Source organism: Phodopus roborovskii, unplaced genomic scaffold, assembly GCF_943737965.1.
Source record: "Phodopus roborovskii unplaced genomic scaffold, PHOROB, whole genome shotgun sequence".
NCBI classification, from domain to species: domain Eukaryota; kingdom Metazoa; phylum Chordata; class Mammalia; order Rodentia; family Cricetidae; genus Phodopus; species Phodopus roborovskii.
In genome coordinates this window covers 19,801,265-19,945,443 of record NW_026126433.1, presented here as the reverse complement: position 1 = coordinate 19,945,443, position 144,179 = coordinate 19,801,265, and the positions used below count along the sequence as shown (strand labels likewise).

The 144,179-nt window shown below is 35.5% G+C and overlaps 1 protein-coding gene and 1 pseudogene across 1 annotated transcript; both read right to left on the bottom strand.

Annotated features, from left to right (window-relative positions):
• Positions 1-30,661: 30,661 nt before the first annotated feature.
• On the bottom strand, positions 30,662-90,729 carry LOC127223230 (G-rich sequence factor 1-like; annotated as a pseudogene).
• A 2,322-nt stretch (positions 90,730-93,051) lies between these two features.
• LOC127223228 (endogenous retrovirus group K member 7 Pro protein-like) lies at positions 93,052-93,808 on the bottom strand. Its single transcript, XM_051185724.1, is given in 2 exon segments — positions 93,052-93,282; positions 93,284-93,808. Coding segments are annotated over 2 exon segments (756 nt in total).
• Positions 93,809-144,179: the final 50,371 nt, after the last annotated feature.

Here is a 144,179-nt window from a genome sequence, read left to right as displayed (position 1 = left end):
GTTTGGTCAAGGCTGCTGCGGTGTTGGAGATTAGTATGGAGGTCTGGACTTGAAGGAACAAAAACAGGTTAAAAAAAAAAAAAGGGTAGTTAGCTTCCCTGATTTCCTGACAGGATTGAGCCATGGGTTGCCAGGGAGTCTCTGCTGGTGCTGGGGGCTGAAATACAGTTATCTTTTGAGAAAGTTTAATAGGGGAAACTCGTTGGCATCATTGCAGATGGGGACAGGGAAAGGGTTGTCAGGGCTACAGGAGGTGTTCTTTTGCACAGAAGAGGATGATATTTGATTTGGAGAAGCAGAATAGGTGAGGTTCTTCTATTAGCCTACTTGCTTCTGTTGCATATGTGGCTGATGTGCTTGCAGGAAGTGCCTGCTTGAATTGAGGGTTTAGATCAAGAAAATGTAAGAAAAAGGAGGTTAGGAGAAAAACATCAGTGCATTCTCCAGATATGAGGTGTCTATGTTGTCAGGCTACAAAGACAGAGACAGGAGATTTTGATTTTGAGAAGAAGAGGGAAAGGTGATGCCCCACAGTTCCCTGACTGGAGCATCTGTTTGTTTTCTAATCAGAGGCCCAGAGTGAGTGGATCAGGATGGGATGGGAAGTGGAGAGAAACTTGGATGAGTAGGGTAGGGGAAATCATAGTAGATATATTATGTGATTTTAAAATTTATTTTCAATAAAGTTAAAAAATGAATAGGTAGATTGTATTCCAAAATGTACTGGAAACTAGCAGAGACCATCAAATCTATTATGAAGACAAAACATAATTAGTTTATAAAACTGCATTCAATTTTTAAACTTCATTAAAAATGTGTGTGTGTGTGTTTGTGTGTGTTTGTGTGTGTGTGTGTGTGTGTGTGTGTGTGTGCGCGCGCGCGCGCGCGCGTGTGCGTGTGCGTGTGTAGCCCAGGCTGGCTTCCACCTCTTGATCCACCTGCCTTTGCTTCCTTCGGCAAATCCCACCGGCTTGTGAATCCAGATGAAGAGAGGGAAGACAAGACCAGGCAACAGAAACTCACAGAGACAGCTGACCTAACAAGGAGAAGCTAATGGGCACCCAAACTGATACCAGGGAAACCAACATTGGAGAAACTCAGACCACGTGAACATGGGTCTCAGTAAGAAGGCCTGGGCAGAGTAAGGGGCCTCTGACATTGGAACCAGGCAGTATCCCTGGTGAACAAAAAGACTTTGGGAGCACAATCCCCATGGAGGGATATTCCCTTAACATAGAGGCAGGAGGGAAGGCCTAGTCCCTTCAAAAGATTGACAGATTTTGTTGACCCCTCCTGGAAGGCACCACCCTCCCTGTGGCATGGGGAGAGGGTTGGATGGGAGGGTGGTCGGGACATGAGAGAGCAGGAGGGAAGGTGGGAGGGAAAGGGAACAGGGATCTATATGTTAAATAAGAAAATAAATAAAAATAAAAAAGAGAGAAATACTGTGAAATGAATACTTAAAAATAATAATAATTTAAAAAAGTAGCTTGTATGAAGTTAAGGCCTCCCAGGTAGAAAGATGAACCATTTTGGTTTTTGCCTGTTGCCATCAGATATCCTGTTTGTGCCTGGACAATGAGGGATAGCCATGTGATGTCAATGAATTAGAATATCTGAGTACTGGGAGGGTATATAAGATTCCTCCCATGGCTAAATAAGAGTCTGCTGTTTTTCATTTCATCTGACTTCAGGGGTCTGTGTCTTTCTCACCCAATCTCTCAAGGGAGCTGTTAGGACCCAGCAATCATAGATGACTTCAGAAAAAGAATTAAATGAAGAAACAGAAAATGTTTTATATGAAAATTTCTTTTAAAAAAAAACAAGAAATAGAGAGTATTTTTAAAAATTCATATTCGCACTTGTTCATCCAAAATATTATCCCGAAGTCCCAATGCTCCAGAGAATTTCCTTTATGTATTAGTCTAGCTTTATAGTGTTATTCCTTACACTTAAGTTTTAAAAAATCATTTTTAAAATTATTATTTAAATTAAAAACCATCTTATTTTATATACCAACCCCAGTTCCCTCTCCCTCCCATTGTGCCATTGTCCCCAAACAATCTCCCTTCCAACTCCTCCAACCCACTCCTCAGGGAGGGTGAGGCCTCCCATGGGGTATCATCAAAGTATGACACATTATTTGGGGAAGAACCTAGGCCCTCTCCCATATACCTAGGTTGAGCAAAGTATCTTTCCATAGGGAATGGGCTCCAAAAGCCCATTAGTGCACTAGGGAAAATTGATTACACCACCAGAGGTTCCATAGACTTCCCAGAATGCACCACCACCATTGACAACTATGTTCAAGGGGTCCAGGGGCCTGGTTTGGTCTTATTCTGGTTCCCCAGCTGTCAAACTGAGGTCCATGAGCTTGCACTTGTTTGCATTGGATGTTTCTATGGGTTTTCCCAGCATTGTCTTGACCCCTTTGCTCATCATTCTTCCCTTTCTACAACTGGATTCCAGGAGTTCAGCTCAGTGTTTAGCTTCTAGATGAAGGCTCTAGAATGGCATATAAGGTAGTCATCAATCTCATTATCAGGGAAAGGAATTTAAGGTAGCCCCTCCACTATTGCTTAGATTCTTAATTGGGGTCATCCTTGTGGATCCCAGGAAATTTCTCTAGTACCAGATTTCTTATCGAGCCCATAATGGCTTGATAACATATTAAGATATCTCTACAGTGAAGTTTTTGAGAGTGTAACGTCCAAGATAAAGACCCAATTTCTTACCATTTTCAATGAATAGTGATGAGTATAGCTATTCTCTAATCTTGCCAGTTGGCATGCTGATACTCACTTTTCCTAAGAACATTTGTTAAAGAAATTAAACTGCCCCCATTGAATATTCTTGGCATTTATGTCCAGTATTTATGACTGTTCACGTGTGAATTTAATTTTTGACCACTTTATTGGGTTCCATTGGTCTCTGGATCTAATTTTTTATGCTGATACCAGCATGTTTTGACTAACATATTTTTGTGTTATGATCTTAGAATAACTTAATTTTAAGGCAAAAAAAAATCTATGTATAAATTCCAACATTTTCATCATTGAGAATAGAACTGAATATTATATTTTAGCAATGTGTTTTCAACTGACATTCCAATGAAAATTAAGCTTGACATTCTCATGAAAGTTTGTATTTATGTAACATGAGTTATTTTAATTGCTTTATTAATACTCTTTTTTACAAAGAAAAAATTCTTTTGAATTTTCCTCTGGAATATCCCGTCTCATTGCTATTCTACCACCCTGTAAATCTTGTTCATCAAAACATTCTTATTACTGGTACAAATAGAAAAATCTTGAAGAATGTAAAATGCAGCAAATTGCATTTATAATACTACAGATAATTGTATGAGCAACATGCTTTCTTTGTTAATATGTACATAATAAAAGAAAAATTCAAAAATTAGCTGTGAATGCCATATAAAAGCTCTAAATGCTCACATGCAATTGTAATTTTTTTCTTAATATTCCCAATGATTTTCATGAGACATTGTGGCTTTACTAATAATCAAGAGTGAATATTTGGCTTCTTTTTTCTTTACTGGATATATGCTTACTGTAATGTTTTGTTTATCTCCATAAGATTTTATGATTAAATTAATTTTCTTTGATTACATATTTAGGTTTACCTCTGGAAATAATTGAAAATGCTGACATACTTTTATACTTTTGATGTGTGTGTGTATGTGTGTGTGTGTGTGTGTGCAATCAATTTTTAAGGACTTATGCTGTTTCACACCAACTTTCCAGATAAAGCAAACAGTTTCACTTTTCATTACAAGTGAAAGAGTTCTAAATCTTTGTGTTTTTTCACACACTAGTCAAAACGATATCAGTATTAAATTTTCATACACATATCTACTGATTTTATATGTGAACCTCTACATATCTATCCAAATGACATTAAACCAGTATGTCCATATGCTGACTTAACTCCATATCATTGCAAAGGTATTCAAAATAACAAGAAATGGAAACTCTCTGAATACCCACTAGAAGATTAATGGGTAAAGAAAATGAAGTGCATGTAAATACTGGAGTACTGTTCCACAAAAACAACAAAAGTAATATTGGGTTGAAATTTGTAGTAATCAGATGGATTGAAAGATCATTGACTTCAGGGAAACAAGTCAGACACAGACATAGACATAACACATGATAAAAAGAATATTTCTTCTAGAATCTGGCAGTATGAACATTACTGGTGAAGATATCATACACTGGTCACTAACATAAAGAAACCAAATTTTACGCACTGGGAAGCTTCAAAACAACTGGAAAGCTTTCATAGCAATGGGTGATATCCTAGCAGGTGGAGGAAAAAGTTCACCAGCTGTGAATGCTGCATGCTACCATAATGACTAGCCCAAATATATAACCTCATTGGTGCAATATATTAGTATGGGGGTTGTGAGTATAACCAATCACTTTCTGCACAGATCGAAGCTCAGCTTCTTGAAATAACACCTATTTCTGAAAACTGAAGGAAACCAAGAATATGTGACATACAAGTTATAAGGGAAAACCTAATGCTATTGTTCTGAAAATAAGCATTAAAATAATTCCTGAAGACTTTTTGCTGTATTTAAAGATCAGTGCACCCTATCAACCATTTTCTTATGGTACATAACAAGACAGAAATATTCAACTGGTGGATATTCAGAGACTAAGATACTGTAAAATGTTCAGCCTTAAATAAAAATTATTTAGCACTTCTTCCCAATAAAGACTTAGAAAACCTGTGTCTTACTAATTAATTTAAAAAATACATCTTTTACACAGGGTAAGAGAAAATTCTAATTTATGAAGATCCATTTCTTTGAAGGAATGGTAAAATACACATGGGAAAATCCTTCATGTTTTGTTTTACAGACCTTGGCATTTATTGATAGTGATTTAGGGGTGGACACCACAATGATATTGGGTTTAGGACAAGGGCTTTTTAGACATTTTCAGACATAACTAAAAGTCTGCAAGCAATTAGTGAGCTATGTGACAGATGACTGGTACAAACTGAAGTTTGAATATGCACAAACAACTGTGCTAAAATGAACATGTGTTTTTGCATTAGTATTTAATTAATGTGTTGAAAATACATACAGAATATTGCTGTTGATTTAGAGGATGATTCTTGGAGGGGTTTTTAAGAATAACAGGAGGATTGTGAATGGGAGAATTATCATTGCAAATCTGCATTATCCTTTCTTAAAGTAAAAATCCTAAGTTCCCTTTCAAGTAGCCACATAGCCCTTGTACTTTTATCCTTTCCCTTTTATTTAACTAACTTTAGCTTCTTCAAGAAGTTTTCAGAATGATAGCTGTTTTCCTGCTGTTTAGAATTCTTATACAACGAGAATACAATTCACATGTGTACTAACCTGTCATATTTTTAATCTCACGAGTATGCAGAATTATTAGACGTCAGTTGAAAACAAAATACAATGGAAAGACAAAAGAATGGAGCCAATGTCAATCATGGTAGGCAAAGCAACCATCTACACATCACATACTGTTGTTATTTAGCTATTGTTATTTAGCATAGCAAGTGTTTCACTGTAAATGCTTACTATTTCTTAAAAATCCTGATATGTACATAAAATATAAACAAAATGCATTTTTAAACTTTTAGTGCTACAGAAAAATTTATGTGCACATGCCCAGAATGAGCTCTCCACTCAAATTCTGGAAACTGCAGAGCAACAACAAAAAAAGGGTAGAAACTTATTTCATTTGTATTGGTCATGCAATTTTTATTACCCTGTCATCATTCCTAAGATTTTCCAATGAAACCACTATTTCCACAGCAGTTCTTTTGCAGTCAATATTATAAACATTCTTGACATAATTTAAGTAAGAGGGTGTTTATGGCCTATGTGGGAATATGGTATCAGGCAACTGGGTGGGGAGGATTTTGGTATCCCCAGAGTCCATTGAACAATTCTCATCAGAAATTAAAGGATCTCTATGTTTAATTTCCCAGAGACTTCATAGTCTTGAAGCAAAGGCAACTTAATAATTATTGAGCAATGTAATGAAGCCATTATAGATACTCTGACCATCCAGTAATGCTGTTATGAGTTATTAATAGTTAACTTGAGAAAATCGGAATACCTTGGTAGATGGACATCTGAACATGACTAATGAGAAAATCTACCCAGTGTACATTGTAGCATTCAAAGAATGGGAGCCTGAACTTTATATATGAAGAAGGAAATATGATCAGTGGCATTTATTTATAGCCTGCTGCTTCCTGATTTTGAAAGTTATGTTATTTGCCACTTCAAGGTTATGCCACTTTGTCTTCCACATTTTGATCAACTGCAAAAATAAATCCTTCTTCGAGTTGTTTTTATGAAGGTATTGTGTCTTAGTAATGGTGAAGTTACAGAGAAAACAGAGTGACAAAAAATTCTGGCAATAAGAAAGATGTTTGTAGGTAGAATGAATAATATGTTCAGTGAAGAAATGGAATATAACAGTGATGTAAAAATGGAAATGTTATAATTATTGAAAACCAAAAAAAATATTTTTAAATTAGGAGTCATGTTTGAAACTGTAGAGTTGGAGCATATTATTCAAAAATCTAGATGTATTTTAAGGAATTAAAAAAGTATAGACCACAATAAAATAAGTACACAAGCAGACTTCTATTAGTACAAAGCTGATATTAAAATTCCTGTGGAAAACACATGCATCTACCAGAATATCTGCATAATTTATTAGTATATTTTGCTGTTATCAATGACATGGAATACATAGTTTTAAACTTCTTTGTAACTCTTGTAGGTATTTCCTACATTTATTTTTTGACTTCAAGATTCAGAGGAACATATACAATATTAATAGTCATATTAAAATTACTTGGTATTCCAAGTATCATGTACCCACCCTTAGCCTATTAACATTTTTTGTCACTAATAATCAATGGAGATTCTTGTTCAATATCAATGACTAGTAATATTCTGAGGCCTTATAGTTTGCATATATGCAACTTTATATAACAATAAATATCTGGATCAGCTAATTTCATTAATTTCATCTCATTAGGAAAAATGACAAGTGGAATAAAAAGATGACAAAAACAGACAGATTGACAGATGCACACAGACAAGAGAAAGAGAGATGGGAAAGAAAGAGAGAGAGAGAGAGGATATATTTCAGGAATGAACCAACTTCCTTATGCATCCTAACCACAGGGCATTAATTTCACCAAATTTGTACCCAGAGTTATGACTTACTGGTAATATCTAAAATGATTACTGCTGGTTATTAAATTCTGTTCCAACATGGGCGCATAAAAAGGAACTTAGAGCTGCTTTAGGACCTCATGTGTAATTGCTGACATTTGATCACTTAAAATCCAGTGGTGGCATTCCTTTAATCACATCATAGAGTGTCTCTTTGATAACTCCTCACACTCTTACATTTAGACTGTATTTTATCTTCTTTCAGATGTTTGAAGGTTAAAGTGAAATTTCACCAACAATAAGATCCACTCATCATTTACAAACCAAGAAAAACGTTAAATTTTTAAGAGGTTCACTCAGTGAAAGATGGATAATATGATTATTTCTTATCTACATCATTTTCTTTCTTGTTACTTATTGTTTAAGATTTTAGCACCACATTAAATAAAAGATTGAAGATAATGTTGACTGACACCTTTGTATTACTTATTTGCCATAAACAAAATAAGAAGCAGTGTGAGGGACTGGATAAGTGAGAGACATGCAGTGTGTTGCTTTAAGGTCCTCTGAAAATGTTTAATATTTCACTTCTCTCCCACTTTCTATGCAACTCTCACTGTACATATTTCCTACTCTGTTCATAAATACCTGATACAGTTTTATAAACCTAACCAAACAGACTTTATGAAATTATAACTTTGTATAATATATACTTACAATATAAGTAATGTAAAGTAGTAAAGTATTATAATAGTTTAGCGTTAATGTTATAATGGTAATTTCTTGCCATTAATTTAATCATTAAATATTCTATTAAGAGAAAGAGTAGACGAGGGATATGGAACAGTATTTTTACACAATCATATGTATTTCACTATACATAAAGTCTATAAGCAATAGATATTTTATGCTATACTTGTTTGTATTTTAACAGCAAAGCAAGCTGTGTTCAAAATACTATCAATTGTTTTCTATAGCACACCAGTTTCTAGGTTAGTTTCCTTCATTTATCACTTTTCATTTTAGGAACAGATAATAAGAGCTTAAAAGAGCCTGAATATATATTTTTCTTAAAAAAAAAATCAGTACTATATTTTAATAAGGAAAAACAAAACCCACTTTTATTCCTATGTGTGTATCCAAAGATATTCAAGATATTCCCTATCCTGGTGAGATATCCCAGTGGTCAAGTGAACAAACTGATTTTCCAGAGAACCTGGGTTCAATTTCCAGCACATACATGGCAGCTAACATCTGTCTGTAACTCTAAGATCTGACAATGTCACTCAGACATACCTACAGGCAAAATAACAATGTTCATAAAATAAAAATATGCAGAAATTATTTAATGATGTGGTTACTGGTGCCCATGTCAGAGGAGCAGCAAGTGGCAATTGAGAGATTGGCCCACCAAACTCTCAATTGTGAATCTCAGATAGTCAAGACCCAGGAGACTTTGGCCCTCTCCCCAGACTGTCGCTTCCTACTGCTGTGCCTTTACAGGATTGCTGCTGCCATTTTTCTGTGGTATTTGCCATGCTGTGAATGGTTCTGGGGAAATGCCCTTGGGCCATAATATAGTGTGATTCTCTCATGGAAATACCCCATTTATGGACATTTTACCTAACTATGGATTATTATGAGAATGTTTCCATCCTAAGCAACAATTTTATGCAATAATAGAGTTAGTTTAAATAGGATTATGATGAGTGAGGGTCTTTAATAAATATATTAAAGCATTTTAATAAGAGGTTATTTTAGTGGACAGTTAACGTTAATAAAGTTTGGGTAAAATGTTGATCCTGTCTCTGATAAGGTAGAGGGAGCAGAAGGTAAAAAGGAGAACAAGGAAACTCAAACAGATAGTATCTCTTGAGGAGCCATATACACTGTGGCTTAAATAATTAAAAAAAAAAAAACAAACAACAACTGAGTCCCAGAAACTGTTTTAGCTCAAGTCCTTCAAATGTTAATGCTGAGTGTTGTGTTAGTAGGTTTTAGTGTACACCATAGCTAAAAGAAAGCTCTAAACAATAACTTAAGTTTAGTTTAAAATGTTTTTGTTAATGGATTTTAATTTTTAAAACATATTGGAAAACAATTTAAATAGACTTATTGAAGTTAAGAAATAAGATCAATAACAGACAGCCTTGATATTGCTGACTGATGAACCTTTCTTACTAGGATGGGATGATGATTAATTCCTTGTCCCCATTTCTACCCTCAGCTTCCTGACATAAAAACTGTTAATAATTGAGTATTTACGCTGATGATTTAAATATAGTTGTCTGGCTCCTTTATACACATAATAGTTTAGATTTGTGATTTTTAAGATTATTTTATAAGATTACCTTTTGAGAAAAATAATAGAGTAATTGATCCTTTCATTGTAACTGCAAAATGCAGCCTGCCAAAATAAAAGAACTGAGAAATATATTTATCCAACTTACATACGGTTAAGTTATAATAAGTTGCTTGGCCATAAATGTAAGTGAGCTCTTAGGACAAGTTATTTTTCACTTGTAATACCATAAATGTTTAGTTATGAAAGTGATATGGAAAACATGCTGCAGAAACAATGTAGAAGGAAAGTCTACATCAAGAAGACATCAAGACAGAAGAAAAGGAAACATAAAAAATAGAAAGAGTGAAACAAACAACAGAATGAATTATATAATGAAAAACTAAGTTTGGCCCTCAGAAAAGTCCTCCTGTGTCTATTTGTCTCTATAGTAGTTTTTCTACTCTGCACCTTCTCTTAAGAACTGCTGAAGGCTTGCCTTTCATCAGCATCTTAGCTGAGATTCTCATATGTTGAAGGAGTGTGTGTGTGTGTGTGTGTGTGTGTGTGTGTGTGTGTGTGTGTGTGTATGTTTCCCTCTTTTTTGGCCTCAAAAGTTAAGCTTATCACTCCTTCCTGCCAAAAAGAATAAAGCTTTACTCTCTCAGATAGAAAAGTCAGTGGTCTACTGACTCCCTAAGCTCTCATTTAAACAATTGAGCTGCTGGAGGCTTGTTCTCATAAAAGCAATAGGGAGCTCCATAAAATAAAGTAAAATAAAAACAAAACAAAACAAAAAACAACAACAACAACAAAGAAAGAAAAAGAAAAACAGGCAGACAGGATATGAGACCAATGTGGTGTCAGTATCAATAAATTAGTAATAGACTTCCCATACCTATTTCTGGAGTAGTCAATCATATGCAATATGTTGTACATTTGTATGCTTATGACTTTTTAATTAGTATATAAGAACCTTAGGAGGATCATGATTTTATTATGTAGAAGTGATACCAAATATGAATTAATTGGAGGCTATAGGGAAATTTATTATTAATGGGACTCTGTGGCAATAACAAATCTAGGGAAATCAAAACAGAGATTACAGAATAAGAGATAAGAAAGATGGAAATGTTATTGTGATAATTGATAAACATATAAGAAAGACTGTGAATGATATATAGAATCTAATAACATATGTTTCTCTGGGTTAGGGACTTCAGTGTAAAATTTTCAAATATCCAGTAAAACATAATAGATGATAATGTTTCTCTTTCTTCCAAAATACTTATTCCATTTAACAAGGTTAAAATCAAAAATATATTGTGTTTTTTTTTTCAATTATCACATGCCAGAATTTGATGATCCATGGGAGATGGGGTAAGGAGAAAATGGTGTTAGTGATAGGATGGGAAGGAAAGAAAACTGGGTTTGGTATGTAAAATAAGATTATTTTAAAATTAATAGAGCATTAACATGAGATCTGAGTCAGATGAGAAACATAGTTCTACTTAGCTAGGAAAAGGATGGCAGTTGAAACAATACCAGAGCAAATAATATCATAATACCAATATTTATAATACAATGTCACTTACAAATAGACACTTGCGATATTCTACAGGTTTCCATGATGGTAAATAAAGGGTGTCTATAGATTTCCTTGAGCTGTGCAGTTAAGGCCTCTAAAATAAGGTCTGAGGAAACACACACTTGTGAGCTTTTCCAGGACACAGAGAATCACTGTGAGGATTGAGAGGAATTGAGTAAATTAAAAGAAAGTAGAAAAGGTGATGAAAGGAAACTTCAATCTCAAAATTGGTTGGTTAGAGAAAAACACATTTGAGATTTTCTTGGCTCAAACTTTGACAGTAATAAAGTTTCTCTGGAAATCTATTTATGATAGAGCTATATAATTCAGGAAATGAAATGAGGTCTTCTTTATTAGATTACTTCAAATTTTCCAATATCTATATAGTGTGATGTTATTGATGGTGGTTATAAAGTAGATATATTTCACCAATTAATTATATTTGGATCAATCTAATACTAAGTACACAATAGAGAACTATGTAAATATGCTGTTGGTTTCTTATAAAATAATAATACACAATTTAATATTTTAAGTATGTGGAAAATGTTGATGAATAGAAAACATATTACATCGATTCATTCTGTCTATTTACAAAAGAAACCTTAATATGTATCACTTTAATTATATTGGAATTTCATAGTAAATTTTTAGTGAAAATTAGTTCATTTCTCTTTAAATTAATAATGATTTAGAAATATGACCTTTAAAAAGTAGCATTATATATTATTTTACAAAATAGTATTAAACTATTTTGTTTATATAATATTTTTATATAACATTGTCTTATTTTTCAAGTCAACATATTAGTAAGATTAATATGTGATATTTGCTTTATGGTTGATGATAGATAAGTCCAGAGGAGCAGGTACTGTCAGGGACACTTGTATCCTCTTAGTGTCATAATGAGTACTGTGGAGAAGGCTCCAAGAAGAAATTCACACATGTCAGATAATAACATCACTTGCTGCCTATATAAACTCAAAAGTAATATACTTTCCTATATTTGTTTGGTCAATATCATCCATAAATCTTAGTAATTCATTTATTAATAATACAGAACTCTCACATAGGTATATTTTTAAATGTAATTCTTTATTTACCCTTTATTTACCATCATGGAAACCTGTAGAATATCGCAAGTGTCTATTTGTAAGTGACATTGTATTATAAATATTGGTATTATGATATTATTTGCTCTGGTATTGTTTCAACTGCCATCCTTTTCCTAGCTAAGTAGAACTATGTTTCTCATCTGACTCAGATCTCATGTTAATGCTCTATTAATTTTAAAATAATCTTATTTTACATACCAAACCCAGTTTTCTTTCTTTCCCATCCTATCACTAACACCATTTTCTCCTTACCCCATCTCCCATGGATCATCAAATTCTGGCATGTGATAATTGAAAAAAAATGTAATTTATTAGTAATTTATGTATGTTAAACATAGATTTTGTTGATAGATATTTCTGGTTTTATTTTTTTAACAGAAATCTCACAAAGCCATATTTTATATGAACATGACTCAACTATCAATTTGAACTAAAGGTTCATCTTAGAATTATAAAATATTGTTCTCACTATTGTGTTCTCTTCTTATTTTGAATATTATTTGATTACATGAATGTATATGAATCTCTTATGTTTGTGTGTGTGTGTTTGTGCATGAACAAATGTGTGTTCACAAACATCTAGCAGCCAGTGTTCAAAATTGAATATCTACTTTAATGGCACTCCAACTTATTTTTCTATTACAGAGTCTCCAATTATATTTTATTCATCTGGTTCTGTCAGCTCAATATTTTAAGTAATATGGGTTTGTGACATTTGAATACTAGGAACAATTCTATGAGTATTTCCAGTACGTATTTAACCATTAACATTTTCATATTAAATTCAAAATTACATCTATTTCAAAGAACCTATGGTATAAAGATCAATTGAGTGAATATTAAACTAAGAAATTATTTAGAAGTTAATTTATTTTGAAAAAAGTCTCTGAGAATTAAATATTAAAATACATAATATTCTAAATTACATATATTTAATATATAACATATATTGTTTTATCTTGCCAGAGTCTACAGTAATTTTTCTTATTTAATTCGTTTTTTAAAATTTCTATTTTAAGGCTATTTAATATTTAACTTTTCAACTGTTAAGTTAGTTTGCATAACAAATATATATATGTTTTATTGGAAATTTCAAGGGAAAGGCTATCTTTTTATTAGTATTAGTGCTAAAATATGTACTTTTTTATTTTCAATACTTCCAAATGCATTTTCCCCTTCGACCTCTCCCACTGCTCTTTACCTCAGATTCACTCTTTCTCATATTCTCTCAGAAAAGTGAAGGCCTCTCAGGGATATTCACCAATTTTGCATTAAAAGACAGAATAATTCCAGTCACAAACTTCATATCAAGGATAGACTAGGTAACAGAGTAGGAGGACGAGCATACCAGGAGCAGAAGAAAAAGTCTGAGACACTCCTATCTCTCACTTTTAGGAGTCCCACAAAAACACAAAGACAACAACCATTACACATATTCAGAGGACCTAGTTCAATGCAAACACAATGATTGTCTCATCAGTTAGTCCCTATGAAGCATAGTTATTTAAAGATAGTGGGCTGTTTTCTCCTCTCCATTTCCATGGGGGTCCCAGAGCTTCAAAGTGAGGAACCTGATGGAGATCTCTAATTTAGGCTCTCTTTCTTCCTACTAATTGGCTGTGAATCTCTGCATTTGCATCTATCAACTGCCAGTAGAAGCCTGTCCAATAATGATTGGGTTGGCACCAATGAATGTGTGTATAAGAATGTCATTAAAAAGTGTTTTATTGATTTTTTTTTCTATGACAGGTCTCCAGGCTATCCAGCCTCCAGTTACAGGTTATCCAGGCAGTGTCCTGCATTGGCTCCCTATAATGGTCAGAGCATCTAAATAGAACAGTCATTGGCTGGCCATGCCCATAGTTTCTATGCCTCCATTGCCCCAGCTAATCTTTCAGGCTGCATTGTTTTCCTGAGAAGGTTTTGTGGCTAGGTTGCTGTCTCGGTCCTTCCACTGAAAACCTTGCCTGTTTGCAGAGGAAGGTTATTTCAAGTTCTGAACCATCAATTACTAGCGGTCCTTTCTAGGGCCAACCTTATAGTATCATGAGAGATTCTTTTGCACTAGTTTTATACATTATCTGCCCCCACAGGTTCCTCTATTTCAAGTCATCACTTCCCATACATTCTCCCTCCATTGTTATCACAAAACCTAATTCCTCTTGCTCTCATCACCACCTGCCTCTACTCCTGTTCCAAATCTTCCTTTCCCAAAGAGATCCATGCATCTACCTTAGAATCACCCTTGTTAGTTAGCATTTTTGGGTCTGAGTAATGTAGAATGATTATGATTTACTCAACATTTAATAATCATTTATAAGTTAAATAAATGTATTTTATATTAAATATTCTAATCTTAGAAAACATCTTTTTTAGAGTAAGCACAAATCTCTCATTTTGATCATGAAATATTTTCCAGAAGTCTTCTAATTTGTAAAGTTATAAGCATTGAAATTCCACTAAAGAGATTCTTAATCATCACATAGATGTATGCCATATCTGGATCCCTTGACTAATATGTCATTGGATAATATTATTAAATCTCTCATAAAAAAAGTACATAACCTGTTGGCTATCTTTGTTAACTAACATATCAACTTGATACCATCGTTTAGACTGGTAATAATCTCTAGAATTAGTTAAAATATTTCAATCAAATTAAAAAGTCAAATGAAATATTGATTGAAACATACAAGAGGAATGACACTATAATAATTTCAACATTTACAAAAGCAAACTCATAACTTTATTTGCAGATCTGAATTTGAAATCGTAGGAAAAATGCACTTGGACAATAAAAATGCTTATACATATTAGAAGAGGGAAGACTTAGTCATACAAGATTCCTAAAACATGGGAAACAAAGAAAAAGTGAAAAGCATTCTTGCACAAAAACAAAGACAAAACCTAAGTCAAATCAAAACAAAACTTCTACACAGCAAAATAATGTAGATGTCAGAGGTAAGTGTGTGTGTGTGTGTGTGTGTGTGTGTGTGTGTGTGTAAACATGGGAATAGACCTCTATGGTGTGAATGAAGAAAGACAGCAGAAAACTGTGTGAGACTGACTTTGACTTTAATCTTACTGGAGATATTAGACATTCTCTATGACATTTACTAGTAATTTATAACAATCCAGCAAAACAGTGAGTTTCCAGCATTTACTTGGACTCTCTCCATATTGTCTCCTGTCTGCCAACTATTTCCTGTTAGGTGCACATAAGTATTTTGGATCTTTACATGGTTTTGTGATTCCAATATCAGATTGTAAGTTTTTCAAGGTAGGGGCAGTATTTACTGACACAATTAGCCTCTTCACATTTTTACTTCACAAATGCATACATTAATCATGCAGTATTGTGTAAGTTTATTTTAACTTTCTAATTCTTCCTTAAAACAACTAAATCATTTTAAGTTGGATATACTATTTAATAATGAACGCTGAAGTCCACATTTGTAAAAAAAAAAAAAAAAAAAAAAAAAAAAGAAAAGAAAAGAAAAAAAAAAGAAAGTGACATATATGATTAATAGGAGTAATATTAAACTAATGTCTTAATACAATCTAGACAGTATGCTAATGTCCTTACTTCATATGATACAACAAAAATGACCACAGTTAATAATCAGTGCTCAGAATCTTTTGTATTCCTTATATCAGTGATCCTCAACTTTCTTAATGCAATGACTATTTAAAACAGTCCCTAATATTTTTGTGACCCCCAACCATAAAACTACTTTTATTGCTACATCATAACTGTAATTTTACTAGTATTATGAAATAATATAAATATATGATATACAGTGGATATGATATGTGATCCCTATGAAAGGATCATTCAACCAAAAAAGCAGTCATGACCCATAGGTTCAGAATTGTTGCCCTACATAGAAGCAGAAAATAAAATAGAGGGTAGTTTTAAGAAAAATAAACATTTTTCCAGTGTAATTTCTTCACCCTTGCATTCCATTAAATTTGGATAAATGATGTTCTACAACATAGTTGCAAGTAATTTATTCTTTCTTTGAGAAATGTATAATAATCAAAATGTACAACGTATGAATAGTTTTGATACTAAGAAATATAAATGAATTACATTGCAAACATATCAATACAAACAAAATGGGCACATAAAAATGTAACCAGAAAAATAATGGCATTGAAAATGGAAAAGGGAACATGGGATATGAATTCCTGCTTCAGTTTTGTATTCTTCCCTCAAACTCTCAATTTAGTGTTAGTCTGCTGCAGTTCCAATATAGCTTTGTTTATTTCTATTAAACTTTAATTCTTTCTGTTCTATTTTTCATTTAGTCATATTAAGCATGCTATGGGTATCCAGATTTCACAGATCATCTTTCTTTAAAATAAGTCATAAACAATATTTGTCTGTGGTAACATTTGGGAGCTGTGCTTCAGGAACTGCTAACACTTTGCTTCTATGAAATCCATAGGTAGGTCTTTGCATATATCAGCATATTGTACTTTAATATTACATTTATTTTGTGAAGAAAGTATAATAGTAAATCTGGAGGAAAAACAACTATCTGTCCAGCATCAAATCTGTTATATGAGATAGTTTATAATAGAGAAGATGTTAGGATAATAATATATAGGAACTATATATTTTTATTCTTAGGAGACCAACAACCTGATATGCAAGTATTTTGAGGACATATTTCCTTTACATATCCAATCAATTCATTCAGAAAGTGAGTAAATAAAAAAACACACTCCAAGCATATTTCTCAATCTATCATTTTATTAGTGTCTACTTATTACACAGACTAGTAAATTTCACTGTGAGAATTTTGATGCACTTATTGAGTTACCACCATTATCTTCTCTTAAATTTTTAAATCACTGATTCATATTGATATGGTATATTTTATTTGGCGTATCTACACATGCCATGGCCAGTCTTGGCAGTATCCTATTCCCAGCATGGAGGGATACTGGTTCAAGAGGAAGAGAGTGAGGCAGGCCATGGTGGTGGCGAGAATATTGTAGCCTCACTGACTAGCAGCCAGAGTGCATCTTTATTTATATTGACATCACTGTGCATGGATAGATTCATGTTGTTCTAAAACAAAATTCATGTCATTTTTGTTTCTAGACATGTGTTTAATTTTTTTTCTCTTGCAAATAGGGGGTCATAATTTAGTCATAATTGATGAACTGTGACAGAACAGAGTTATCTTTTACAGCCATTTTCACTTGAGTTTAGTCATCAATGATAAACAGAGTTATTATTCATAACCTGTTTTACTCATCAGACCCATAACCAATTTTAAAAACCAGGAGGCATATGTCAGCCTGTTCTTTTGCTGGTAGCTCTTGTGGTTTCAAGGATGCTAGACAAAAGGAAACCTCCAAACCATTCCAGGCAGAACACCATATGTCAAGCAAGATATTAACTCTTAATAGAGTACCAAGAAAAATCCTCAGGGCAAAGCTGCTGCAGTTATTATTCAATTTCTTGAACAATTTGCAGTTTTACATTATACATACTTAAAAACTTATTTATATGTCTGTCTCTGACATTCTTTTGATACTTTGTCATAAGACACCCCAGTGGCTTTGAAACAGCTCACTTTTGTTTTGAGAAATGGAGGTCATGACACTTTCATCATTTGTCTACACCATTATTTGTCTATCAATATAAATCTCTTTGTAGGGCAGGTGTAACTCCAGATAATCTAATTTTCTAGTGGTATATGGCATGTAACGACCTGAGTGTGCAATAGGAAGGGGCTTGTAATCTGATATGTGGCCAAGTCTTTGACCCCACTAAATCTAGTTGACCTTTTTAAGTTTACTTTGTTTTGACCATCATGAACCTGAGTAAGTACAGGGTCAGATATTTTGAGAATATGTCATTGTTTCATGCAGAGATCCCTAGCTTCTTTATGTGTGTCACAACCTACAATGTGTAAGGAAGATCTTTAGGTAGATAGAATATCTCCCTAAAAGCAGGTCCTGAAATAATCTCAAGACTTTTATGGGGAAGTTTAGAAATAGTAGTACTTGGAGAAGGAAAAAATGATTCAAGAAAATTACACATAAATCCAACATCCCCAAACTGTACAATTATTAAAAGCTTCCCAAGCATGCAGCATGATGAAATCAAAATCTAAATGACATTGTAGCCATATTGAACCTTAGCTTTGCCAGATCTTTGTCAAGCAGCTGTGCTGGCTTTACGTCTATTGCCATTCCCATTACATATAACATGAATTTTTTCAGACCATATTACAAAAGAATACTGGACTTAATATTTATGTCGCTGATACGATATATAAGCTCTTGAGTTCAAAAATGGGTCTTGAAATAACATGACTCCAAGTAAACATTTCACTATGGCTTGGAAAACAGCACATTTAAATATATTCTCATATATTTAAAAGCCTATGGATAATAAGGTGCAATTAAAAAATAAAATTAAGGTAAGGAGCTCATGGTCTCCAGACGGATAGGTGAAGAACATGCATAAGAACAAACCAGGCTCCCTGAACGTGAGTTTCAGTTGGGAGTCTTGGACAGTGTATGGATCCAGGGTCAGTAAAATCAGTATTTAAGCCTAGTTTATAAACTGTTTTTTTTTGTTTGTTTGTTTTTGTTTTGTTTTGTTTTTGTTTTATTTATTTATTTATTTATTTATTTATTTATTTATTTATTTTTTGTAGCTCATTCCCTCTGGAGGGATACTCACTCAGCCTAGATACAGTGGAGAGGGTCTTGGAACTGACTCAAATGATGTGACAGAATTTGATTATCACCCATGGGAGGCCTCTCCATATCTGAGTAGTGGGTGGGGGTGGTATGAGGAGATTATGGGGTGAAGTGGAGGTTGGAAAGGAGAGGATTGGAATGTAAAATAAGATTGTTTATATTTTAAACAACAATTAATGAAAATAAAATTAATGGTCTTTCTCATGAGGTTATATTTTCTAGTTATGATGATTTTAATTTTTTTTGTTTTCTCTGTGTACTTCATTTTTTAAAATTATTTAAGATTTTCTGAAAGATGACTATGTTATCTATAAATAAAAATGATATTATATTTCCTTTTATATTTCATTTAACATTTTTCTCTTTATTTTGGTAGCCAGGCACATCCACATAAAACTTAAAATAATTTGGATAAGTTTAATGATGCAGCTATCCATTTGTAAGATAGCTTTTAAGTTTATAGGAATCAATATCATATGTTTCTTTAAAATACATTCAATGAACTCTAACTACCCAAAATTATCATAACAAAGTTCCCCAGTACTCTGAAAATTCTAACCTCACCCTCTTCTCACAGGGAATACATAGAAGTACAGCTCATTGATACTGTTCAGCCTATAGAAATAGTAATATCTTTAGAAAGACTCAAAGCCAAGTTTCACCTTAATGAGAATCACTCTCATCTAATTATAAATCCAGGACCTCGTAAGTAGAAGCATCCTAATTCAGACACCGTCTGAGCAGAGTGATTACTGTGGGTTCTTTGCTAATTACAGTTAAAACTACCACATCATCTATTCATCCCATTGCTAGACTTGTGCATACAGAAACCGAAAAAAAGAGTTTAAGTGTATCTGCAATTCTATTTTTATTATTGCACTATCTAATCTTCTATTTATTGAAGTAAAATTATTATTCATAAAAATAGATAAAGAAATCATATTGACTATTTCTCTTTCATCTATCTACAAAGTCCCTTTATCATTTATCTATATATATATCTATACATTTAGTCTGACTGTCTATTTACCTACCTATTCCTTACTACATATCATCTACAGGTCAATATTTTTCAGCTTTTAAAATTAGAGAAATCCTGATATTTAAGATAATGAAGTAAATTCAAGGTATTTTCTAAGCAAATTAATTCAACACTACATTGGTCAATATTGAAAGTGATAATTATATATAAATGTGAAAAATTACAAAGTTCTATAAATAGGGGTAAGGCTGTGGAGATCGAAAGAGTGACATATTTGGGCAGATGCTGGTTAAAGTGTATAATGTTTCAGAGATATAGGAGGAAAATTTTGAGGTCTATTTTGCAATAGAGTAAATATAGTTTACTAAAATGTCTTGTTTCTAAATAACATAATTCAAAATATTTCATCAGAAAAATTACAACTAAAGTAACAAATATACTAACAAACTTTGCTTACTTAATGACAATTTGCAAACTACTGAAAACAATAATTTATATCACCGAAACCATACAATTTTATCAATCAATTATAATAATGTAAACTTAATACCATAGTGAAAAATTCTTGTTCATGATCTTGGACTCTTAAGTAGATATTTTAAATACTGGTGGAAAATTCAGCTATGAATATTTATGTTTTATATTTATATGTATATATAAAAGTGTATATGTATATTCACCTGTATTTAGATGCAAACATTTTTCTTTGAAATCATTTTGCCTTTCAGGTATTTTTTTCTTATGAATAAAACAAATCAGAAAACCTTGCAATAGTTTGTCTCAAAGAAAACAAAATCCACAATTATAACCATGCTAATTGACTCAGAAAGCTTTAGGCAGATTGCTTCTTTTTTCTTGGTATGTAAGGTCTGTTATATAAGCTCACATCAGAATGTGAAAGCCTTAATTTGATTTCTGAATTAATTCTATTGGAAAGCATTTAGACCATGATCTTTTACTCCTAAAAAAGGCTAGCAGCAATTAAAATTCTACACTGAAAAAATTGAAGACCATAATGTCACTGTGGACAAGCGACATTATACCTTTGTCCTAAAAGATGTAGGTATTTTTGTTCCTTACTCTGAACTGTAAGTGATAGCTGTACTCCAATTACTGACAAGTAAGTGGATTCTGCTGTCTAATTGCATAACTTTGTGAAACTAGGCCACTAGTAATCCTTCAACTAAAAACGAAATAAGGAACTAATTTTTGAAGGGGAAAATAGTTCTTGATATTTTAGGAAAGAGGGAAGAATTTCAGAAAGAAAATGAAACTTCCAAATGGGTGGAGTGGCAGTTATAAGGGCAGCAAGGCTTGTATGATTCAGTTCCCTCACTGATATATAGTGTTAATGCAGATGGGGTGAGTAGCTATGTCATAGAGAATAAAATATATTCAACAAGCATGCAAGATTAGGATAGAACAAATCACTAGATACAAAGCAAGGCTCCTGATGAAACAGGACAAATCCCAAAGAGGGAACCAGTTCAGATGGTACAAAGTGGAAATATGGTTATAGATGAAGATAGCCATCTGAAAGAATTTTCAATATCTTCAGTGTACAGGGATAAACACTCATAGCATTGAGTTTAATAAAAACAATGTAGTTAATTTGACTTTGACAATACTCAGCCTCTTTAACCCCTCTTTAAATCTTTCTTCCCTTTTTCCTCCTCCCATTAATCTCTTCTATTTACTCCATTCACTTTGCATCTCTCAGTTTTCATATACATATATGCAGACAGTTTTCTGTGGTGATATTTTGTGTATAAACTAACAAATAAAGCTTGTCTGAAGAGCAGATAAAGCTAGTTACACTAGTAACCCATAGAGGCCAGGCAGTCATAGCACAAATTATTAATCTCAGCAGCCACACAAGTTAGCTGTAGAGGCCAGGCAGTGGTGACACATATTAATCCCATCACTTGTGAAACAGACAAATGGATCTCTATTAGTTCAAAGCCACCCTGGGTAACATGAGACTGAATATGTGTAAAAGAGATACAGAGCTCACAAAGAGGTGGTTCCCAACACTTGGAATCACATTTCTTTAATCTCAGCACTAGGGAGGTTGAGGCAGGAGTCATATGGGTAGGCAGAGAGAGGAATGGAAGGATGGAAGAGACAACAGAGAATTACAGTATGAGGATTCCTAGAGATGAATGCAGTCTAAACAGGCAGTCTGAGGATGTGGACTGAGAAGGCAGTCTGAAGACAGGATTATCCCTTTGGTCTCTAGTAGATAGCTGCATCGTTTCTCTGATCTTTCACCTTTATCCTCTGATTGATGACTCTGAGTTTTTATCTTAAAGAACAATTAGAAATCTTACTACAGTTTTCCATATCTGTAAAGATACCTAGGAGCCCCAGATGAGAGGCTTATATAACTCCAGCTTCTCATCCTAGTTTAGTAGTATTGTGTTTGAATTATCATTGTATTTACAATAGTTAAAAATTATTTATGAAAGATTTAGTAGCTTAAAATGAAATTATAAAATAAGTTTTTAGAGAAACTTTTAAATATGTAATATGATACATAATTACTTTTTTGTAAAATCACTGATTATATTTATATTAATTTCAGAAAACTTTAAAAATAATTATAAGTTGGCCAATAAATATATGAGTCTCCTATCTCTGTTTCCTTTTCTCTGACTGTCTCTTTCTTTCTCTCTCCTTCTCTCCCTCCTTCCCTCTCTCTCTCCCTCTCTCTCTCTCTCTCTCTCTCTCTGTCTCTCACCTTACTGAGAGATATTTTTTTACATTCTTATATATTACTAAATATTTTTGCCCATTCTTTTTATCTGTTTGATTGGGAATACATAAGTTCAACATCATTCCACTAGATTTTAAGTCAAATGTAAATTTCTGATCCTAAAGGATTATACAATTGTAGTGGGATATTCACTTCGTCTCCTTCTGTGTCACTGACCACACCCATTGCAGGGAGGATCCAGGGGCGGAAGTGACAGGTGGAAGGAGGTCTGAGGAAGAGCAGGGGAATGCTCTCTTGATGACAGGATGCAGAGAGGAGAGCATCCGGTGGAACTTGGTGTTCATCTATCTAGGTTGTAAGGTATTTCTCCCTGAATAAACATCTATTCGCCCTATTTGTTTATCCTGATCCTCATTTAACCACAATATACAATCTTGTTCCAATGCCTTGAAAAAATTTCTATAATATGTAAAAGGAGAAGGTAAGCTCTCATTATTTAGAAGTTGTCTGTTTTGATTTAATTAAGAATGATTCTAGTTATTGAATTTATTTTATATCAATATATCTATTAGTTGACAAGTGTGTATTGACAATACATTCTAATATAAAATATATTTTGACATGTTAAAAAGAGGAATGGATGATTGAACAGCAATAGTACGTTGAGTTCTGTCAAATTAGACTCATTGAATAATGCTGAAATATCATTTATGAGCAAATATTCTTATATATATATATATATATATATATATTAATAGGTATATTGACAGAAAATAGGGTAATCAGGTCTTCACATCATACACTTAAAAAATTCTTAAAATATTTTCTCAAATGCTTTGTTTTTTAGTATAATAGTATAAATTCTAAGACATTTTTAAGGATATATTAAGCATCATAATTTATCATAAATTTTCACATTTCATTATCATATTAACTCACCTCTCTCACCCTCCAAATCTTGGCAATACATAACTCTTCCAACTTTATTATCTGTCTCTCTCTGTATTTTTCTCTCTCATTCTTTCTCTTTCTCTCTCTCAAAACATCTCAAGACAAATTAGTTCTCTGTATATGTGCATTGATATGAGTGATCCTCTGTCGTGCGGGTAGCCTATCATATCCATTTCCTGAAATAAAAGTTACTTTCTCTCCTCTAACAACCAAATGCCAATATTTGCTCATGGGGCATTGGGAACACAGTTCCCTATATATGCTGGGCTTTTTAAAAACTGCCTTGGTTTTGTGCTGTCTCAATCAAGTAATCTTGGCTGCTGTGAAATCACACTTGCAACAGCCTTATCAATTCCCAGGAACAACATTTCATAACACTTCTCTCCACTCTTTGGCTCTTTTCTTCTATCTGCCATAATTTGCAGGATGTTCTCTTAGCTTATACTGATATCCCACCCTTGAATTATGGACACACAGACCATGTTCTCATCACAGTTCCTATTAACATGACTTTGAAAAGATCAAACACATAGATATAAAGTATATTTAACTTATTTAGATAAACCTGTCTGAATTTTCACATGAACTCCAAGGAAAAGATAAAATTAATCAACAAAATATAAACATATTCTTATTTTGAGATGTTTCCCAGAATAGATATATAAACAAGAAATACTAGAATTGTGTTCTCAAAAAAAAAATGAAAATAAGGAGATATTTTACAAGTAGAAGAACTGGTCTTAAATAAATATCCTTACTGCTCATAATGAGAAGAATACTGAAGGAATGAATAGCTGTACATATGTCTGTTTAGGCATATTATAAATATTATAGTCAGGATAGAAGAGTGATAAACTTGTGCTTAGGTGGTAAAACACCTTTTCAAATAAAATGATACTCAAATTATGAAACCACAGTGGAATGAAAGTTACAACAAATGGAAATTAAATTCAAAATATATAACATTATATTATGCATTTAAAATGTATACTTTAAAATTACATTTTATTTATGAGTTCTTGAAGAATTATGTGCAAGTATGTTATATATTATGACCCTCAACCTCTTGTATTTTCCAATATCTCCCACAATTTCCTTCCCATCTCACTGTCAAAAGCGTTTTCTTATTTTTTTTTATTTTACGTAAAGTTAATTTTATTAATGACTATTTTTTGAAGCCAGCCATTTTGACCAATATTTAAATAACAAGCTATTTAATATTAAAGCAGAAGGTACTGCCACAATGTGACAGAAATACAGCTCTATCCATAAACCCTTCACACAATTATATGTTAAATGCTAGTTTTATTTAAGCAAGGCACCCCTACTTGTTCGAAAACATGGGTGGCTACCCCACTGGAAAAGCAAATGAGGAGACTCAGGTTGGTTTTTTCCTATCTAGAGCTGGTTTCATTCAAGTGAAGCTATTAATGCCCTTACCAGTCTGGACTTTGATGTGTCACTTTATGATTTCAAACCTAACAGCCTTAAGATAACATTTGTCTTAAATGAGAGAGAGAAAGAGAGACTCTGAAGTTTTAAGTTAGCCTAGACTTCCCGTAACAACATAAGCACCCACGTTAAAAGCCTTTTAAGGTCAAGGTTTAGGGAGGCAAAGTGTTTGTTTCTAAAGACAAAACTGCAAAGTGACCACTTATGCTCAATAACCTGTGGTTTGTGGTTTTTTTGTTTTTGTTTTTTTTCTTTTTTTAAATTTCTAGCCCTAAGCAATTAAATACAGACAAAATTAAACATTTTTTGACCAAATCGGACTGGCTTATTAAAGTTCGGAAACCTTTCCTTGTTTTGGTGAGTGTTTGGCAAAAAATACACCTTATTTTATTCCATGAGAAGTTTTACATCAGAGCTCTCAATCATAGGCAGAAAAACAAGCAGAAATAAGGTTCTATAAAGAGCAGCATTGAATGGAACATCACTTACAACTATAATATATCCTTTATAACAGGAAACTAAGTTACATAAACCAGACTTTCTCAATCAGATTCAGGACTGTTTAAATGGAACTTTAAATTTGTAGCTTATTGCTGCTGCTCTGGTTGAGCACTGGGACAGAGGGTGGAGCCAACAGTCCACCCTACTTCAGAGACTTCTCTGAGCAACTCCAAACAAAGGAGACCTGACTATCCATGCCGGACCACCTGTAATTTCCACCAGCTAGGTCTCTGACCCCGCCTCCAGTCCTCTGGAGTCCTGGGCCCCTCCCAGAGATCCGCCTATCTCTGCAGGTCCACTCGGAGTTCCTGAGGGCTAGATCCTTGACCCCCAAATCCAGGCCCCTGCAAAAGAATGAGGTCTCAGCCGGAGAGCACCAGTTTCCACTGAGATCCCACCACCCTGCAAAACCTTCTCAAGTTCCAGCCCAGCCCTCATCCTCTTCCATCGGCTATTGGCCAGAGGTCCACTCGGAGTTCCTGCGGGCAAGATCCTTGACCCCCAAATCCAGGCCCCTGCCAAAGAATGAGGTCTCAGCAGGAGAGCACCACTTTCCAGTGAGATCCCACTACCCTGCAAAACCTTCTCAAGTTCCAGCTCAGCCCTCGTCCTCTTCTGCTGACTATTGGCCAGAGCTATTGGCCAGAGCTATTGGCCAGAGGACCACTGTGAGTACCTGCTGGCATCTTCTTCTGGATCCTCATCCTTGACCCCATCCCTGGATCCCTGTCTGCAGAGAAACCTCCAAGAGAGCTTGAACCACACAGAGCTACAGATATTGAATCTCAGATCCACATAAGCCCATCGGGGAAATACCATAGAGAGAGGGAAGAGACATCACCAACACCTACTGGAAGAAACTATGGGAAGAGTCAATACAAGAGAATACCTAACAACAGAAAGACAAACATGACACCACCAGAATCTAGGGAATCTACACCAACTAGAATGGAACACAACAACAAAGCAGAGGAAGCAGAAGGGTATGACTTAAAAATCACCATCATAAAAATGATAGAGGCCCTCAAAGAAGGTGTGAGAAAATCCCTTAAAGAAATGGAGGAAAAAACAAACAAAAAAAGTGGAAGAAATGAATAAATTCCTTAAGGAAAGTACAGAAAGCGAAAAAAAAAAAAAAAAAAAAAAAAACAAACAAACAATTAACCAGGTGAAGGAAACGGTTCAAGACTTGAAAACTGAAATTGAGAAAATAGAGGAAACACAAACGGAAGGAAGGCTGGAAATTGAAAAGCTGGGCAAAAAATCGGAAACCAAGGACACAAGCATAGCCAATAAAATTCAAGAGATGGAAGAGAGAATCTCAGGCGCAGAAGATAAACTAGAAGAAATAGATTCATCGACCAAAGAAAATCATAAATCCAACAAATCCTTAACACAAAACATCCATGAAATGTGGGACACCATGAAAAGGCCAAACCTAAGAATAATAGGCATAGACAAAGGTGAGGAAGCCCAGCTCAAAGGTGCTGAAAACATATTCAACAAAATCATCGAGGAAAACTTTCCAAATCTGAAGAAGGACATGCCCATGAAAGTACAAGAAGCATACCGAACCCCAAATAGGCTGGACCAAAGAAAAAAGACCACTCGACATATAATAATCAAAACACATAGCATACAGAATAAAGAAAGAATATTAAGAGCAGGGAAGGAAAAAGGACAGGTAACATATAAAGGCAGACCTATCAAAATTACACCTGACTTCTCCATGGAAACCCTTAAAGCCAGAAGGTCCTGGATAGATGTTCTAAAAGTATTAAGAGAACACGGATGCCAGCCTAGGCTACTATATCCAGCAAAACTCTCAATCAATATAGATGGAGAGAACAAGATATTTAATGACAAAACCAGATTTTCCCAATATGTATCTACAAATCCAGCCCTACAGAAAGTATTGGAAGGAAAACTCCAACCCAAGGAAGGTAACTATGCCCACAAAAATGTAGGCAACAGATAATCCAACTACTCCAGAAATCTAGGGTGAAACAGAACAAATCAGAAACTCAACAAAGAAACAAAAGAATTAACAGAAGTTATGTCTCAACTGGGGTTAACAGACATCTATAGAACATTCCATCCAAAGACAAAAGCATATACCTTCTTCTCTGCTCCACATGGTACCTTCTCTAAAATCGACCACATACTAGGAGACATGACAAACCTCAACAGATACAAGAGAATAGGAATAGTCCCCTGTATCTTATCAGACCACCATGCTTTAAAATTGGAATTCAACAACAACATAAATAGCAGAAAACCGGCAAACTCATGGAAACTGAACAATGTGCAATTGCACCACTCCTGGGTCAAAGAAGAAATAAAGAAAGAAATTAAAGACTTTCTAATATTTAACAGGAATGAGGATACAACATACCCGAACTTATGGGACACCTTGAAAGCAGTGCTACGAGGGAAGTTCATTGCACTAAGTGCCCATATGAAGAAAACAGAGGATAGTCACATAAAAGAATTAACAGTCCAACTGAAAACCTTAGAACAGAGAAGCGAATTCACCCCTCAGGAATAGACCACAGGAAATAATCAACTTGAGGTGTGAAATCAACAAAATAGAAACCAGGAAAACAATACAAAAAATCAATGCAACAAAGAGTTGGTTTTTTGAGAAAATCAACAAGATAGACAAACCTTTATCCAAATTAACGAAAAAGCAGAGACAGAACATGCAAATTAACAAAATCAGAAACGAAATGGGAACATAACAACAGACACAGAGGAAATCCAGACAATTTTCAGGTCATACTTTGAAAATCTTTATTTCACAAAAATTGAAAATTCAAAGGAAATGGACAAATTTCTGGATAACTATCACTTACCAAAATTAAATCAAGAACAGACAAACAACTTAAATAGACCTATAACCCGCAATGAAATAGAAGCAGTCATCAAAAGCCTTCCAACGAAAAAATGTCCAGGGCCACATGGATTCAGTGCAGAATGCTACCAGACATTCAAGGAAGAACTAATACCACTACTCCTCAAACTGTTCCACAAGATAGAAACAGAAAGTTTATTGCCAAACTCTTTTTTATGAGGCCACAATAACTTTGGTACCCAAACCTCACAAAGACACAACTAAGAATGAAAACTACAGACCAATATTCCTGATGAACATTGATGCAAAAATACTCAATAAAATACTGGCAAACCGAATTCAAGAATACATCAGGGAAATCATCCACCATGATCAAGTAGGCTTCATCCCGGGATTGCAGTGATGGTTTAACATACAAAAATCTATCAACGTGATCCACCATATAAACAAAATGAAAAAGAAAAACCATATGATTATCTCCCTAGATGCGGAAAAAGCCTTCGACAAAATTCAACACCCTTTCATGATAAAGGTATTAGAGAGGTCAGGGTTAACAGGAACATACCTAAACATAATAAGAGCAATATACAGCAAACCAACTGCCAACATCAAACTGAATGGAGAGAAACTTAAGCCAATTCCTCTAAAATCAGGAACAAGACAACGCTGTCCTCTCTCTCCATATCTCTTAAATATCGTACTAGAAGTTCTAGCTAATGCTATAAGACAACAAAAGCAGATGAAGGGCATCCAAATTGGAAAGGAAGAAGTCAAACTGTCTCTATTTGCAGATGATGTGATAGTTTACATAAGTGACCCAATAAACTCTACCAGGGAACTCCTACAGCTGATAAACATCTTCAGCAAACTAGCAGGATACAAGATAAACTCAAAAAAATCAGTAGCCCTATTTTTTTCAGACAACAAAGAGGCAGAGAAAGAAATCAGAGAAACATCACCCTTTACAATAGCCACAAGCAACATAAAGTATCTTGGTGTAACGCTTACCCAACAAGTAAAAGACTTATATAATAAGAACTTTGTGACTCTAAAGAAAGAAATTAAAGAAGATACCAGAAAATGGAAAGATCTCCCATGCTCTTGGTTAGGTAGGATAAACAGTAAAAATGGCAATCTTACCAAAAGCAATCTACAGATTCAATGCAATCCCCATTAAAATCCCACCACAATTCTTCACCGACCTTGAAAGGATAATACTCAACTTTATATGGAAAAACAAAAGACCCAGGATAGCCAAAACAACCCTATACAATAAAAGAACTTCAGGAGGCATCACCATTCCTGACTTTAAGCTCTACTACAGAGCTATAGTTCTGAAAACAGCCTGGTATTGGCATAAAAATAGACAGGTAGACCAATGGAATCGAATTGAAAATCCTGATATTAATCCATGCACCTATGAACACATGATTTTCGACAAAACAGCTAAAATTATACAATGGGGCAAAGACAGCATCTTCAACAAATGGGGCTGGCACAATTGGATAAGGGTATGTAGAAGACTGCAGATAGAACCATGTCTGTCACCATGCACAAAACTCAAGTCCAAATGGATCAAAGACCTCAACATCAATCCAGCCACATTGAACCTCTTAAAAGAGAAAGTAGGAGGTACCCTTGAACAAATTGGTATAGGAGACCACTTCTTGAACTTAACTCCAGGGGCACAGACACTGAAAGAAACAATTAATAAATGGGACCTCTTCAAACTTAGAAGCTTCTGTATGGCAAAGGACACAGTTGACAAGACCAAATGGAAGCCCACTGACTTGGAAATGATTTTCACTAATCCTATATCCAAAGTAAATGTACACTGAGATCCTTTTTTCTCCTATGATAATAGCAAGTAAAAAAGAAGACTAAAGAAGTATTTTAAAAGAACTGAATTAATTTATTGTTAAAAAAATGCTTTGACTCCAAAATTTAAGTTGAAGGACAAGTTACTGGGGAAAAGGATTTCTATTTTTATTTCCACAGAAAATGAAAAGATGTGGATTCCTTCCAGACTAATGAGGTTTGATCACACCAGACCGCCTGAAACAGAGTACAAGCTAATCCTACATTCAAAACAGCTGGACAAAACAGCCCTACAGACTACAGCCAGGATATCTGAATCTTCTTCAAATCTCCCCAAGACAGCGCCCCTTACCAGCAGGAAGTAGTTTGGAAAGAACTATGCCCAAATTCCCAAATATTGTGTGTAAATGTTTGTTTTCATTTAATTGGTCTTTGTTATATAAAATTAAATAAAAATTGTAAAAAAAAATTTTGTAGCTTATTTCATAATCCCAAACTGAATCTTTCTTGATCTAAACACTCTGCCATGAAACTATTGTTGGATGCCTAGATCCTTTCTCCAGCGGTTGCTGCCAGTCATCTGGATCTTTAGATCCCATGTTCAAGAGAGATGTGCAAATGAGGCGCTCCCTGCTTCACCCTTATCATCTGGGGGTCTGATGAAGTCTTATTTTCCTTTAGGACATGAATTTAGGAACAGCTTAATATACCTATGTTGAACATGGGACTGATCCTTGAGCATAGCTGCAATGGCGTCCTCATGGGTATCAAAGTGTACATCAGCTTCTCCGGAGGCCTTCCCACTAGAGCTTTACTCCATGGTGAGTCTCACAGGCTTCAACGGAGCAAAGAAATTTATAATGTCCTGGGCATTGGCTTGGAAAGGCAATCCTCTCATGTGGACAAAGTGGAGTGAAGGCGTAGATCCATAATCAATAGTCTCCGGGAGTTTTTATGACATCTCCTTAGGCAGTTCTATCTCTTTATCATTTTCAAAAGCTGTCATAGGCCGAATATCCTCATTTATTTCATGTTCCTCAAATACCACTTCTGGCACAGTTATATATTTAGCAGTAGGAGACGATACCATTTTCTTTGCCTTATGAGATCCAACATGTGTTCGAACTTCATTCCTTCTGCTTGGAAATATCTCTATGTATCTGTTATCAATTTCTTCCCTGTGCTTTAAAAGCGCTTGGTTGGCCATTTCTGGTTCTTCAAACTGTACATAGGCTTCCCCTGTTTTTCTTCTTCCTCTATAGTCCATCACAAAAGTAATGTCTACTATGTCCAGTCCTGCAAAGAAGTCAACAATATCTTTCTCGTTGCAGCTGTAAGAAAGTCCTCTCAAGCGGACCAAGCCGTCATTTACCACAGGTGAAGACTTGACATGCAGGCTCTTCATTAAGGCATCCACATCTTCATCGTTTATCTCATATAAGTCAACATAGCGCTGTCACATGTACATCCGGTGCTTTTCTAAGGCCTACTGCACATCCTGCTCCGACTCCATCTCAATTAAGGCATCACCCCTTGTAGTGAGGTAGTCCTTCTGTAGCACTGACCACGCCCATTGGGGGATGGAGCGATGGGCGGAGGTGACCTGAGGAAGGAGGTCGGAGGGGGCCAGGAAGGCGCTCTCTTTCTGGCGTGACTCGGACAGGAGAGGATCGGGTTGAATTTCCTGGTGTTCATCTGTCTAGGTTGTAAGTTATTTCTCCCTGATTAAACATCTATTCGGCCTATTTGTTTATCCTGATCCTTATTTACTGCAATAACCCCTTCGTTTCCCATCCCTATCTAAGAGGAAATGGATTCCATTCTCACTGTTGCGGATTCTGCAGTCTGAGAAAAAGTTAAGGACATCTTTCACAGTGCAGGACCAAGGTAGTCCCTGAGTTCGAATGAGATACACATCGTCCACCTCCTGTCCTAATTTGGATGGGCTCAACTTGTACTCAGGTAGGGGCAGGAGGTCTTCCAGGTAGGTGGTTTTGGACTCACTGCCCAACCGCCCAGACTCGGAGGGAACAAAACAAGGAGAAAAGCCGGGCCAGGAGAGCTTCCCTTGTCCCAGTGCCCAATAGAAGGACAGAGCGGGAGGGAGGCAGGGGTGCGGCACGTGCCCCGGATCCCCGGGCGCTCACGCGACGGTTTTCTTTATTTTTAAACACACTGTGTCCAATAAGAAATCATGCTTCAGAATGTGTGCTTACATTTTTGATACATTGGTATTGTATGTGCCATGTGATTATCAAAATTACTGACATGCTTCTTGTATTACAAAATAAAACATATGAGCTTACAGAAATCATATCCTCTAGAACAGCCCCATATTCATGGAACTCAGTATTTTATTAGATAACAGAAATAAATTAGAACTTGTCATTTTAGTAAACTTTATTAGAGTACTAGAAACCATAAGGGAATAATTTTTGTTTCCATAAATTTCAGTTTACATTTGTGATTTTTTTATAATCAACAATTTTAGGTTTACCATCTGTGTTTCCTGTGGAGAAGCACAATTTAAAAAGTATAGAAAATTTATCAAAACAACTAGCCAATATAGTTCATGTTTACACTCTAAAATTAATAAAATAATAGCAATAAAATTAGGTGCTCCACACCCACAGAAATTAAAAGATAATGCAAAATAAAATGTTACTCGAAAATATATCTAAATTTGAGCTAACACACTAATATACAAGTTAATTTGAAATTATAGTGGGCACATTCAAGTTTCCACATTGCTTCCTATCTAGTTTCTGAGTCTTTTAATGTTTTTCTTTCTTTCATTCTTTCTTTCTTTTGTTTTTGTTTTTGTTTTTTTTTGAATGTTTTATGGTGCATGTATGTGACAGCATATGTGTGTATGCCTAGAATTACCATTGATGTGTTGTGCCTTCTAGCTTGTGGGGCAAGGTTTCCCTTTTTTACTGCTGTGCTGCATAGTTCAGGCTTAAAAGACTTGTGATTCTCTTCCCTGAGGGCCTTTCTCCAAATAACTTGACAAATTTTGATGATCCTTCCTGGAAGGCCTTCCACTCCCTGTGGAGTGGATGGGGAGTGGGATGGGAAGGGGGTTGGGAGAAGGGAATGGGAGAATGGTAGGGAGAGGGAACTGGGATCAATATATAAAATAATAATGAAATTAATATAAATATTAATAATAATAAATGACTTGTGATTTTTCAAGGTTCTAGTTATTCTGCATTCTATCCCAAAATAGGAGTGCTCAAATTACAGCCTCCCCACCATCTTTTAAATGGTTCAGACCTCTGGTTGTCTGATGTTGGCAACAAGTATTTCTACCTGGTGAGCTGTATGCCTGGAATTAAGTATCTGTTTAATCTTGATTACCGATGTATACATGTATGATTGAAACATTCATTAATACATCAGCTTTATTAAATTATATAATTCATGATAAGGGTACATTGAGCCCTATAAATTTAAGTAAGACTTCATGAATGAATATACAATAGGATTTCAGATTCTTGAGCTCTGGATCGATGGATTCAATCAACCATGGAATAAAATATTTGGGTTTTGAGGTTATAGCTCATTGGAAAATATTGTTTCCAAAGTAATCATGATGTCTTGAGTTTAGATGCCCAGAATTCTCATAAAGATAGCTATGGCAGCATAAGTCTATGGCAAGAAGCAGAGACAAGAGAAAACCAGGAAGACCATCCGCCAGCTTAGAAAGGAGCAAACAGTGAGTGATCCCACTGCAAATATGTGGGAACCTAAGAATATCTAACACTCAATTAAATTAAATCAAATAAATAATTAATTTCATTTGGTGTAAACTCAGGGTTATGGTAATTATAATATCAATTCTAGATATGCTTCAAAGACAATAAACAGTTGAGATGAACTCTGATAAAAAGAGTAAACACACAAACAAACAAATTACCACTCATAGTTCCTTTTTCATCAATACCAAAGTTGTTGAATAAGTTTTGTTTCTAGTTATATGGAACATTCTAGGTTATATTTTTATAAGTATTATAAAATATTTTTTATCAGTGATTCAGTTCTATACTTTTAGATATGTGTGAGCACACACATACATGCATTTGCACCATGCGCATGCCTGCATATGTTAGAAGAGAGTATTGGATCTACTAGAACTAGAGTTGCATTTTGTTTTGAGGTGTCCACTGCAAGAGCAGCAAATGCTCTAGACTTTTAGCCACCTCTGTAGCCCTTACAAAATTCCAGTTTTAAAAGTTAATTTACATGTGTTTTTTTTATTTATTTTTATTTATTTATTTATTTTATATAACAAAATCCATATAAATGAAAACAAACATTTATAGACAATATTCAGGAATTTGGGCGTCATTCTTTCCAAACTAATTCCTGCTGTTATGGGGCGCTATCATGGAGGATTAGAAGAAGATGCAGAAATCCTGGCTTAGTCTGCAAGGCTCCTTTGTCCAGCTGTTTTGAATGTAGGATCACCTGGTAATCTGTTTCAGGTGGTCTGGCTTGACCAAATCACATAAGTCTGGAAGGAATCCACAGATTTTCATTTTCTGTGGAAACAAAAATAGAAATCTTTTCCCCCAGTAACTTGTCCATGAACTTAAATTTTGGAGTCAAAGCATTTTTTTATGTAATATATTATTTTACATGTCAATCCCAGTTCCCTATCCCTCCCTCCCTCTCTTTTACCCTCTCTACCCTCTCACATACACCCTAATCACCCTCCCCTCCCATTCCACCCACCCAAATTCCATATGTATGGGAATTCCATCCAGTTGGGGTCATGTAGATCTGACAGGTCATGTGAAGTAGGGACTAGGGCTTCCCTCCTGTCTCTAGGTTAAGGCAGTTATCCCTCCATGGGGGATGTGTTTACAAGTTCCTTTAGTGCAACAGGGATACATCCTGGCTCCACTGTCTGAGGTCCCTTAGACTATTCAGTCCTTCTGGCTGAAACCCATATACAGGGGGGCCTGAGTCAGTCCCATGCTGGCTTCCCAGCTCTCAGTTTGGTGGCCTGTTAGCTCCTCCTTGTTCAGGTAAGCAGTCTCCATGTGTTTCTGCGACCTGGTCTTTTCCTCTCCATCTGCATCTGGGTTCTACTTTGACTCAGTGTTTATGTCTGGGTGTTTCCTCCTGTTTCCAACAGGCATCAGTTGAGGGCTCCATGAAAAAGTTAGTTGTTGATCTCATTATCTGGGAAGGTCATTTATGGTAGCCTTTCTACAGAAGCTCAAATTGTTAGTTGGTAGCAGTCTTGTAATTCTCTAGACATTTCTTCGTGTACAATTTTATCTTCAAACCAAAATTGGCTTCCTCTTTTATTCTCTCTCTCTCTCTCTCTCTCTCTCTCTCTCTCTCTCTCTCTCTCTCTCTCCTGTCTTCTATTCCTAACTGGGCTCAATCTTCCTGGTTGCACATGTTTTCCTTTCCTCCCCCTTGCTTTCTCCTACTTCTTTCTCCATTCACTGCCACCCCTACTTCCCCTGTGCTCTGGGGGACTTGTCCCGTCCTGCTTCTGTGAGGGATTTTATATGAATCTCTTAGAATACACCTTGTATCCTAGTTCCTCTGGTTGTGTGAATTATAGGCTGGTGATCGTTTTCTCTAGTTCTAAAATCCATATATGAGTGAGTACATACTATGTTTCTCTTTCTGCCTCATTCAGGATGGTTTCTTCAAGTGCCATACACTTGCCTGCGAATTTCAAGATACCATTATTTTTCTGCAGAGTAGTATACCATTGTGTAGATGTGCCACATCTTCATTATCCATCCTTCTATTGAGGTGCATATAGGTTACTTCCAGGTTCGTGCTATTACAAATAGTGCTGCTATGAACATATTTAAACAGATGTCTTTGTTGATGGATGTGGATCATTTGGGAATATGCCTAAGAGGGGGATTGCCATGTCCTGTTGTAAACCAATTCCCATTTTCCACAGGAACCACCATACACCAAAATGGCTGTACCAGTTTGCACTCCCACCAGCAGTGGAGGAGTGTTTTCCTTTCTCCACATCCTCTCCAACTTGAGGCATCATTGGTGTTTCTAATTTTAGCCATGCTGGCAGGAGGAAGATGGTATCTCAAAGTTGTTTTGATTTGCATTTTCCTGATAGCTAAGGATGTGGAGCACTTCCTTATGTGCCTTTCAGACTTTTTGATTTCCTCTATTGAGAATTCTTTCTTCAGTTCTGTACCCCATTTTTTAATAGGGTTATTTTTTTTTGACTAGTTTATTGAGTACTTTGTATATTTTGGAGATCAGCCCTGTGTCGGGATAGGTGAAAATCTTTTCCTAGTCTGTGAGCTGCAGTTTGGTCATGTCGACTGTGTCCTTTGCCTTACAGAAGCTTCTAAGTTTGAAGAGGTCCCATTTATTAATTGTTTCTCTCAATGTCTGTGCCCCTGGAGTTATGTTTTATATGGGAGTTGAGTTTTAGTAGAGTTTCTTTGACGAATGTGGGTGCCTTTTTATTAGCAGCATAGATGTTCAGAACTGAAACTTTGTTTTGAGGGATTTCTCCTGTGATGAATACGAAATGACTGTCTTCACCTCTTTTGATCAATTTTGGTTTGAAGTCTAACTTGTTAGATATTAGGATAGCCACGACTGCTTGCTTTTTGGTTCCATTTGATTGGAAAATCTTTTCCCATCCCTTTACTCTGAGGTAATGTCTACCTTTGAAGCTTAGATGTGTTTCTTGTATGCAGCAGGATGGATTCTGTCTTCATATCCATTCTGTTAGTCTGTGTCTTTTTATAGGTGAGTTAAGACCATTAATGTTGAGGGTGATTAACGACCATTGATTGTGGATGCTTGTTTGTTTTAGGTTTTTGTTGGCAGCAGTATTGTGAATATATTAGTTCTGCATTACCCTTTGTTTCTGGTGTAGTTACATTATCCAAGTTCTATAGGAGGTTTCTGCACAGGCAGGGTCCCAGGGATGGGGTCAGGGCTGAGGATCCAGTAGAAAATGTCACTAACCAATGGCTCTAGCCAATGGCTGGAGGAAGAGGACAAAGGCTGAGCTGAAACTTGGGAAGTTTCTGCAGGATAATCTGATCTCACTGGAAACTGGGACTCTCCAGCTCAGGCCTCTTTCTTTAGCAAAGGCCCTGCTTTGGGGGTCAAGGATCTTGCTGGCAGGAACTCAGAGTGGACCCTCAGAGATAGGCAGAACTCTGGGAGGGGCCTGGAACTCCAGCAGAGGACTGTCCATTGGGTCAGAGACCAAGCAGGTGGAAATTTCGGGTGGTCCAGCATGGATAGGCAGGTCTCCTTTGTTCAGAGTTGCTCCAAGAAGTCTCCCAATTAGGGTGGACAGTTCGCTCTGTACATGTAATGTTTTAACATTTTACTGAAACTACTACATGTGATTAAACAAGTGAGCTTTGGAAATAATTGTCTGTATTTTAGTGTATGAAAAAACATTCTAAAAACAGTGGTTATGCTTCCTATTTTTAGTCAAGTATCTCCCATATAAAACACAAACATGTCTTTTTTTTTCTTATATTTTCAGTAACAAAATGAAATATAGTCAGTGAAATGAGATGCATGATTTACAGTGTACATTATTTTACACTTAACTTTTAGAGAATATTTATGAGATTTGATGATGCTGAATACAGCAGCTGTTGGTTCACTTATTTAGATGAGTATTTTTCTTTACATTAATATTCTATATTAGTTTTCATAAACCATTGCTTGCCAATTGACATATAAATATATATTTCCTGGTCCTGAAAATCTACAAATATTTTTCTTGGAAATATTAACTTATATACTTAGAAACAAATGCCTAGGGCATTGATTTGTTGACATTACTAAAACATAAATTATGATAATTTATATGAGATTTTCCATTAAAAATAAAATTAACTTATCAGTCTATTATGGAAAATGAGGGCTTCTTCCGTGTCTATTACTGATACTGTACTGCTACCTAGAAGGACTTCTGTTGCATCTTGACACTTTGAAGGCACCACTACACAAAGGTAGAATACTCTGAAGAGATGCCACATTTTATAACATTGAACCAAGTTCATCACTCTGTTCAGAATAATGCTAAGATTTAAAGTCTTCCCACAATTGGATTTTGAAATCAAGGTACACAGATTTCATAACTTGATAAAGGCCATCACCTGTTCTCTGCAGCTGCACATTCAAACAGGCTAACAGTCTGGCAAATTTCCTTTTGGCAGAAGTACTCAAACTGAATTTCCTTCAAGCAAAAGTATTGCAAGAAAATCAATGGGGAATGCATACTAAAAAATACTCATCAATTACATGTTAGAAGAGTGTTGGAAGATAGCTTCCTTATCCATTCCCAAGTGCTTTCTGCTGCCTCTGGTTTTCTACAGAAAAATAAAACAGTTCTCGTTAAATAAGTACTGAAAATTAATTCTATGTACCATAGTTATGATAGCACATGCTAAGAAGAAGATAAAATTTTCTAATTTGGTTCTGTTTCTTGTTTTCCAATGACAAATGAGGGGTCAGGGGAAACATAAGCAATGTATAAATTTTAGTACTATACTGCCTGTTAGTTTTGGTATTTAGATAGTCTACTCAGCTGGCATAGGGTATGCTTAGCAGGCTCTTTATAACTTAAGGCATATATTATTTTCTCTTCCTAATACCATAAAAGGAGCAAATATAGTGTCCAATACTTGCAATAGTTATATATGACTTAAAATGCTCATTTATTTTCCCAGAAAACTTGACGTTGATTAAGTAATAATTCTCTAGTAATATTTTCAAACATTAGACACCACTTACTGTTGAGGTAAAATTTGTGTAAATGAATTATAAAATCAGGTGAATATTCTTCATACTTGCTTTCATATTACTTATAAAAAAAGCAGAGACCAAAGACAGGGGTGATAACTAGGAGAACTTTATTGTAATATAAATTTGGGTGCGTGGATTAAGAATAATATAGTAAACTTAGATGTAAAATGTATCATTTTTAAGGTTTTAAAATAAATGCTGACTTAAAATATTTGTGCTAATTTTGCATGATTACAACTCCTATGCTTGAATCTCTCTAGGACATATGTCTGAATATGAAAAGTCATGTTAAATAACCTGTTTGTCTTGGCAAGAGATGATCTTCTTTACAAGGGATCTCTATTTCGTAGAGACAGGTTTTGCTTATCTTTAAAAGAGTTAATATAAAAAGTTTATTAGTAGAAGATAAAGGCTCTAGTTTAAATTCTACAATACACTACTCACTATCTGATGCCAAGACTATACAGACCCCAATATCAATACGGCCAAAACCCAAGAAATTTTGAATAAAAGTATAACCAACTTTTAAAAAAGAGTCTTGTACTCTTTGTGCTATAATGCTCGCTGTCTGTCTGTAATTTCCTTGTACATAAAAAGCATTTATCAAGATTCCCTTAGTGATAAACAATTTAAACAGCTCTCAGGATAATCTTTGCTGTCAATTGGTCTTCGTTGCCCAGGCTGTATTTTCATCAACTGCACATTTAATAATTAAATTAAAGTTTTGACAATTACAATGATGTCATAGAGAAATGCTGCTGTTTCCAGGTGACAAATCAGAAAGCATTTTATGGGCTATTTTTGTCCCTTGATAATGTATTTATATCTTGGATCATTACATTCTGCCACCAGAAGACATTTTTGGCTTTTCATGCATCCCTAATGAAGACAATTAAAATACTTGATATATATCATATAAATGGGATCTCTTTTTAATTGTTTATTGTTTGTTGCCATAGTGATTACTTATATTAAATGAGCCTTGAAGTAAAACAGCTTGATGTTCTGTTTTTAATTTCTCCATTTAGGTGATACTGACTATTGTTGAGGGTTCAACTGAGAAATTATAAGATGATTGGTAATTAAGTGAGGTTTGAAAATAGAATTATTTCAAGTAGCTAGCTGCACAAAAATTTCAGAAGTACATCTGTAAATTATCTAAGATAAACATTTTGGTTTTCTATTATTATACAATGAATTGATTTTCACATATTTAAATTTTTGTTTCTCAAATCACAGATGATGATGAAATGTTTACAAGTGTTATTTAGCTAACTGAACAGAGAAACACATATTTAGGGACAAATAACCTTGGTTTTGACACATGCTAAAGAATGTCTAAGAGTTTGACAATTACAAAGAATCTCACAATATAACCACTAAGTTGGTTGCTGCAGTTTAATTGCAAATCTACATTATTCTGGAAAGTGAGACTATTAGATTTCTACCTAAAAATATTACTCATTCTTGGGTTGGTCATTAATGACTTTAAAGATACTCTATAATTAAAAGTTCAAGGTGAAACAAAACAAATTTAGGCTTATCTACTTTGTCTATTTGTTTGTAATCTTCTCATTTTGGGATTTTGAAAAATTGATTTAAAAATGTTTCTTAATTTGAAGGTTTTGCCTTGTGAATCTCATGCTCAGAAAGATAGAGGATTGATCTTCATCATTCGTTCCTTACTGTTTACAAGGACAACATCACAATTCTAAACATCTTTCAACCAAATGTGGGTACTACCAGATTAAAAAAAAAATCCATACAAACAAAACAGGATTAAATTTAAACTACGTGATCAAGTCAAGTGGGTACTCAACTGGAATATGCTACCAGGAGAAAAAGTTATTTATTAACCTTACCAAACTATGAACCCTGTGAGCTAAAATGACAATTGTTTTTCAGATTAAGTGCACTGCTACAATAGTGATAGCAATTGGATTTAAGACCCATTTCAAAAGATGAAGTCTGTGTCTGAAATTGTTAATACAGAAAAAAAAGTGTGTATAGATATGTCATAGGCCCTTATTTGTGAATTTCCTGTTATTATGCTAATGGAAACAGTATTGAAACGACACACAATGACTTTTGTTTACCTAAAAATTAGGGGATGCCTCAGGATACCTCAGACAAAATTCTTTTTGTATTATATGGTGATAAATACAGAGACCCACTGTTGTTTAATATACAGAGAATAAAAGACTGCACAGCATTCTATTCTATGGATATCTCACACTCAAACCTCCCAATGCTTAGGGTTTATTGTGAAAGAGAGACAAGGAATATCATAAAAATCAGAGAAGGCAGATTACTATATAAAAGTAGTGTTTGCTGGATGTAGCAAAGTAGTGGTGTCTAGGGAGTTAAAGATGGTTGTGACAGCAAACACATGACTTTCACAGGGTCAAGCCAGACAGAGTCATGTCATGGAAGAGGATGGTGTCATCTAAGTTCTGCACATAGTTAAGGCACTATTAGAAATTCATAAGTGATCAAAGATGAATAGTTGATTTTCTTTATGTATATACAGTCCCTGGTGAGTTAATACTCCTGTGCATCACTACTAGTTTATTAATTGTGTCAAAAGTAAGACATTAATAATAGAACCCTGAGCATTAGAAAATGCATATATGAGAGATCCATATATGTATTTTTGTTTATCCTTTTACAAATCTAGAATTAAATATGAAAGAGAAAATTCTTGAATGATTTTTGAGTTAAGCATAATATTATATGATTTAGAAGTAGGCAGAGAAATGTAAATAAAATACTGTTACACAATTATGTATTTCCTTTATATGTGTATAACTGTATACATTTTTGGCTATGTAAATTACTTGTATTATCATAATCTGAGTTAATTTTGAGTATTATGTTAATGTATCTTTCTTCTCTTTATTGGTTCCCTGAAAATCATTGTAGGTCACAGTGGGTCATAAATATTAATTTTTATTTATGTTTCTAGCAAGACCCTTAAATTCTTTATTGATGAACAATTTTACATTAATTATTTTAAGACATGATTTAGGATTTTATAAGATTTTTTAATTCACTAAAACTCAATGAGTGAACTGTTAAATACATGAATAAATAAAAACTCTGTTCTGTATAAATGGGAGTATGTTCAAATAGTTGTTTCCATGTTCTCATATATGTAGACATAACCTCTCTTTTTAAACAAGTAAACACAAAATCTAATAAATAACAGTTAGTTTTCTTCCCTATTGTGATTTAGCAGAGCAAACACAAGCAACATTCTATGCCAAATTTTGCTCTTATGCTAAAATTTAAATAAGACCTGTCTCACAGCATTCAATTCACATATTATTTTATCATTTACTTAGTAATGTCCTTTAAAATTTTTATTTTATTTTTTTTTTGTTTAAAAATGTGGAACTGAGGGAATATGTATGTCCCTCACAGGGTCCACCTTTTTCCTAGCTTCTCTGGCTGTGTGGCTTGTAGGCTGATGATCCTTTGCTATATGTCTAAAATCCATATATGAGTGAATGCATACCATGTTTGCCCTTTTGAGACTGGGTTACTTCACATGACGGTATTTTTCTAGTTCCATCCATTTGCCATCACATTTCATGATTCCATATTTTTCCCCACTGTGTAGTACTCCTCTGTTTGGATGTACCATATTTTCTTTATCCATTCTTCAGTCAAAGGACATCTAGGTTGCTTCCAGGTTATGGTATTACAAATAATGCTGCTATGAACATAGTTGAACAAATGTTCTTGTTGTATGATTGTGTATCCTTTGGGTATATGCCTAAGAGTGGGATTGTTTGATCTTTTTGTAGACAGATTCATATTTTTCTGAACTGACATCATGCTTTCCAAAGTGGCTATAAAAGTTTGCACTCCCACCAGCAGTGGAGGAGTGTTCTACATGCTTCACATCCACTATAGCATAAACTGTAATTGGTGGTTTTGATTTTAGCCATTCTGATAGGACAAAGATGATATCTCAGAGTTGCCTGGATTTGCATATCCCTGATGGTAAAGGATGTTGAGCACTTTCTTGAGTGTCTTATGGCCATTTTAGATTCCTCCATTCAGAGTTCTCTATCTAGTTCTATACCTCCCTTTTTTATTAGGTTATTTGATGTTCTGCTTACCAGCTTCTTGAGTTCTTTGTATATGTTGGGCATCGGCCCTCTGTCAGATATGTGGTTGAATAAGATATTTTCCCACTCTGTGGAATGCCATTTTGTCTTGCTGACTGTGTCCTTTGCTTTACAGAAATTTCTTAGTTTCAGGACATCTCATTAATTGTCGATCACAGAATCTGTGCTGCTGGTATTATGTTCAAGAAGCAGTCTCTTGTACCATTTGTTCAAGGGTACCTCCCACATTCTCTTCTAAGAGATTCAGTGCAGTTGGATATATGTTGAGGTCTTTGATCCATTTGGACTTAAGTTTTGTTCATGGCAATACACATGGATCTTTCTGCAGTATTCTAAACACGAGGATCTAGTTGTATCAGCACCATTTGCTGAAGATGCTTTATTTTTTCCATTGAATAATCTTAGTTGCTTTGTCAAAAATCAGGTCTTCATAGTTGTTTGGGCTAATATTAGTATTTTCAATTTGATTCCATTGCTCTATTTATGTCCCACTCCAAGCTCTTTTCAGGACTATAGCTGTATAGTAGATCTTGAAGTCAGGGAAGTTTCTTTACTGTACAAGTTATAGTACTCTGGAAGTTTCATTATTGTGCAGGGGTCTTTTGGCTATCCTGGGTCTTTTATTTTTCCATGTAAAGTTGAGTATAGTTCTTTCAAGGTCTAGGAAGTATTGTACTTGGATTTTGATGGCTATTGCATTGAATCTGTAGATTACATTTGGAAAGATTGCTATTTTTACTGGGATTATCGTGCCTATTCATGAACATGAGAAATTTTTCCAATTTCTGCTATCCTCTTTATTTCCTATCTTGAGATACTCAAAGGTCTTGCTATACTGCTATACAGGTCTTTCACTTGTACTGTTTTTTTTTTTCTGTGACTTAGTCATGTATCCTGTCACTTTGCTGATGGTGTTTATCATCTGTAGGAGTTCCCTGGTAGAGGCTTTTTGGTATCTTATCAAAAGTACCATATCATCTAATAGTGAAATTTTGACTTCTTCCTTTCCAATTGTATCTCCTTTATATACCTTTATATACATGGTCCCTCACAGAATGGGAAAAGGATAAGATATCCTGATCAAATTGGGAGCAGGGTGGGGGGCAGATGGAGAGAATGAGAAATGGAGGAAAGAACATGAGGGAACAGTAAAATTGAGTCAGAGCAGAATATATACAATAATAGAGGGGGGGCATTATATTTTTAAAGTGAAATCTCATACTAGGGAAATGTCCAGAGACTACAAGGATGACCACAAATATCAAGCTAAGCAATCATGGAGAGGATTCCTTAAATGTCCTTCCCTGATAATGAGACTGATGACTACCTAATATGCCATCCTAGAACCCTCATTGAGCAGCTGATGTAAGCAGAAGCAGACACCCACAGCTGAATACTGGGCCCATATTCTGAAATCCAGTTGTAAAGAGAGAGAAATGATGAGAAAAGTGATGACCAGGCTGGAAAAACCCACAGGAACAGCTGTCCTGACCAAGGAGCAACTCGTGAACCCCAGACTGCTATCTAGGAAACAAGTATAAGATAGAACCTTCTACTTGAATATGGGTTTCATTTATGAGGGCTCAGAAATTTAAGGTACCTCTGACAATGGAAGCAGGATGAATCCCTAATGCAAGAATGGATTTCAGAAGCCCATTTACCACGAAGGCATACTTCCTTAGCCTAGAGACACAGGGCAGGGGTCTAGGCCCTACCACAAATGATTTGACAGACTGTGATCATCCCTCCCTGGAGTATAGATGGGGGATAGGATGGGGAGGGGTCTGTAAGTGTGTAGGTGTCGCTTCAGGATGGCAGTTGGAGGGAACTAGAATCGATATAAAAATATAAAAAATAATTAAAACTAAAAAAAATAAATAAAAAATAAAGAATATGAAACTGAGAGCTGGTCAGTGTTGTCCTTTAATCCAAGCACTTGAAAGGCAGAGGCAGACAGATATATGTGAATTTGAGGCCAGCCTGATCTATAGAGCAAGTGCCAAAACAGTCTCCAAAGATACACAGAGAAACCCTGTCTCGAAAACCCAGTAAAATTATGGAACTGTTTTTCATCTTGTCCACATTTCAGTTATCTACAATACAATTTATGACATGTTTATAACTTGTGCTTTGTCCTTATCAAATATTTCAAAAATTAAAGAGAAAATGAAATATAACACAGATTAAATATTGCACTAGATAAATATGTCTCAAAATTTTTGAGGGTGATTAAGTTTGTAAATGTTAAAAACAAATTTTTATGTGCTATTTTTTTTTAATAATTGTAACCTCATACCTAAATTGAAAAATTTACCAGTGGCAGTTTCATTTTCTTTCATAGGTTAATAGGATTTAGAACTGTTTATTTAACAGACAGGGCCAAACATCTTGAGTCAGTAAATTATCAATTAGGATACTTCTCACTTCTTTTTTTTTTTTTTAATTCAAATTTTAGTTTTACATGTCAATTCCAGTTCCATAAGCCTCCCATCCTCTACTATCTCTCCCTCCAATCCCCAGACTATCCACTTTTTGCTCCCCAGGGAGGATGAGGCCTTCCATTTTTGGGTCTTCAAAGTCTTAGGCCATCCCCCATGTGTCTAGCCTGAAAAAGTATCCCTTTGTGTGGTATAGCCTCCTGAAGTTCATCTGTATACTAGTGATAAATACTGACCCACTACTGGAGTCTCCATAGACTGCCCACATTCAGTGGGTGTGCTTATCAATCTTCCCAGTCTGCAACTGGATTCCAGTAGTTATTCTGTGGGAATATGCTTATGCTTCCTTCAGCTACTAGATGAGCTCGATCACATATAAGCTAGCCATCAATCTCATTATGGTGGGGTGGTGGTGGTTAATGTAGCCTCTCCACTCTTGCTTGTATTGTTGGTTGGGATCATCCTTGTCGATCTCTGGGCATTTCCTTAGTGCCAGATTTCTCCTTAAATATATAACATCTCCCTCTATTATCTCTTTTCTTGGTCTCCTCTATTCTTTCTCCCTTTCAATTTTCCTGGTTCCTCATGCACACCACTCCCCTCTTCTTTTCTCTTTTTCTTTCCCCTAACTTACTCTCCCATTTCCCCATGCTCCCAATTTGCTCTGGAGATCTTATCCTTTTCACATCTCGAGGGGATCATGTATGACTGACTCTCTTAGGGTCCTCCTTGTTTTATAGCAAATCTGGCAGTATCAATGTAGCCTGGAAATATTTTGCTCTATGTCTAAAATCCATTTATGAGTGAGTACATATCATGTTTGTCTTTTTGTGACTGGGTTACTTCACTCAGGATGACTTCTTGTAGTTCCATCCATTTCCTTTGGAATTTCGTGATTCCATTGTGTTTTTCTGCTGAGTAGTACTCCATTGTGCAAATGTACCACATTTTCTCCATCCATTCTTCAGTTGAGAAGCATCTAGGTTGCTTCTGAGTACTAGCTATTACAAGTAAAGCTGCTCTAAACATAGTAAAATGGATGTGTTTGTTGTATGAAAATGCATCTTTTTGACAAGTAAAATTTAAATTATATGATACAATCTCATAATAGTGTGGAATTGCTGGATCTTGAGGTAGATTAATTCCCATTTTCCTGATGAACCACCATACTGCTTTCCAAAGAGGCTCACTAGCAGTGGAGGAATATGCCCTTTTCTCCACATCCTCTCCAGATGTTTTGATTTAGCAATTCCAACAGCCCACAGAATGGAAAAAGACATTCACCAACCCCACATCTGACAGAGGACTGTTTTCCAAAATATATGAAGCACTCAAGAAGGTAGTTACCAAAACACCAAATAATACAATTAAAAAGTTGGTACAGAACTAAATATATAATTGTCAATAGAGGAATCTACAATGGCTGAAAGACACCTAAGAAAGTCCTCAAAATCCTTAGCTGATGGGAGATGCCATTCTATAAATATGTTTCTCATACTGGTTAATGAATATAACACTGTTGGCCAATAGGAAATCAGATAGGCAGGACTAGGAGATAAGGATGATTCATGGGATTAGTAAGGAGGAGTCAACATGGAGAGGCTGGGGAGAGCAGGCTCTCCAGTAAGATGAGACCACGTGGAAATACTTAGATTAATAGAAATGGGTTAATAATTAAGACAGAGCTAGCCGATAAGGAACAAGTAACAAACCAACAGCATTATATCAAGTACAGAGTCTCTGTGTGTTATTTGGGGCTGGCGTGATGGCGGGACAAGACCAGCAGGCGGTTGGAACAACGTTACTCCATACACTTTGCCATTGGGGAAATGCAAATCAAAATAACTTTGAGGTATCATCTTACTCTTTTCGGAATGGCTAAAATCAAAATCCTCCTCACTTCTTGATGGTCTGTTTATATACAAACATGAAATAACAGGTCCATGAATTGTTAGATGCCAGCAATGTCCTCCTAAGTATGTACTTCTTTCCACTACACCCTACCTCCTACGTTTTAGCGTCTCCCAATAATACTATCATTTGATAAATATAAAAAGATGATTAAGGACTTGGTTAGGTAAATACCTCACAATATAACTGACTATGCGAATGTCCTCACAGACCTCCAGGAGATAAGATTCAGTGATTTCTAGGGTGTTTCTTAATCTAATAAATTTAGAATTAAAATTAGCTCTCTTCCATCCAGTCATTAATCAGGCTCAGCCCTGCTTAGGTTTGGATATCAAAGATCAGGTTCATAATTCCTGGTCCAATTTGAGGTCCATGCCCCCAAAAAAGCCATGCTGGATAATTTGCCTAGATGACTTGGAACCGAGGACTGTGTAGTTGAGAGATTTCTGGTAGGGAAAAAAAAATCAATGAAATGATTGTTAATGATATTCTGCTATACTCATAGATAGACTGTTTGCCATCAGAAATGCTTTCTCCAGCAGCTAATGGGAACAGATTAAGAGACATAGCCAAATACTATTTGGAACTTATGAAACCCTACAGAATCCTACAGGAAGGATTACAAGAGTAAGAGATTCTAGAACACCACAGGACACAGAAACAACTCAGCATATCTCACAGGGGCTTACATAGACAGAAGCAGCAACCAATGATCTTCTCATTGGTCTTCACTACTTGCTCTGCATGTATCATGGTTTTTTGTTTGGAATGTTTGTGGGACTCCTAAAAGTGGTTTGGAGTTGTTTCTGACTCTTTTTTCCTGTTCCACGACACATTTACTCCTACTGAATTGCCTTGTAACAGCCTGGATTGGAAGGTTTGTGCACAATCTTATTGTTTGGTTGATATTTCTGGGAGGACTGGTCTTTTGTGAAGAGAATCAGGGAATGGATCTTGGGAACTGTGGGGTTGAGAAGACAGAGAGGAATGGAGGGACATAACTAATGATAGAATAATAAAATTAATTAACATACCATCATAATGAATTTAGATCTTCTTTTAAAATAGTCAAAAATTAAATTTAAAAGTATATTGTAAGACATAGTAATGGCCGAAATTTTAAAGTGAAATGAAAAAGGATGGTTGCATAATAGAGAGTGAATATATCACATTATCATGAGATAATATATTATAATTAAATTTTTAAATAAATTATGATTATACAATTAGGAGACTGAAAAATGTTACCATTCCACTCTGGTAATCTATGATAAAATATATATTTCCAATTAGTTATTTTGATATTTATTTAATTGTTTTTCTGTTTTATACTGCATTTCAGGGAATTATACCAGACAGGCTGAAAAATGCATTATCCTTTGTCACTTAAATATATTCAGCTATTTCTTTGCTTATTTTCCATTCCTATTTTCTTTCCCCCTTGTTTCTTGCTGGTTTGCTTTCTTCCATTTTAAGAAAGGGTATCACTATACAACCCAAGCCCTTGACTTCATTTTGCAGCCAAGATTCTACTGAAAATAGCAATCTCAGTCTTAAGGCTGTCATTGCAAGGTATGTGGCACCATGCTCAGCTTAACATTATGCCATTGGGGGTGGGAGTAAAGTAAGCACCCTAAGTAAATGCCAATCAAAACTTGATATTTAGAATAATGAATGCTCATCTGAAATACTTTTACAGTGTTGTTTGCTTGAAATCACTTATTCTAAAATATTTTACTTTTAATTGAGGACACAAAATTTATGAATACTTACATACAATGAATTTAATAATAGTAAGTTATTTTATTACAAATTCTAAATGTTACACATAAATTTGTTATGAATGTCACTAAAATTTATGTATCCTTGTATGTTTTTGAGACTTTTAAAATATATAACATAGTTGTACACTGGCAATCTTTAATATTTTAAAATGTTTATTTCTTAAATTTTTTAATATCAAGATACTGAATTAATTTACATTACATTTATATTTGCATTAATTAAAACTACTGAAAATCACAAGACAAATTTTAAAAATAAATGTGAACTTGATAAATATCTGATACTTTATATTGTAAAGTCAAAAGCAGAAAAATATTTTTGATAGTTTTAGGAAAATATTCAATAGTTCTCTATTCATTCTGTCTTAAAATCTTAGATCTGAAACACAAAAGTATAAGCACAAATGACCTGAATTTTAATGGAGGTTTAAGAAGTGAAATATAGGTATTATATCACTTTATCTTTTTATGAAATATTAAGAGATGAAGTTGGTTTCATTAAAATATTTCTTGTCAATTTTGGTTGAATTTTTCCTGTTCATCATTGTATAATATATTATGATTGGCAAATTACATCATCTATTCATGCAATAAAGGTCTATTTCTATGTACTAAATCTAATGTATTTATTAAAATGTAACAAGGGTATCTTTGGTAATATTTTCCTCATAGAAATAAAAATATATTGTGCATTACTTATTCTAAAATCAAAGGAAATCTGAATCAAAATGTATAAGAGCTTTTTCTTATAAATATTAAGTTGGGATCTCTGATAAACAAGTCTTATTCTGTAAAACCACTTTTGTGTTTTGAAATAGTTATAAACATTGCTTCATATTTCTCAAGAGAGGAATAAACTATATGGGCGTGTGGTGGAATGAATGATAATTAAAAGTAATAGGTTCAGTATTTTAATACTTGTTCTTTAGTTGGAGCACTATTTTGGAAATCATGGAATCTTTAACAGGTGGTGCCTTCCTGGAGAAAATGCATAAGTGAAAAATATTGAGAATTCAGTTTGACTGTACTTGAATTCATTCTTCTTTCTGCATGTGGTTGAGGTAACAATCTCTCAGCTTCCTGCTCTGGCAGCTTCTGCACTGCCTCCTCCCAAATTATGAACTATCCCCCTGGACCATATGACAAAATAGACTCTCCTACTGGCCACTTTTTAGCATGCTGTTTATCATGAAAACAGAAAGCTAATACTAATAGGATTAATGAAGGCCTTGATTTATGAAGTAAAATGTAGAATACAGTTATTTAAATCTTTTCATGTTAAACTATTTAATTATTGATGCCAAAAGGTAGGTATTCATGATCTCCAGATCAACAGCTGGGGAACTTGTATGGGACTGAACCAGGTCCTCTGTATGTGGGTAACAGTTTTGTTGCTTGGTCTGTTTGTGGGATCCCTGACAGTGGAGTAGTATCTATACCTAGTGCATGAGCTTGCTTTTTGGAGGCCATTCTGTATGGTGGGATGCCTTACTCTACTTTGATACATGTGTGGGTGGGTCTTGTTCATGCTTCAATTGATTGTGGCAGTCCTTGTTTACACACTAAGGGAGGCTTTACTACTTATGAGGAGTGGATGAAGGTAGAGAAAGGGCTGGGAGGGAAAGAAGGGAAACAGTGGTTGGCATGTAAAATGAATATAAAAATAAAATATAAAAATTTCAAATATTTATGCAATGTACTTTGATCATATTAATCTCCCATTCTTTCCTAACACTCTCCCTCATTCCCTCATCCCATCTCCCACAAATTCATTTTTCTTCTTGTTAATAGCGCCCACAACATTGGTGTTGTGTTGTGCACAGCTATGGAGGACATTCATTGCTTCATAGAGGAGATCTAGGTTGCAACATCATCAAAGGAGGTGTACCCTCTCCTCCCTGGCAATAGTTTCTTTAGAATTGGTAAGATCATTAGGAGTTCTCATCATTTCTTGTTAAATTTTGACTTTCCTGATCTTGTCTGTATAGGACTCTTCAGGTTTTGTGAGTTTGTGTGTACAACAGACATGTCAAGTCTAAAAGTAAACATTTCATAATTGCCTTTCCAAATTATTGGCTCTCACATTATTTCCACACCTCTTCTAAGATTTTTCACTGAGATATCTAAAGACAATGGTGATTGTCATTTATATATTCACAAAATAAATTTGTCTGATTATAAATACAACTAAATTATTGTCATAGTGGACATTTAATAAGCTATACAATGTGATTTTAAAATGAGCTGTCTTAAGCTGTCAGGTGGTGGCACAAGCCTTTAATCTCAGCACTTGGGAGGCAGAAGTGTGTAGCACAAAAATTAAGACCCAGAGACACATATTGGGTTTCAAGCTTCAAGCTGAAGATCACAGAAGCAAATCAGCCAGCTACTAGCTCTTACCTCTATCTCAGCTCAGACCAAATGGATGATCCTCAAATTGCTTCCAACTTTACTGTGCTTCAGCTTTACTCTGACTGGCATATTCTCCTCAACATGAGTAGACAATCTTTCTCAGAATGACCTCTCATAAACCTTGTTTTTGTCTTAAATAACTCTACTAAGTCCTGGGATTAAAGGTGTCAGCTCTGCTATTCTTTTAGATTGATTCAATCTCATATAGCCCTGGGTAGCCTTGAACTCAGAGATATTAATCTGCTTTTGTATCCTGAATCCTGCAATTAATTTTGTGTGACACCACTGCTTTGGCATCTATGGCTAACCAGTATGGCTATTTTGCTATATTGATCTCCAGTGGCTTTAATAAATCATAAACAAAATGTCACCACTTCCATTCTGAATAAATGGGACTCCAGTCAAAAAGATGTTTTCACAAAGCTAATTTCAGGGGGGGGGAAGAGAATATAAAATGTAAATATAGCAAAACATTAAAAAAAGAAAGGCAATTTCTCAATCAGTTAATACAATACAATTCATAAATATTTTATTAGAGTTCTTATGAAGTAAAATACATGGGTAGTTTCAATATTAAGAATAAAGGAATTAAACTAACTAAACTTTCTAAGAAAAACTAAAATTAAGAATATGTTACCTTAAAATAAGTAAGACTTGACAAGTTCAATAAATTGTTACAATATTGACTCAAAATGATAAAGACAACTAAATTGAAAATAATGAAGTAAAAATCATAGTAAAGTTCAAAATGTGTGTGTAGTAAAAATACAGATATGTGTTGGGAGGTTTCTATTAGCAGTAATATATCCTTTAGGATAGGGTTCATTCAACACTAGACAGTTAAATTACAGAATTGTGTCCTCAGATTAATTTTGGGAACAGAACATTATTCATGCAATACAATTTAAAAGGTTTTAATATTTCAGTTTGTATTTAAAATGACTTTTAAAAAAGAAATATTCAATAATTCAATAAATATCAAGGTAGAGTAACAATATCCCGTGTTTACATATTGGAAAAATATACATCAACATGGAGAGTAAGTCTATGATTACAACGTATAAATAAAGCAAATCACTGTCCAGAATTCTTACCAAACATAAAAACAGAACTCTACAATAATTGCTGTCATATTCAAGGTACAATGGACATTATGCAAAGTATACACAGCTGCAAATAGTGGAAGAAATTTACCTAAATATACCTAAACAAGTAAATTAAAGGAAATAACGATAGGTAATCACTGTGATAACTTATTACCTTATTCTCATTGAATATTAAAGTGTAATAAATAATTCAACAAAATTACAAGTAGAAACACACAGCAAATAAAAAAGGAAATTATTTCCTGAAATGAATGCTAGTTAATAACAGATGAGAACCATATTCAAATGTGAAGCACCAAAAAGGGTTTCTCCAGAGAATACAATGCATGCTATGCCTATAGATTTCCACCCTAAAATCATATTCAACATTATTTTCTGATACTAGCCAGGGTAGTTGGAAAAGAAAAAAAAAATACTAGAAAGAAGTAAAGACATGTATTTATGTTGACATATGTAGTGATTCGATAAGTAGAAAATGATAATATAGTGTTAGAAATGATAAACAGCATCATGTCTCCAAAGCCTGATACTACTATAGAATTTAATTTAATTTAATTTTATACATTACCAATAAACTATATTAAAATGTTGTTAAAGAAACAGTAACATTTTATAACAAAGAAAGTATAGCTGTAAATTAAAATAATTAAAAAACTCATATTCTCAAAATGACATAAATATTTTTGTAGTAAATTGAACTTTTAAAATTATGTCTCAGAGGAACTATTTAGAAAACTAATGTGAACATATATCTCCAAACTGTCATACATACTCACAGGTATCCTTATGAAATTTTTAACAGTAAATATATTTGTTGTATTATGATCTCATTGTTATTTTCATTTTCTTTCTTGCCACTGTTTAATTACAATAAACTTCACTAGGCAATGTTCTGCAATAAAAGCTCATGTATATGTAAAAAACAAAATGGATTTCTTGCATAACAGAGAAGAAACTTAATAGGACACTGAGATGCAATAGAACAAAAATGATAGTTGTGAAGTCCATATTTTATAACAGTGTTCTCTTATTTGCTGATTCGTGAAATATGGCATGATAAAAAGGTGGTATAGAAGTAGACAAAGACATCTAAGAATTATTGCTCTAGAATTTGCCATTAAGTTCTTGTCATGCGTATATCATATAAAATTGCTTCTCATTTTGTTTCCTGCTTAGTATTATGGAGGATTTTTCAAATAAAATATTTTAAAATACTACTAAATAACTAAGTTGATCCTTATGTATTTAATTTCTTAATTTTACTAAATGTTCTTTTATTACCTTAACTTTTGAACCATGTGTTTTTTTTTCTTCTATTACATACAGGCTTCATTTTCTGGGTATTTACATGTTTTGTTATATTATGGGCTTTAATTGATCTAAGAAATTTAAGGTATATATGAACCAAAAGTTTTATATAAGTTTGAAGTAATTTATATTTATATATTCTACTAGTCTCAAATGACGTCAAGGTTATGTATGTAATGAGTATTGCTTTTTACTTCACTTTTCAATTCTTATAAAATGATTATTAATTTTGATAATGATATATAGCTGTTTTAATGAGGAGAGCATTGCAACTGTCTCATTCACATAAAACTATACTTTGTAACTTACTTGCTACAAAGTTCCTGAAACATTAATTATATTTTTATATTTGTAACAAATTGCTTTGGGGAAGAAAATTCAAAGTGTTATTGGACTTGATTGAATTGTTTAGTGTTATAGAATTTATCTTGCGTGAGCCATGACCTCATTAGTGACTTTTCATGATTTTTCTTTTTCACCATATCACTACTTTCTTAAAATACCTTGACAATCTTTCATGTTAAAAATAACTGTAAATGCCAGGAGTTGATGGCACATGCCTATAATCCCAGCATTCAGGAGGCAGAGGCAGGCAGATCTCTGTGAGTTCAAGGCCAGCCTGGTCTACAGATACAATTCCATTATAGGCTCCTAAGTAACACAGAGAAACTCTGTCTTGAAAAACAAAACAAACAAAAAATCGGTAACTGTGATAATAAAATTAAAATTGTTTTCTCCAAATAAATGTTTTCATCTCAGAACTGGCCTGAGAAGTCTATCATATACAGTGCACCAGATACAATATGCATTCAATATTGCAAAGACTGAGAGTGTGGTGAAGGAGGCTAAGACCTGTGCTGCCGCTACAGCCAAGCCACAATACACTGATGGTACAATTGGGAAGAAATATTTGAGCCCATGTCTCTCTGTCTCTCTCTCTCTCTCTTTCTCTCTCTCTCTCTGTACATGCTTGTGTTTGTATAAATTTATACCAATAAAATCAGGTTTCTTTATTTTTCATTAAACTTAATTTCTTGTACTGACCTGAGAACAAAATAATTGCTTATTTTATGGTATAGTGTGATGTTTGATACCTGCATATCATGAAAACACTCTTTTGTGTAGCACAATTTTGTCTAGCATAGTATTAGCAGTGCCCCCCCAGTCACTGCTTCCACAGTCTTCCCAGCCTTCAAGACCACCTTCACACCATAATATTCTATGAAATCACCTAATACAATAATCTTATCATGGGCTTAGCTTATTCCTCCTTATATAATGTCTATCAGCTCAGCCAATTTGGACAATGGCTGGATCCCATTATTGTTATGTTTGAATATTATTTCCTAGTAATGTATTCTCGTGAGCTTTATCCAATCATATATTTATGGGCACTTACTTTTTAATGTCCTAATAAATGTTAGAAAACAAATGTCTCTTCATCAGTTTTTATGCTACCTCTGAATTAGTAAAAATCAGAAAATTGGTATGGCTAATAACTGTTTTACAAAGAAAAATAGATAGTATTTCTGGTTATGCTATATTTCCTGTTTTTATTACCTCTCCTCACTAAATCTCAATAATCTCAGAAAACTGTATAAAATCATAAGATACATTTGGCAAGAATGCAGTTAGAATAAATCTCCATGAATGTTTCTTCTCATAGTCTCTGGTCCTATATAAACGTTCACAGCTTATTCTGCATCAATGCTTATACAAGCCCCTCTAATTGTTCTAATAAATTACACTTTCCATTACCAAGTTAACCTGTAAATAAGTTTCATTGAGCTAATTCATTGAAGTGGCAATTAAAATTCCATTTTATAGCAAACTACTTGGTGAGAAGTATTCTTTATATTTTGTTTATAGATCTGTAAAAACAGAAAAGAACATTTACCATGATGAAAATTAATAAGTTTAGTGGCTAAATATTTTTTCTGTTACATATATCACTAAATCCCTAGAAACATATTTTTGGTAAAAATTTATTATAATTATAAATTTTAACCCTAGAATAAATTAAATAATTCTTATGGCATAGAAATTTAAATTTCAATCTTTCTAAGCAAGTAATAACTAGGAACATAATATGTGTTTGCCTTTTCTTCTATGATGTAGAATATTGAAATGGCTGCTGTTAGAATTATAAGATATACTTACGAGTTACAGACAATTTTTAAATTATCATTAGAGTATATTTATCTCTTATGGATAATACCAATTATATCCAGAATGAAATGTTAACATAAAAGGCATAGCCTGAACAAGTTTTCAAAATATTTGAAATATCAGTTACTTTAAATGCAGGTCAGTGATACGCACATGTCAGATATAAAAATTCCCATACATTCCCAGCCAAGTTCTCATGCAACATGTGTATATTTTGTAAAAATAGTAAAAGATACCATGTACCACCCACATTACTCCTTCTTAGACCCTGACTACATCCAGGGAAAGGGGACAGAGTGGTAGCAGATGTGGGGACGGTTTTTGTGAAACACAAGGCTTTAGAAGATACTAGATATGATAAAGTCATCAATATACAGAAGCAATGGCTATCTTCTAACACAGACATACATCCTAACAGGTTGGAAAGAAAAGAATCTGTAGCAAGAAGTAGATAGGAAAAGGTAATGGGAAATGGATAGCCCACACAGCTACAATGACCTTTAGTCCCATTATTACAATATCATATGAATAGATATGCTGGATACCCTAATAGGATCGTACCAATGAATTTCCTACAAATATTGTAGGGGTTCTTTCTATTTGAAGTAGCTTCCAGTTGTGTTTCATAATATAAGGAAAATCTAGAGACTTTCTAATATGAGAGAATTCATATTCTTAAATTTCTGTGAATTTTAGGTAATAACACAGATTTCTATACAAAATAACCAATTAAATACCATCATGCATCATACAAAACAAAATAAACTTATTCATGATTAAGTGATATGCATGAATTGCTATAGTCCATAAAGTTAGTTTCTCTTCTGAAGTAAAAATAAAATACAGATGTTGTTGGGTATGTCTTAGTTCAATAAAAGGGCATATTTCTGGCATGTGTTAGATTTGTGGGTTAAATGCTAAATGAGGGAGAAAATTAATGCCTTGCACAGTTTTTAACTGAAGTGATATGTCCAAGGAAGTAAATACATCTTAATGTCATTTAAAATCACACAATATACTATATTCCATCTACTGTTTGAAAACTAGGAAATGGCAAAATGGTTTTTCTTTAAAAGAAGTAAGAATGGAGTTGAAGTGATTGCTTAGTGCTTGAAAGAACATTTACTCTGGCTGAAGTCCTAAATCTAGGTCTCATCATACACATGCTGGCTCATAATTATATGTAAATAAAGTTCCTTTTCTGAGATCTTCCATATGCCCCAGTCAAATAAATAACATGAAAACAAACATTAATGAACACAAAACAAACAAAAATGATTAAATTACAAAATTCTGTCTACCCAAATGTTTGTGGCTCACTCTACTCTTTCATTCTCAGTCTTCAAATATAACCCACTAAAATCAAATTTAAAATGTTTACAAATATCTTCTCATGGTATTATATTTTAACAGTTTATTTGAATAATTATTAGGTTAAGTGACCTACTAAAATCACATCAGTTTCATTTCAAATCAATAATGAATTAATGTTTTTATCCATGGTATTCTGTTTTTGCAGGGCCATATTTTATTGAACCATAGATAGATGTGTATTTCAAAGGAAACAAACAAGAAAAATAATATCAACTTTTAAATAACATACACATAGCTTCTGAACAGAAACATGAACTGTAAGTATATAAATTTGTGTTCTAGGCTATTTCATAATTTAACCTTATTCCTCTATCATAATTACTGTGAATTCTTTTAGGACTGGCATAAATATTAAATTATAATCGAACAATTATGATGATGAGGGTGTAACAGAGTAACCTAGTCCCAACAGTGGGAGGCTTTCTTGGCTAAAAATGATGGCCATTTTAGTCACTATATTCTCCTTTACTAGGAGCCCTCATTGTATCTCCTGATAAAGCAAAGAATACTACTCCTAGAGAAATAATTAGGCTGAAGAAGGGGCTACACCTCCCCTACTAATTCTAATATCCATTCCTCCCAGTTTCACCCTGAGCTCTGTATTAGAAAATTTACTATGGCATCTCTTTCCTGATTTACCCCATACCAAATGGATCACAAAAATTTTCTTCCCCAACCTTCCTTCCTTCAAATCAATTCATGCCAGCCTTCAAGACCAACAGGGATTCCCTTTAATGACACAAGTTTTTTACAATTCACACTCCTTATCACTTGTTATGGGCATGATTTTTTTTCTCTCAAGATCCTACAATCATTGAATGTTAAAGAAATCAAGGGCTTCAATCTATGATCCATATACATGGGGGTGGGGTGGGTAAATGTGGTGTTTGAGATTTAGATAATGTGTTTTTTATTTAGTACATTTTTAAAATTCCATCTACTTTTATACACAGTTCACGATTTAATTTTTCTGTTTAGCTGAAAAAAAAAAACATCATTGTATAGATGTACATTTTCATTATTCACTCATCAGTGGATATACACCAAAATTGATGCACTCTTCTAGCTCCTATGAATAAAGCAATGATGATCATGGGCATGCATGTGTCTCTCTATAGTGGGATGAAGATTTCCTTCGGTATCTTCCTTGAAGTTTTGTAGCTCTGTCTTGTGTTCTATTTTTAATTTTCAGAGAGGCATTCAGACTCCATGGTGACTTTAGTAGATTACACTCCCAACAATGATGTGTGTTCTCTTTCCTACACATCCACCTCAACATTTATGAACATTTACCATGATAGTGGTAATTGCTATTTAATAAGGATCAGGATAAAAAACAGGCTGAATAGACGTTTATTCAGGGAGAAGTAACTTACAACCTAGACAGATGAACACCAGCAAGTTCCACTGAATGCTCTCCTCTCCACATCCTGCCAGCAAGAGAGCAAGAGAGTATTCCCCGGCTCCTCCTCAGATCTAGTTCCACTGGTCACTTCTGCCCCTGGCTCCACCCCTTGTGGTCAGTGCCACAGAAGAAGACAAAGTTAATATCCCACTACAAGTGGTCACTTTGAAAAGGATGAGGAAAGAGTTGATACATATGGAGTTTGACTTTTCTTTCTTTTTACTTTATTTAAATAACATTTTTTTTCAGTCATTTTAAAAAACAATGTCAGTTTCCACTCTCTCCTCTCCTCCAGGTCTTAGACCATCTCTAAACCCCCATGCCACCCCAGTTTTCCATCTCTGCTTTCACTCCTTCTCTGTCTCCATTCAGAAAGGGGTAGAACTCAATGGACTTGAACAAAGCATAGCACATAAAGTTGTGGCTTGACCAAGCTGCACTCTTTGCCTCAAGGCCACAAATGGTAATCCAGCCTAGGAAACAAGTTTCCTAAAGCCAGCTAAGCACCAGGGACAGGTCCTGATCTCAGTGTTAAGGACTCTTACAAATAGACTGAAATACATGATTGTCACAGGTGTGGGGGAGGGTCCAGGCTGGCCCCAAGGAGGCTCCCTAGCTCTTGGTCCATAGTCCATGATCTCTTATGAGCTCAGGTCATCTGTCTCTTTGGGTACACTGTCATGACCTCCGGCTCATATAGTCTCTCTTTCTTCAGTAAGACTCCTGGGAGCTCAGCCCAGTGATCTTATGGCAATTAGTCATTAATCTGATGAGAGTAGATGGTCAGACAGTTAAGGCATCTTCTTCATTCTTGCTAGGAATTATAGTTGGTATTATTCTTTTGTATTCCTAAGGGTTTTCCTGGTGTCAGGCTTATCCCTAATCCTAAAATCCCTCCACCAAAATCAAGATGTCTCTTTCATAACCCTTCCCCTTATTCATCCCCCATTATGCCTCCTGCTCTCAGCCTAATGAATGAACCAGCTTCCTCAAGTTCCACTCCATCCAACCTCCCTCTCCCAATCCCAGGTTACCCTGGAGATCTTTTTTTTTTTTATTTTCCTTTTCCATTGAAGTCTATGCATTCTGCTTTGACCTCTCCTTGTTTTCTAGCCTCTGTGGGGCTGTGGAATTTAGGTTGATTATCCTATACTTTACCCCTATTATCCACTTATTAGTGATTAATATAGTGTTTGGTCCTGGGTTACCTCACTCAGAATGCTTTTGTTTGTTTGTTTTTTTCTAGTTCCATCCATTTGTCAGCAAACTTCATAATGTCACTGATTTGTATAACCAAATAATACTCAATTTTGAAAATATACCACTTTTTTAAAAATCCATCCTTCAGTTGAGGGGAATCTAGGTTGTTTTCAGGTTTTGCTATTACAAATGATGATGTTATGAACATAGTTGAGCAAAGGTATGTTTGAACCTCATTTATGTATGTGCCTAAAAGTAGTATTGCTGAATCTTGAGGAGGATTGATTCCCAATGCTCTGAGAAACAGCAATATTGATTTCCAAAGTGATCGTAAAATTTTGCATTCTCACCAGCAGTGGAGGACTGTTTACTTTACTCCAAATCCTGTCCATGTTTTTGTAGCCATTCTGACATGAGTACGATGGTATCTCAGAGTCATTTTGATTTGTATTTCTCTGATGACTAAGTGCTCATTTCATTGACTTTTCTGTAAGGAATTTAAATATAAGTTCCTCATTCTTGGTAATACAATTTAAAATAGAATAGTAACTGCTCTTAATTTTAATGACTATAGTGTGTGTATATATACATTCCTGTCTCTGCACATAGACACAGAGGTCCCAGAAAGAACTCTCATGCCCTTTATTGTTTTCTGACTTAGGTCTCACTCTGATCCAGAAGCTTATCATGTCCAGAAGCTTATCATATTAACAAAGCTGCATAGCCAGGGAGCTCTGGTATTTTCCTGTCTGTTCCCACCAATGCTGAGGTTCCAGGACACACATTCATACCTGAGATTATGTACAGGTTTTGGGAGTTGAAATTCAGCTCCTCAGGATTACACATAGAACATTCTCATCAGCAACTAAAAATAGTTTGTGATAGAAAGCTAGTCAGGAAATGATCAGACATGAAATAAATTATATAATTTCTAGAACATTAATAAAAAGTGATGATAAGAAGTAACTAATTAATATTTCCTGTCATGTATTAATAATTGTATAAAGCTATTGCCCTAGATAAAGTTTAACAAGAGTTTAAATATTTAAGCATAGAGGATAGTATATTAATTATCCACTCAATTTTGGTAGTCCAATTTATTGGTTTTATTTATTGACACTGGCATAACATTACTTAAACACTACTGTTTAATCTGTTTACCAGTACAATCACCTCTAATTGATGAAGAGTGAACTGCCAATGAAGGGATTAACAATAAAAGGATCAGGAAATTAGTTTGAGACTATGTCTCCTAGTAATGTCAGAGGCTACACATGTAATGTTTCACCACCATGACTACCCTAGAAAGCTGAACAAATGTGACATCAATGAGCATGTCAAAGTTGATGGGAAAAAGCCCCTGAGACCTGAGACATGCAAAAAGAAGTAAGACAACTGAGGACACATAAGTACAAGAGAGGTGAGAATCCCTAGTGAAAAAACATAGCAACTGATTATCTAGTGATGAATAGTTAGCTTGAAAAGACAATATATGTGACATTATGCAGACTGAACAGACTACATTTAGGAAATATACACACACACACACACACACACACAACACACACACACGTATGTGTGTGTGTGTTTTCACAATGTATTTATTTTATATTTAAGATATTTATTTTAAAATATAATGGTAATCTTTGATTTAGGGTAACAGTAATAGCAGCAATAATAATAGTGAAATTTAGGCAATGCACACTAAATGAGGCATAGATCTTAGCACAATACATTCATTGTGACCATATTTCTGCTTTGTGATACTATAATGAATTGTGAGCATGAATTAAAGTTTGAACATAAATAACTTACTATGGTCTGACCCTCACACAATACAGATAAAACCCTTATATTCTAGTTTGTGTCAAGGAATTAATATATTGTAAATGGCTTTAGACGTATTGAGTCAGGGAATAAAAAGAGAGGAGAGCAAGAAAAGAGATATCGTAGTACAGGAACTTTGGAAATGTCCACAGATCTACAAGGATGAACTACCGATCTAAGCAATAGTGGAGAGGCTACTGTAAATGCCCTTCCCTGATAATGAGATTGAAGACTACCTTATATGATATCCTAGAACCTTCATCTAGTAGCTGATGAAAGCAGAAGTAGACATTCACAGCTAAACACTGAGCTGAACTCCTGAAGTCCAGTTGCAGAGAAGGAGGAGTGATGAGCAAGGGAGTCAAGGTCTGGCTGGAGAAACCCACAGTAACAGTTGACCTGAACAAGGGGGAGTTCAAGGACCCCAGACTGGCAGCTGGGAAACCCAGCATAGAACAAACATAGGCTCCCGAATGTGCATGTTATTCAGGAGAACTAGGAATTCTCCTAATGGTAATGGATCAGTATTTATCCCTACAAGACAAATACACTTTGGGAGCACATTCCACATAGAGGCATACTCCCTCAGTTTAAGACACATGGGGGAGAGCATAGGCCCTGCTCCAAATTATATGACAGATTTTGAAGACTCCCTCATGGAAGGTCTCACCCTCCCTGGGGAACAGAATGGGGATGGTATAGGGATTGGTGGGGGGAACAGGGGAGGACAGGTGGCTGTGGGAACTAGGATTGACATGTAAAACAAGCTTGTTTCAAATTTAAATAAAAATAATAAAAAAGATGATACTTCATTTCAGTTTTTTTCAAATAAAAATGTATTTTCCATATTTATAACTATTTCTTTGTCAATATTATGAACATGTATTTAGAATTCATCATTTTAGAATAAATGGATTTTTGTAAACTAGCTTTTGTTTTGATGGTTTTAAAATATTTTGGCTAAAATTTCAAACATAATTGCCCTACTAAATGAGCACATTAGGGAAGGAGCAATATTCATGATGATGAAACCTTTAAAGTAATATAGTCATGTTTAGAAAACAATGCTATTATTTCATTGTGTCTAATTTAAGCAAGAAATTGATTGTAGCCACCTGCAAACTACAAGAGTAAAAAGGATTATAATATCACCATTTGGAACATAACTCAAATTATTAAATATGTATATTGTTATAGTATAGCCTTTCCATTATTGCTCAGATTGTTATCAGGGGTTATCCTTGTAGGTCTCTGGACATTTCTCTACAGTCAGTTTTTTTATTCAAGCCTATACTGACTCCCTCTGTTATGGTATCAGTTTTTTTTTTCTCTTGTCTATTTGTCTCCAGTCTCCCAACACAATCTTCCTAGTCCCACTTGTTCTCTCCTCTCCTTCTCTTTCTCCTAACTGCCTCTCTACTCACTGCCACCACCCACTCCCAATATCATGTTCAAGCAATTTATAACTGTCCCAGTTTCTTTCTGCCCTTTCATATGTAGCTTCACTGTTTAACAGAGTTGTGTAATAGCATTCTGTCATGATTAAATACCTTTTACTCTTTATAATTTATGTAAACCCTGTCATTCTGTCTGTTGTTCTTTCGTTACAGTTATAAAAATAAAAGGTGGAGGGGGGGCATGGTCCTGCGTGAGGGTCCCAGGGCAGTGGAGTTCCAAGGTAAGGAAGAGCACAGCAGCTTCCATAGTAGGTGAGGGTGACCAAAGTGGGAGGGAATAACACCCCAGGTAGATAGAACTTAAATAAGGAGTTTACTTAGAAAGGGGAGTGAGGGAGAAGGGAAGAGGCAGAGAGGCACTGGGAACAGAAGAAGAGAGAGGTGGAGATAGAGAGGGTAGAGAAGAAGAGGGGGTAGCTGGTGGCCAATCGGAAGCAGGAAGGGGAGAGAGAGACAGAGCAAAAATGAAAGCAAAAGAGAAAGCAAAAGACAGAGGAAGAGAGAAAGCAAAAGATAGCTTAAGTGGGCATGGCTCTGACATTTAAAGGATTCCTTTACACCTGCCTGCAGACTAGTATTCTTGGAACCCTGGGCTAACCAGAGTACTGCCTGAATTCATTCTGCCAGGTGACAGGGGCAGGCCAGATTAATACCTGTATCCTTACACTGTAATGATTCAGGTATTTTTTATCACCTCTCCCAATTTCTCCCTGATTATTTTAAATGTACCTTAATGTCCTACTATGTTGCTTTCAGTGTATATACTTTATGACTGCAGGATAAGACTAATAACATATTTTAAATCCATGAGTCTTGAGAAGTAGTCAAATCTCTTTCAGTTCAGTAGTGATAAAATATCTCCTATTTCACACTTTTGTTAGTTATTTGAGAGTTTCATACAACTAATTTTGTCTTACTATATTCCTTTTAATATTTCCAGGTAATTTTTTGCTGCCCAAACAGTTTTATATGTGTGGTCTTCCATTGCAGAGTGCCACTTTTTCAGGAACAGTATTCTTTGTAAAAACTGTCACTTCTATAAGGACCTTATAATTGCCAATAGATCCATAACATCGGATGGAATTGTTTCCCACCCCTTTTCTCCATGCTGGGAATTTGTTCGGCTTATGCATACTTGTCTAGAAATAATTCCTTGTAATTATCTACGACATATGCCTCTCTTTTATGTGATTCTTGTTCCTTGAAAGTCGATATATATATATATATATAGTTTCCTTCATGGCTGAAAAGTTTTCAGTGTCTTATTCTATGCACCATGACAAGTAGTGGGTAACTGTTAACTAGCTTGTACTGAAAATAGAATTTTCTTCAGTTAGGTATAAGTAGTGCCTTTGTCTATGGGTACAATGCTAAGTTAATTAACCCCTTTTAGCAGTATATTAGTAAGTGGTTTACTCCTCAAGTGTATAACCTGTCTAGCCACATTGCTAGTGATGATATCTGTGAGTTTCATTTTCTTTTGTGGGACCTAAAAAAATTCAGAAAGTGCTTGTTTACTCCAAAGGTATTTATCTTACTATTGTACAAGTTCCAAGTCTTTTCAAGGCCATCATTTTAGGTCTCAGGTATATATTTGGATAAGTTAGGATTCTTCTTCTCCTGAAGTAGCTTGTACAGCAACTTATAGCATTATGACAGGTAGCCAGGAAGGATAAATGTTCCAGGAATATACCAGTCATATTTTGTCACGTTCTTTCATTCAATTAAATGGTAACTTCAGATATAGGGTTTAACTATCAATATATAAATATTTGGAATGCAACAATGAGCAGAGAGAAGGAGCCAAAAATTTCATGTCGGTTGATGGGAACCCAGTAGTTAATAATTCCAAAGCATATAACCCTTTCCTGGAAATGATTTCTCATTGGTTAGCCTTGGTATGTAGTACAGGTATTAATGACTTGTTTTGTGCTCAAGTAAATTTAATTATAATGTATATATATATATATGTGTGTGTGTGTGTGTGTGTGTGTGGTTTTCATGCCCATTGAATAGAATATTGCTTTCCATTTTCTCATTTCATGTAGAAATTAATCTTCTTTTAAACTAAAACAACTGCTATACTAATATGATTAGTAGAATAATTGAAATATATTCATTATCAAATTTTAATAATGATTTATTTCTATCCAGTTATGGCTTAACTCAGTAATACAACAATGTTAGTTGGAGAACATTTTAAAATTGCTGCCAATCAGGCAACCTAGTTGTATATGCCAACATGATAAGTAAATGTACAACTACAAGAAGTTACATGAGTTCATGTCACGTTATCTCAAAATTATTATAATATTACCTGAACTCAGTTTTCATTTGTAAACAGAGATGGCATTTTGCTAATTGAAGTGTTATAGAAAGGATAAGTTCATAGTTGCATTACGCACAGCAGATTTCTACTAATCTGTGCAAAATAAATGACAAAGACATTATTGTTTACAACAATTCTTAAACATTCCTGGCCATGAACTTTAGCATGGACTTTTTCTTCTTTGTATAATATGCATGTTTATAATTTGTGCACTCATATAATTATGTTAGGTCACTCATGTGTGGGTAGGCATATTTCAAGGGGATTATATCTGCAATGCATCATATGCTTTAAATACTGATATATCTGCATTCTTTTATTTTCAAATTTATTTTCTATATATTCAAAAAAAGCCTTGAAAATGTAATACATTATGTAGGCATCTGGAGTGCTATGAAGCAAAGAAAAATCATGGATTTTACTTAAATGAACCTTATTCATTTATGTAGAAGCATTTAGTTTTATAGCTGGATATAAAATAAGAAATAGCGTGAAAATTGTAGTAAAAATCCTCACAAACATTGGTATATTATTTCTTTTATACTATAAATACCTCCTTAGCCAGTACTTAGGAATATAGTAGATTATCAGTAATTTGTTAAGTGGTAATTTTGCTTTTTTTAGCAATTATACATTAAATTGAAATTTTAGAGGGATGATATTCACATTTGGCAATACATATATATGTGTACACACTGAGCTTAGGGAATGTGGAAATTGTTGCTTTTATATGATGCCTTGATATTATATGTAGTCTCATATAAAAGTTAAAATTTCTATGCATTACTACACGTTTCAGAACGATATTTGACTCTTCTCAACTTAGCCTTTTTTCTTGATGTGACAAAATACCCTACAAAAGCATGGAAGGAAGGAAGGAAGGAAGGAAGATATGATACAGTGTATCATGAGAAGGAAAGCATGGTGGCAAATATACAAGGAAGTGTTTCCATTTCTCAGAAATAACACAAAGAATTTACTTGTCTTCAGCTCAGTTCTGTCTACTCTTTTTATGCAATATGGAGCCTTAAGCCCAAAGAATGGTATCACCATATTAGTATATGCCTTTCTATCTTAATTACTTTGCCTCAAAAGTCTCTTACTAGTATTCCCAGAATTTCTTTCTTAGGTGATTCTAGATCCTACGAACTTGACAATATTAAACAATTCATTCTCCATACAAGGGACAATCTCTCCTAAGAGCAAATAATAATAACTTTTATACATGTTAGTACTTCGAAATGTGCATGAAAATTGTTTGAGAATCATATCACGTAACATGACAGAGTACACATTCACTTTACACAGTCACAGTCCACAAACTAGGCCTATAATGATTTAGAAGTCAACTTAGTTTTGGCTTTACACAATCAGTCATGTAATTATTTTAATTATGATCTTAACTCTTACTCCCTTTATATGAATTTACTACAGTAAGAAACTATACCTATGGCCATGCTTAATGGTTTCATTAGTTATGTTAATTCTCTGAAATTTAAACTTTGAGAATCTTCTTTCTGGTAACCCCCAACAGAAGGAATCTGAGGAGACAGAGAGAAAAAAACAAAACATTTCTGCACATATTTCCAGAGACTTAACTTAAATATGTTCCAACTTATCACTTTTTACATTTCACAGAATTTTCCTAAAGCTCTGTAAACAAATATTTCTAAAGAAGTGTTTTTGAAACATCATATATTCAACTTGGACAATAGGAAGGTTGTGAATAGTTTTCAGAAGATAATCTGAGCAACAGTGGAAAGGCTATGTTAAGTGACCTTCCATGATAATGAGATTAATACCTAACTTATCCACCATCATAGAGCCCTCATCAAGTAGCTGATGGAAACAGAAGACGACACCAACAACTAAACTAAACACTGAGCTGATGCAGAGAGGGACTTCAAGACATCAAGACAGATACCCACAGAGACAGCTGACTTGAACCAAGAGGAGCTAATGAGCCCCCAGACTGACAGCTAGGAAACCAGCATTGGAGCAACTAAAACTCCCTGAACATGGGTCTCAGTTAGAAGGCATGGGTAGTCTTAAGGGGCCTCTGACAGTGCAACCAGGATGTATCCCTGGTACACAAAAGGACTTTGGGAGCAAATTCCCCATGGAGAGATACTGCCTTACCCTAGAGGCAGGATAGAGGGCCTAGTCCCTACTCAAATTACTATTTATCTATTGTTGATCCCTCCAGGAATGCATCACCTTCCCTGTAGAGTGGTAGAGGGAAAAAGACAGGAGGGAGGTCAGGGGCATGGCAGGGAGGGAGTGAGAGAGAGATGGAGGGAGGAAAGAAGAAGGAACTGAGATTTATATGTAAAATAAGAAAAAAAATCTAAAACAAAAGATTGGCCTTCATACTGCTTAAATTTCTTTTTGAAAAATTCTTACAAAGAAATATTAGCATTGTCTTCATGTATTTGAATGTATGTTTCTAAAATCATCAACCAGTTTTTACTGTTTTGCTAAAATAACACATCATGCTGAAATCACGTGTTTTGACAATCAAATTCTTTAATTTAAAAAGTTTAAATACTTTGGGTATATGCCTAAGAGGGGGATTGCCGGGTCCTGTGGTAAACAGATTCCCATTTTCCTGAGAAACCGCCATACTGATTTCCAAAACAGTTGTATGAGTTTGCACTCCCACCAGCAATGGAAGAGTATTCCCCTTCCTACACATCCTCTCCAGCATAAGTTGTCATTGGTGTTTCTAATTTTAGCCATTTTGGCAGGAGTAAGATGGTATCTCAAAATTGTTTTGATTTGCATTTCCATGATAGCTAAGGATTTAGAGCACTTTCTTGAGTGCCTTTCAGACTTTTTGATCTCCTCTATTGAGAGTTCTCTATTTAGTTATGTAGAGCATATTTTAGTAGGGTTATTTGGTTTTTCGTTGACTAGTTTCTTGAGATCTTTGTATATTTTTGAGATCAGCCCTTTTAAGATGTAGGATTGGTAAAAATCTTTTCCCAGTCATTGGGCTGCCATTTTAGTCTTGTCAATTGTGTCTTTTGCCTTACAGAAGCTTCTAAGTTTGAGGAGTTCACATTTATTAATTGCTAATCTCAGTGTCTGTGCTAATAGAGTTATGTTCAAGAAGTGTTCTCACGTACCAATTTCTTCAAAGGAACCTCCCACTTTCTCTCCTAAGAGGTTCAGTGTGGGAGGATTTATGTTGAGGACAATGATCCATTTGGACTTGAGTTTTGTGACTGGTGATAGACATAGATTTATCTGCAGTCTTCCACACACTATCATCTAGTTCTTCTAGCATTGTATACTTTTAGCTGTTTTGACAAAAATCAGCTGTTCATAGGTGTTTGGGTTAATATCAGGATTTTCCATTCAATTCCATTGGTCTACTTTTGTATTTTTTGTGCCAAGACCAAGCTATTTGCAAGACTATACTAGAGCTAAAAGTCAGGGATGGTAATACCTCCTGAAGTTTCTATATTATACAGGGTTGTTTTGGCTATCCTTGTTCTTTTGTTTTTCCATATGGAGTTGATTATTATCCTTTTAATGTCATTGAAGAATTGTGCTGTGATTTTAATGGGGATTGCATTGAATCTATAGATTGCTTTTGCCAAGATTGACATTTGACATGTGCTCAACCATGTTCATAGCAGCATTATTTGTAATAACAAGAACCTGGAAGCAACCTAGAAGCCCCTCAGCTGAAAAATGGATAAAGAAGATATGGCATATTTACATAATGGAATACTTCTCTGAAGAAAAATCAACAGGATCTTGAAATTCGCAGTCAAGTGGATGGTACTTGAAAACCATCCTGAATGAGGTAACCCAGTAACAAAAAGAGGAACATGGTATGTACTTGCTCATATATGGATTTTAGACATAGAGCAAAAATAACCAGCCTATAAGTCACAGCAGCAGAGGAACTAGGATACAAGAAGGATTATAAGAGATTCATATAAGGTCACTCGAAGAAGTGTGAAGGGAAGGTTCTCCAGAGCATATGGAGTGTGGGGGGCCAATGAGTGGAGAGAGATCTAGGAGAAAGAGAAGGGGAGAGGAAAGTACGTGGGACTAGGAGGATTCAATCAGGGAAGGAATAGAAGAGAGAAGCAGAGAGAGAGAGAGAAAAGAGAGAGAGAGTTAGAAAGAGAGACCATAAAAGAGGAAGTCAGTATAGGTTTGAAGAGAAAACTGTACCTAAAGTAATGTCCAGAGAACTACAAAACTGACCATAACTAACAATTTGAGAATCAGTGCAAAGGCTACCATAAATGCCCCTTCCCTGGTACTGAGATCAACCACTAAATTATCCACCATTATGGAGCCCTCATCTATTAGCTGATGGAAACAGAAGCTAAACACTTAGCCATACTGGAATCCAGAGAGGGAGGACAAGACCATATAGAAACACATAGAGATAGCTTACTTGAAAAAGGTGGAGATAATGGACCCCAGATTGATAGCTAGGAATCTAGCATGGGACTGACTCAGACCCCCTGAACATGGGTCTCATCTACAAGGTCTGAGCAGTCTAAGGAATCTCACAGAGTGGAATCAGGGACCTCACACAGTGGAAACAGGATGTATTCCTGCTGCACAAAAGGACTCTGAGGGCACTTCCCCCATGGAGGGATACTCCTTTAACTTAGAGACAGGAGAGAATCTTAATCCCTACTCCAAATCACTTGACAGAGATATATGATCTTTCCTGGATGGCATTACCCTACATGTGGAGTGTAGGGGGTATGGGAGGGGAGAGTGGTCAGGGTGCATGTGAGGGTGGGAGAGAGGGGAAGGAGGGAGGAAGAGTAGGAATGTGAGGCAACTGGGTTCTATATGTAAAATAAAATAAATTAATATAAAAATGATTAAGTCTATTTGAAAATGATAGATATCTTTAAATATACCAGAGAATAAATTATTTTTTATTAAATGTATTCATTTATTAAAAAAAGATTACCAGTTTTAAGGGAATATGATTTTAATAAATTTATAGAAAATATACGTTGGAAACACCTCAAGGATCATTGAGACTATATAACTTAAGAGGTCATGATTATTATTATGAGTGCATACTGGCATGGGCCAAATATGTAATAATTCCTGTTATGTTATTTTTATTTGGAAAAGTGTCATGTCATAATGGAGGATTCTGTTCACCTTGTAGGGAAAAATATTTTAGGGCTAGCAACATATAGTTAGGCCATATGTTATACTGAGTAATACCACAAATGTCATTCATATATCATTGTGATTTAAGGAAAAATGCAGAAGGTACTAAAAGACTTAGAGAATTCATGACAATGAACATGGACTGACTTCTAATTAAAGCTACCAAGGGCAAATGGAAGCAACACAGAAGCTGTGCCATGTGATCTAAGGCCAGGAAGGCCTAGGGAGTGAGACAACACAGACCTTTTGAACATCACATTTAGCCACAACAGAACACCAAATGCCAGTGAAGGAGCTGGAGGGCTTATTGCTGGTCCAACTTTTACTTATATTTTGCAAAGTGAGTGTTTCTTCACTCACTTTTTACTCACCTTTACAGAAAGGTGGTCATAGGTAAAACCTAGTTATATTCACTCATGATGGTTTGTCTCCTCATGAGAGAAGAAACAAAGCTGAAAGCAGAACAAGAATCTACAGTCCTGGAACCAAGCCCCTACCCCCAAAAATATTTTTGTTTATTTGAAAAAGACATCCAATGCTTACTGACACAATGAGCCAATCTATATTTAATTGTCACATATTTTCATTGTTTTATTTCATTTAGGAATGGATGCAAAATTCAAAATCCCTACTTGAACTGGATTTCATTTATTCTGGCACTTATGTAAAAAGTGCAGATTTCTTGTGAAAAGAAATAGCATTCATTTCCATTGTATTTTTGTTTATCCTATGAGCTTCGATATTTATAAAATTTATATCACCTTTTTTTTTTTTGCTAGTCATTATTCTTTCTCCTCTTCTCTCTCCATCTGGACTCTCTTAAAAAATTAGAAGGGTAATTATTTCTTTACTTTTTTGGTACCTTATGCTAAGTAAGAACATCGTGAACATTTAATTATTAGCTAGAAGCTACCCACTATATAAAATAAAGAAACAAACAAACAAAAACATCAATATCACAACTAGAAAGGGGAGGCACATGTATCTATTTCCTCTGCATTAAAACATTGCATTCTAGAAGGATTAGGGTGATTCTTTAGACTCTGAAGTCACATGATATGATGTTTCAAAGGGTCCTCACTCAAGCAAGGCTCTCCCAAAATCAAATGGACAGCAATCAGCTATTGGTGAGGAGCTGAATCTATGTTGAAGGTGACTGTCACTTTTAGTGCCCTCTAATAAAATAGCTTTCATGAATTGTATCCATCTCTGGGAAAGTCTTTCAGCAATTGAGCTACCTTTGAATCACTCATGCTTTTGTATGCTGCTGCACAGTAACCACAGGACCACAGTGATTCACCAACTATACATGGTTAGAATAATGCCTTAGGTTCATCACTGGTGCCCTATCTGGAGTGAATAGATATTTGTTCTAGTTTACTATTGGAACTAATATTGAACATAACCATGTTTGAGGAGCTTCTATAATTATAAGGGATGAAATAGTTGGCAATCAGAATTAAAGAGCAGAAAACACACACTTAGGGACACTCAAAAAATGAGTAAATGAAAAATAATAATAAAAAAATTAGTCAATATAGAAATACTATTTGTAGTAGATTACTTAGAAGTAAACATTCTTCATTAATATTGATATTTCTTTTGAAATGATAGTAATATTAGAATGATTTATTTCAAATTGTTGAACAATTTACCAGTTAAAACTAAATTGCACTATAGTATTAAATATTCTTCAAAACACTGAGCTTTATTCTTTGATATGATTTTTTTCCACAATTCAAGTTAATCACACATAACTATATAAATTATGTTTTCTGTTAATGTATATATTGTAAAAAGCAAATGTTTGTTGCTTTTACAGAATATTTGATTTTTTATATATACTGAATAATATAGGATATGAAGTGGCAGTGTACATCAGCCTGTATATAAAATGTAAAATCTGGATATATTACTTTATGATTAAAAGAAATAATACTTCTACAAAAAGGACACATTAATGATTCTACTAAATGATCTGGATATTTAAAATTAATATATAGATAAATCCTGTAATATAATAGATATATGTAGAGTCAACAAAGGCAATTATTTCATTACGCTGTGTGAGGTCCAGGTATCAATATTACTCCATCATTATTAAATAAATAATATAAATTATGGAAGTCTATTTTTAAACTTTGTCCTATGTTTATGTTTACATAGTTGAGAATTTTGAAGATTATATAATGAATTCATTAATATCACATCTGAAACAAAATTCAACCTTTTACTTTCCAATACTTAAGATGATTTAAAAAGCAGAACATGCAAATTTTAGCATTGCGATTAATAATATTTTTCTCTTGAATTCTCAAGAATATGAAACTACAGGATAGATTCTTCAGATGTTGTAAAAATATATAATAAGATATTAGGCAATCTAGTATGGCACTGAGTTACTCTTGCTTAAAAAAAATCATAATATATCAATACTGTTATATCTTTCCTTTCCTAGCTCAAAGTATATAATGAAGGACTACTATTTAAATTAAGTATTGAGATACAAACTGAGTTTTTATTCCTGTGTATAACTAATATTGTTTGCATATTTGGTGATTTACATAATCAATTTAAATTCTCTAAATAAGAATTATGTTCTATATTTATACTTATATTTGTAATGGTATATTAATATTGACAAACACTAAATCTAATGTGTTAATTTTCTATAAGAATATTTTGTGTGACATGCTGATTAATTATTCAAAATCCAGTCCATGATAAATATTTGTAGCAGGATAAGAAAAAATAGAGAGTAAGTTATACACTCGTTTAGACAAGATGGTAATAAATATGTTAAGAATTAAGGTTGCTATAACATGTAAATTTACTCTCATCACAGTACAAACCTTATAAGACATTTTTAATGTTTGATGTTGTATTGTTAACAACAGTTTCTATGAGAACGTGTTTAAAGCATACAACTGATGGAAACAAATCCATCATATCTTTAAATATAATACTGAAACATTTTTCTTACTTTATTGAGCTATTATTGATTATGAGGACATTATCACATGAAATGCATGTAAATTTGTGTGTTGAAATTAAAACATCTATGCAAAATATCATAAACAGAATCAACATAATAAATGCACCTGTCACCTATAAAAGCTTCCCTATGAAATTTAAACTCAGTTAAATTGAATCATCCCCACAATATTTTGTTCACAACACAGTATTGCTAATTCCCTTTGTCATCAAAAACAGTGGATATCTGCACATTTGTTCAGAAATAATATTTAACTTTGTTCACATTTATCAAATAGACATGTTCTTAGGTAGTCACCACTATGATTTGCTTTTGTGGATTTGGGTGTGGTATTTGACCTTCTATTATTGCCTAATTTATATTACTACATTGTCCTGTAGGTTTCTTCATGCTACTTCATATGCCACAGATTCTTTTATTTTTCTTGAAGAATAAATAACATGCTATTGCAAGTAAATATTTGGTTATATTTATGAATCAGTTTCTTTGCAGTTAGCTGTTTCTGTAGCTTAGTGCTTTTAGTAATGTTACAATTATACAGATTGTCTGTAGCTCTATTAGAATATGATTACAATTTCATTGTATACTCTCACAGATGAAAATATCAGATCATACTTTTAAATGATTCTTTCTTCAATTTAAACACTAACCCCAGTAACTCCTTCCTCACTCTTCTTCCAGACAACAAATACCCCCTTTACACACCACCAACCAGTCCTCAATCTGGCATACCAAGTTGAATCTGGCATACCAAGCTGAGTCAGGACCAAGCCCCTTCCCCTTATATCAAGAAAGAGCAAGGTAACCGACCATAAGAAATGGAATCCAAAAAAGCATGTTCATGTACCTGGGATAGGTCTTAGTCCCACAGCCAGATCCTTACCTAACAGGTTACGTCACATAGCAGTCACCCTGACATTCAGAGGGTTTAGTTTGATCCCATTCAAGCTCCCCAGTTGTTAGTCTGTAGTGAATGAGCTCCCACTAGGTCTGGTCATCTGGCTCTGTATGGTTTTCTCTATCATGAATTTGATGACCCTTGTTCATATGAACCTTCCTTCCTTCAGTGGAACTCCAGGAGCTCAGGCCAGTGTTTGCTGTGGGTCACTGCATCTGTACTCCCTGCATGCATAATGCACACATGCAATAGAGATCATAGGACATAAAAAGTCACATGTAGATTCTATTAATCATTAAAATAAATAACTTAAACCATGCATCATATCTTCCAAAAACTGTGAAAAGAGGAGGAATATTAAGAAACACACAAAATTTCTTTCAGAAAGTCTGAAAAATTATAACTAAAGTAAAAGTATAGACAATTGTGCACTTTAAAAAAATGATGTATCTATCCATGGCTAATGAAATCACAGAAGTTGAAACAGAAATAAATTAATCTTTACTAAAAGCATGATCCCTAACTACATTCTAATTATTTGTCCTTATACTCAAGGATAAGATTAATCCTCACTCCCTCAAGGAAAGTTCTTTTCATAAAATAGAAACTATTACAGAAAACCACAGCCTATTGAATTCATCTACAAAACAGTACCCACACAAAAAGCCCAGGAAAGATTGTGAGAGAGGGACTGAAATATTGTAAAAGACAGAGAATCTTGTAATTTGTTGTGAGAATGAGTCTACTAAAAGTGTCAGAAGCTCACAAAGTCTCACCAACTTAACTGCCAAAATATGACAGAACACAGAACATAAGAGTCGACATGCTAAAGTGGAAGGGGGAAAGCCTAGGAGTCCTCAACTAGATAAAAAGAATTACTGGGCATCTTTTGGGTATATGCCTAAGAGTAGAATTAGTGGATCTTGAGTTACACTGATTCTCATTTTCCTGATGTACCGCCATACTGATTTCTAAAGTGGCTGTACCAACAATGGAGAAATATACCCCTTTCTCCACATCCTCTCTAGCATTAACTGTCTTTTGTAAGGGTTTTCCTCCCACACTGGATTTGTTCCGCTGCCACACAAGCCCCAAATAATGCACAGAGATTCTGTATTTTATATAATGCTGATGGGAAGTTACTTGTTTCTGATAAGCAAGCTCTGTCTTAAGTATTAATCCATTTCTATTTATCTAGTATTTCCACGTGGTCTTATCTTACTGGAGAGAGAGGCCGCTGGCATTCTGCTCTCTCCATCTTCCATCTTCACTCCTCCCTACCCCTTCATCTTTCCTCCTTCTCTTCTAGGCCCGCCTATCTTGCTTTCCTATTGGCCAACAGTGCTTTATTCATTAAACAGTATGAGAAACATATTTACAGAATGACATCTCCCATCAGTCTTTATTTATTTATTTATTTATTTATTTGTTTGTTTATTGCCATTCTGACAGGTGTAAGATGGTATCTCAGATTTGATTTGCATTTCGCTGATGACTAAGGATGTTGAGCACTTCTTTACGTGTCTTTCAGCCATCTTAGATTCCTTTACTGAGAATTCTCTTTTTAGTTCTGCATCCCACTTTTTAATTGGATTATTTGGTGTTTTTGTAACTAGCTTTTTGAGTTTTTTATATATTTTGAAAATCATCCTTCTGTCAAATGAGGGGTTGCTGAATATCTTTTCCCATTCTGTGGGCTGCTGTTTTGTATTGTTGACTGTGTTCTTTGCCTTGCAGAAATGTTGCAATACAACAAGGACATCTGTTAAACTATGTTCATAGTAGCATTATTTGTAATACCCAGAAACTGGAAGCAACCTCGATGTCACTAAATAGAATGAAGTACTATACAGAAAAAAAACAAAAAAAAAATACATATCTTGAAATGTGCTGGCAAATCGATGGAACTAGAAGAAACCATCCTAAGTGTGTTAATCTAGTCACAAAAAGATAAACACAGTATGAACTGACACATATATAGGTTTTTGTCATAGACCAAAGAATTTCATACCTACTATCCATACAGCCAGAAAAGCTAGGAAATAAGGATGTCCCTCAGAGAGACAAACATGGTCCCCAGCAGAAGGGGAAAGGGACATGATTGCACAAGCAAATTGGGATCATGAGGTTTGGGGGAGTAAGGAAGAAGAGGAGGTCAGAGGTGGGCATGACAAAGGAGGAAGATTGAGTCAGGGAAAAAACAGAAGAGAGCAAGAAAAGAGATACGATAATAGAGGGAGCCAGTATACATTTTAAGAGATATCTGGCACTCGGTAAATGTTCAGAGATCTACAAGGATGATTCCAAGTAACAATCTAAGCAATAGTTGAGAGGCTAACTTAAATGTCATTTCCTGATTATGAGATTGATTACTACTTTATATGTCATCATATAGTATTATCTAATAGCTGACAGAAGCAAAATCAGACACCTACAGCTAAACACTGAGCTGAACCCTCGAATCCATTTGCAGACAGGGATTAGTAGTGAGCAAAGTGGTCAAGATAAGACTGGAGAAACCCAAAGAAATTGCTTAACTGAACAAGAGGGAGCTCATGAACTCAAGTCTGAGAGCTGGGAAACCAGCATAGTAAGACTCAGTTTCCCTGAATGTGGTGTTAGTTGGGAGGACTGGGCTGTCTTTGGGACCTCTGGTAGTGCATCAGTATTTATCCCTAGCTTATGAATGGAATTTGGGAGCCATTCCGCATAAAGGGATGCTCCCTCAGCCTAGACACATGGGAGAGGCCCAGGGCCTTGCTCCAAATGATATGCCAGACTTTTAAGATTTCCCGCAGAAGGCCTCCTCTTCCCTGGGGAGAAGAAAGGAGATAAAATGGGAGTTGGTGGGGGGAACCAGAAAGGATAGAAGAGTGTGGGAACCAGGGTTGATACCTATTTCTAATTTAAATTAAAGGAAAATTAAAGGCAAATAAATTAATTGAAAGTAGGAAAGATAGTCTTCCTCACAGAAGATCACAACAATCAAAATCCAAAATCTAATGATAAATGGCCAAATCCTTGGGAAAATATATGTATGTATGTATGTATGTATGTATGTATGTATGTATATGAGAGAGAGAGAATAGAGATAGAAGCAGATGCAAGAGGCATGAAAGAATTAAGAAAAACACAGACAATAAATGTGAAAGAGAAAAAACATGTTGGGAGAACTTGAAGAAAAGAAAACGATGAGGAAAATATGTATTTTTTTATAATTTCATAAAATAACATATACACATTACACAAACATCTCCACTTAACCAATGCTAAATTGAATTTAACAATATATTAAAAAAAACATACAAATTAAATTTCACGTATTAAATTTAAGAACAGTTCCAATTATAAATATATGCTCAGAGGACAAAGTTTTTAAATAATATCTATGCATACAATACATTCTGATCACTGTTTCCTCTCTCCCTCCTCCTCCCAGATCCTTCTCACTGTCCTATTCACCCAAATATGCAACCTTTCTCTTTGTCATTACACCTCCATTGGACCAAGCCCCCTGGATGTGGGTGATAGGAGTCCTGGACAGTCTACTGGACATCTGACAGGGGAACCGATATGTATCCCTAGTAGACAAATGGACTTTGGGGGCCGAGCCAATTCTTTATGTAGTCCTACTCTGTCAGCCTAGATATACAGAGAAAGGCCTAGGCCCTGTCACAAATAATGTGGCAGACTTTGATGATTCATCATGGAAGGCCTCAAACTCCCTTAGGAGTGGATGGGGTGTGAGATAGGGGAGGATCGGTGGATTGTATGACAGGATGGAATTTAAATAAAATGTATATATATAAAAAAGAAACATTAATTGCAGAGAATCTTCCAAAATCCCACATTTTCCACATAAAATACAATAGTCAATATTTAGAAAGAATTTCTTAGAATATAATTAAGGTCTTGGATTAAAAGTCAGCATATTCCAAATCAAAACAATTATTAATGATAACTGATTCATTGTATTCAAAAAAATGTAACAACTAGTATGAAAAGAGATACTTTATACTTGACTTGTCATAAAAGAAAAGCCAAAATCAATTAGCAAACTATTCCGAGGTACATTATAATATTTGTATTAATGTTTTTGAAAATCTGATATTGAAAAAAAAAGTTTGTAATACCCCATGAAAATTAAAAATTTTTACTCATTGGATTTATTATCTAGGTATAAAATTTACCTGTATGCTTCTCTGGGTCAATAAAATACCAGATTTTTGATATACTAATATTCCTCTATTGGAATTCTACCTCATCCCTGCTCATTGTAGAAGTGAAAGCCAGCAAAACAATGCTAGATTTTACTTACCAATTTATACTGGAGCATTGTCTTCTGATATTGGGCATTGGAAACCCTACTTTTTCAGCCTTAAGACTTGGCTTGGATTAATTACACCATATGCATTCCTGTTTCTTAGCTGTGTCAACATCACATAAAAATTTTCTTACATTATCACAGTCAGTTTTAAAGTACACCTATCTCTTCTATTTTATCTATTAATCTCATTTATCTAAATTTCTGCATGTCTACTTACAGGTATATTCTTTTACCTATATCTGAATTTGTTTCTGTAGAGAAACATGATAATTTCTATATACATATTGATAAAACCACGCAAATACTTGTGAGCTCTTGGTTTATTTATTTATCTTTTGGGATAAAAACTAGGGAAGAATGTTTTTTTTTCATGTATAAACATAATAAATCTCAGTAAAAACTTGTGATGCCACATAAGAATTGATTAAAACATAGATCCACAAGGATGATCTCAACTAGGAATCTAAGCAATAGTGGAGAGGCTACCTTAAATGCCCTTCAACTATAATGAGAATGATGATTACATTCAATGTTATCCAAGAGCCTTAATCCAGTAGCTGATGGATGCAGAAGCAGATATCCACAGCTAAGCATTGAGCCAAACTCCTGAATCCAGTTTCAGAGAAGGAGCAGTGATGAACAAAAGGGTCAAGACCATGCAGGGAAAACCCACAGAAACAGCTGACCTGAGACAGTGGAAACTTGTGAACTCCAATAATACAACTGGATAGCCAACATAGGATCAAATTAGGGTGTCAGCTAGAAAGACTGGATAGATTTCTGGCCATGGTGACCAGCACATTTACCTAATATATGAATGTATGTCATGAGCCTGCTTCCCATGGAGAGATACTCCCTTAGCCTAGGTACATGGCGGGGGTGGGGGTGGGGGAGAGGCTAACCACAAATGATTTGACATGTAATGGAGATTCCTCCTGGAAGGCCTCATACTCCCTGGGGAGTAGATAGGGGATAGGATTTCTTGGTTGGACATGTTTATGGTAGGAAGGGTGGGAGAGGTAGCTGAGATTGATAAGCAAAATCAAATTGTTTCTCATTAAAGAAAATGTACAAAAAATAATTGATTAAAATTCAAATGTTATATAATGTAAGTTAACTGAGAATCATTCTAAAGACTAGGAAATCAAAAAAAATATGATAATGGAAAAAACATGTAAGTAGAAAAAATCAAAATGATAAGATCAAAGAGAAACAACAAAGCAGTAATGAATTAAAAGTTATTACATCTCTTTGTGACTGGGTTACATCAATGAAGATGGTTTCTTCAATCTACTTCCATTAGCTTGCAAATTTCAAGAATCCATTGTCTTTTTCCAAGGAGTGGTATTCCATTGTGTAAATGTACCACATCTTCTATCCATTCTTCAGTTGAGGGGCATCTGGGTTCCAGGTTATCGCTATTACAAATAATGCTGTAATGAACACAGTTAAGCAGATGTTTTTGTTGTATGGCTGTGGATCTTTTGGGTATATGCCTAAGATTACTGGGTTTTGAAGTAGACTGATTCCCATTTTCCTGAGAAAACTGCATACTGATTTACAAAGTGGCTGTACAAATTTGTACTCCTACCAGCAGTGGTGGAGGTTCCCCTCTCTCCACAGCCTCTCCAGCATAAACTGTCATAGGTGTTTTTGATTTTAGACATTCTGACATGAGTAACATGATATTTTAGAGTTGCCTTGATTTGCATTTCCCTGATGGCTAAGGATGTTGAGCACTTTCTTAAGTGCCTTTCATGCATTTTGAATGCCACTATTGAGAATTCTCTATTCAGTTCTGTACACCTCTTTTTAATTGGATTATTTGGTGTTTTGGTGATGTTTCTTGAGTTCTTTGTATATTTTGCAGATCAGCGCTCCATCAGATGTGGGGATGTAAATATCTTTTTCCACTCTGGGGGAGGGGCTGTCATTTGGTTGTATCAAACTTGTCCTTTGTCTTATAGAAGCTTCCAAGTTTCAGGAGTACCCATTTACTGATTACCAATCTCAGTGTCTGTTTTATTACTCTATGCTCAGGAAGTAGTCTCCTGAACCAATTTGTTAATGGATACCTCTCACTTTCTCTTCTAAGAGGTTCAGTGTGGCTGGATTTATGTTGAGGTCTTTGATCCATTTGGATTTGAGCTTTGTGTATGGTGATAGTCATGGGCCTATCTGTAATCTATTACATACCATCATCCAGTTGTGCCTGCACAATTTGTTGACGATACTTTCCTCCTTTCATTGTATACTTTTTGCTGTTTGGTCAAAAATCAGGTGTTCATGGGTGTCTAGGTTAATATCAGAATTTTTTATTCGATTCCATTGGCTTACCTGTCTATTTTTGTGCTAAGTCCAAGCTGTTTTCAGGACTATAGCATAATCCAAATGTTGTATCCATATAAACACTCTCCTAATTAAGGCTCAGAGGACATTGTAGAAAGGCAATTGGTGTGGGGTTAGTTTGTAAGAGCCAGAGGATGACGGCAATTTCTGTGAGAATGTTTCTCCTAATATTACAGGAAGCTGCAGTCATAAATTCTCACCAACATGACTGATTGAACATGAACTGAACAAGAAGAAAGAGCAATTGAAATGCTAAAGCAGATGGCAAAAACCTTAGACATACTCAGAAAAACATAAGCAAGAAATACTAAGAACTTAGGAAAATGTGTTCCCCAAGGAAAGCATAGCAATTGGTTATCCAATAACAAATATTCAGTCCTAAAAATTAGATAAAATCATATTATACTGGTTAAGTCTAGTGACTTTATGTGTTTTGAAATGTGCATTTGTATTCATGCCTCTATATATATGCCATATGATAGACACAAACACATATATATATATATTTATGTACATATATAAATATATTTAATATAGGGCTGTTTTATCCAGCTGTTTTGAATGTAGTATCACCTTGTACTCTGTTTCAGGCGATCTGGCGTGATCAAACCACATTAGTCTGGAAGGAATCCACATCTTTTCATTTTCTGTGGAAACAAAAATAGAAATCCTTTTCCCCAGTAATTTGTCCTTCAACTTAAATTTTGAAGTCAAAGCATTTTTTAATTTAATTTATTATTTTACATGTTGATCCCATTTCCCTCTCCCTCCCTCCCTCCCTCCCCCATCCCTCCCTCCTTCCCCCATCCCTCCCTCTCTCCCCCATCCCTCCTTCCCTCCTTCCCTTCCTTTTACACTCTCTGCCCTCTCACATGCACTCTAAACACCCTCCCATCCCATCCCCCCCACGCCAATTCCATATGTAGGGGAATGCTATCCAGTTAGGGTCATGTAGATCTGACAGGTCCTGTGAAGTAGGTTCTAGGGCTTCTCTCCTGTCTCTAGATTAAGGCAGTTATCCCTCCATGGGGGATATGTTTGCAAAGTCCTTTTGTGCACCGGGAATACATCCTGGCTCCACTGTCTGAGGGCCCTTAGACTGCTCAGTCCTTCTGGTTGAGACCCATATTCAAGGGGGCCTGAGTCAGTCCCATGCTGGCTTCCCAGCTATCAGTCTAGTGGCCGTTAGCTCCTCCTTGTTCAGGTAAGCTGTCTCTATGTGTTTCTGCTGCATGGTCTTGTCCTCTCCATCTGCATCTGGGTTCTAGTTCGACTCAGTGTTTATGTATGGGTGTTTGATCCTGTTTTCAACAGGCATTAGTTGAGGGCTCCATGGAGAAGTTAGTTGTTGATCTCACTTTCCGGGATGTGCATTTATGATAGCCTTTCCACGGAAGCTGAGATTGTTAGTTGGGAGCAGTTTTGTAGTTCTCTAGACCTTTCTTTGTGTTCAATTTTATCTTCAAACCAATATTGGCTCCCTCTTTTATGTTCTCTGTCTCTGTCTCTGTCTCTGTCTCTGTCTCTGTCTCTGTCTCTCTCTCTCTCTCTCTCTCTTTCCTATCTTCTATTCCTAACCAGGCTCAAAACAGCCCTACAGATTACAGCCCGGATATCTGAATCTTCTTCGAATCCCCCATGACAGTGCCCCTAACCAGCCGGAAGTAGATTGGAAAGAACGACGCCCAAATTCCCATATAATGTGTATAAATGTTTGTTTTCATTTAATTGGACTTTGTTATATAAAATTAAATAAAATAATAATATAAATATATAAATAAATATATTTAATGAAAAACATTGTAAATTTAAGAAAGTAAGCAGAGCAGCATGGAAGAAAATAAAATGGAGGGGATAATTATGCAACTATATTTAAAAAGGAAATAAATATATTTTTTGATTTATTTTCATTGATTATTTTAAGTCTTATTAACATTTAACTACTGAGTGATACATAGACAAAAGTTTCATGAATATATGATGTGATTTATCTTTCAGACATATGTGCACATAATTTCATTTATAAGGAAATTTAAAGTAATTAAATATTTAGATATGGAAAGAACAGTGGTCTCATACCAAAATGGGTAAATGAGTTACTATTGGTTACAAGCAGTTATGTTTAATGAAAACCAAAAACCTAGCATACATAATACTGTTAGTTACATTATATTATATTATGGAAATTTCTAACACCTTGGGTGCTCTTGCTTGAACAAGTTGTGGACTGAATGTGGTATTCATTTCCAATTTATATCGAAACATTATAGTACTTATCTATGTTATGTGTGAATTGTACTACTAATAAAATACAAACATATAAAGTTACATCCCTTTGATTCATTTACTATTAGTAATTTAATTTTATTTTATATTGCTCTTACTTGTCTGTGTGATTTTCAGTTTCAAAAGGAGATAGGTTATGATACCTTATGCTTACATGCATTAATTTCCTTAGAGTGTTAATTTATGTTAGATCAATTTTTGAATATCCACTAGTACCAGAAGATTTCTGGGATATTTTATCTTTACCTACCACAAATAATGTTACGTTGATTATCCCTGAGTCTCTGCCAACCTATCAATGTGGGCAACTAAGCAGACTTCTGATATACAATTTCCCAGAATTGGAAATGCTTATCCACAGTAATAGAGGAAGTATATACAATCATTACTTTAAATCTGCCCTTAGATATTCTTTGAATCATACATTTTACTAAATCATAATGATGCTGCATTTTCTATACACATCACTATTGCAGGAAACAGTTAAATTAATCCTCTCATATCTAAAAGACAACATGAGTATCTCATCACTGATTTGACCTGATATTATGATTCTAGAAATCAGTAATGCTCCTGTCACTGTATATTGTTTTTAATTCAGACGTTTTTACTCTTACCAAAGTTGTTTATCCAGGATATTATTTAAATTGGATATAAATAAAAAATGCCTTATATTAAAATATTATTTTCTTGTCTAAAATATAAATTGGTTAGAAAAGAGAAGATCACAAATTTACCAAAACAGTATTTTCCACAAAGCAATATGAGACAAGAATCAAATTTATAATCATCTCCCATGATGAAAAAATGCCTTATGTACAACAATCATTCATTTTACATTTACGCATCTTTCTTTAACAGCTACATATGGTCAATTTCTCATTTTTATTTTGTATCTTTTTCAATTGCACCTACAAGTCATTTAAATATAGATAATTGAATTGCAGCTAATTTTCCATCTGGTGTTCCAGATTGGTTACTTACTACTGCTGATTTGAGGCTGATATTTTTCAGCGCTATTACTTGATCATTTTATTCACTGTCACATCTCTTAACAGTATGTGACATTTATAAAGCATGTCATGTGAGACTGATCAAAATTCCCCAAGTGTAACTCTTTATTGAAACATTTGGATATTCTGCACTGCCTTTCTATAAGCTGTGTTTTGACATTGACTTTTAAATTGCCATACCTTACATCTTTCTTTTGAGACATAATTTTAACTAACATTAGGAGTATGTAAGGACTTAGATTTTTCCTCCCGCCGCTGGTCTGGTCTTGTCCCACCGCTGTATCAGCCTCAAGTAAAGCACAGAGACTCTGTATTAGATAAAATTCTGTTGGCCAGTTACTAGTTTCTTATCGGCTAGCTCTATCTTAATTATTAACCCATTTCTGTTGATCTATGTATTTCTCTTACTGGGGAGCCAGCCAGCATTCTGCTTTATCCAGACTCTCCATCTTGACCCTCCTTACTACTTCCTCTTTCCTCTTTGTCTCCTAGTCCCTCCTATCTTACTTTCCTATTGGCCAACAGTGCTTTATTCATTAACCAGTATGAGAAACATATACAGTATGACATCTCCCATTAGGAGTACAAGGATTTCTATAAATTATCATGAGGTTTATTATTATTCAATGTTATTAGTGTACAGTATTCATCAATGGCAGAATAATCCTTTATTAAATGTGTTATCTGTTCATTATTAAGGAAACCTGGAATTATTATTATCACAATATCTAATGTTGAAAATATCATATAATTATGCATAATGTAAATGACATAGAGTCAACTTTGTATACAAATCTCATATTTAATATGGCAACTGGAGGTTAGAGGATTAAATTGTTTTCACACCATCTGATATGGTTGTAAAGGGTTTTATGTATTGGCAAAGGAAATTGTTTTCAATCCAAAGACCAGATTTGTTTATTAGTGAGTATTTTGTATATATTATCAAATAAGATACAATTTTCAAATATGCTTCAAAATTATTCTAACAATATTTTCACTTTAGTGATTCTGTGCATACTACATATGTCTCCCAAAATAAATAAGATTCAAAAAGGTATTTTCTTTGCCTCATATCACATTTCTATTGACTGTCTTATAAATCATATGTCATAGAACTTTAGAATTCTTCTTTAATTGATCTTATTTTCATATGCCCCAAACCAGTTATTTCTCATTCTGCAAACTGTGTTAGAGATTAGAGTCAAAACATGCAAACCAATCCAGTCTGTTTATTCCAACTAAAACGCTGTCATAGTAACTCTATATACTGAAGACATCTGAATCCTTAAAGCTTACACCTATATTTGATATATTAATAATCTAAATACAACAAAATATTTTAATAGGAGATAAATGTGTTGTTACCTAATAATAAGCATTACATTTTAAAATTCAGAGGCAGAGGAATGATACTGATTTTATCTATCTCATGGTTAATTACATGATTTTAATATCTCATTTTTTAAATATTATATTTATATATGCGATTGTGTGTTGTTTTGCATATTTCATTTATCCACAATGTAGATTATCTCTGTGCTGCTTCTTTACATTTTCTGAAAATTGTCCTGAAATGTGTCTGCATTCATTGTCTTATCTAAGCTTGTATAGTCCTCACTGAAGAGGCTACAGGATTCAACTTGTAGAAATCTATCTTTTATAATATTGGATTATAGTTTTAAAGCAGTTTTGGTTCTTCCAAAGCTAGTAATTCTGAAAGGAATAAAGTGAAATAAGAGGTCAGAATAATCCTTGTCTACATTTGAAAAATTATAATGTTGAATTTGCAATTAAATAGCATTAGAAACAATGTATATCAACTTTTTAATTGTTCTTATTTCAAGTAAATAAGACACACACAAAAATTGAATCAAAAACCCTAATATTAACCTACAAACACCTGATTTTTGACAAAAAAAGCTAAAAATATACTGTAAGGCGTACGGTTTTTCCGCCCGCCGCCTGGTATTGTCCTGCCACCGCACCAGCTCCAAATAATACACAGAGACTCTGTATTTGATATTATACTGTTGGCCAGGTACTAGTTTCTTATTGGCTAGCTTTGTCTTAAGTATTAACCCATTTCTGCTGATCTATGTATTTTCACATGGCCTTCTCTTACCAGGGAGGCGGCTGGCGTCCAGCTCTCTCCTGAGTCTCCATCTTGACTCCTCCTTCCTACTTCCTATTTCCTCCTTGTCTCCTAGTCCATCCTATCTTCCTTTCCTATTGGCCAACAGTGCTTTATTATTAACCAGTATGAGAAAAATATACAGAATGACATCTCCCATCAATATACAATGAAAGGAGGAAAGTATCTTCAACAAATGGTGCTGACACAACTGGATGATGGTGTGTAGAAGACTGCAGATAGACCCATGTATATTGCCATGCACAAAACTCAACTCCAAATGGATCAAAGTCCTCAATATAAATCCAAACACACTGACCCTCGTAGAAAAGAAAGTGGAAGTTACTCTTGAACAAATTGGTAAAGGAGACTGCTTCTTGAACATAACACCAGTGACACAGATACTGAGATTGAAAATTCATACAAGGGGCCTCATACAAAGGACACAGTTGGCAACACCAAATGGCAGCTCACAGACTGGGAAAATATTTTCACTAACCATACACCTGACAGAGGGCTGATCTCCAAAATATACAAAGAACTCAAGAAAGTAGTCAGCAAAACACCAAATAACCCTATTAAAAATGGGGAACAGAACAGAAGAGATAATTCTCAATAGAGGAAATCAAAAAGGCTGAAAGACACTTAAGAAAGTACTCAACGTCCTTAGCTATCAGGGAAATGCAAATCAAAACAACTCTCAGATGCCATCTTACTCCTGCCAGAATGGCTAAAATTAGAAACACCAATGGCAACTTATGCTGGAGAGGATGTAAAGAAAGGGGAACACTCCTCCACTACTGGTGGAAGTACAAACATTTTGGAAAGCAGTATGGCAGTTCCTCAGGAAAATGTGAATCAGTCTATCACAGGTCTGGCAATTCGACTATACCCACATGATCTACATCCATGCAAGAAAGAAATATGGTCAACCATGTTCATAGCAGCATTATTTGTAATAGCAAGAACCTGAAAGCAACCTAGATGCCCCTCAATTGAAGAATGGATAAAGATGTGGCACATTTACACAATGGAATATAACTCTGCTATAAAACACAATTGATTCTTGATATTTGAAGGAAAATAGATGGAACTTGAAGAAACCATCCTGAGTGAGGTAACCCAGTGAGAAAAAGAGGACCATGGTAAGTACTCACTCATATATGGATTTTAGACAAGAGGAAAAGATCACCAGCCTATAATTCATATCACCAGAGAAACTAGGATACAAGGAGGAATCTTAGAGATTCATATAAGTTCCCTCATATAAGGGGAAAGGAAAGAGATACCCTGAGTATATTGAAAGGAGGGGGGCAGTAAGTGGAGAGGGAGCTAGGAGAAAGAGAAGTGGAGGAGAGGAAGATTGAGTCTGGGGATCAATAGACAAGAGAAATAGAGAGAGGTACCATAAAAGAGGGAGACATTATAGGTTTGAAGAGAAAACTGACTCTATAGAAATGTCCAGAGACCTACAAGACTGACACCAACTAACAATTTTAGCAACAGTGGAAATGCTGCCATAAAAGCCCTACTAACATCATGCATCCCTCATCTAGTAGCTGATGGCAACAGAAGCAAACACCCACAACCAAACACTGAGCCAAACTGGAATCCAGATGCAAAGAAGGAAGAAAAGATCAGGCTGTAGAAACAGAGACAGCTGATCTGATAAAAAGTGGAGCTAATGTGCCCCCAGAGTGATAGCTGGGAATCCAGCATGGAAATGATTCAGACCCTCTGAACTTGGGTCTCAGCTAGAAGACCTGAGCAGTCTAAGGGACCTCAGATAATGGAACCAGGATATAGACATGGTGCACAAAAGGACTTTGGAGGCACATTACCCATGGAGGGATCCTCCATTAACCTAGAGATATGAGAGAAGTCCTAGTCTCTACTCCAAATGACTTGACAGATTTAGATGACCCCTCCTGGAGGACATCACCCTACATGTGGAGTGGGAGGGGGATGGGAGGGGAGGGGTTTTGGGGACATGAGAGTGTTGGAGAGAGGGAGAGAGGGAGGGGAGGAAGGATGGAAGGGAGGGAGAGGTGTCCCGCGCTACCGTCTCGCCAGCAAGAACGGCGCAGCACACAGATAGGATCCTTCTGCGATAATAGCTTTAATGCTTCTTGAGAGGCAGAGCATAAGCTTACACCAACTGCAGAGCGAAGACCCCGGGAGCAAAAACCCACACCCTTATATAGAAACTCAGCCTCGCTTAGGAAGTGTCACTCCCTGACTGGTTGCTCGCTCATCAGGCGAAATGACGCCACGGGAGAGGCGCGGGAGAGAAATCTCCTTGCACGCGCGCACAGGCTTATTTATGCCAACCGCCAGCCGGATGCCAGTGCCATCTTGTAATGGAGAATGGCTCCCTACATCTCCCCCTTTTTTCTTATTTAATGATAAGGCTTTATATTTTCACAAGCAAATAGGTCACCCATATGTTGAGGGATAGAGGCAGAGGTCGTACCTTCCCAAATAAACATTAAGACCGTGTACAAGAGTCACCATCAGGCTGTTAGCTTGACCCGAGGCGCTCTCGACCTGTCTTCTGCCGTTTTTCTGGGAAAGGGAAACTAGGGCAGGCAACGCTTATGCAGGACAACGTGCCTCCCAGAGAGGCCTGCCTATTGAGCAACTCTCTGTGCGATGCTTTGCTCAACATCCCTCATGGGCTGCTCAAGCCAGACACTCTACCCTGTGCAATGAGCCTAGGCTCCGGGTGTGCAAGAGCTATCTGGCCAGCGGCCTATTGCTTAAGCATAGACAGCCAAACATCAGCTGACGTTCCACTATCAAGTGCCGCAAGTGCCTGGGCGATAACCACCTTATCTCTTTTTGCCTGATTCCTGAGTTTTGCAAACCAGCCAAAGAAGCAACAGCAGACCACAGCAGATAGCTGCAAAGAATAACCCCACCCCCACCCATTCCTTAAAATAGGAAACAGCTGAGGCAATCCAAGATGATAGGCCCTCAGTCAGGGACAGATCGAGGCTGGTGGAATTAATCTGGATAATAGCGGTCCTCAATTCTCGGAGGGTCTGTTCAAATTCTGCGGTCCAATTCTGTAACATGAACTGAGAAAGGCTCTTAGACAAATTAGCTGCTTTGGTAAAATTTTCATATTGAATGGAGGTGACACATAAACCAGGAAGCTTCTGCTCACAGCCCAATTGGGCCAATTGCCATAATATGTCCAACTGTTCCTGTACTAAATCTATACGTTGGTTCACCAACATCAAGCCCCCCTGAATTTGAGTATTGGCTGAAGTCTGTTTATCCAGAGCCTCCGAAACTGTCCTTAGGCAAAAAGGCTAGAACCAGCTCCCTATTGGTGGCAAAGAATCAGGGAAAGACCTGAGCATTATACATCACCAGCATTGGAAGTGGGAACGTTGACATGATTCCCCAACGAGGCTCCCCTTGGACAGCTGGGATGCTGAGTATCATCAGTGACATCAGGGGGAGCAGTCGGCTCCCCTTTTTCTTGTCCTTGGGTCTCCACATCTTTCTGCTCCAGGACCATCCGAGTGAGTCTTTCTGGGACCCAGAAAGGATTTTCTTCATTCTGTGGGAAAACACAAACAGCTCCCCTGGATCTTATTAGAATAGGATCCGGGCCTTTCCATTCATTGGTTAACACATCTTTCCATTTTACCAGTTCCTTAGGTCGACATGGGTCTGAGCAATGTCGCTCTGCCGCAGACCGACCATGTTCATCCATGTTTAAAAATATTCATGGTGAAAAGTGCCATTGCTATAGCCACCCGTGGCACGGGGGGCAAACCCATCATTATTCCCCCTTTTTGCTTAAGGAGATATGATTTGAGTATGAGATGTGCACGCTCAATAATGCCTTGTCCTTGAGGATTATATGGCAAGCCTGTGACATGTGTGATTTGCATTTGTGCACAAAACTGTCTGAATTTTTGAGAAGTATAGGCAGGCCCATTGTCAGTTTTTAAACATTTAGGCTTACCCCAGGCACTCCATGCCTCAAGACAGTGTTGAATCACGTGGGAGTTTTTCTCCCCAGTGAGTGGTGTGGCATGGAGAACGCCAGAGCAGGTGTCTATTGATACATGCACATATTGTAACTTTCCAAAGGATGAGACATGGGTCACATCCATCTGCCAAACCTGTAAGGGCTGAATGCCTGGAGGATTAATTCCAAAATGGGGTGCAGGCAGAAACTGACAACAATGTTGACAATTGACAACAATCTCACGAGCCTCCTTCCTAATGATGGAAAAATGGCGCCACAGGGTTTCAGAAGTCACATGAAAATTCTTGTGAAATTCCTTGGCAGCCTCTAGTGGCGGGGCTAGAACCATGGCAACCAATCTAGTCGCTTTGTCAGCCAAATCATTACCTAAGGCCATGGGTCCTGGTAGCCCGGAATGTGCCCTTATGTGAGTAATAAAGAAGGGCTGCCCTCTAGCAAGCAGACAAATTTGGATGTCCAGAAAAATGATTGCAACCTTGCTGGTCATTTTTATAATTCCAGCCGTCTCTAACAATTTTACAGCGTTAACTACATAAGATGAATCTGACACTATGTTCAATGGACCCTGAAACCTTTGTAGTACTTCCAAAACTACCATGCATTCCACCACTTGAGGCGATGTTTCCTGAAATTGTTTAGAGTATATTTTGCCCTCCACCACAAAAGCTCCCAATCCTGTCTTAGACCCATCAGTATACACCACCAGTCCATTTTTAATAGGATGACTTGAGGTAATTTTTGGAAAAATCATAGGCTGGTTAAGGGCAAATTGTAAAAGTGGATGTTTAGGATAATGATTGTCTATCTTTCCAACAAAGGTTGTGACCAAAATAGCCCAATCATTTGAAGTAGCGGCAAGGGTGGCAACCTGTACAGCATTATAGGGTACAATCAGCAAATTAGGTTCAATGCCGAAGTGCATGAGGGAGGCCTTTAATCCTCTCATGGCCAGTTGGGCCACCGCGTCTGGGTACCAATCAATAACTTTCATGGGAGAAGCATTAGGGTGTATCCATAATAAAGGACCTTGTTGCCCTAATACTGCGGTCGGAAGCCCTTTTGTCCTGAACACGCATAGAGTAATCGGTTTATTTTCCTCTATGCATGACAATTGAGCCATCTGTATGGCTGCTTCCACCTTTAGTAAAGCCTGTCTTGCGGTGGGAGTCAATTCTCTTGGGGATGCAATGTGGCTATCTCCCTCCAACACATCAAACAAAGGCTTAAGCTCGGCGGAGGGAATTTTTAGAAAAGGTCTGAGCCAATTTATGTCCCCCAATAACTTTTGAAAATCATTAAGAGTATGTAGATAATCCTTTCTGATTTCTAATCTCTGCGGCACAATCTTATCTGGAAAGATCTTGGAGCCTAAAAAATGTCCAGTATCCGAGATTTGTACTTTATCTGTGGCTATATATAGGCCTCTCTTCTCCAATGCTTGCAACTATACAGTATATGCCAGTTTTAAAAGATCAAAATCTTTATGACATAGCAAGATGCCATCCATATAATGAAACAGCATCAGAGAAGGGAATTGTCTTTTAACTGGGGCCAAGGCTTCATACACATACAGGTGACAGATGGTTGGACTGTTTGCCATGCCTTGTGGTAACACCTTCCACTGAAACCTCTTGTCCGGTTCAGCATGATTTATAGATGGTAAAGTAAAGGCAAATCTGGGTCTGTCATGCTCATGTAAAGGTATGGGAAAAAAACAATCCTTAATATCCACAATCAATAGCGGCCAAAATTTGGGAAGTGTGGTAAGCACCAATAGACCGCGTTGTATGGGGCCAAAAAGCTGCATTTGCTCATTAATAGTGCATAAATCATGAAGCAAGCGCCATTTTCCAGATTTCTTTTTTATTACAAAAATTGGAGTATTCCATGGTGAGGTGGAGGCCTCAATATGGCCTAATTTTAATTGCTCCTCTATAAGCATATTCACCGCTTGTAATTTTTCAGAGGTAAGCGGCCACTGAGGAACCCATACCGGATCCTCCGTTTTCCAAGGTATGGGTCATGCTGCCTCAGTGGCGCCTAGGAAAAACCCAGACCCTGTCTATTTCTATTGGGGTTAGGAGCAACGGGCTCAAGGCGCCCCTGTTCATAGCGGCCCAAACCGTTGCCCTGCCGATATCCCATCTTGCCCATGATCCCCTGAGTCTGTGGTGAATATTCGTTTGTCAGCATCAGTCCCATGTCTTGCATGACATCTCGTCCCCATAGATTCACAGGCATCGGTAATACATAAGGAGTAAATTGCCCTTTTTTGACCCTCCTGGGTTCTCCAGCTAAGGGGGGCGGCACTGATAGTGGGGCAGGACTTATAGCCAAGACCCTGTAAAGAGTGTGACGATTCCACCATTGGCCATGTCTTCGGCCACCAGTAGGTGGAGACAATGCTCTTATCAGCCCCCGTGTCCAAAACGCCTTCAAATTTCTTTTCATTTATCCAAAGTGTAGATTTTGGCCTACTATTTAAAGACATGACCAAATAGGCAGAGCCTGTTCCTGAGGACCCCATTTGTTTTGGGACACCATCAATGGGCCCATGTTGGTTATCATGAGGTAGGAGCAGCAATTGTGCAATCCTGTCTCCCTGACTGATGGAGAAAACCCCGGTAGGGCTTGAGCATAGTGCCTGTATCTCAGGGGTGTGGGCATCATCCACAATTCCTGGATGTACTATGAGCCCCCGTGCTACAAGGGAGCCTCACCCAAGGATCAATCCCATAGTGCCTGAAGGGAGAATAATTGATTCTAAAGGCACGGGCTGAATACCCATTTGGGGCATTAGTAAGATTGAGGAAGCAGCACGCAGGTCCATTCTGATGGGTCTGCTTGGCCACTCTCCTGGTTCCCTTCCAGAGATTTGACAAATCGGTTCCCGTATCTTCGAGGGCCCTGGGACCAAGGGCCCATCTGCCAGTTTTTTGACACCTCAAGGGTCGGAGCCTCTGTCGGAGGGACGAGTCTCCCTTTAATGTCTCTAACAGATCTGCATTGCTCCGCCCACCCGATGGTAGCCTTTGCCACATTGGGTGCAGAGGCTCACCCTAGGGGCGTTGGACATTTTACGGTCCTTTTTTATGTGCCCTGGTTTTCCACATCCAAAACATGTCTTACCGGGAGGTTTTTTGTTTTGCCTTTGCGCCTGGATAATTGCCACCGCTAAACCTGTATTGCTCAGAGGCCCCCCTATCTCCCTACATACCCTCAGCCAATGCTGTAGCCCCTTATTTTTTCGAGGTGCTATAGCAGTGTGGCATTCTTGGGTAGCTTGTTCAAAAATCAATTGTTCTAGCAGGGGCATGACTTGTTCAGTATCCCCGAAAATGCGTTCTGCTGCTTCTGTCATCCTGGCTACAAAGTCTGAGAAAGGCCAGTTGGTACTTTTTCTCCAGAAATTTCATGAATTTGGTGATTTTGGTGATTTAATATTATCCTTCAAATGACCCTTTACTTCAGCTGTAACTCTTAATGTTCCCTCTCTTGTCAACCTATTTTATTAACTCCACCTTGTCCTTCCAATCCACCACTTTCCGTCAATTGACAATGAGCTATCCCATTTCCCTTTCCTAAGCAAATCCATTTTGGCACCCAATCTCTTACATTATACATAGTCTCTGTGGTTCTACAGATTGTAGCTTTATTATCATTGATTTAACATTAATACTCATATCTAAGTGTGCACATACTACATTTATCTTTATGGATTTGGGATGCTTCACTATGGATATATTTTTTTTTCCTAGTCCCATCCATTTACCTATGAATTGCACAATTTCACTGTTTAAATGGCTGAGTAATACTCTATTGTATGAATGTATCACATTTTTATGTATCCATTGTTATGTTGAATTATGTTGTTTCCAATGTCTCTCTATTATGAACATAGTAGTAATGAACAAGTTTGAACAGATTTCACTCTGTAGTAATATGAAGCATCTTTTGGGTATATTCAAAAAAGTAATATAACTAAATTGATTTTCAACTTCCTAGAAAATATTACATTGATTTTTTTATACTGGCTGTACAGATTTTCAGATGAGTGTTCTTCCTCTATATACAAATCAATATAAGCTATCATATGCGTTCTTCATCTTCACTCTTCTAACAAGTATAAGATAAAATCTCAAATAAATTTGAGGGCTTTTTGGACTTGCACTCTAGCCCAATGCTTACTCAGAGTAGTAGGCCCAGTAGACAAATGGTGGGGAAAAAGCAGGCACTGGGTGGTGTATGGAGCAGAGTACTAGGACTGTGCTATCCAGGCCAGGATATAGGAGGGAATGACCCCAACTAACAATCTAAGCAATAGTGGAAATGCTAACTTATATGTCCTTCCCTGATGAGATTGATAACTATCTTATATGCCATAATAGAGCCCTCATCTAGTACCTGATGGAAACAGAAGCAGACACTCTCAGCAAGATACTGAGTCAAACTCCTGGAATCCAGTTGCAGAAATAGAGGAGTGATAATAAAAGGGGTCAAGACCAGACTACAAAAACCCACAGAGATGGCTGACCGGAACAAGGGGGAGCTAATAGGATCCCAGACTGATAGCTGGGAAACCAGCATTATACTGACTCAGAACCCCTGAATATGGTTCTCAGGTAGAAGGCCTGGGTAGACTAAGGGACCTCTGAAAGTGGAATCAGGATGTATCCCTAGTACACAAAAGGACTTCGGGAGCACATTCCTCATGGAGGGATACTCCCTTATTCTAGGGGCAGTGGAGGGGGGAGGAGAGTGGGAGGACCTGGACCCTACTCCAAATGACTTAACAGATTTTGATAATCCCCAAGAAGCATCACCCTCCCTGTGCAGATTGGGGAGGGTTCAAGGGGGCAGGGGCATGGGAGAAAGGGAGGGAGGGAGGGAGGGAGGAAGAGGGAACAGGGATCAATATTTAAACAGGAAAAATGATACTTATGAACTAAAGAAAATAATTTTGAATTTCATTTTTTGTGACTAAGGTTCTTGAGAATTTTCTTAAGTATTCCTCATCTATCTGATTTTCTTCTTTTAGAAAGTTTTTGTTTAGATAATCTCATATTTGGTTGAATTAGTTTTTTTTAAGTTATTTTATATAACCAAGTCCATTTAAATGAAAACAAACATTTATAGACAATATTTGGGAATTTGGGTGTCATTCTTTCCAAGCTAATTCCTGCTAGTAAGGGGTTCTGTCATTGGGGATTCGAAGAAGATTCAGAAATCCTAGCTGTAGTCTGTAAGGATGCTTTGTCCAGCTGTTTTGAATGTAGGATCACCTGGTACTCTGTTTCAGGTGGTCTGGCTTGATCAAACCACATTAGTCTGGAAGGAATCCACATCTATTCATTTTCTGTGGAAACAAAAATAGAAATCCTTTTCCCCAGTAACTTGTCCTTGAACATAAATTTTGGAGTCAAAGCATTTTTTTTAAATTTAATTTATTATTTGACATGTTGATCCCAGTTCTCTTTCCTTCCCTCCCTCCTTCCTTTCTTCCCTTTCTCCTTCCTTCCCTTTTACTCTCTCTGACTTCTCACATGCACTCTAACCACCATCCCATCCCATACCCCCACCCCAATTCCATATGTAGGGGAATGCCATCCAGTTGGGGTCATGTAGATCTGAAAGGTCATGTGAAGTAGGGATTAGGGAGTTATGCCTCCATGGGGGGGGGGTGTTCGCAAACTCCTTTTGTGCACCAGGGATATATCCTGGCTCCACTGTGAGGTCCCTTAGACTGCTCAGTCCTTCTGCCTGAGTCCCATATTCAGGGGAGCCTGAGTCAATCCCATGCTGGCTTCCCAGCTATCAGTCTGGTGGCCTGTAAGTTCCTCCTTGTTCAGGAAAGCTGTCTCTATGTGTTTCTGCCACCTGGTCTTGTCCTCTCCATCTGAATCTGGGTTCTACTTCAACTCAGTGTTTGTATATGGGTGTTTGCTCCTGTTTCCAACAGGCATTAGTTGAGGGCTCCATGGATAAGTTCTTTGTTGATCTTACACTCTGGGAAGGGCATTTATGGTCGACTTTCCACAAAAGCTCAAATTGTTAGTTGGCAGCAGTCTTGTAGTTCTCTAGGCCATTCTTGGTGTTCAATTTCATCTTCAAACCAATTTTGGTTCCCTCTATTATGTTCTGTCTCTCTCTTGTCTCTTTCGCTATCCTGTATTCTATTCTTAACCAGGCTCAATCTTCCTGGTTGCACATGTTTTACTTTCCTCCCCATCACTTTATCCTACTTCTCTCTGCATTTGCTGTCCCCCCACTTCCCCTTAGCTGTGGGGGTCTTGTCCCTTCCCGGTTCTGTAACAACTTTATATGAATCTCTTAGAATACACCTTGTACCTATTTCCTCTGGTGGTGTGAATTATAGGCTGGGGATCCTTTGATCTAGGTCTAAAATCCATATATGAGTGAGTACATACTCTGCTCCTCTTTTTGTGACTGGGTTACCTCATTCAGGATGGTTTCCTCAAGTGCCATTCACTTGCCTGCAAAATTCAAGATATCATTATTTTTTTGTGCAGAGTAGTATTCCATTTTGTAGATGTGCCATATCTTCATTAACCATAATTCATTTGATGGGCATCTAGGTAGCTTCCAGGTTCTTGCTATTACAAATAGTGCTGCTATGAACATAGTTGAACAGATTTCTTTTTTGCATGGATGTGGATCATTTGGGAATATGCCTAAGAGGGGGATTGCTGGGTCCTGTGGTAAAGTAGTTCCCATTTTCCTGAGGAACTGCCATACTAATCTCCAAAATTGCTGTATGAGTTTGCACTCCCACCAGCAGTGGAGGAGTGTTCTGCTTTCTCCACATCCTCTCCTACATGAGTCATCATTGGTGTTTCTAATTTTAGGCATTCTGTCAGGAGTAAGATGGTATCTCAAAGTTGTTTTGATTTGCATTTCCCTGATAGCTGAGGATATGGAGCATTTTCTTAAGTGTCTTCCAGCCTTTATGATTTCCTCTATTGGGAATAATTTCTTCAGTTCTGTACCCCATTTTTAACAGGGTTATTTGGTGTTTTCCTGACTAGTTTCTTGAATTCTTTGTATATTTTGGAGATCATCCCTTTGTCAGATATAGGATTAGTGAAAATCTTTTCCCAGTTGGTGGGCTGCCATTTTGTTTTCTCTACTGTGTCCTTTGCCTTACAGAAGCTTCTAAGTTTGAAGAGGTCCTATTTATTAATTGTTTCTCATAGTTCCTGTGCCCCTGGAGTTATGGTCAGGACATTGTCTCCCATACCAATTTGTTCAAGGGTACCTCTTACTTTCTCTTCTAAGAGGTTCAATGTGGCTGGGTTGATGTTGAGGTCTTTGATCCATTTGGACTTGAGTTTTGTGCATGGTGACAGACATGAGTCTATCTGCAGTCTTCTAAACACCCCTATCCAATTGTGGCAGCACCATTTGTTTAAGATGCTGTCTTCAAACCACTGTATAACTTTTGCTGTTTTGTCTGATGTATCCTTGAATTCGGTTTGCCAGTATTTTATTGAGTATTTTTGCAACAATGTTCGTCAGGGAAATTGGTCTGCAGTTTTCCTTCTTAGTTTTGTCTTTTTGAGGCTTGTGTATCAAGGTTATTGTGGCCTCATAAAAAGAGTGTGACAATGAACCTTCTGTTTCTATTTTGTGGAACAGTTAGAGGAGTAGTGGTATTAGTTCTTCCTTAAATGGTAGAATTCTGCACTGAATCCATCTGGCCCTGGACTTTTTTTTGTTTGGAAGGCTTTCGATGACTGATTCTATTTCACTGAAGGTTATAGGTCTATTTAAGTTGTTTGTCTCTTCTTGATTTAATTTTGGTAAGTGATGGTTATCCACAAATGTGTCCATTTACTTTGAATTTTCAATTTTTTTAGAATACAGATTTTCAAAGTATGACCTGAAAATTGTCTGGGTTTCCTCTGTGTCCATTGTTATGTTCCCCTTTTTGTTTCTGATTTTGTTAATTTGCATGTTCTCTCTATATTTTCGTTAATTTGGATAAAGGTTTGTCTATCTTGTTGATTTTCTCAAAACAAAACAAAACAAAACAAACAACAACAACAAAAAACTCTTAGTTGTATTGATGCTTTTGTATTGTTTTCCTGGTTTGTATTTTGTTGATTTCAGAATTCAAGTTTATTATTTCCTAGAATCTACTTCTACGGGATGAGTTCGCTTCTCTCTGTTCGAAGGTTTTCTGTAGTGCTGTTAATTCTCTTATATGACTGTCCTCTCTTTTCTTCATATGGACACTTAGTGCAATGAACTTGCCTCATAGCACTGCTTTCAAGGTGTCCCATAAGTTCGGATATGTTGTGTCTTTATTCTCGTTGAATATTAGAAAGTCCTTAATTTCTTTATTTCTTCTTTGACCCAGAAGTGGTGCAATTGCACATTGTTCAGTTTCCATGACTTTGCAGGTTTTCTGGTATTTTTGTTGTTGTTGAATTCCAATTTTAAAGAATGGTGGACTGATAAGGTACAGGGGACTAATCCTATTCACTTGTAGTTGTTGAGGTTTGTTATGCCACCTAGTATGGGGTCCATTTTAGCGAAGGTTTCATGTGGAGCAGAGAAGAAGGCATATTCTTTTGTCTTTGGATGGAATGTTCTATACATTCTGTTAACCCCAGTTGAGACATAACTTCTGTTATTTTTTTTTGTTTGTTTGTTTGTTTCTTTGTTGAGTTTCTGATTTGTGGTCCTGTCTAGTGTTGAGAGTGGTGTATTAAAGTCTCCCACTATAAGTGTGTGAGGTTTTATATGAGGCTTGAATTTTGGTAGTGTTTCTTTTACAAATGAGGGTGACTTTGTATTAGGGGCATAGATGTTGAAAACTGAGACTTTGTGTTGATGGATTTCTCCTGCAATGAATATGAAATGACCATCTTCATCTCCTTTGATTAAATTTGGTTTGAAGTCTAACTTGTTACATATTAGGATAGCTATGCAGTCTTGCTTCTTATTTTCATTTGATTGGAAAATCTTTTCCCAACCCTTACTTTGAGGTAATGTCTCAAAGCTTAGATGTGTTTCTTGTATGCAGCAGAAGGATGGATTCTGTCTTCATATCCATTGTGTTAGCCTGTGTCTTTTTATAGGTGAGTTAAGACCATCAGTGCTGATGGTGAGTAAGGACCATTGATTGCTGATGCTTGTTTGATTTAGGTTTGTTGTTGGCAGTGGTATTGTGAATATTTTATTTCTGCTTTACCCTTGGTTTCTTGTGTAGTTGGATTATCTGTTGCCTATATTTTTGTGTGTGTAGTTACTTTCCTTGGGTTGGAATTTTCCTTCCAATAATTTCTTTAGGGCTGAATTTGTAGATATGTATTGGGAAAATCTAGTTTTGCCATTAAATATCTTGTTTTCTCCATCTATAGTGATTGAGAGCTTTGCTGGTTACAGTATCCTAGGCTGGCATTCATGTTTTCTTAATACTTTTAGAACATCCATCCAGGACCTTCTGGCCTTGAGGGATTCCATGTAGAAATCAGGTGTAATTTTGATAGGTCTGCCTTTATATGTTACTTGTCCCTTTTCCTTCACTGCTCTTAATATTCTTTCTTTATTCTGTGTGCTAGGTGTTTTGATTATTATATGACAAGGGGTCTTTTTTTCTTTGGTCTAGCCTATTTGGGGTTCAGTATGCTTCTTGTTTTTTCATGGGAAAGTTTTCCTCGATGGTTTTGTTCAATATGTTTCGAAACCTTTGAGCTGGGCTTCCTCACCTTTCTCTATGCCTATTATTCTTAGGTTTGGCCTTTGCATGATGTCCCACATTTCCTGGATGTTTTGTGTTAAGGATTTGGTGGATTTATTATTTTCTTTGGTCAATGAATGTATTTCTTATAGTTTATCTTCTATGACTGAGATTCTCTCTTCCATCTCTTGAGTTCTCTTAGTTATGCTTGTGTCTGTAGTTCCCGATTTTTGCCCAGTTTTTCTACTTCCAGCATTCCTTAGGTTTGTGTTGCCTTTATTTTCTCTATTTCAGTGTTCAATTCTTGAACCCTTCCCTTCACCTGCTTAATTGTTTTTTCTTGTCTTTCTGTACTATTCTTAAGGAATTTGTTCATTTCATCCACTTTTTTGTTTGTTTTTCCTCCATTTTTAAAGGTATTTTCTCATATCTTCTTTGAGTGTCTCTTTCATTTTTATGACAGTAATTTTTAAGTCATTCCCTTCTGCTTCCTCCTCTTTGTTGTTTTGTTCCGTTCTACTTGGTGTAGATTCCCTAGATTCTGGTGGTGTCATGTTTGTCTTTCTGTTGTTAGGTGTTTTCCTGTATTCCCATCTACCCATAGCTTCTTCCAGTAGGTGTTGGTGGCGTCTCCCCTTCTCTCTATGGTACTTCCCTGGTGGGCTTTTTTGGGTCAGAGATTCAATATCTGTAGTTCTGGGTGTTCCAAGATCTATAGGAGGTCTCTCTGCAGACAGGGACCCAGGGATGGGGTCAGGGCTGAGGATCCAGTAGAAGATGCCACTAGCCAATGGCTCTAGCCAGTGGCTGGCAGAAGAAGACAAAGCCTGAGCTGAAACATGGAAAGGTTTTGCAGGATAGTCAGATCTCACTGGAAACTGGGCCTCTCCAAATGATGCCTCTTTCTTTAGCAGAGGCCCTGATTTTGGGGTCAAGGATTTTGCCAGCAAGAACTCAGAGGGGACCAGCAGAGATAGACTGATCTCCGGGAGGGGTCTGGGACTCCAGTAGAGGACTGGAGGTGGGCCAGAGACCAAGCAGCTGGAAATTACAGGTGGTCCTGCGTGGATAGGCAGGTCTCCTTTGTTCTGAGATGCTCTGATGAGTCTCCAAATTAGGGTGGGTTGTTGTCTCCACCCTCTGTCCCAGTGCTCAACCAGAGCGGCAGGACAGTGGGCAGGGTAGGGCATAGTGTGGGGGTGGCAGGCTTGTGGTGGGAATGGGTGGGGATGTATCAGAGCTCCAAGGGTGCTCTCCATTGGGACAGGACACAGGAGCAGCCCCGATTGGGCTCTGACTTACCTCTGGCCCGTAGCTGGCAGAAGAGGACAAAGGTATTTTTTAGGTTTTTTTTTTTTTTTTTGACATCTAATTTTTTGAGTTCTCAACATGTTTTTTTCTTATTATCTATCTATCATATGTGTAGCATATAAAAATATTTTCAGAATCTATCTTTTGATACTTCATCCATGTAATGGTATTCTATGTCAAACAGAAGCTTTTCAGTTTCATGTGGTCCAAATTCTTAATTATTGGTCTCATTGCTTGCATTATCAGGTTTCTTTTCAGAAAATAATTTTCTGTACCAATGTTTTTAAGGCTACTTCTAACTTTCTCTGGTATTAATTTCAGTATACCTGGTTTTAAGACTCTTGGAGTTGAGTTTTGTGCACAGTGATTTGTTTTATCTATTTGTGTTCTTCTACTTGTAACTGTCTAGTTTGACTAGCAGGATTTGTTGAAGATGTTGTATTTCCTCTGTGTATTTATGAATACTTTATCAAAAATCAGATGGATTTTGGTATGTGGATTTTTGTCAGAACCTTTAGTTGTTTCCATTGATTGAAGTTCCTGTGTTTTTTCAATGCCATGCCATTTTAATTAATCTAGCTCTGCATTATAAGTTGAAATCAGGAATGGTGTTACCTTCAGCAGTTAGTTTAATTTTTTCATTGTTGCTAAAGATTGCTTTAATAATTCTGGAGTGTTTATGTTTCCATATGAAGTTGAGTATAGTTCTTTAAAGGTCTGTAAATAATTGTAATGGAATTTTGATGGAGATGGTTTGAATCTCTATATTGCTTTTTGTATTATGGCCATTTTCACTGTATTAATACTCATGATCATGGGAGATCTTGATATATTCTGAAATTTTCTTCAATTTCTTCTGATACCTTTCTTCACTATCTTACAGATTTTTTTCCTGTAGTTTTTTAATTGGTCGCGTATATATTTTATGTTATTTGAGGCTACCGTGAAAGGGTCTTTTTCTTCAGATTACTTTCTCAGTCTGTTTGACACTTTTATATGAGGACTACTGACTTTTTTTGAGTTAATAATTTATCTAGCCACTTTGCTGAAAGTGTTTCTCAGGTGTAGGTGTTTCCTTTTGGAATTTATAGGATCATTGATGCTTGTTATCTTATCATTTGCAAATAATGACCCCTTGACTTCTTATTTTCCAATTTGTATGCTTATCAATTTATATATTTTGAACCATGCCAGTATCTCTATGATGAATCTTTTTTTTTTGTTTCTTTCACATTTTTTTTTATTTTATATAACTAAGTCCATTTAAATGAAAACAAACATTTATAGACAATATTTGGGAATTTGGGCGTTGTTCTTTCCAAACTACTTCCTGCTGGTAAGGGGCGCTGTCATGGGGAATTCAAAGGAGATTCAGAAACCCTGGCTGTAGTCTGTCAGGCTGCTTTGTCCAGCTGTTTTGAATGTAGGATCACCTGGTATTCTGTTTCAGGTGGTCTGCCTTGATCAAACCACATTAGTCTGGAAGGAATCCACATCTTTTCATTTTCTGTGGAAACAAAAATAGAAATCCTTTTCCCCAGTAACTTGTACTTGAACTTAAATTTTGGTGTCAAAGCATTATTTTTTTCAGTTTCTTTTTTTCTTTTTTTTTTATTTATTTAATTTTATATAACAAAGTCCAATTAAATGAAAACAAACATTTATACACAATATTTGGGAATTTGGGTGTTGTTCTTTCCAAACTACTTCCTGCTGATAAGGGGCGCTGTCTTGGGGGATTCGAAGAAGATTCAGATATCCTAGCTGTAGTCTGTAGGGCTGTTTTGTCCAGCTGTTTGGAATGTAGGATCAGCTTGTACTCTGTTTCAGGCGGTCTGGTGTGATCAAACCACATTAGTCTGGAAGGAATCCACATCTTTTCATTTTCTGTGCAAAAAAAATAGAAATCCTTTTCCCCAGTAACTTGTTCTTCAAGTTAAATTTTGGAGTCAAAGCATTTTTTTTTTTAATTTATTATTTTACATGTTGATCCCAGTTCCCTCTCCCTCCCTCCCTCCCCTTCAGCCCTCCCTCCCCCCTTCCCTCCCTTTTACCCTCTCTGCCCTCTCACATGCACTCTAAACACCCTCCCCTCCCATCCCCCCACCACAATTCCATATGTAGGGAAATGCCATCCAGTTGGGGTCATGTAGATCTGACAGGTCTTGTGAAGTAGGGACTAGGGCTTCTCTCCTATCTCTAGAATAAGGCAGTTATCCCTCCATGGGGGATATGTTTGCAAAGTCCTTTTGTGCACCAGGGATACATCCTGGCTCCAATGTCTGAGGTCTCTCAGACTGCTCAGTCCCCTGAATATGGGTCTCTATGATGAATCTTGCATCACTGTGGTGAGTGATCTCATTGATGTGTTCTTAGATTAGGTTTGCAGGTATCTGTTCAAGAATGATTGTTTCTACATTAATAAGGAGCATTGGTCTGTATTTCTTCTTTTTTCTTGGTTTTCTTGAGGATTTGGCACCTGGGTCACTGTGGTCTCTCAAGGGAGAAGAATTTCACAAATTTCAGCTACATTGGTTAGGATATGAGCACCAGGAATCCTCCCAGAACCAGATTTATGTCTGATATTTATATGGGTTTTGGTATCTGAATGCAGGATCTCATGTTAGATTAGCATTTATTTTACCCATGGAGTTTTGTTTAATGTCCTTGAGATGGATATTATTCACCTGACTTCCATTATATCTCCTTATACTTCTATTAGTACATGTATCTTTGCCTATATTCTTGCATCCTTGTACTGTTTATCCCTGCAATTACTACTCTTGCCAAAGTCATTTTCATTAGTAAATAGCTTGTATAGGATTTCTTATCCCTATGTCAGCTTTGTTCTCCCAGTTTATGATATCACAAAGTAGACAAAGATCTCCTATTTACATTCAGTTCTTAAGTGGAAGAAATGAATAAGGTTATTGCATTAAACACGAGTTTAACAATATTAGATGGGATTCATTCAGTTTAAATAACAAGAACTCAGTCAATGGATATCTTCATATTTTAATGTTATCTTTTTAAAACCAGAAGAAAACGAGAATTAGTTTTTAAATGTGATGATTTAAGAATTTTTATTAGAGAAACAATAGCTATATATTTTACATATTATCACTAAAAATTGATGTTTTTAAATATATGTTTGTAATGGTTTCTATATTTTAAATGTTATACCATTTTAAATATTTTAAATGACCAAATGCATGTAACTATTACTTTTATTTTTTAAAGAGAATTGCACTATTAATATTTATTCTTTATTTTCCATTTGCAATCATGAAGCTCACTTTATAGTCAAATGTTAAATGTAATAGAAAGTCTTTGTATTTTGGTTTTGGTCAATTGGTCTGCAATGTGGTGAGTATAATATCTTATTACCTTGATATTATTTAATCTTAAGTACCAACATTTAGTCATCATCTGTCTTCTTCAGATTCCTTATTTAACTATGATTTCTTCAATTTTACTGTGCCTTTTTAATGGATCAATGAACCTCATCATTAATAACTCTTCGTTTAGTATATTAGTGAAAACCACTCTTTGTGATCAGTGCAGTCACATCAACTCAAGGAAGAGATAACACAATTCACTCTTTCGTAGAACACTTGGATGAAGTGACAGCTAATCGATGACTGCCTTTGTCCTTATGTTCTTTAACTGTCAAGGATAACACATATCAATCAGTGAGCAATAACTCAGAATCAGTTATAATTACCTCAGCAAAATAGTCGCTAGTGTCCTATCAGCTCCCAAACATTAAAGGTAAGTAAGAAATAATGACATTCAGTGCTCACATTCATTGTCCTATATATTACCTTAATTAAGAAAAAGAAATATTGGGCTAATTTTACCTCTCAGACCTACTCATTGATTTTTATATAAGCACTTTCTTGTCCTTGACTTAGTAGTCAAGAGATTTTTAGCCTTTAATTATATCCATAGATTAAAAAACACATAGCAATCCCATTCATGGAATGATGTGAATTAAAGCAACCATGAGACTTACTCTAAAATATTGCTTGCTTCTTACTTGGATGGCCTTGAGCAAGGTGTTTCAATTTTATAAATATTTTCCATTTCTTTTCTCACAATATTAATTCAAGGGATACTTAAAAACATAAAAGCAAAAATATGTGTAAAGGTAAACAGCAAATATATTATTTACAGAAGGAATAGGATTATTGAATAAATAAATTTAAAGAAAGTGGGTTATACCATTCAGCATATCCAATCATTTTATGGGTAGAAAATTTGTATTTAGAGTAAAGAGCCAAAATAAGAGTACAGTAAAATTGTGTAATATATACCTTGTAAACCTTGAGTAATTTGGAACTCTTTATGTTTGCTAAAATTTTTTGAATATATTTTTGTGTGTTTTCTGAAAAGAGATACTTTAAAAATAAGGTATTTCTTTTTTAAAATGTTTACGAGTTGATGTGTTCCTATCTTATAACCATATATTTCTTTATGTAGCTTAAGAAAATGGTTGAGTAATTTGCAACCTTATAATGTGCAATTTATATTGTCAACATTTCTGACATGCAGTATTCCATGGCCTATTCTTTAAATTTGTTCAGGCATGTGGATCCAGGTATCAAGAACTAAAAATTACAGCATTTGCTAAGCATGGTCTGCAGGCTCCTAGATAGCCATGAAGTAATTCCTGCCATGAAGTAATTCTTTAGGGATCTTTGGATTCTAACCAGTTGAAATATAGTAACCTTGATCATAAGCCATCTGGCAACATCAGCACTTATTTAGAAAGAACTCTAGTTTGAAAATAATACAACAAATTTTATCTATCAATATATGTCATGCATGGTTCAAAAAGGCATGTGAGTGATAATAAAAAACAAAATTCCTTTAGAAGTCAGTATAACAGACTTGAAAAACAAAATTCTAATCGTGTAGATGAAACTAAATGAATTAAATATCGATTTAAGGCATTGGTCACTTGTAGAGTATGCTCTCAAAATGCATGGACACATGAATTTCATCTACAACACTGTAGGAAATAAGTATTCATTTTAAAAAGACAAAAAAAAAATAGTAAAGAGCTATACCAGCCAGCCCCCTTTCCTTTAAGATCTTTGTGGAAGAACCACCAGCTTAGACCTTAAAATCCTGTGTAAGCACTTGGGAAGCACAAAATAAGGAAACTGTCTCTCAGTCCATCACAGTCTTGGTTCAAGTTGGAAACTGTAACCTAGCCTGTCATCCCATGTGATGATCAACTAAAGGAGGCATCATTCTTACTCCCGGACTGGCTTTCCCTCAGCAAAGTATGAATTACTTCAGCTACCTCAACAGCAAATCAGCAGTCCTCTGTAAGCATTAAAGAGGTGTGGCTTTATGAATCTCAGAGAAAATCCTGGACTGTTGAGGAGCAAATTTGGAGTCTACACTAGAACAGAGTAACTGTTTGTCTATTGTTTTTTGTGTGATGATTAGTAGCCCAGTTAAATTTTGTGTAAGGTTTAAGTTAATATCTTATTTTCCTTTAATGCCATCTTTCTACTTTTGTCAATTTTTATTCTCATTTTAGTTTAGTTTTCCTTCCCAATTGACTGTTTTTATGAATACTCTTAATATTTTTTCATTAATTTTAAACCATTAAACATTTTCCTTGCTAGACTAGAAATTTATGATTCTTGTTAACTTTTCTATGACTAAAAAGTTTTCTCCTCTACAAATTCACACCATATTGAGTCGCTATTGTCTTTCAAAACTCCATACCAAATCCTACCCCACTTCACTGTATAGGCTGTGCTGTAAAATATCCTCAAATCACATGTCATCTTCAACTATCTCTCTAATGCTGCTCTATCTGAGCTTTTAGCAGGGTCACAAGTGTAGAGCACAGTTATCTTATGTAGATAGAGAGGGAAAGCATGGCTAATAAATAAATGAACAGAGCCATTGTGTCACCTCAATAATTACCTATAGAAAATAAAACTCAGTGAAGACAGCCTTCAATTAGGACTCAGAGAAATTAATGAACAAACAAAGTTGAAATGGGGAAAGTTAAAACAAAGGTACTTCCCTGTAACATACAAAATTCAACAACATAAACCCATCTCCAAAATATATGAGACAACAACACACTAAAATTCAATGTCAACTTCTACATCCCCTGTAATGGAAGCCAGAACAGCAGAGTAAGCTGACGTGTCTGAGCTTAAGGAGAATTAGTGTTCAAACAGAAGATTTGAAGAAGGAGATACATCAATTAAAGGAATGTGTTGAGACCTAAGCAAATTAAATGAAATAATGGATGGATTTGAAGAGAAAATCTAATACATAAAGAAATTTTTTAACAAGGTTGAGTATTTCATCACAAATAAGACATGTATCAGCCCTTCAATTCCTATGGAACATTTGGAAAGAGAATTATGGAAGACAAAAGATGAAAAGAGATGCTGTGGGCAAGCTAGTATGGACATGGCAATTTTCCAGCAATGAACACATACATAGCACCTGTCACTAATTTTAATGGATTCTAAAAATAGAACACAGAGAGATGTGAGCATAAGAGTATAGTCAATTGCAGGGAAAGACTCAGAAGATGTTGAATTGAAATGAGAGTTTGTATCCATGGTAAGTGAAAGTGCAGTAAAGTCTATATTTTTTATAATATAAAATTGTCAGAAGCAAAATTCAACAAAGCAAGTAAAATGTAGTATAATTCTGCAAGAACACTTATTGACTTTGTATAATATCAGGGTTTGGTACTCATTACACATTTGATGGTTCACTATAATCTGTAATTCTAGTATCAAAGAATCAGAATTGGCATTCCCTTCTGTTACACTCAGATACTGGACACATGTGATGCACATATACACATGCAGGAAAGACAGTCATTATCACAAAATAATATCAACATACCTAAAATCTATAGATACCATAGATTTTTTTTTAAAAAAAGAAAACACTATTGAATACAACCCTCAAAAAATTCCAATTAACTTCTTCATTGGAATGGAAAAAATCAGTCCTAAAATTTTTATGAAAACACAAAAGATGACAAATTACTAACACAATCCTAAGTATAAAGAACAATATTGGTGGTATCCTTATACTTTATATACAACAAAACTATGGTGGAAAAAGAGACCACTGTACAATACACAAATGGACATATGGAACATAAGAAAACTATCAATGACCCTGGCAAAATGAATATCAAATTGTAAAACATTGCAATTTGATCCATTTCTTTCATCTTGCCATAAAATAATCAAGACATTTTGAGTAATTTTTGAAGCTATGATAAGTAAGGTTGTGGATAAAAGCTGGGCATAATGGTGCACACCTTTAATTCCTGCATATGGGAGACAGAGGCAGTTTAATTGAGTTTGAGGTCGGCCAGTTCTACAGAGTGAGTTTCAAGACAGCCAGGGCTACACAAAATAGTCCTGTCTTGAAAAACAAAATCAAGAAAAATGTGTATACATAAATTTGGAGGTCACATTTCCTTAAATTTACATATTATGGGCATTGTGTAAATTTATAACTTTAAGGATAATAGGAACTGCCATTTGATAATTTCTTATTCTTTTACTTGTAAACTAATACATTCTAAAATTTTCCTTGCCATCAGAAATGTATAGACAATATAGAAAATTAAAGTAGTTGTCAACAATGATTATTTAACTCTAAAAATACATAAGACAAATGTAGATTATCTCCTCCAAGATTTTATTTATTTATTTTGTAGTTTACGTATATGTATAAAATGGCATAATTTCTTGTTCAAAAATATATGTGTGCTTATTTTCTTTCTTGATCTACATAAAAATATATTGATAGCAAAGTTCATAATCTCTCAATTTGCTCATTTTGAACAACATCTACACTTATAGTTTTATTTATGTACTTTTCTTACAGCTGTTTGCACTTTTAAAAATTGGGCTTCTGTCAGGAACCACTGTCATTTCAGACTGTATGTACATTAAATTCCTTTTAATCTAATAATCTGTTGAGTGTTCACTTATATTGTAGAGAAATGATTGACCTCTGTTTCAGTAGATATTATTCAGTAGGGTAATTTTCCTCAGTGAATTGATAAATAGCTCCAAATATGTGTGTTATTTATTCCTTCTTATTCTTTCAATAACTAGTGTGTGTGTGTGTGTTTATACCTGAATAACAGAAGAAAATTATACTATGTGTTATTTTTTGAGAACTAAAATGCAGCATTCCATCATTATGAATTTATAAATGAACATGGAAAACACACACACACACACACACACACACAGAGAGAGAGAGAGAGAGAGAGAGAGAGAGAGAGAATCTCTCAAATTAAAGAACAATTTACCACAGTATCACCTTGAGATAACACTTGTGCTAACTAGTAAGATGAAAATTGGGTTATAGCCAAATGACTGGCATAGGCTCTTTTGTAATCTAATATATGGTTACATATGAAGTATAAGTCCGTGATATTTTTATCAGTTTTATTTTTGTACATTACATAAAAAATAAATATCACTCCCTCAATTGTTTAAAATACCAAATGGTCACTTCTTATTCTACAACTCAATTGTGTAAGCCTGTGTTTTATTCTCTATATAACTCAACAAGATTCAACATTCAGACAAGCCTCAATTACCTATTCTATTAAATCTTGTCAAAGAATCAATGTAATTCAAGAAACAGTTCAAGTAAGTGTTTCCTAATAACATATTGAGTAAAGAAAATAATGAGATTATGCCTGCTATCAGAGAAACTAAGTGAATTTCTTCTACATTCCTGAACAATAAAGCCAAAATAAATATTTGAGTGAATAGGAGTAACCTATATAATAGTCTCTTCATATTGTAAAGTATATCTTCCAATAGATGTTAGATAAGTGAGGTATAAAAAGTGAAGCAATATATACCAAAGTAATTTTAAAATTCCATGGGTATTTTTGATAGATATTTATTCTATTGTCCCAATTTAAAAAATATATTTATCCCACTTTTATTAGAATATCTCTTTAATAAACTGTATTTGAAAAATATGTTCATTTGTTTTATCTTCTTATTAATTTATTTCAGCCAGGATCATACTGTAGCCATTGGTGGCCTAGAATTTCCTATATAAAATAATCTGGCTTCATATTCACAAATATGTTTGCCTTTGTCTCTCAAGATATGAGTTTAAAGGGATGGTCCATCACTTTTGAAAATTTTAAACTAACTTAAAATTTATCTTTTTGTTTTTAATAAGATGAAATAAGATCTTATAATATCTTATAATAAGATAAAAGCATTCATCTTAAAGGTTAGATAAAAGTCCAGGATAGCCAAAACAATCCTATACAATAAAGAAAATTCCAGAGCTTTCACTATCCCTGACTTCAAGCTTTAATATATAGCCACAGTAATAAAAGACAACTTGGAATTGGCATAAAAACAGACACAAGAATCAATTAAAACAAATTGAATGCCCTGATGTTAATCCATATACATATGAACACCTGATTTTTTACAAAGAAACCAAAATTGTACAATGGAAAAGAAAATGAAGCATCTTCAAAAATGGTATGAAGCATCTTCAAAAATGTCAATATGTAGAAGAATGCAAATAGATACATATCTGTACCCGTGTATAAAACTTAAGACTATCTGGATCAAATACGTCAACATAAATCTAGACATACTGAACCTGATAAAAGAGAAAGTGAGAAGTAGATTTGAATGAATGGGCATAGTAAACTGCTTCCTGAATATAACACCAGTAGCACAGACACTGGGAGCAACAATCAATAATTGGGACCTGCTGAAACTGAAAAGATTCTGTAAGGAAAAGGACATTGTCAGTAAGACAAAATGGCAAGCTTCTGAATGGGAAAAGATCTTTAACAACTGCACATCTGACAGAGAGCTGATATCAAAAATATATAAGAACTCATGGAAGTAAAAAACAAACAAAAAAAAAAAACCCACAAATAAAATGGGGTACAGATCTAAACAGAAAATTCTTAACAGAATTTACTCAAGAGACCAAAAGGCATTTAAAGAATTCCCCAACATTCTTAGCCATCAGGAAAATGCAAATCAAAATCATTCTGGGATATCATCTTATAGTGATCAGAATGGCTAAGATCAAAAACAGTAATGGTAACTGATGCTGGAGAGGATGTAGAGTGAAGTAAACATTCCTCCATTGATGATAGGAGTAGCCACTTTGGAAATCAGTATGGTTGTGTCTCAGAAAAAAGACAATCAAGCTAATTCATGAATCAGCAACACCACTTTTAAGCTTATACTCAAAGCATGCCCAAACATACCATGCAGTCATTTGCTCAACTATGTTCATAGCAGCATTATGTGTAATAGCTATAAACTAGAAACAACTTAGATGCACCTCAACAAAGAAAATATGGTACATTTATACAATGGAGTATTGCTCAATTGTAAAAACAAAAGACATCTTGAAGTTGGTAGGCAGATGGACGGAATTAGGAAAATACTTCCTGAGATAACACAGTCCCAGAAAAACAAATATAGTAATGTATTCACTTACAAGTCAATATTAGATATATAGCAAAGGATAAAGAGGGTACAATCCATAATCCCAGAGAAGCTAGGTAAAATGTGAAACCTTAAAAGTGACACACATATAGGACACCAGGAAGGTAAAATAAGATTATCTGGGTAAACTGGGAAGTGGGCAGAAGGAGAAAATTGGGGGATAGAAACATGAAGGATCAAGAAGACTGAGATGTGGAAAAGACAGATGTAGAGAGCAGTGAAAAAATATCTTGAGAAAGGGACACCATTATGGGATTAGTGAGATAGTAATCTAGGTGTTAGAAATACAACCAGGATTCTCAAGGATGAACTTAGTTAAGAGTCCTAGCAAAAGCAGAGAGGGTGTCTGAATGGATTTCTCCTTTAATCAGATTAGTGACTACTCTAATTGTAATAATTGAACCCACATGCAGTAAGTTATGGAAACAGATGCAGTGACCCACAGCTAAACATTGTGCTGAGCTCCTAGAGTTCAGTTGAAGAGAGGGAGAAGAGATCATATGAACAAGGGATTTCAAAATCATGATGGTGAAAACCAGGGACACCTGACCTGAACTAGTAGGAGCTCATGAACTATGAACTAACAGCTGGGGAACTTGCAAGGAACCGAACTAGACCCACTGAATGTTAGTGACAGTTTTGTGGTCTGATCTGTTGGGGGGCCCTTGCAGTGGTACCAGGACCTGTTCCATGTGCACGAATTGCCATTTTATGTTGGGATACCTTGTTTAGCAATGATATATGGAGTAAGGGCTTCATCCCGCTTGAAATTTATAAAGTAATAGTTTTCTTTTTTCTTTAGACAGCAGTTATTTCAGACAAATTGTCATCCCAACTACAAAGAGCAATCCTGGTGAGTTACACAGCAGATGACATTATGGAGCCTTCTCATAGGAGTGGAGAAGACATTTGTTTCAGGAACCTGTAAGTAGTAGATGTACTGTACAAAAAGCTATGAATTCATCTGCCTCAGAAATCTCATTAGCATGCTTACTACAGTGAGTATATGTGGTTTAGGCACACTCAATTTTCGAATTAGTTCACTACTTTTCTTCTGTTCCTGAATAGAGTTTTCGTTTCTTAGTAACAGAATTCATTTTAACTTTCCATATATATATATATATATATATATATATATATATATATAAACATAGAAAGGCACTTTATATTATAATTGGGTTAAACTAGGAGGAAAGGAATAAGGGTTTGCAGAATAAGTCATAAATTTCCATAAAAGTTTCAGGAAAATAAGAAAATATCTCCCCCTACTAACTGTATTATTTCTTAATGTTGCTTTATAATACATATCATTTTGGATAGTAATCAAAAATATATTTAAATTATAGAGTACAATCTAAAATATGCATGCATTAATGAACAATTATATTTAAACAAAGTAATCATAACAGTACTGTTCATAGGTCATATTTAATAGTATTTCGTATAAGATTTGGAAAATGTATATACAAAAGTGTGCATTGTTAAACCTATTTTTACTTTATATACATATCTGCAATTTACAATACTTATTTCCATTGTGTTTCTATGTCAACTTCCATCATTTTTCTAGTTATTAATAATATATTAATGTAATTATATCTATATGTGAATTAAGATGTCTATATCAATATGTACATGTTGGCTTTGTTAAAATATTGTATATATGTATATAGATATATGCATAGGAATTGAAAAGTAACTATGGCCCAAATTAGAGTGAAAATCTATTAAAAAATCAGAGTTTATATCTGTCTGTTTATATTTATATTTCTCTTCTAAAAAGAGGTTCTTGTTGAATCATTTGTCTATACTTTCAAATGCACTATGGGATGAAGAAATAGGCCAACTAAAATGGAGTTGTGGATGGAATTCTTGGTGTCTTTAAAAGGACAAAAGAATACAGGATGTATAAGAAAAGATGTATCATAGTGTAAAATGACTCAAAACAGCATGGGATATTTAAAGTTCAGATGTTGGTGTGAAGGAGATGGGAAGTTAGCACCAAATAGCTAAAATCTCTGTGGCTTCTTTTCATTTCATTAAAAACAGAATGCTCTCTACTCCCTCATATTCCCAACTTATCTCAAGTGACCTGCTTTTCCTCCATGTGCATACTGTGTTATTGAGGGATCATTCAATTAAAATAGTCCAAAGACCCTCATGTGAAGAACCAGATGACACATTATTCGATATGTGGTTTTTCACACCCCATTGAGTCATTGCAAATAATCCCCATTTTAACATTTTTTATGTTTTGAAATTATAAGTACATTTCCTCCTTCTATTTCATGCCCCAAATCAGTCATGATCTCTCTGCACTTGTTTATACTCTGTAAAATTCATGAACTCTCTTCTTTAATGTTTGCTACATACCCACATACACATTGTATATATATTTCTAAATATATGAATAAGGATAGCTCATTATATAACTCCTGTTTAATAAAACATATCATTTGTTTTCTGATAAGTATCATGTTATATGGTAAACTATAGATGCATCCACATAAGTAAAGATAAATAGGTATAGCAATGATTGTTGTACCCTGTTATGGAATTATTAATTTGGGTTTATTTATAAGTATTAATATGAAAAGAAATATAGGATAATATCATGTTACCTAGCTTCAAACTTGTAAGCTTTATGAATAATTATTTCTCATGAGTTATTATTTATGAAACTATAGATTTGATGCATGAACATGGAGTGTGGCCCCTATAGCTTCTCAAATCTTTTGGAATCAACTATCATAAAGATTTCAAAGATATCCATCTAAGAATACCATTGGGTTGTTGCTATAGAGCTAAAACAGAAGCCATTTTTTGTTTGTTTGTTTGTTTGTTAGTGAACAAAATGTATATAATTTGCTTTTAATTGAGCTATTCTTACAATTGCAATTTCCTGGAGTATGGTAAAGACAGTTGTGGACAGTGACTCTTTACATAGACATGTTTGTATTTTAATGAATCTTCATTTCTAAGTACAAGAGTTGATCCAAATTTGCAATGCAGTTTGCCACCTCTGCTAAAGTGTATCTACTTCATAGACTAAACCACAGAGAACTTACATTTAGCTCAATTCCAAGTAGTGGGAGTTAATATAAGTACTAAACTTTTATGAAAAAAAAAGCTGCTTTCTTAATAGAATAAATGTAATTTACTATGTGATTAAAACTAAAAAAGAATGAATAATGATATCTATATTGAAGGAGGGACTCAAAATTTTGGATTAATAACTCCTTTTAATGTGAGGTAGGAAGAGATGGAGCAGATCACTAACTAGCCACAGGCCAAGCTAATTCCAAGTACACACTATTCTGCACTTACAAGACAAAAAAGCACTTCACTTTGTATGTAGTAAAATCATTGGACTAACCAGATAGACGTATTTGAGAGAAACTTAAATGCAGTCAAAATGATGATGAAACATTTCAAAAAATAAATTTTAATAGATTTTTACCTTAGAATTAAAAAATTTCAAGAAAAATAGTTGTTAATATATACTAAAACTCATTTATATATATATAAGAATGGGATAGACTTTGCAACTAAAATATAAATATAACAGCTGCTTATGTAAACTGTCATATAATCTGCAAATAAAGACAGTCCGATCTCTTCCTTTCCAATTTGGATCCACTTGATCTCCTTTTGTTGTCTTATAGCATTAGCTAGAACTTCCAGTATGATATTGAAGAGATATGGAGAGAGAGGACAGCCTTGTCTTGTTCCTGATTTTAGAGGAATTGGCTTAAGTTTCTCTCCATTCAGTTTGATATTGGCAGTTTGTTTGCTGTATATTTCTCTTATTATGTTTAGGTACATACCTGTTATCTCTGATATCTCCAAGACCTTTATCATAAAAGGGTGTTTAATTTTGTCGGAGGCTTTTTCAGCATCTAGGGAGATGATCATATGGTTTTTCTTTTTCAGTTTTTTTATATGGTGGATCACATTGATAGATTTTCATATGTTAAACCATCCCTGCAATCCAGGGATTAAGCCTACTTGGTCATGGTGGATGATTTTTCTGATATATTCTTGAATTCGGTTTGCCAGTATTTTATTGAGCATTTTTGCATTGATGCTCATCAGGGATATTGGTCTGTAGGTTTCTTTCTCGTGTCGTTGTGAGGCTTCTGTATCAAAGTTATTGTGACCTCATAAAAAGAGTTTGGCAATGAAATTTCTGTTTCTATTTTGTGGAACAATTTAAGGAGTAGTGGTATTAGTTCTTCCTTGAATGTCTGGTAGAATTCTGCACTGAATCCATCTGGCCCTGAACTTTTTTTTGGTTGGAAGGCTTTCGATGTCTTCTTCTATTTCATTTCAGGTTATAGTTCTATTTAATTTGTTTGTCTGTTCTTGATTTAATTTTGGTAAGTGATAGTTATCCAGAAATTTGTCCATTTCCTTTGAATTTCCAATTTTTGTGGAAAACAGTTTTTCAAAGTATGACCTGAAAATTGTCTGGATTTCCTCTGTGTCCATTGTTATGTTCCCCTTTTCGTTTCTGATTTTGTTAATTTACATGTTCTTTCTCTGCTTTTTCATTAATTTGGATAAAGGATTGTCTATCTTGTTGATTTTCTCAAAAAAACCAACTCTTCGTTGCATTGATGTTTTTGTATTGTTTTCCTAGTTTCTATTTTGTTGAATTCAGCCCTCAAGTTGATTATTTCCTGGCATCTATTCCTACGGGGTGAGTTTGCTTCTCTCTGTTCTAAGGTTCAGTTGTGCTGTTAATTCTCTTATGTGACTATCCTCTGTTTTCTTCATATGGGCACTTAGTGCAATGAAATTGCCTCATAGCACTGCTTCAAGGTGTCCCATAAGTTCAGGTATGTTGTGTCCTCATTCTCGTTGAATATTAGAAAGTCCTTAATTTCTCTCTTTATTTCTTCTTTGACCCAGGTGTGGTGCAATTGCACATTTTTCATTTTCCTTGTGTTCGCAGGTTTTCTGGTATTTTTGTTGTTGTTGAATTCCAATTTTAAAGCATGGTGGTTTGATAAGGTACAGGGGACTATTGCTATTCTCTTGAATCTGTTGAGGTTTGTTATGCCACCTAATATGTGGCTGATTTTAGAGAAGGTTCCATGTGGAGCAGAGAAGAAGGAATATTCTTTTGTTTTTGGATGGAATGTTCTATAGATATCTGTTAACCCCAGTTGAGACATAACTTCTGTTAGTTCTTTTCTTTCTTTGTTGTGTTCCTGATTTTTGGTCCCCCATGATAGCGCCCCTTACCAGCAGGAAGTAGTTTGGAAAAAAGAAGGCCAAATTCCCAAATATTGTCTCTAAATGTTTGTTTTCATTTAAATTAACTTTGTTATATAAAATAAATAAATAAATAAATAAAACTAAGAAGATTTAGTTTAATAAAAACCAGAACTTAGAGTTAAAGATTTTGGATATCTATTTTGTATTAATCAGTCTAAATTATTAAATAAAATAAATTTTACTGATATTTGAGTATATCTTTTCTGTTACTGTTAACTAAGAGATGATTCTATCAAGTTAACACATTGTATCCCAAAAATACTTCCTCATATCCACACTTGCCTTGATTCATGTAAATGTTCACAAAGTTGAAAGACACTTTCATACTGATGAAATGAAAGAAATCAGTGACTTGTTAACAAAGTTAAATACTCTGATATTTTAAATGTGATAAGATTCAGAATGCTATGGTGCATCTGGCAGTAAGGCCAGTATTTTTCTCTAGCACATGAAAAGACTTTGGGAGCCCTCTCCTCCATGGAAGGATATTCTCTCAGCCTAGAAACACAGGGAACACATAGTTCCTGCCACATTTAATGTAACAGACTTTTATAATTTCCCATGGGAGGCTTCATTCCCCTGAGGAGTGGTTGGGGGTTTAGATGGGGCACTGATCGGAGGCATGGAAGGATTGGAGGGAATGGGAACTGGGATTGGTAATTAAAATAACATTGTTTGTAATTTAATTAAAATTGTATTTTAAAAAGAAAACAGGTTTATAATGCTTTGTGTGGCATAAAGGAATCAAACAATTTATACAGTCACTCACTCCCAGTTATTAAAGAGGAACTGCCCATTTTCATTCTGTATCTACCACAGTGGTGTGCTTTTGATATTCTCTAATATGCTGTATTATTCATTTCAGCATCTGTTACTTATTTATTCTTTCTGGAACTATCTGCTCAAGTTTTAGAATCTTCTTCTCAGTTAATGTTGCAAATCTGCATTTATGAAAATAAAAATGTCAACTTGTGTTTTTCTCATAATGTTTAAAACCAAATGGTAGAGGAGATGAGGAGGAGATGGAGAGAGAAAGAGAGAGAGAGAGCTCAGCTTTTATACACAAAGTAAATCTGAGGCTGCAGGAAAGCTTTATTTCCCCCACACACTTTCTGCCAAATGGTCTCCATCTACTTTATTAGCCTGCATTTTTTCCCACACTCAGCCAAGTAATGAGACTCAATAACTATGTAAATCCATTAATACTGTAAAGCAATTAGTGTAAAAACCAATGACTGTTAAATTATTTCAAAACGAATTAGTTACAACATAACATTTAATTTTACTGATAACCCTCATTTATTTATACAATATGATAATTTCAATTAAATAAATGCAAAGATGTAATATATTAAACAGAATAGCCAAAGCTTGTTCATCTGGCAGAAAACTGTCTTCTATGATCTAGAGCTAAATAAATTAATGTATATAAGAACCTTTGTACACTATCAGACAGTAGGAAATCAAGAAATTCACCATCCCCATGTGAATTCCAGAGAGCACGCAGCATGGACTTTAGATATAGAGTGAACTCCACTCCAATGGATTCTCTATGGTATTCATTTCAGGAAAAAACTTGAGGGTGAAATAACTCAAAAATCCCTTTACTTTTCATTTCTCTTTCATTGTATCTTGTTTTATAATTTGTACCAATTTAATACATAAGATGAGGTGGTACAAGAGAAAGGTAACCATGTTTGAATAAGGTCTGACAATAATGCACAGTGCATTGCATATTTTTAATGAGGTATTTTTAAGTAATCATATAATATACTGCATGAGAAACAATACTCTAAATATTACAAAAATTCTTTAATAACAATGTCTGTTTACATATGAAACAAAACATGGATTCAATGAACACTCTTAGGAAGGCCATAACTATTTTCAAAAATCAATCTGTGAGTCTATTGGTATGTGTGAATACATTTCTTTTCAAATGAATCAGTGAAATAATGAAAGCCACAGTCATAATTTAATCCTGATTATATTTTCTCTTCTCCCAGTTCCTCTTTACCTCCACTACCATTTTATTTGTCTCACTTGTGAAAATAAAAGACTTCTATGATATCAACTAAACATAAAAAAATAAAATATAAGATGAAGGACTAACTATCATATCAAAGTCGGATGTGCCAATCCAAAATGAAGAAACGTGTGCCAAACACAGGCATAAAACTGAGAGACCTGCTCGTTCTTACAGTCAAGAAACCCATAAAGCTAATAACTGCATAACTACATACAAATATTTACAGAGAGGACCTATTTTAGACCCATGTAGGACCTGTGATTGCTTCTTCACTCAGGGAGCTCATTGAGTTCTGAGAGCTCACATTGCTTAGTTGAATCAGAAGGTCTTGTTCTTCCCATCCCATGTGGCTCTTATGCTTTTTTCCATAATCTTCTTCTCTGAACTCTGAGCAAGGGATGTTATGGAGATCTCCAAATTATATTCTTCTCTCCACACAATATCAGGCTTTGGGTCTATGCATTTCTTCCCACATATTGCTCGAGAAAGTCTATCTGTTGATCTATACTCACTGATCCATGAGTATAGACACATACCATTAGGAATCACTTTATTGATTTTTCTTGATACACATTGTTTGTTTTTTTCCTGGGTTTATGAGCTATCTAGTCTCTGGTTCCTGGTTACTCAAGCAGTGTTGAGTGTGTATTCCATTATGTGGATTTTACGTTAGACCAAATCAGGTGTTGGTTGGCTACCCCTACAAGTTGTGAGCAATCATTGCCCTAGTATAATTTTCAGGTGAAGGGAAGAGAACATGGGGGTGAGTGCTCCATAAAGGAACCAGTTCAACCTGGCCATACTCATTGAGTTACATTGGTATTGTCCTCGGATATGGATGTCTGTTGGTTTAGAGTAAACATTTGTCTTAGCAACTGCCAGGGTTATTTTGGATGTTTTCATTAGATCGCTCTTCCCCTTGGCTAATGCCTGTGTTAAATGTAACCCAGTCCCACTTAGTGGAGTCCTTGCCTTTCTGTAAGTGATGGACACTTGAGGCTGCATATTCCCTTTATTAGAAGTCTTCAATAAGATCGCTTCATTACAGGAAGTTTCCAGTGTTCTAGGTTTCTTTGGAGTTTTCTTTATGTAATATAAAATTTGCTCTATGGTGCAGCTTTTCTTGGTCAAAGAAGTTAAATAATAGAAGTAGTTAAGCCATAAAAAGTTAAATAATAACAGTAATTTTATAGGATTTCATACTCTTAGATTTGGCATGAATATTGAGTTACTAATGGGGTAGTTTTGGTCTGAGTCTGTTAACTTTTGACAGTCATTCTCTTAAAGATGGCTATAGAATTGCAGCTGGAGGTATAAAATCATGCTTCAGTTCCCTCTAATGAAAATATGAACAAATGAAAGAGACAAGAAGGATATACACAGTAGCAATATAAGGAAAAGTTTAAGTTTTGGGTATAACATTTACAAGGAGAACAAAATAATTGAGAAGTGTTCCAGGGGCCTGAACTTGATTCTTTGCTGGAATATAAATTAGGTATGAACAGAATAAAGGATGAAAGTTGCAAAGTGTGAGGCTATGAAAAACTGAAAAGCTCACCAAATAGAAGTAAGTGGAAGACTATTTGGAACTAGAAAAGAAAATGGAAAAAGAAAAAAGGAAAGATATTGAATGCTTATATTTTAGTCTGGAAAACTCAGAAATAAACAAAAATCACAAGAGTACAGATGACTGCAATTCTTCCAAAGTCAATAAATTGCCAAACAAAAAATTCTTAAAGGGGCAACTATGTTATATCTGTTGAACATTTTAATAATACTAGGAAATTACAGTAACAAAGAGATTTGATGTATTTAATAAAATGTCAGACAGGCAAGAATTCTAAGAAAATGTGTTATATTAATGAAAGAATCAATAAACTAAATTCTAAGATATTTATTTTCAGTAACTAAAGTAAAATTTCATCTCCTTACTTTTTCTCTGTACTTCCTCAAAACCCTCCCCAACACACACACACACACACACACACACACACACACACACACTTTTCTCTCAATTTCAGGTTTCTATTTTTAATAGTTTACATATATATGTTCATATACACACACAAACACACTTCGATTTATAAATTTAACCTGCTTAGTGAGTATAATTTTTCTTATATGTTATGGTATATGGACTAACCAGTTGGTACTGAAAATTTTTGAATATTTTTCTGGAGAAGATTATTTTTCCCTATAAGAACATTAGTTTGCTGCTTGTATTTCAAATGACTAATATGCTTATTTATTTTAAATTTTAATTAATTTATTGAGATATATGTAGAAACATATTTATACTATTTCTAAACATTGATGATTACTGATAACACTGTACTTTATAAAAAAATTCTAACTCTCCATTACACATAGGTTAGGGAAGAAAATTTAATAAAAAAAATTGACATTTTCTATTCAAAACTTGTTCCTAATATTAAACATGAAAGAGTTACATTTCCTTTATCTGTGAGATCAAATACATATTTTTATAATGTTAGTTATGATCAATGATTAATAGTTCAAGCAATAATTACATCAGAAAAAACAGAAATTTAGATGATTAGTTGTATTATTCTCATACTATCTGTCACCATCTGTTCTGGCTAGGTTTATGTCAAACTGACACAGGCTTGAGAGATTTGGAAAGATAGGACATATATTCAATCAATTCGCCTGTGGAAAAGTCTGTAGGGTATTTTCTTGACAAATAATTGATGTGGGAAAGCACAGAACACAGTGCATGGTACTACTCCTGGGAAGGCATTTTAGACATTTAGACACGTAAAATACAAAACAGAAAGACAGGAGAAGCAAGCAAGTCAGCAAATCTACCTTGTAGCCTCTACAACAATTCACATCTCCAGGTTCTTGCAATCTGTTCCTGCGCTGATTTCCCTGTATACTGCACCACAAATTATAAAATTAATTATATCCATTTCTCCACTCCTCACGAAGTTTCCTTTTTCAATGGGTTCTATCATAGCAATGGGAAACCTACCTAAAGTACAATCAATTTTTATAAAGATGATCATACAACATGGGAAATTTTATATGAAGCATTAATTTACTATGATTCATGTATAGAAATATTATTCAATGCACGTCTTAGTAAGTATTGGATTGGCGAATTCACCTGAACTGCAACACTGTAACTGAGATGCTAGTTAGTCTTATAACCTATAAGCTAAGTAGGGAATTCTATGTGTTATTTATCTGTTATTTCATATAATTGTTTCATAACATAGAGTGCTGTGTTTCATTTCATATAGACACATAAAGCACTATTTCTTATAATAGTGACTGCTTTCAGTCCTTTCTCATCTCCCTACCCACTCACTGTTCACCCTTCCTGTTCTTCATTAGTGCTGATTCTGCTTTCATGTCTTAAGTATATGTATATACATGCCTATCTGTTCATCTGTATATTTAAATATAGATTGTATTCATATAAAGGAGAGCAAGAAAAGAGGCACATCAATATAGGGAGACATTAGAGGTTTCTTTTTAAGTTTTGGTTTGCTTTTTTATTTTTAATATTTTTTCTTATTTCATATATACATCCCAGTTCCCTCTTCATCCTAGCTTCCTCCCCCACACATAGCTTCCTCATTCCTTCCCTTATACACTCTCCAGCAAGGGTGAGGCCTTCAATGAGGGATCACCAAAGTTTGTCAAATCAGTTGGGGTAGGGCCTAGGCCCTCCCCCTATGTCTCTAGGTTAAGGGAGTATCCGTCCACAGGGAAAGGTCTCCTGGAGTCTGTTTCTGTATTAGAGACACATACTGGTTCCACTATCAGAGGCACCTCATACATCCCAGGCCTCCTAATTAAGAACCACATTCAGGGGTTCTGAGTCTGTCACATGCTGATTTCCTAGCTATCAATCTTGGATCCATGAGATCCAACTTGTTAAAGTCAAATGTGTCTGTGGGTTTCTCCAGTCTGGTCTTGACCCCTTTGCTCATCACTTATCAATCTCTTCTTCCAGGAGTTCAGCTCAGTATTGAGCTGTAGATGTCTGCTTCTGCTTCTATCAGCTACTGGATGAGGACTCTAGGGTAGCATATAATGTAGTAATCAATCTCATTATTGGGACAGGCCCATTAGAGGTTTAATCATAAATCTGGCACTAAGAAATAATACAGAGATCCACATCTATAACCCCAACTAGGAATCTAAGCAATAGTGGAGAGACTACCTTAAGTGACATTCCCATATAACGAGAATGATGACTACCTTAAATGACATTACATAGCCTTCATCCAGCAGTTGATAGGACCAGAAGATATCCATAGCTAAGCACTGAACTAAACTCTGAAAAACCAGTTTCAGAAAGGGAGGACTGAAGAATAAAGGGGTCAAGACCATGCTGTGAAAACACACAGAAACAGCTGCCCTTAGCAAGTGGACATCAGTCTGACAGCTACAGAACCAACAGAGGACAAAACCAGGCCCGATGAATTTGGTGCCAGTATGAAGACTGGATCATCTATGGGACCTCTGGCTGTGGAACCAGGATTTAGCCCTGGTGCAAATGGACTTAGGGAGCCCATATCCCATGGAGGGATCCTACCTTAACTTAGAGATACAGTGGTTGTCCTAGGCCCTACCTAAAATAGCTTGACATACATTGATGATTTCTCATAGAAAGCCTCACCCTCCCTGGGGAGTAGGTGGAGGATGGGATAGTAGGGCTTGTGGGGGAAATAGGAGGATGGGAGGGAGAGGGAACTCAAATTGATATGTAAAATAAAAAAAGAAAAATTAGAATATTTAACTTCTGTAAAATAGGATTTTTGAGTTATCATTCATTAGATTAAGAAAGAGTGGTCCTGCTGTACCAGTTGGAAAAGGAAGTTGAGAAGCAGAGATGGTCATGATAAAAAGGATAGAGGCTGTTCTCTAACCTTGAAGCAGAAATGTGTCAAGGAAGTCCATAAATTATTTCCATATCAATATCTATTATCCTTGATTAATAGTATATTAGCTAATGGGTTGGTTTTATGATATTTCAACCCTTCCAACAAAGGGATTTGTAGTAATAGTTGGCTAAAGGAGGGATAGATAATTTCTTCAATGGTATAAATACTCTACTACCCATATTTCTATAAGCTGCATTGATGGGACATATCATTCTGTAAATATGTTTCTCTTATTGGTTAATGAATAAAGCACTTTTGGCAAATAGGAAGGCAAGTTAGGTGAGACTAGAAGACATGGAGTATTTTGGTCAATGTAGTAGAAACGGTCAAGATGTAGGAACTTGAGAGAAGAGGTTAGGACCTCTCTCAGGTAAGATAAGACCACATGGAAACACTTAAACTAATAGAAATTGGTTAATATTTAAGACAGAGCTAGGTAATAAATGCTAATATCAGGCCAACAGCTTTATACCTAATATAGTGTATCTGTGTATTATATGGGGCTGACATGGCTCTGGGAACAGGCTGGGGGCAAACTGCTGGTAAAACTGCCTTAATTAAATTTATTGAATAATAAAAAGAAAATAAAGAGAAGGGATCTACTGTGGCGAAGAAATCGTTTAGACTGCAAAGAAAATAGGAGATAAATAGGGATGAAAATATTAAAAATATGTCTGTGCATAATATATGCTAATAATTTTATAAAGAATATATATTTCATGCCAATCTAAGAACTTCACAAAACTTGGTTATGTTGAGGTCCACAATGTTTTTCAGTCCTCTTACTGGAACTCCAGCTACAAGTGGTAAAAATAAAAAACAAACACAAATTCTTAAAAGGAAGTAAACAAACATGAGGCAAGTTTTAGTTATGTATGATAATATTTTAAATATTATCATAACTAGAATAGAAAGATATTACCTGAGGTATTTTAGAAATGATAATCTGTAAGTTGGAACTCCTATTTTCCATACTCAATAAGAAACAGTTTACATATAAAGCTTAAGACAAGTTTGTGAACATCTTATAGAAAACCTCACAATAGGGAGAACATAGTTCACAACCAAAATAATGCCCAGAAATAGCATTTTATTTGTCTGTCTGACTAGGCAGCTCCATAAAAATTGTGGGAATACAAGTGAAGAATCAGCCTCAAACAACCAGGACACCAACTTAGCTAATGAGCAGGACCAGAAGTGAAGAATCTCTCAAAGGGCTACCCTAAGTAAATGATACAGATAGTGGAGTCATGTACTCATTGATTTGTAAGAAAGACTCACTATCCAGTTCTGTATTGCCTGAAAAGGATCTATGATAAAAGATGGATACAAATTTTCAGTGAGCCTCCTGCCTCTCCCAGCTGACACCAGGGACTACAGCAAGAACAGTAATGCCCAGCTCATTTTTGTACTCATTAGAAACAAATATGATTATATTAGTTTGTATTAAATAAGAAAATGGAGATATTCTTGATGTTAATTGTCTAGTCATAGTATGTCTGAGAATTAATGAATTTCAAATATGCATTCCTCCTAATTGCATGAGGATTTTAATTTCATTTTGTTGATGCATGTATTGTTCTTTGAGTAAACACTATTAGCTAGGATGACACCAAGAAGCCAGTGTGTTCTCCATTGTAACTAATGAATGTGACGCTAAATCATGAGTTGAAAATATTTTGACAAAGAAAGGAGATTTCCTTTCACCATGTTTTGATCTGCTTGCTCTCAGCCCAGCTGGAGCCCATCATAGCTTTCACTAGCCAGCTGTCTTCACGGGCATCTCACATAGTGATTTTTACCTGGCAAAAATGAGCTGAGGAGGAAAAATAGATGAAGATCAGGGTAACTTCTGAATCTTCTACTTTTGTCCATCCATTGAAAGATTGCAAAATGTCAAGAATATTTCTGAATTAATAAGACTTTTTTTCCTAATCATCATTAAAAAGCTTCCATAGTGCATTGTCTTGAATTTGCTTCAAAACAAAACTATGTCAAAAATTTTGTAACTACTATATTTAAAAATGTAATAATAAACAGTCATTGTCTAATTTAATAACAACTAAGACAGACGTTGGGTAATTTTGTAAAATTTTTATTGTATAGTTTGAAATCCAGTTTCATATATCAGAAATTATATAATATCTCCCTAGTCCCATGAGATTTCTTCTTCTCCCCTTCTCTTTCTACTAGTCCCCGCTCCACTCACTGCCTGCCCTCCCTATTGCTCTAGAGAACTTGTCCTTTCCTGCTTCTGTGAGGGACACTATATGAATCTCTTAGACTCAATCTTCTATCCTAGTTCCTCTGGCGGTATGAATTATAGGTTGCTGATCCTTTGCAATAGATACAAACTCCATGTATGGGTGAGTACATAATATGTTCTCTTTTGTTACTGGGTTACCTCATTCAGGATGGTTTCTTCAAGTTCCATCCACTTGCCTGTGAATTTCAAGAATCCATTGTTTCCTGCCCACCCTGCAGAGTAGTATTCCATTGTGTAGATATGCCACATCTTCTTTATCCATTCTTCAGTTGACGGGCATCTAGGTTCTTCCCAAGTCCTTGCTATTAAAAATAATGCTGCAGTGAACATAGCTGAGCACATGTCTTTGTTGCATGGATGTTTATCATTTGGGTATATGCCTAAGAGGGGTATTTCCGGGTCCTGTGGTAAACTAATTCCCATTTTCCTGAGAAACCGCCATACTGATCTCCAAAATGGCTGTACGAGTTTGCATACTTACCAGCAGCGGAGGAGTGTTCCCCTTTCTCCACATCCTTTCCAGCGTAAGTTGTCATTGGTATCAGCGGAGGAGTGTTCCCCTTTCTCCACATCCTTTCCAGCGTAAGTTGTCATTGGTATTTCTAATTTTAGCCATCCTGAGAGGAGTAAGATGGAATCTCAAAGTTGTTTTGATTTGCCTTTTCCCTGATAGCTAAGGATGTAGAACATTTTCTTAAGTTTCTTTCAGCCTTTTTGATTTCCTCTATTAAGAATTCCCTCTTCAGTTCTGTACCCCAGGGTTATTTCAATAGGGTTATTTGGTGTTTTCTTGACTAGTTTCTTGAGTTCTTTGTATATTTTGGAGATCAGCCCTTTGTCAGATGTAGGATTGGTGAAAATCTTTTCCCAGTCTGTGGGCTGCAGTCTGGTCTTGTCAACTGGGTCCTTTGCCATATAGAAGCATCTAAGTCTGAGGAGGTCCCATTTATTAATTGTCTATCTCAGTGTCTGTGCTACTGGAGTAATATTAAGTAAGTGGCCTCCTATACCATTTTGTTCAACGGTACCTCCTAATTTCTTTTCTAAGAGATTCAGTATGGCTGGATTTATGTTCAGGTTTTTGATCTATGTGGTCTTATGTTTTGTTCATGGTGATAGACATTGTTCTGTCTGCAGTCTTTCTACACACCATCATCCAATGGAGCCAGCACCATTTGTTGAAGATACTTTCCTCCCCCCATTGTATATTTTAGCTGTTTTGTAAAAAATCAGATGTTCATAGGTGTGTGCGTTAATATCAGGAATTTTGATTTGATACTAGTGGTTTACTTGTCTATTTTGTGCCAATACCAGGCTAGTTTCAGGACTAAAGCTCTGTAGTAGAGCTTAAAGTCAGGGATGGTAATGACTCCTGAAGTTCTTTTATTGCACAGGCTTGTTTTGACTTTCCATATAAAGTTGATTATTCTCCTTTCAAGGTCAGTGAAGAATTGTGGTGGGATTTTAATGGGGATTGCATTAAATCTGTAGATTGCTTTTGGCCAGAATACCATTTTTACTATGTTTTTCCTACCTATCCAGGAGCATGGGAGATCTTTGCATTTTCTGGTATCTTCTTTAGTTTCTTTCTTTAAAGACACTAAATTCTTATTACACAGGTCTTTCACTTTTTTGGTAAGCATTACCCCAATACACTTTATGTTATTTGTGGCTATTGGAAAGGGTGATGTTTCTCTGATTTCTTTCTCAGATCCTTTGTTGTCTGAAAAAAAGTAGGGCTACTGATTTTTTTTAAAGTTTATCTTGTATCCTGCTAGTTTGCTGAAGGTGATTATCAGCTGTAGGAGTTCCCTGGTAGAGGATTTGGGTCACTTATGTAAACTATCATATCATCTGCAAATAGAGAAAGTTTGACTTCTTCCTTTCCAATTTGATCCCCTTGATCTCCTTTGTTTTCTTATTACTTTATCTAGAACTTCAAGTACAATTTTGAAGACATATGGAGAGAGAGGGCAGCCTTGTCTTGTTCCTGAAATTAGGGGAATCTGCTTAAGCTTCTCTCTGTTCAGTTTGATGTTGGCTGTTGTTTTACTATATATTGCTCTTATTATGTTTAGGTATGTTCCTGTTATCTCTGATCTCTCGAAGACCTTTATCATAAAAGAGTTTAATTTGTTGAAGGCTTTTTAAGCATCTAGGGAGATTATCATGTGGTTTTTCTTTTTCTGTTTATTTATATGGTGGATCACGATGATTGATTTTTGTATGTTAATCTATCCCTGCAACCCGAGGAATGAGTAAGTTTGAGTCAGGGGAGGAAGAAGACAGAAAAGAGAGAGAGAAGGAGAAAGGGGGGACATAAAAGAGGGAGCCATTATAGGATTGATGAGAAAACTGAATCTAAAGAAATGTACAGAGACCTATGAGACTGACCCCAACTAACATTTTGAGCTACAGTGGAAAGGCTAACATAAATGCTCTTTCCTGATAATGACATCAACGACTAACTTATCCACCATCATGGAGCCCTCATCTAGTAGCTGACAGAAACAGAATCAAACACCCACAACTAAACACTATCCCGAACTAGAATTCAGTTACAGAGAGGGAGGACAAGACCAGGGGGCAGAAACACATAGAGACAGTGGACCTGAACAAGGAGGAGCTAACAGTCCCCCAGACTGTTTGCTAGGAATCCAGCATGGGACTGACTCAGAACCCCTGAACATGGGTTCAGCTAGAAGCATGACTCAGGCAGTGAAACCAGGATGTATTCCTGGTGCACAAAACACCTTGAGGGCACATCCCCCAATGGAGGTATACCCCTTAATCTAGAGACAGGAGAAGTCCTAGTCCCTACTTCAAATGACCCCTCCTGGATGGCATCACCCTACATGTGGTTTTGTGGGAGTATGTAAGGGGAGTGTGGTCATGGTACATGTGAGGGGGAGAGAGAGGGAAAGAGGGAGTGAGGGAAGAAGGGAGGGGGAACTGGGATAGATATGTAAAATAAATAAAAGGAATTAAATAGTCATAGAGTCTAAATAAAAGGATAGATTAATTTTTATCATTAACTTTACATACTCGTCAAGATTTTTACTGTACTTTATGGCATTCATTTGCACTTTTGAATGGTTTTATGGTTTTACACTTTTCTTTTATTGAAAATTTATATTTAAAGTTATTTTATTAATTAAATTCTTGTCCTTCTCTCTTATTTCCTCTTCCTAGTCCTCTCTCTCTGCTCCCTTCAACCCACTCATCTGTTTCTTTTTCTGGGATTGAGCACAACATGGGATATCAAGTTGAGATAAGACTGAACTCCTCATCTTGTATTAAGACTAGGCAAGGCAGTACAGTATACTAGTGGTATCTTGCTTTGCCAGCATGTGTTGTGGTAAGAGCTTCAATAGGGCAGAGGCTTCATCTTTTGGAGCAGAAAGTCCTTGGTGGTTATTTACTATTATTTTTGTAAGTGCTTCCCTAAAAAAATGCCATTTACTCATTTATCTTGGGTCTTGTGGATCATTTAAACCTTGCCTTCACAGTATGAGGATTAGGTCCTCCTGGAACTAATTAAAGGGTTAGAGATAAGACTTGCTTCCATAAATAGGATTCTCACAAGTAGATCAAGATACACCAACTGTCACCCATATGTAGAGGGCCTACGTCCTTCCCGTGCAAATTGTTGACCCAAAGTCAGTGAGCCGCAATATGCCTAAGTTAGTTATTTTTGTGGGTGTCTTGTGCTATGAAATTCCTAGCTCTTACAATCATTCCTTCTATTCATCAAGATTCACTAAGCTCAGCGCAATGCTTGGCTATGGATCTCTGCATTAGTTTCCATTAGAAACTACATGAAGACAAAGAGTATTTTTATTTTTATTTTTTTTTTTTTGAGAGCAAAGCTTAGGTCTTCATTTTATTATTCTTTCTGCTATGTGTTCTACTGTATTCTTTTCTGTTTGTTTTTCTACCCTGATGTTTCCTTTCATATTTTTTGAAATATATTTTCTTATTTAAATTTGTAACATGCTTGTTTTATTTGTCAATCCCAGTTCCATACCCTCCTATCTTCCCCTGTTCCCCATACCAACCCCTATTCCATTCTCTTTCTCCTCCCCAGGGAGGGTAAGGCCTTCCTTGGGAAATCTTCAAAGTTTGCCATATCATTTCAAACAGAGCCCAGGCCCTCCCCTGTGTCTAGGCTGAAGGAGGATCCCCCTATGAATTGAGCTTCCAAAATCCACTCCTATGCTAGAGATAAATACTAATCCATTCCAGATGTACCATAGACTGCCCAGTACTCCCAACTAACACCATATTCAGGGAATCCAGATCAGTCCTATGCTGGTTTCCCAGCTATCAGACTGGAATTCATGAGCTCCCACTTGTTCAGGTCAGCAGTTTCTATGTATTTATCCACTCTCCTTTTTCATTACTCCTACTAGTGTGTAACTGGCTTCCATGAGTTTGGCTCAGGGTTTACCTGTGGCTGTCTGCTTCTGCTTCCATCAACTAATGGGTGAAGGCTCTAGTATAACATATAAGCTAGTCATCAATCTTATTACTGGGGAAGGCCTTTAGGTCAATGTCTCTACTATTGCTTAAATTGTTGACATCATTCCTGTAGATCTCTGGACATTATCCTAGCACCAAATTTCTCTTAAAACCTATAATAAGGTATCTCTTTTCTTGCTCTCTATATTTTCTTCCAGTCTTACTGCTCTGTCATACCCACCTCTCCCCTCCTTTTCATCCTAACTTTTTCCATGCCCTCAATGCTCCCAATTAGCTTGGGTGATCTTGTCTCTTTCCCATTCTCCATGGGACCTTGTATATCTCTTTGAGGGCCCTCCTTGTTTCCTAGCTTTTCTGGCGGTCAGAATTGTAGGACATCCTTTGCTATGGAAAAAAACATAAATGAGTAAAAAGATAGCATTTGTGTTTTTGTGACTGGGTTTGTGACCTCACTCAAGATAGGTTCTTCTAGCCATTTGCCTGTAAATTTAAAGTTCATATATTTTTTTCTGTTTTTTTTTTTTTTTTCCTACTGAGTAGTACTTTATTGTGTAAACATACCACAATTTCTACATCCTTTATTCAGTAGTGGGGCGTTTAGGTTGCTTCTAGGTTCTGGCTATTACAAATAATGCTGCTATTAACATAGATAAACAGATAATCTTATTGTAAGAATGTGTGTCTTTGGGGTATATGCCGAAGAGTGGAAATACTGGATCTTGAGGCAGACTGATTCCCATTTTCCTGAGGAACCACCTTACTCTTTTCCAAAGTGGAGGAATGTAGCTTTTCTCCACATCCTCTCCAGCATGAACTATCTTTGGTGATTTAGATTTTAGCAATTCAACCAGGAGTAAAATGGTATCTAAGAGTTGCTTTGATTTGCATTTCCCTGATGACTAAGGATGTTGAGCACTTTCTTAAGTGTCTTTCAACCATGTTAGTTTCCTCTTTTGAGAATTCTATATTTAGTTTGAGAATTCTCTATTTAGTTCTGTATCGCACATTTTAATTGAATTATATGGTGTTTTGTTGACAAGCTCCTTGAGTGCTTTTTTATATTTAGGAAATCAACCCTCTGTGAATTTAGGGGTTGGTGAATATCTTTTTCCATTCTGTGGACTGCCATTTTGTCTTGTGACTGTGTCCTTTGCCTTACAGAAGCTTTCCAATTTCAGGGTGCCCCATTTATTAATTCTTGATGCCAGTGTCTGTGCTACTGGTCTTATGTTCAAATAGTGGTCTCCTGTACCAATTTGGTAAAGGGTACTTCCACTTTCTCTTCTAAGAGGTTTACTGTACCTGGATTTATTATGTTGAGGTCTTTGATCAATTTGGACTCAAGTTTTGTGCACAGTGACAAATATTGATCTATTTGCAGACTTCTAAAAGTCAGCAACCTCTAATACCATCACCATTTATTGAAGATGTGTCCTTTTTCCAATGTATAATTTTAGCTTTATTATCAAAAATCAGGTGTTTCTAGGCGTGTGGGTTAATATTGGGGTTTTCAAGTGGATTCAATTGCTCTTCCTGTCTATTTATGTGCCAATACCAAGTTGTTTTCAGGACTATAGCTCTATAGTAGAGCTTGACATCAGGCATGGCGATGTCTCCAGAAGTTCTTTATTGTAAAGGCCTGTTTTGGCTATCCTGTTTCTTATGTTTTTCTATATAGCATTGAGTATTCTTTCAAGTTCTGTAAAGAATTGTGCTGGGATTTTGATGGGGATTACATTGCATCTGTAGATTGCTTTTGGCAAGATAACCATTTTTACTATATTGATCCTACTTATCTAAGAGCATGGGAGATCTTTCCGTTTTCTGGTTACTTCTTAAAATTCTTCTTTAAGAACTCCAAGTTCTTATTATATAGGTTTTTCCTTCTTTGGTTAGTATTACCAAAAGTTGCTTTATGTTGTTTGTGGCTATTGTAAAGGGTGATGTTTCTCTGATTTCTTTCTCAGCCCCTTTATCATCTTTATACATTAGGGCTACTGATTTTTTTTTTTTTAGTTAATTTTGTATCCTGCCACTTTGATGAAGGTGTTTATCAGCTGTAGGAGTTCCCAGGTGTAGTTTTTATGGTCACATATGTAAACTATCATATCATAAGAAAGTAGTGAAAATTTGACTTCGTCCTTTATATTTGTATCCCCTTGACCTACATTTGTTTTCTTATTGCTCTACCTAGAACTTTAAGTACAATATAGAAGAGATATAGCGAGAGGACCACCTTGTCTTGTTCTTGATTTTATAGAGGAATCATATTGGGTTTCTCTCTATTTAGTTTGATGTTGGCTCTTGGTTTGCTGTATATTGCTTTTATTAGGTTTAGGTGTGTTCCTGTTACCCATGATTTCTCCAAGAACTTTATCATGAATGGTATTGAATTTTGTCAAAGGCTGTTTAAGCATCTAGTGAGATGATCATGTTGTTTTTCTTTTCTAGTTTGTTTATATTGTGGATTACATTGGTAGATTTTTTTTTATGATGATCCATCCCTACATCACCAGTGTGAAGCCTACTTGGTCAGGGTCAGTATTTTATTGAGTATTTTTGCAACAATGTTAATGAGATATATTTGTCTGTAATACTCTTTCTTAGTTGTATCCTTGTGTGGCTTGGGTACTAAGGTAACTGTAGCTTCACAAAAAGTTTGAAAATAACCCTTCTGCTTCTATTATGTGGAACATTTTGAGGAGTATTAGAATTAACTGTTCTTTGTATTTCTGTTAGAATTCTGCACTGAAACCATCAGGCCCTGTGCTATTTTAGGTAGGAAGACTTTTGATGACCGCTTCTATGTCAGTAGGGATTATTGGTCTATTTAAATTGCTTATCTGTTCTTGATTTATTTTTGGTGATATCTATCCAGAATTTCTTCACTTCTGTTAATTTGTTTTAATTTTGTGGAGTACATATTTTCAAAGTATGACCTGAATATTCTATGGATCTTCTCAGTCACCACTATGTCTCTCTTTTCATACTTGGTCTTTTTAATTTACATATGCTCTCTCTTCCTTTTGGTTAATATGAATAAAGGTTTGTCTATTATGTTGGTATTCATGAAGAACCCACTCTTTGTTACATTGATTCTTTGTACTGTTTTCCAAGTTTCTACTTTATTGATTTCAGCCCTCAAATTGATTAATTTCTGGCATGTACTCCAGGTGAGTTTCCTTCTTTTTGTTCTAAAGCTTTCAGTTGTGCTCTTTATTTTCTAATGTGACTATTTTCTAGTTTCTTCATGTGAGTACTTAGTTCTATGTACTTTCCTTTTAGTACAGCTTTCAAAGTGTCGTATAAGTTTGAATATGTTGTGTCTTCCTTTTCATCAAATTCTAAGTAATCTTAATTTTTGTCTTTATTTCTTCCTTGACCCAGGAATGGTGCAATTGTGTATTATTCAATTTCCACGTGTTTGCAGGGTTTCTGTTATTTGTGTTGTTGTTGAATTCTCACTTTAAAGCATGATGGTCTGATAATATACAGGGAGTTATTTCATTTTTTTTTTTTTTTTGGTACCTATTGTGGATTGCTATGCTGCTGGGTATGTGGTTGATTTTAGAGAAGGTTCCATGTGGAGCTGAGAAGAAGGTATATTCTGTTGTGTTTGGATGGAATATTCCATAAATATCTCTTAAAACCAATTGGGTCATAACTTCTGTTAGTTCATTTGTTTGTTGTTAAAGTTCTGTCTGGTGAAACTATATCATGTTGAGAGTAGGGTGTTCAAATCTCTCACTCTAAGTGTGTGAGGTTTATATTTCAATTGAGTTTTAGTAATGTTTCTTTTAAAAATGTGGGTGACTTTGTTTTTGGGGCATAGTTTTTCATAATTGAGATTTCATCTTGATGGATTTCTCCTGTGATGAATACAAAATTACCTTCTTAATCTCTTTTGATTCATTTTAGTTTGAAGTCTAATTTATTTGATATTAAGATTGTGGTACTTGGCTCCATTTGATTGAAAAATCTTTTCCCAACCCTTTATGCTAAGGCAGTGTCTGTATTTGAAGCATAGATGTGTTTCTTGTATGAAGCAGAGGGATGGATTCTGTGTTCATATCTATTCTGTTTGCTTGTGTCTTTTTATGTGAGAGTTAATACCGTTAATACTGCTGTCTATTAATGACCATTGATTGTTAATTCTTGTTTGTTTTGGAATTGTTATTGGTGGTGGTATTACATGTGGCCAAACAGCATTTTTAAAACTATATTAAAATTTTACTATATAAAGTCCAGCTTCCAATCATTTCCTATATTATTTTCATTTTAAAAACTATTTTTACATTTTTAAAATTTATTCTTTAACATTGTATGTGTGCTTCATACACGTATTTCAGTTTACTACTTATATGCCTGACACTTGCAGAATCCAGAAAACTGCATCAGATCCTCTGAAACTAGAATCACATTGGCTATGAACTTCTATATTTTATTATGTATTGAACAGGACACAAAAAGGAGGATCCCTAGCAAGGGCCCAGCATCTATATGGTAGTAGAAAACAGACTTCAAAACAGACCAACACTCATAGTAAGGATCTCTTGCAAGTAACATGGGAACAAAGGGGTTCAAAGTGTGACTTAAAGTGTCACACTGAATTTTCCACGGCAATATTTCAAGTTTTTCCCTTTCTTGTTTAATTTTATTATTACTTTCTCTTTCACTTGAATTTTATTTTATTGTGGGGTATTTATGGCTGAAGAGAGGATACAAAGGCACTTGGAAATGAGGGAAGCAAGATACGTAATGTAAAAGACACATTATACATTAATTTTTGTTTTTTAGTCTGTTTTCATTTCAACAAACAGTCCTACACAAGAAAACAGAAAACAAACAAAAGAAAGAATAAAGAAAGAACAAAAACAAAACAAAACAAAATAACCCTAAATACATCAAAGCAAGATAAAATAAGAAAAGCAAAATCCCTTAAGTTAAGGTTTTTCAAGGCAACCCAATAGGAAGAAGAGTACTGATGTTAGGGAAAGAGAATATTCACCACACATAATTGTGCTAAATTAGTACAAATATAAGTCTGAGAAATGGACAGAGCAACAAAACTACTGCAAAATTTAACTTAGAGATTTTGAAATGTTCATGAAGTTATTACATTCTTTTTAATATTTGATTTATTTGAGGTACTATCATTTATTCTGAATTTGAGCTATTAATTTATTCTTGATTTAGTTAACATTGAATATGGTAATCTATTTTTGTTAAGAAAATATAACTCCAGCTAGTTTTTAAACAATATCAACATACTGAAGTAGTTTCTGTTTGATTAAAAATTTCCTCTGTATCAGTGGTCTCAATCTCCCTCAAGCTGTGACTCATTATTAGTTTCATGTTGTGGTGATTCCCAATCATAATTGTTGACTTCCTATTTCATAACTGTAATTTTGCTAGTGTCAAAATTTTTTTTAAGTGTAGCTCAGGTTTCCTTTTTATTTACAAGAAATGAATAAAGAACTGTATTACTTTACAGCAGTAGCAAGGGAACTCGTAATGAGACAACAGGGTCCTATCTATCTCTAAGATAAGAAATAAAATAAATGACAAACAATGACATTATTAGAAATTACAAATATTATAAATGTTAAGAATTGTATCAATAAATGCAAAAGAAGACCCAAATGGTCATATTTTTTTAAAATTTTGTCACACTGCAAAAGGCCTTAAGGGCTGAAAATAAAAAAGGATTTTTTTGAAAAAAGAAATCTACCAATTAACACAGTAAAATTTCTGTCTGATTAACAAAAGTAATTTAAACTGTTCTTCACCTCTAAGCTAGGTATATTGATTATTCTTGGGAGAAGTAAGGCTTCTGATGAGTTTTGACCTCAGTGTACATTTGCAATGTCCATATGACAACAAGCACACATCCCTAGAAATCTTTTTTTAAAATTTATTTTATATAACCATGTCCATTTAAATGAAAACAAACATTTATAGACAATATTTGGGAATTTGGCATCGTTCTTTCCAAACTACTTCCTGCTGGTAAGGGGCGCTGTCATGGGGGATTCAAAGAAGATTCAGAAATCGTGGCTGTAGTCTTTAAAGCAGCTTTGTCCAGCTGTTTTGAATGTAGGATCACCTGGTACTCTGTTTCAGGAGATCTGGCTTGATCAACACACAATAGTCTGGTAGGAATCCACATCTTTCATTTTCTGTGGAAACAAAAATAGAAATAGTTTTCCCTAGTAACTTGTCCTTGAACTTAAATTTTGGAGTCAAAGCATTTTTTTTTAATTTAATTTATTATTTGACATGTCGATCCCAGTTCCCTCTACCTCCATCCCTCCATCCCTCCCTCCTCCCTTCCTTCCTGCCTCCCTCCTTCCCTCCCTTTTACCCTCTCTGCCCTCTCATGTGCACTCTAACCACCCTCCCCTCCCATCCCCCCACCCCAATTCCATATGAAGGGGAATGCCATCCAGTTGGGGACATGTAGATCTGACAGGTCATGTGAAGAAGGGACTATGGCTTCTCTCCTATCTCTAGATTAAGGCAGTTATCCCTCTGTGGGGGATATGTTCACAAAGTCCTTTTGTGTACCAGGGATATATCCTGGCTCCACTGTCTGAGGGCCCTTAGACTGCTCAGTCTTTGTGGCTGAGAACCATATTCAGGGGGGCCTGAGTCAGTCCCATGCTGGCTTCCTAGCTATCATTCTGGGGGCCCAATAGCTCCTCCTTGTTCAGGTAAGCTGTCTCTATGTGTTTCTGCCGCCTGGTCTTGTCCTCTCCATCTGCATCTGGGTTCCACTTCAACTCAGTGTTTATGTATGGGTGTTTGTTCCTGTTTCCAACAGGTATTGATTGAGGGATCCATGGATAAGTTAGTTGTTGATCTCACACTCCAGGAAGGACATTTATGGTAGCCTTTCCACGGAAGCTCAAATTGTTACTATGCAGCAGTCTTGTAGTTCTCTAGACCAGTTTTGTGTTCTATTTTATCTTCAAACCAATATGGGCTCCCTCTTTTATGTTATCTCTCTCTCCCTCCCAACCTCCCCCCCCCTCTCTCTCTCTCTCTCTCTTTCTCCTGTCTTCTATTCCTAAACAGGCTCAATCTTCCTGGTCACACATGTTTTCCTTTCTAACCCCTCATTTCTCCTACTTTTCTCTGCATTTGCTGCATACCCCCACAATTCCCCTGAGCTCTGGGGAACATGTGTTAAAAGACTCCTTGTATCCTAATTCCTCAGGTGGTGTGAATTATAGGCTGGTGATCATTGATCTATGTCTAAAATCCATATGTGAGTGAGTATATACAGTGTTCCTATTTTTGTGACTGGGATACTTCATTCAGGATGGTTTCTTCAAGTGCCATCAACTTTCCTGCAAACATCAAGATACCATTATTTTTTCTGCAGAGCAGTATTCCATTGTGTTTATGTGCCACATCTTCATTAACCATTCTTCAATTGAGGGGCATCTAGGTTGCTTCCAGGTTCTTCCTCTTACAAATAGTGCTGCTATGAACATAGTTGAACAGATGTCTTTGTTGCATGGATGTGAATCCTTTGGGTATATGCCTAAGAGGGGGATTGCCGGGTCCTGTGGTAAACTAATTCCCATTTTCCTGAGGAACCGCCATACTGATCTCCAAAATGGCTGTATATGTTTGCACTCCCACCAGCAGTGGAGGAGTGTTCCCTTTTCTCCATATCCTCTCCAACATGAGTCATCATTGGTGTTTCTAATTTTAGCCATTCTGGCAGGAGTAAGATGGTATCTCAAAGTTGTTTTGATTTGCATTTCCCTGATAGCTAAGGATGTGGAGCATTTTCTTAAGTGACTTTCACCCTATTTGATTCCCTCTATTGAAAGTTCTTTCTTTAGTTCTGTACCACATTTTTAATAGGATTATTTGTTGTTTTGTTGACAAGTTTCATGAGTTCTTTGTATGTTTTGGAGATCAGCCCTTTGTGGGATATAGGATTGGTGAAAATCTTTTCCCAGTCTGTGGGCTGCCATTTGGTCTGTGTCATTTGCCTTACAGAAGCTTCTAAGTTTGAAGAGGTCCCATTTATTAATCCTTTCTCTCAGTGTCTGTTCCCCTGGAGTTATGTTCAGGAAGCAGTCTCCTATACCAATTTTTTCAAGGGTATTCCCTATTTTCTCTTCTACGAGGTTCAATGGGGCTGGATTGATGTTGAGCTCTTTGATCCATTTGGACTTGAGTTTTGTGCATGGCGATAGACATGGGTCTATCTGCAGTCTTTTACACACCCTCATCCAATTGTGCCAGCACCATTTGTTGAAGATGCTGTCCTCACCCCATTGTATAATTTTAGCTGTTTTGTCAAAAATCAAGTGTTCATAGTGTGTGGGTTAATATCAGGATATTCAATTTGATTCCATTATTCTACCTGTCTATTTTTATGCCAATACCAGGCTGACTTCAGAAATATAGCTCTGTAGTAGTGCCTCCTGAAGTTCCTTTATTGTACAGGATTGTTTTGGCTATCCTGGGTCTTTTGTTTTTCCATACAAAGTTGATTATTATCCTTTCAAGGTTGGTGAAGAATCATGGTGGGATTTTAATGGGGATTGAATTGAATTGAATCTGTTGATTGCTTTTGTCAAGTTTGCCATTTTTACTACGTTTATCCTATCTATCCAAGAGCATGGGAGATCTTTCCATTTTCAGGTATCTTCTTAAATTTCTTTCTTTAGAGCCACAAAGTTCTTATTATATAGGTCTTTTCCTTGTTTGGTAAGTGTTACCCTGAGATACTTTATGTTACTTGTGGCTATTGTAAAGTGTGATGTTTCTCTGATTTCTTTCTCTGTGTCTTTCTGAAAAAAGTAGGGCTACAGATGTTTTTGAGATTTCTTGTATCCTGCTAGTTTGCTGAAGATGTTTGTCAGGTGTAGGAGTTCCCTGGTAGAGTTTATTGGGTTGCTTATGTAAACTATCATATCATCTACAAATAGACACAGTTTGACTTCTTCCTTTCATATTTGGATCCCCTTGATCTCTTTTGTTGTCTTATAGCATTAGCTAGAACTTCTAGTACCATATTGAAGAGATATGGAGAGAGAGGGCAGCCTTGTCTTGATTCTGATTCTAGAAAAATTGGCTTATGTTCCTCTCCATTAAGTTTGTTGTTGGCAGTTTGTTTGCTGTATATTGCTCTTATTATGTTTAGGTATGTTCCTGTTAACCCTGACCTCTCTAATACCTTTATCATGAAAGGGTGTTGAATTTTGTCGAAGGATGTTTCTGCATCTAGGGAGATAATCATATGTTTTTTCTTCTTCCGTTTTTTTATATGGTGGATCATGTTGATAGATTTTTGTATGTTAATCCATCCCTGCATTCCAAGGATGAAGACAACTTTGTCATGGTGGATGATTTCTCTGATGTATTATTGAATTCGGTTTGCCAGTAATTTATTGAATACTTTTGAATCGATGTTCTTCAGAGATATTGGTCTGTAGTTTTCTTTCTTAGTTGTGTCTTTGTGAGGTTTGGGTATCAAGGTTATTGTGGCCTCATAAAAAGAGTTTGGCAATGAACTTTCTGTTTCTAACTTGTGGATCAGTTTGAGGAGTAGTGGTATTAATTCTTCTCGGATGTTGGGTAGAAATCTGCATTGAATCAATCTGGCCCTGGACTTTTTTTGGTTGGAAGGCTTTTGATGACTGCTTCTATTTCATTGAGGATTACAGGTCTATTTGTGTTGTTTGTCTGTTCTTGATTTAATTTTGGTAAGTGATAATTATCCAGAAATTTATCCGTTTCCTTTGAATTTTCAATTTTTGTGGAATGCAGATTTTCAAAGTATGACCTGAAAACTGTCTGGATTTCCTCTGTGTCCCTTGTTATGTTCCCATTTTCGTTTCTGATTTTGTTAATTTGCATGTTATATCTCTCCTTTTTCATTAATTTGGATAAAGGTATGTCTATCTTGTTGATTTTCTCAGAAACCAACTCTTCTTTTCATTGATTTTTTGTATTGTTTTCCTGGTTTCTATTTTTTTGATTTCAGCCCTCAAGTTGATTATTTCCTGTCATCTACTCCTATGGGGTGAGTTCACTTCTCTCTGTTCTAAGACTTTCAGTTGTGCTTTTAATTCTCTTATGTGACTATCCTCTGTTTTCTTCATATGGGTACTTAGTGCAATGAAATTGCCTTGTAGCACTGCTTTCAAGGTGTCTCATAAGTTCAGGTATGATGTGTCCTCATTCTCATTGAATATTAGAAAGTCCTTAATTTCTTTATTTCTTCTTTGACCCAGGAGTGGTGCAATAGCACATTGTTCAGTATCCATGACTTTGCAGGTTTTCTGCTATTTTTGTTGTTGTTGAATTCCAATTTTAAAGCATGATGGTCTGATAAGATTCAGGGGACTATTCCTATTCTCTTGTACCTGTTGAGGTTTGTTATGCTACCTAGCATGTGGTTGATTTTAGAGAAGGTTCCATGTGGAACAGAGAAGAAGTTATATTCTTTTGTCATTGGATGGAATGTTCTATAGATGTCTATTATCCCCAGTTGAGAGATTACTACTGTTACTTCTTTTGTTTCTTTGTTGAGTTTCTGATTTGTGGTCCTGTCTAGTGTTGACAGTGGTGTATTGAAGTCTCCCACTGTAAGTGTGTGAGGTTTTATATGAGCTTTGTGTTTTAGTAATGTTTCTTTTACGAATGTGGGTGACTTTGTATTAGGGGCATAGATGTTCAGAACTGAGACTTTATGTTGATGAATTTCTCCTGCACTGAATATGAAATGACAGTCTTCACCTCTTTTGATTAATTTTGGTTTGATGACTAACTTGTTAGATATTAGGATAGTTACACTTCTTTGCTTCTTATTTCTATTTGATTGGAAAATATTTTCCCAACCATTTACCCTGATGTAATGTCTATCTTGAAGCTGAGATGTGTTTTTTTTATGCAGCAGAAGGGTGGATTCTGTCTTCATATCCATTCTGTTAGCCTGTGTCTTTTTATAGGTGAGTTAAGACCATTAATGTTGAAGGTGAGTAAGGACCATTGATTGTTGATGATTGTTTGATTTAGGTTTGCTGTTGGCAGTGGTATTGTGAATATATTAGTTCTGCTTTACCCTTGGTTTCTTGTGTAGTTGGATTATCTTTTGCCTACATTTTTGTGGGTGTGGCTACTTTTCTTGGGTTGGAGTTTTCCTTCCAATACTCTCTGCAGGGCTGGATTTGTAGATAAGTATTGGGAACATCTGGTTTTGTCATTAAATATCTTGTTCTCTCCATCTATAGTGATTGAGAGTTTTGCTGGATATAGTAGCCTAGGCTGGCATCCATGTTCCATTAATATTTTTAGCACATCTTTCCAGGACCTTCTTGCCTTGAGGGTTTCCATAGAGAAGTAAGGTGTAATTTTGTTAGGTCTGCCTTCATATGTTACCTGTTTTTTTTCCTTCAATGCTCTTAATATTCTTTCTTTATTCTGTATGCTAGGTGTTTTGATTATTATATGTCGAGTGGTCTTTTTTCTTTGGTCCAGCCTATTTGGTATGCTTCTTGTACTTTCATTGGCATGTCCTTCTTCCTATTTGGAAAGTTTTTCTCAATGATTTTGTTGAACATGTTTTTCGACACCTTTGAGCTTCCTCACCTTCCTCTATGCCTATTATTCTTAGGTTTGGCCTTTTCATGATGTCCCACATTTCCTGGATGTTTGTGTTAAGGTTTCTTGGATTTATGATTTTCTTTGGTCGATGAATCTGTTTCTTCTAGTTTATCTTCTGCACCTTAGATTCTCTCTTCCATCTCTTGAATTATGTTGGTTATGCTTATGTGTCTAGTTCCTGTTTTTTTTGCCCAGTTTTTCTATTTCCAGCATTCCTTCGGTTTGTGTTGCCTTTATTTTCTCTATTTCAGTTTTCAAGTCTTGAACCCTTCCCTTCACCTGCTTAATTGTTTTTTCTTGGCTTTCTGTACTTTCCTTAAGGAATTTGTTCATTTCTTCCACTTTTTTGTTTGTTTGTTTGTTTTGTTTTGTTTTTTCCTCCATTTCATTAAAGGATTTTCTCACATCTTCTTTGAGGGCCTCTATCATTTTTTATGATGGTAATTTTTAAGCCATTCCCTTCTGCTTCCTCTGCTTTGTTGTTGTGTTCCATTCTAGTTGGTTTAGATTCCCTAGATACTGGTGGTGTCATGTTTGTCTTTCTGTTGTTAGGTGTTTTCTTGTCTTACCTTCTTCCCATAGCTTCTTCCAGTAGGTGTTGGTGGGGTCTCCCCTTCTCTCTATGGTACTTTTCTGGTGGGCTTATGTGGGTCACATTTTCAATATCTTTAGCTCTGTGTGGTCCAAGCTTTCTAGGAGGTCTCTCCGCAGACAGGGACCCAAGGATGTGGTCAGGGCTGAGGATCCAGTAGAAGATGCTACTAGCCAATGGCTCTAGCCAATGTCTAGCAGAAGAAGCCAAAGGCTCAGCTAAAACTTGGGAAGGTTTTGCAGGATAGTTGGAACTCACTGGAAACTGAAACTCTCCAGCTGAGGCCTCTTTCTTTAGCAGAGACCCGGATTTGGGGGTCAAGGATCATGCTGGCAGGAACTCAGAGTGGACCCACAGAGATAGACGGATCTCTGGGAGGGGCCCTGTTCTCCAGCAGAGGACTGGAGGTGG